General features: G+C 45.5%; 14 protein-coding genes, 1 long non-coding RNA gene and 2 pseudogenes across 15 annotated transcripts; 14 read left to right on the top strand and 3 right to left on the bottom strand.

Moving 5' to 3' along the window:
* Window positions 1-21,039: 21,039 nt before the first annotated feature.
* Window positions 21,040-22,487, bottom strand: LOC123666908. The gene is made up of 2 exons (XM_045600926.1): window positions 21,637-22,487; window positions 21,040-21,544 (listed from the first exon to the last, which is right to left on the bottom strand). Exons 1-2 carry the CDS (start codon window positions 22,485-22,487, stop codon window positions 21,040-21,042), a joined length of 1,356 nt encoding a protein of 451 aa, XP_045456882.1.
* A 9,051-nt stretch (window positions 22,488-31,538) lies between these two features.
* On the bottom strand, window positions 31,539-31,947 carry LOC123666814. Its single transcript, XR_006745353.1, has 2 exons — window positions 31,883-31,947; window positions 31,539-31,590 (listed from the first exon to the last, which is right to left on the bottom strand). It is a non-coding gene; the product is annotated as an uncharacterized LOC123666814 (long non-coding RNA).
* Window positions 31,948-54,421: 22,474 nt separating this feature from the next.
* LOC123666909 (E3 SUMO-protein ligase ZBED1-like) lies at window positions 54,422-56,275 on the bottom strand. The gene is made up of 3 exons (XM_045600927.1): window positions 55,920-56,275; window positions 55,379-55,581; window positions 54,422-55,251 (listed from the first exon to the last, which is right to left on the bottom strand). Exons 1-3 carry the CDS (start codon window positions 56,111-56,113, stop codon window positions 54,422-54,424), a joined length of 1,227 nt encoding a protein of 408 aa, XP_045456883.1. The 5' UTR covers window positions 56,114-56,275.
* A 5,649-nt stretch (window positions 56,276-61,924) lies between these two features.
* On the top strand, window positions 61,925-62,473 carry LOC123666700 (annotated as a pseudogene).
* A 12,621-nt stretch (window positions 62,474-75,094) lies between these two features.
* LOC123666682 (histone H1B-like) lies at window positions 75,095-76,644 on the top strand. The gene has a single exon (XM_045600748.1). It carries the CDS (start codon window positions 75,170-75,172, stop codon window positions 75,959-75,961), a length of 792 nt encoding a protein of 263 aa, XP_045456704.1. The 5' UTR covers window positions 75,095-75,169; the 3' UTR covers window positions 75,962-76,644.
* A 402-nt stretch (window positions 76,645-77,046) lies between these two features.
* On the top strand, window positions 77,047-78,182 carry LOC123666683 (histone H2A). The gene has a single exon (XM_045600749.1). The coding sequence runs from the start codon at window positions 77,389-77,391 to the stop codon at window positions 77,761-77,763; it is 375 nt and encodes a 124-aa protein (XP_045456705.1). The 5' UTR covers window positions 77,047-77,388; the 3' UTR covers window positions 77,764-78,182.
* A 1,303-nt stretch (window positions 78,183-79,485) lies between these two features.
* LOC123666676 (histone H1B-like) lies at window positions 79,486-95,810 on the top strand. Its single transcript, XM_045600743.1, has 2 exons — window positions 79,486-79,496; window positions 94,211-95,810. Exon 2 carries the CDS (start codon window positions 94,336-94,338, stop codon window positions 95,125-95,127), a length of 792 nt encoding a protein of 263 aa, XP_045456699.1. The 5' UTR covers window positions 79,486-79,496; window positions 94,211-94,335; the 3' UTR covers window positions 95,128-95,810.
* On the top strand, window positions 84,697-85,356 carry LOC123666694 (histone H2B). The gene has a single exon (XM_045600760.1). The coding sequence runs from the start codon at window positions 84,752-84,754 to the stop codon at window positions 85,124-85,126; it is 375 nt and encodes a 124-aa protein (XP_045456716.1). The 5' UTR covers window positions 84,697-84,751; the 3' UTR covers window positions 85,127-85,356.
* Window positions 87,098-87,725, top strand: LOC123666696 (histone H4). Its single transcript, XM_045600762.1, has one exon. The coding sequence runs from the start codon at window positions 87,238-87,240 to the stop codon at window positions 87,547-87,549; it is 312 nt and encodes a 103-aa protein (XP_045456718.1). The 5' UTR covers window positions 87,098-87,237; the 3' UTR covers window positions 87,550-87,725.
* A 410-nt stretch (window positions 95,811-96,220) lies between the features above and the next one.
* On the top strand, window positions 96,221-97,356 carry LOC123666695 (histone H2A). The gene has a single exon (XM_045600761.1). The coding sequence runs from the start codon at window positions 96,563-96,565 to the stop codon at window positions 96,935-96,937; it is 375 nt and encodes a 124-aa protein (XP_045456717.1). The 5' UTR covers window positions 96,221-96,562; the 3' UTR covers window positions 96,938-97,356.
* Window positions 97,357-97,619: 263 nt separating this feature from the next.
* On the top strand, window positions 97,620-98,443 carry LOC123666693 (histone H2B). Its single transcript, XM_045600759.1, has one exon. It carries the CDS (start codon window positions 97,840-97,842, stop codon window positions 98,212-98,214), a length of 375 nt encoding a protein of 124 aa, XP_045456715.1. The 5' UTR covers window positions 97,620-97,839; the 3' UTR covers window positions 98,215-98,443.
* Window positions 98,444-100,203: 1,760 nt separating this feature from the next.
* On the top strand, window positions 100,204-113,624 carry LOC123666701 (annotated as a pseudogene).
* LOC123666678 (histone H1B-like) lies at window positions 100,905-103,499 on the top strand. The gene has a single exon (XM_045600745.1). It carries the CDS (start codon window positions 102,025-102,027, stop codon window positions 102,814-102,816), a length of 792 nt encoding a protein of 263 aa, XP_045456701.1. The 5' UTR covers window positions 100,905-102,024; the 3' UTR covers window positions 102,817-103,499.
* LOC123666684 (histone H2A) lies at window positions 103,910-105,045 on the top strand. Its single transcript, XM_045600750.1, has one exon. The coding sequence runs from the start codon at window positions 104,252-104,254 to the stop codon at window positions 104,624-104,626; it is 375 nt and encodes a 124-aa protein (XP_045456706.1). The 5' UTR covers window positions 103,910-104,251; the 3' UTR covers window positions 104,627-105,045.
* LOC123666692 (histone H2B) lies at window positions 110,600-111,258 on the top strand. The gene has a single exon (XM_045600758.1). The coding sequence runs from the start codon at window positions 110,655-110,657 to the stop codon at window positions 111,027-111,029; it is 375 nt and encodes a 124-aa protein (XP_045456714.1). The 5' UTR covers window positions 110,600-110,654; the 3' UTR covers window positions 111,030-111,258.
* Window positions 113,625-114,848: 1,224 nt separating the features above from the next.
* LOC123666681 (histone H1B-like) lies at window positions 114,849-116,444 on the top strand. Its single transcript, XM_045600747.1, has one exon. It carries the CDS (start codon window positions 114,970-114,972, stop codon window positions 115,759-115,761), a length of 792 nt encoding a protein of 263 aa, XP_045456703.1. The 5' UTR covers window positions 114,849-114,969; the 3' UTR covers window positions 115,762-116,444.
* Window positions 116,445-116,995: 551 nt separating this feature from the next.
* Window positions 116,996-117,990, top strand: LOC123666687 (histone H2A). The gene has a single exon (XM_045600753.1). The coding sequence runs from the start codon at window positions 117,197-117,199 to the stop codon at window positions 117,569-117,571; it is 375 nt and encodes a 124-aa protein (XP_045456709.1). The 5' UTR covers window positions 116,996-117,196; the 3' UTR covers window positions 117,572-117,990.
* Window positions 117,991-120,161: the final 2,171 nt, after the last annotated feature.

Genomic DNA, 120,161 nt, shown 5'->3' on the forward strand with positions numbered 1-120,161 from the left:
AACCTCAGTACTGTGGATCAGTATCTTGTGTACTGTGGCCGGCATATTGTACCAAGAATAGAGACTGAGATACAGCCTTCTGGTTTCTAGACAATAATTGTTGAACTCAACTAAATTTATCTCGAAACCAGAAGACAATGTCCTCAAAAGAACATCAAAATGTTTGATGATATTAACATCTAATCCCGTGATCTGAGCACTCAACTCGGGATTCCCAAAAAACCGACGAGCTGTGTTTCCATCATTCGTGGACCCGAATCCTGGCTTTGTTTTGTCTACAATTAGTCCCATTTCACTTTTAAATTTACGTTTTATATCTTCTGAGCGCAACTTCACACTAGTCTTATCTTCGTTGCTTCTAGCTTGCCATTTTTTTATATCGAGCTTATAACTTATGTGCAGCAAGCATTCGAAACAACGAATCCAAGCATGAAGTGTTGACAAACCAAAGCCAAAATGTTCTTGTTTGCTGTCAAAATTCCTGTTATCGTCATTCATCATTTTTGGTGTAGCACCACATATGTAACATTTTTGTGACGAATGTGTTTCAGTCAAGGCATTACATACCTTCCCATCCGTCATTGTCAACAAAAGTTCACGCTTAACAGAGATTTGAGAATCAGCAAAGTTAATGACTGTAGGAAACAGATGGTCAATGTCTCCTAACAGTACGTTGGTTTCTCTTACAGTTAATTCAGTCGTCTCCTTAGCGAATATGAATTTAATTGGGCGACAATAGATGGTGGATGATGGCCGAGGATTTTGCCAAATAATATTGTGACCATCATGCAATCTAAGGGGCACTAATGAAAAAACAAATAGAAATTCGTCAGTATCTTCGTCGTTCTCAAATCTCTGTTTGTAGGTACTATGACCAGAACTTCCATCACCTCCCCATTTGCTCACAAGTGTAAATGACGAATTAGTTGGGAGCACACTGTTTATGACTTCACTCTGAGCTTCTATTAAGCGCTGAACAGTTTTATTTAATAATGCTTGTATATTAATTTCAGCACGAGTTTCTGTCACAACAATGTGCTCCTCTGGAGGATAACAGGCTTGTTTTGACTTACGTAAACTATAGTATGATGGAAACACATGATGTCCTGCCTTCATAGACCACTTCCTTGTCTGCTTATATGAATGTGTTGTTGATTTAGCATCAATATAGTAGGCTAACGCCTCATTGCAACTCAACTTTCTTGACTCCACTGGTTTGCGATATTTAATTAAATTAATATTTTCAGTGCTTTCACCGATGTCTCTTATCACATTAGCAACGTTTCTTTGCCCAGTAGAGCGCACAGCTACTTCTGCAGCCGTCACCAATTCACCGACACTTCGCGAATGTACGAGATCCTCAACTCTACGTTTCTTCGTCTTAAATGATGAATCCTCAAAGTCTTTTCGAGGCCTTCCGGCTGGACTCACATCTTGAAATGATGTAGACGGTCTTGGCTGGATAGTGCGTATGCTAAACTCTATGTCCTCAGCATTTATCCAACTTTCATTTGAATTTAAAAATCGCTCCATTGACTTTCCTGCGGCCAACCATTTGGCAGCAATTTTGTTCGAGAAACTGGCTATTTTTATTTTTATTTCTCTCTGACAGTCTTCGGAGATATCACCAAAGTTAAATCTTTGTGAAATAAATTCAAAAAGACGCGAGTTTCTTTCATCTTTCGTGTGCTTCAGCCACTCTTCAAAAAAATCCTTTCTTGAAACAGACTGGACCTTTTCTGAAAAAAAATTAAAAAAAATATGTTGTACTCTAGTGTGCTGACTAAAATAAACTACACTATAAAGATAAAGGTTAGTCGTATAATATATCTAAAATTTAGCCCGGAAACAAGCGGGAACATGCCTCTCCGGATCGTTTAAAGTTAGAAAACAAAGAAAAAATAATGCAAAATTTTCATTATTTTTCAAAAAATTATATAGCATAAATGTAGACGATATTGAACTTAATTTATACGAAAGAATATAGTACTTACCCTCGAAAATAAAATCCATCACAACAAACTTCTACAAAATTAAAAGCAATCACAAAAACGTATTAACGAAAGTATAGCGAGAATGCGACTGACTTATGTAATGCACTTGAACTTACGGCTTACTACGAATTCCAACCCCTATGACTCATCACTCTGGAATTTTAAATCAAAAAAAAATACTGGAATCGTGTGATTTGGAGTGTCTTTATTATTATTTCAATGTTATTTCCTAGAAATCGTGTCATGAATTTTGTCCACCTAGCTTAGCTAAACGACACACCGTGCGGCGGCACAATAATACGTGTGCGTAGTCACAGGAAGAAAGTGAGACACTAAACAATGAAAGATACTCACGCGCTTAGAAACATAAATGAATAATAAAAGAAATATAAATCGTTACCACTAAGACACTTTTTTGACAAAGGACTTAAATGGTCAGTGTTAAAGATTGTCTGTCCATTTCATAAATCCTAAGTGTGATAAGAGCAGAACACTTCTAGCATTCCAACGTACCAAAACCTAGCCATTTATGATAAACAAATAAATTATTAAATTATATATTATTATTATTATTATTAAGGTTTATTTAATGAAATTTGGACCTTGATATGAAAAAAACGAACATAATACCAAAATTAAAGGTTAAACAGTAAAGTGGTTGTACCTCATTTGAATTACCATTAAATTAGCAATTTTTTTTAATACAGGTCATTTTTCCACAGGGTACTCTTAAAGTGAGAAGTAATTATTTGTAACACTTAAAAATTTACGGCAAAAATTCGTTGCTCGTTATATTTGGTACCAAGAGTACTTTTTGATCATTCTGTATACCCATTGTCTTGCATTTTGTTTCATCTAACTATATAATTTTGTCGAGGAATTGGGTATCTTCCCTGTCTTTGCATGATCACACACCAAAATGTAACTCTTCCCTGACAGGTGAATAGTCCCGCGGTAATAACATCTGCACACACGTTTAGTGATATGGGTGAAGCCTATGGCGTTCTGAAATCCGATGTAAAGAACTTTTCGGGATCCCTGTAGCTTTTTCTATGGCACTTCCCGAAGCAGACGAATCTTTATCTCAATAAAAACTTTTTCATCACGATCCAATCTAGTTCTTCCAAAGTTTCTCCTTAATAGACGACACACGATCCTCCGAAAACGCTTAACGCACAATGATAGAGTCTGCCTGATAAAAGTAGAAACTGAAATAAACGCGCCAACTTCAACAAAGTATCAGCATGGCAACCCTAAACTGAGTGAAGATCTTAGAACAACTTATTTTAATATTTAAATAAAATTTTATATTTATTTCGCTGTAAGCAAAAAATCAGCAACGGCAGTTCGTCTCTCAAATACTCAAGAAATTTCTCTCCAGTTAATGTCCTCGGGAGTATAATTACTACATCATCCTATACAGTCCACTGCTGGACACAGGCCTCCCACAAGTTTACGCCAAAAATAACGTGAACTCATGTGTTTTGCCCATAGTCACCACGCTGGGCAGGCGGGTTGGTGACCGCAGTACTGGATTTGTCGCACCGAAGACGCTGCTGCCCGTCTTCGGCCTGTGTATTTCAAAGCCAGCAGTTGGATGGTTATCCCGCCATCGGTCGGCTTCTTAAGTTCCAAGGTGGTTGTGGAACCTTGTTATCCCTTAGTCGCCTCTTACGACACCCACGGGAAGAGAGGGGGTGGCTAAATTCTTTAGTGCCGTAGCCACACAGCACAGCGGGAGTATAATTGGACCAATCAAAATGTTGTCAAACATTGCGGCCAACACATTTATTGAAAATTTCACTTGAAATGTTGAGGTACTTTTCAGCTGAAGGTTTTCACCTTTTGGAATTAAGACTGTTGACTATGCCATTTCTCCTGAACGGAGCTTTATTTGTCCACAGAATAGTTTTCGTGAATTCGGGTTTCTCTCTAGTTTTTCTTAAAACTTACGTGGACATGACGCACCATGGACGCCAATACACATCTGCGTTAAAGTGCTACCCTTTGATAATGATATGGATGCAACCCTGCTCGCTTCAAGATGCGCCAAACCGGTTTTTGGGACACGCCATGTCTTCACGCCAAATGTCTCGTACTAGTAGTCGGGTAAGTAAACAAATCGTCCAAAATGGTTTCTTCAATAGACAAGTCAATAATTACACCTGGTTCGCGGCGATCGCGAGTCAAACCAAGTCCAGTGATAGCCAGTCTTCAATGGACTTCTTGAAAATTACGGGCTGATGGCTTGCTTCAATCCATAATAATAATGGATATCGGCAATGTGTGCCAGAGGGAAATCACTTAGTCGCGGCATCGCGAGCAAAAAGTGAACGCGTGACACGTAAGTGAACGAGCAAACGAAAACGATAAAGTTGGCAGGAGAAATACAAATAGCAGCGGTGAATGATTCGAAGCGACTAAGTGGCTAAAAACTTTAAAAAGCTTAAAATATAGGTATTACTAGATGTATAGAATGAATTTTGCTATGTTGTGCATCTTTGAGAGGTGGTTATTTGAATCTTTAGTTGTTATAATATGCAGCTTAATACTTTCGTCTTCGTGGGGCTGTAATAAATGCAAGTTTTCTTTCTTACTATGAACATCATAACAATTAGTTCTATCAGAAATACTCTTACGTACAGTGCGCTAGTAAAATTGTGTTTTATTTATTTGATACCTTAAAAAATAAAGGAAAGGAAAATTTTGGGTTAGTTGTATAAATTGTGAAAAGCATTAAAATAATACAATAAATATTATCAAAATTATATTTTTATTGAAATAAATACCTTGATTACATCATCATAAAGAGCTTAATTTCCATCAAAAGATGTTTATATAGGTTAGCGCCGTCTATAGTGAGTTCTTGACAGAAACCCGTAACTATTCAAAGTTATTAATTGGCTAGAGCCCCGACACGGTAGGTCGGAGACGCGGCTTCGATCCCCGCTGGAGTGGTCAATGTTTGATATGATATTCCAAAACTCTTTTGCTACTTTAGCCTTGCGTTTTTTCTCTGATTTCGGACCGGCTCAAAACCTTCGCAGTCCGAAGAGTCCGAGAGGGGTGACTTCGAAGACGAGCCGCTGCATTTCTGCTCGGAATGCGCAACATCCATGCAAAATTCACCGCGGCGATCTTCTCCCCTCTGGAGATGCTAGGCATTTGGGAATCGAACCCGCTGTGGAGACGTGGGAGGGAGGGGTTAGTTCACCTAAGAGGTCGGCGTAGACATCTGGGTATTTATGCTGCAGGAGAAGCACGAATTTCTCCATGGTTCTGGTGGCGTCCATAGTGGAAGCAGGGAGATTTCTAACAATAAAAATATATGTTGTTTCTCCCCTGCCGTGGGGCAGGGGCGAGTGAGTACCTACTTGTGTACCTTAATGTCTCTGCCCTTAGGTGGCCGAGATGTGTGCCTAGGACTAACCTGTACCTCCGAGTGTATTGATCGGCTCCAGGAGTCGCGGATCCGCGCCCGCGAAGACATTTTTAGTCCTTTGCGCTTGTAATGTCCAAGTACACTTCACTGCAAGTTCGATAGTCTTTTACTCATCACTCAATCAATCACTGCACTACACTGACTTAACTGAAAAGTCCATTGTCCGTACTGTTCTTCGGCAAGTAGCTCTGTCATAGAGAGAAGGCGGGCGACTGGATAGTCCCCGGGTGGGCGCGCGGTCACGCTTTGGAAAGCGGACGCGAGCGGTCGGCGGGGGCCGTGGAGCGTGTGAACGCACTACGAGCGGTCTGCAGAGACGTCCGAACAGGTCGGAGCGTGGCGGCGGAATCCCGTAATATATTCTAGACCCATTCCAATTTTAATCGAAATAATAATTTTATATTTAAAATTCCACAAAAAGCAAAGGCTTGAAGGCAATAACTTTCTTAGATTTGTTGTAGGGAATAAAAAGATTGGAAAACGATTTTGGGGTTCTGCTATTTGTTCTTGATCGTTTTCGTTGTACTTGCTTTATACGTATATTTCAAAATAAAATTTTATTGACAATTTGTTTGTGACTGCTATAAAACTTCTTATGGAAATAGAAAATTGTATTAGGGTCAAATGTGGGAAATGCGAGGGCCATCACTAAATTTATAAGTTCAATTTTATTAATTTATTCAATTTTATCAATGGTTGTTTTATATGTGTTAAGAGGGCGTCGAGCGCAAGACAATGGTGCAAATTATTTTACAGCTTGTGTGCGTAACGCACTCACACAGCCACGCCTTTTAGCCGGCCATCAGTCGGTAGCGCAGTAAAACGAAGTATCTCAAGTAAAATCACTTTCGCAATCACATTTATTAGTAAATTTAGAATTTTAGTATTTTGCTTGTGTATGTGTATTACAAAACGTAAATGGTGTAATTGTGGATGTTTTTTTTTTCGAAATGACTGTTGCTGTTGGCCCTACTGGCCTTTACAGCGTCACTGGTGAGAGGGGCCGGGTACTGTAGACACCGGCCGCGAAGGAAGATGTGTCCTGTGAGTGGGTGTGTTACCTAAGAGAGGGGCGTTGGCTGCGGTTATCCTATCGTCGGTATCTGTCAAGACGTGTTTAGGACGTCTAAGTCTCGTCTGTACGTTTCCTCTACCTACGTAGGAGCAGGCCTCTGCTACAAGAGCGTGCATTGGCGACCACCGTTGTCATTGGAACTCCGTTTACGTCCACTTCGTTATTCAGTACAGCTAGTCGATATTCTTCTCTAGCCGCTTCTTCCATGCTTCTTTGTTTTGGCTAGTTCCCAAAGATCGCAAACTTTTTTATGGCACTTTGCGTACAATTTACCGGACATGCATAGTATATTAAGAGAAGCTGATACTTGTTCTAAGCCTGAATATCCTGCGCCTATGGAAATAAAACCACTCACTGCAAAATCATTTATACGTTAATTCTGTGAAGCTATCTGGATCTTTACAGTTGTTCAGTTCAAAATTTTCGTTGCACATTCGGCAACTATAATAATAATTAATTTCAAAATTGTGTTTCCCTCGGGCGACACTTGCGCGGTGCCTGAGGGCAACCGCGGTAGTTTGCGGGGTGGCCGTTCTGCTTACAGAGCACGCAGCTAGGAGAGACTTCAGGGTCGGGGACCTTGCGGGGGCAGTCTGCGGTGCCGTGGTCGCCTAAGCACTTAACACACCTAGGATGTGCGTAGCAGTTTCGGGCGGAGTGCCCGTAGATTTGGCAGCGATGGCATTGCCCAGGTTCGCCGCGGTTTTTTGGGACCTCAACAGTGAGCCCGGAGAGACGACATACGGTTTTGAGGTTAAAAATAGCTTTTCCCTTAGGAGAAAGGTCTAGAACCGCGAGTACCATGGGATATGGTGCTTTAGTTCGGGGATGCTACATCCTAGAGACCTGATGTACTGGGAACTTTTGCGACAGAAGGTCAGCTTTGATATTCGCTTTATTAAATTCCGTGGGAAGCCCGCGTATAACAACGCGTAGTTGGCGTTCATCTTCAAGTCTGTCTGAGAAGAGAGGTAAGGCGACGGTGGGTTTCCGAGTCCTTGACGGATCACTCGGATACCATTGTAGGTGGATTTAGCCGACTCAGGGCAAATATTTTTAGATTCCATTTTCTTGGAGATGGAGTTCCAGGACGCTTTGTCCTTGACGTAGATGGGCGGTGGGTTTTTAATCGCACGGCCGGACGGGGGGGCTGAAGGCGCGGGGTGCGTTTGACCCGCCGAATATTTTTTTTCGCCGATAATTTTCTCATACAGTTTGCCGAGTGTGTTAAGAAGACTTATAGGGCGGTAGCTAGTAGGGAGGTTCCTGGGTATGCCAGGTTTATGAATACCTATTACCATTGCTTCTTTCCACTGGTCGGGAAAGGAGCAGCCAGCCAGGAGGGAGTTATAAATCATAACTAAGAGGGCGAGTAACTGCCTTGGAAGACGCTTAATGGTCTTGTTCGAAATCGTATCGGGCCCCGGAGACTTTTTCGCGTGAAGATCTTTGAGGATCGATTCAACCTCCTCGACGGTAGTCTGAGGGAGTGGTTCGTCAGTAGGCGGTGAAGCCGCCTTGCGCTCTACTTCAAAGTCCACCTTTAAGAGGTCACTTTGATCGACCGGCTCAGTGCTTGGCGAGCATTGGCTCTCCAGGCTACTAGCAAGACACTCGGCCTTATCCAGATCGTCGAGGGCTGGAGGGAGGTTCGGACGTAGCAATGGGAGTATCGTGGTGACAGTTTCGCTTCGCAGATTTCGCGCTAGCGACCAGTAAGCTGTGTGCGAAGGCGTGAGCTCTCCGAGGCGTCTACTGTGGCGGTCGTCCCTGAGTTCGGCGAAGCGTGCTTTCACCTCCTTCTGTAGGGCACGGAGTTTCCTCCGATTGTCGTCAGTCGGGTAAGTGTCATGGGCTCTAGTCTGCGCGTTCTTGCGCCTGATCAGGTCTTTCAACTCCTCCGAGAGTTCCCATCGCTCTCCAGGGCGATTAGGAATCTCCCTTGAGCAGTGATCGATCTTTTCTTTAATAAAAGAGGTGAGATTTAACGCGGCTGCTTTCGCGACATCTACGGAGTCAATTGTGTCGGGTATTCTATTCAAGTTCTCGTTGGAATCAGTATTATTTAACTCGATGTCGAGTTTCTTAAAATCTATTATGATCTTAGTGGGTTGGAGGAGATCCGGGTCTGGTCCTAGCTGGATTAGGACGGGGCGATGGTCAGAGTCTAACTCGGATAACGTCTCTATGGTTCGTAACTGTAAGGTCACTCCCCTCAACATCGCTATGTCGAGTATGTCGGGTAAGTCACCGTTCCTATCGGGGTAGCGAGTGGGCGTCATAGGGGCGATCACTTCGAAGTCGAAGGTCGGTAGTGATGTCAGTCTGTCTAGTTCCCTACCTTTGGTATTTATTCTACGGGAATTCCAGCGGGGGTGTTTACAGTTTAAGTCGCCGGCCAAAATGACCGCGACGTCCAACGAGAGTAGTGATCTTATGTCACTTTCCAATAGGGATTTGCTCGGAGAGGAGTAAGCTGAGATTATTGTTATGGGCTGATGGCCCGTCAAACTGACTCGACACATTGACACCTCGATGTTGAGAAGCGTGGGTGGGTCGAGCGGAATGCAGTGCAAGGAAGACTTATAGTAAATGATAGTGCCTCCGCGGGCGGAGTCCCTATCATTCCTAACGAGCCGATAATTAGATATCCTAGGACTTCTAATTGACGGCTTGAGGAAGGTTTCTTGCACTAACATGACGTCGACGGGGTGGTCCCTCAGAAATTGACGTACTAAATCAATTTGCCGGATAAGGCCGTTTGCGTTGAAAGTAACAACGCTGAGTGATCGCGGTTTATTTCTAGCGTTTGTAGCCATTAAAACTACCAAGGGATTGCTCTATGAGAGCCGCCATGCTGTCAAGATTAGCCCTGACACTATCTAAGTAAGCCTTCATGCCTAGCAATTGGCTTTTTGTGACTGTTTCCGGCTTTAATGCCGGAGAAGTGGTGGCTGTAGGGATGCCGTTGGACAACGGTCTAGCCCAGGCTCCCAACGGGTTATTGACCTGAGGGGTCTTTTCAATGGATGCGGGGGTGTTCTTTTCCGCCCGCGGGACTATTTGCTCCGTGGGAGGAGCAGAAAGGGTGTTAGTTTTCGCCGGCTGGGATTCGGCGGAAGCGGGGCTGGGCTTGGGACTCGTGTTCGAGTTTTTGTGGGCTTTGATAGCCCGTGGGCGTCTGCGCGGGGCCTTTGGGCAGCCGCGGTAATTCGCTGGGTGCCCCTGCGAATTGCAGAGGACGCAGCTGGGAGGAGTCAAGGGGTCTGGGACCTTACGAGGACAGTCCGTCGTACTGTGGTCTCCTAGGCACTTTACGCACCTAGGCCTCGTGAAGCAATTACGGGCGGAATGCCCGTATTTTTGACAATTGTGGCATTGTCCGGGGACGCCACGTTTAAGAGGGGCCTCTACAGTGAGACCGGAAAAGTGGGCCCACTGTTTTGATGTTATATATTTTCTTCCCTTGCGGGGAGAGATCGAGAATGCACAGAACCATATTGTATGGTTCTTTCGTGCGAAGATTGTACATCCTGTGTACTTCTTTAATGGGGAGGTCCTGGGCTTTTAAGTCCTCGTGGATCGACTTAATGTCGATCTCTTTCGGGAGCCCGCGAATGACCACGCGCAGCTGACGTTCGTCATCAAGCGCATGAGTGTGATAGCCGACTTTTTCGGCACGAAGGAGGGTCGAGAGTTTACGGTGGGAGTCAGAGTCCGTTAACGTGACCCTGATACCTTGCGCTGTGGATTGCGCGTGGGTGTAATTAATTTGTTTGGCCCTCATTTTGGCCGAAATGTCGTTCCAGCATTTGATGTCTTGGATATATATTGGCGGAGGCTTTTTAGGCCCCGCCGAAGTCGCGGGAGTCGCGCTAGGCGCGGAATTTGCTGGCACGCTGGTTGCCTGCGAAGGGTTCGGGGATGCGGGGGGCGCGCGGCGGGCTTTGTTGGCCGCTGTAGCTGGGGCGGGTCTCTTCTTAACGCGTGGCGGGCTCGTAGAGCTACCCTTGCGGCGGTTGCGTTTACGTTTCTTATTTTGGACGGTCTCGAAACCGTCCGAGTCTGAGTCACTTCCGGTCGGTGAAGCCGACCTCGATCGCGACTCTGAGTCGTCGCCGTTCGACGACTCGTTCTCACTTTCGGTATCCATTGATACCGAATCGGGGGAGGCCGGTCCGTCGGGAATCGAACCCGAGGCGGCAGCGGTGGGGGCTACGGAGGCCGCGTCCTGCTCATTGAGCTCGCGGTTTAAGGTCTCTAAGACCTCGGGGAAACGGGTGGCTAGCAACTTTATGAGTCGCTCCATTTTTAAAAGACAATGTGTCCCTAGTGGACACGGGGAGAGAAAATGTGTTTCTCCCCTGCCGGGGCAGGGGAGGTGAGTGCCTACGGTGTGGTCCCTAATAAGCTCTGCCCGTAGGTGACAGAGATGAGTCCCTAAGACTGACCTGATAATCCGGGTTGTGTGATTGGTCGGCTCGGCTCCGGGAGGAGTGAGCCCGCGTACGCGAAGACACTAAAAAGTCCTTGCACTTACAATGTCCGAGCACAAATACACAGAAAGTCTATACAGTCTATAAACCTATCGAACGATCACTGCAATACACTGACCTAATAACAGTCCAATTGTTCAATGTCCGTGGCACTGCACTGAAGAAAGTCCAAATGTCCGTGTCACTTCACTGCTGTTCGGCGACTGCCTCTCTCATCGAGCGGCGGCAGGCGACTGGGTCGTCGCCGGGTGGGCCCGCGGTCATGCTTAGAAGCGGACGCGAGCGATCGACGGGGGCCGAGGGGGGTGCGTGTGAGCGCACCGTGTGTGGGCGGCGGGGGCCGGGGGGCGCGTGTGATCGCGCTGCGTACTGTGTCTGCGACACGTCCGACTAGGTCGGGAATGGACAGCAAACCTCTTTTTCGAAGCTAATGACGTGAAACTTCGCTTATATAGTGGGTAGATGTCGTTCAAATAGTGACCCACCGGATAAGTAAAGTACGACTGCAAGTACCCTAGGCTCAGAACTTTTCAGCCGCCCCTCGTATATTAATAATTATAATAAATATTAAGACATGTTATAGAAATATTTTCATATGGTGTTCGATTGTTATTTTTCTAAAAATCTGCGACATTATACCGTGCTGCAAAACAAATAAAAATCGGTAAATGCGCGCCTTAAGGTTTACTGCCGCGTCAAAATTATCAGTTTTAAAATGGATTTAGTAGAAACAACTTGTATTTGCGCTCTGATAATTAGAGCTCGAAAAAAGAAAAAACGATTTTGGATTCATCCTGTTAGTCGTAATCGTTTTAACAACGAACAATTTTCTAAAATATTTGCCGAACTTAATGATTACCCCGACAAGTTCTTCAAATATTATAGAATGCATAAAGAGAGTTTTTACGAACTTTTAAATTTAGTTGGACCTTCTATTTCATATGTAAATACTTGATTCAGAGATACAATATCACCGGAGGAGAGACTTTCAGTAACTTTAAGGTATATACACTCACCGGCACGGAAACTTGGCCAAGTATAAAATTTGTGATAATTTTAATTTTTTTCAGTTTACACTGCAAATTTAAGCGAATTTTGATTGTTGTTCATCCAATTAACGTCTTTAATACGTAATTAAACATAAATAATGTTTTTTTTAGTTTATAATGAAGTTTAAGCGCAAAATCACATTTACACAAAATTAAACACTGCAGTTTTGAGCACTAGTAATTAAAAACTGTTTGAACTGTTTGATCTTTGGTGAGTTTTTTAATATCGCGTGTTTTCTTCTCTAGCCCTTATGACCGCCTGTATTTGGTCTGGCATGCTTTGGATGACATTTTTGATGTCCACTTGCGACAAGTCACGCCAGGCAATCAATGCAGCATCTTGAAGCTGGTTAAGAGTTTGTGGTGGGTTCGATGGTGTTTTAATTGTCCTTTTTAGCTTATCCCAAATATGCTCTATTGGATTTAAGTCGGGGCTGCGAGCTGGCCACTGCAATTTTTGAATACCAACCTCTTGAAGGTACTCATTTACGATATGAGCGACGTGAGGATGTGCATTATCATGCATTCAAATGAATTGGTCATATCCAATAAACCCTCCAAAGGGTAAAACATATTCTTTAAGGATATCCTCGACGTATCGTGTTGCAGTTAGAGCGTTATTGACGATGACCAATTCTGTACATGCATCAGAACTAACGCCACCCCATACCATTATAGAGCCTCCACCAAAACTCACTCTTGGAGTGGTACTAATCGCCAGATATCGTTCACCTTTCCTTCTCCACACACGTTGTCGACCATCAGATGCATTTAAAACGATCCTGCACTCATCCGTTAACAAAACCTCTGCCCTTTGTTCATGAGACCGTTAGCATGTTTACGGGCAAATTGAACTCGAGGTGCTCTATGCTGTGGGAGAAGCTGTGGGCCACGGGCTAGTTTTCTTGCCCTTAAATTACCTTCCTCTATACATCTTCTCACTGTACGCTCACTAACATTTACGTTCCTGGAGATTTGAAGCCGCTGCTGGATCTCGACAGCAGTAAGGAAGCGATTTCTTAAAATCTCTAACTCAATAAAGCGGTCGTCATGAGCTGACGTGCAACGTAAACCACCACTACCTGATCTGCGTGGGCAGAGGCTAGTCTCTTGCTAGCGTTTTAGTGCATATTGCATCGAAGAACGCGGTACATTAAGGATAGTAGCCACTTCACGATGGGTTATCCCTTGTTCGAGTAATGCCACTGCTATCTGACTTGGTGACAAAGGCATTTTTATGGATTCTTAGGCGCCTTTAGATGTTTATTTATCACAATAAAACCAAAGAACTTCGACAACTTAACACTTGCAAATTCCACAGCACAATTCAAAACGTAGAGTTCGTCGGATAAATGACACGATTCAACTAAACTTCAGAATCCAAACCAAAATGCACTTAAACTCAGTTTATTATCCTCTTAGGAATAACGTAAACATTATTTCTACCCATTTATACAATGAGAAAAAAGTTAGACACACTTAAAAATTTGTTATCGCATGTTATGAGTTTAGCCAAGATTCCGTGCCGCTGAGTGTATTAAACTGTCCACTTTGTATGGGGGTTTCGGCCCCGAGTGGACAGTCACTGAAAATAATAATTATATAAGGTGCATTGTGGCAATTCCGATAAAAATTTCTGCGAGATGACTAGATGTGAATATTTCATTTGATTATTTGGGAATACTCTATTTTACGAGTCTTACTGTTTTAGATCTGCATAGATATTGAAAAGCCTTTGAAAAGTATAAATTATATTTTTAAATATATCGTTGGATTTGCTAAAGAAAGTGCTTTAAATAAAGAACCATATTTTTGGGTCATAATGGATAATTGCGAACTATCGCGGGGTAATTCCGGAAGAACTCAAAAGTCGCTTTTATTGTATTTCAGCCAGAGTTTACATTTCATTTTCCATCGTGATTGCCCCATAGATTTTGATATTGTAAGTTTTTAAAATAATAACCGTTAATTTGAATTCCTATAACTTTGTATTACGGAATTACCCCAGAAAAACCTTGATCTTCAGACATACGTGACAGTGGTTCTCAACATATCATTTGAGATTTTAGGATATTTAAAACTGCACGATGAATAAACAAAGTTATTTTTAAGTGCTTACTTATTTTCTTAATGTCTTAAAGAATTTCAATAATAAAATAAAACAAAAATTCGATGAGATCAACTTTTATTTTTATAAGTAAGTTACGTAATTATGTAGATATTCTTCACATTGAGTAAAGTGGGTAACAATTGGAATCATTTAAGAATCAATAAATTATATTATCATATTTATATAAAAATTAAATTAAATTATTAAAATGTCTAAATGTATAAAAAAAATATATACTTATCTATAATATATATAAAAGCGAAAGGTCACTCATCACGAAATTTAAAAAAACGTTTCTTCTCTGCCACTCTACCAGTTGTGCATCCCATATTGCTTTGAAAGATTTAAATACTGATATATCAAGCGGTTGCAAGAAATGTGATGTCTCCACGGGTGATTCTTTAATTAACACGTCAACTAAACATGCACATATTAAACATTAATAAAGTAGTTTTATTTAAAAAAAAAACAGTCAAATTTAATTATCAGTTCTAGGCCTAAAAATCAAATAATTCTTCATTGCATTCCAATCGCCTTCTGCGACGATTGGTGATGATAATGAGTTACCATAGTCCTGCTGATCTAAACAATCTATAATTTCATTAGCATTATTAACAATTATTGAATTTAACTCTGATGACTGTTGAAGCTGTTGCTGGTGACCGTAACGTCATATTCGTATATTCGTCATAACTTTTCATTCGGTGACTGGTAGGGTTATTGAGTTTGTCTAGATGATGGTCGGTAAGGTCTGTCTAAATGCTCTGGTCTGATAATTAGCTTTTAATAATATGAAGTGTCCGTTTTTTCGCTGTTGAGTGTATATTATTATAAATTATTTTTATCTCCAGTTCCATTTGTATCGGTGATGGTGGAGATGGGGTGCACACATTTTGAGTTGATTCTGCAATATGTTTACTTAAATTCAGACACTGTGTACGCGCCAATCGCATACACCGCCCTCGTTAGCAGTTTCAAGGAAGAAGAAGAAGAACCACCCGTGGTTCACACGCCCTCGGTACGCAGTTTAAATAAAGGCCACTTGCCCCGATCCCCCGTCGGCATCAATGGCCTAACGCGAAAGAGAAAAGCACTCACTTGTGTCTTCTTCTCCTCGCGTTTCAGGCACCTGAGATTCCCAAGGTTCGGGTGCACCAGTGCTAAACTCTGCTGCAGTGGTAAAAATAATTCAGCGGCCGCACTAAGGTCACACGCGAAGTTATGGTCACACCTTAGCGGTTATTATAAAAACAGACTACGTCCGCCCACGTCGCGAGATATCGGTCGATTAAAGGGCACGGCCGATGTGCGCACGAGCATAGACAACAACAAGGGTCGTGCTTCCTCGTACGTCACAAGCATTTCCGCCAACCGGAAGGAAACAGCGAAAATGGCCCAAACAGCATCCCCCGCCTTGAAAGGCAATGCCTTTCAACACGCAAGAATAATCAGCCTAAATAGGCTAACTAACAAAAGAGAGGGTCGCGAGGCGGAGCAATTAAAAATTTAACATGCAGTTACAGAAAAAAAAATATATACAGGTTGACTGGTAATAGGTGTAAAAGATTTGGAGGGGCTAAAGTATCATCATCATGTCATCCTATCATCTATGAATGGAACACCCATCCAAACCAATAGTTCTGGATTTTTATATTTTTCAAAAAAAATCCGATTTTCTAGGAAAAAATTCAATGATTTTATTTCTTACTTATTTCTACACAAATTTTTATGTGATACTTATTGTTTAATCATTGTTTAATTATACTAAATTAATAATCATCACTTAGAGGCTAAAACTTTTAAACTAGATTCTTTGAAAGTCGTGACAGTATAAAATAACGCGTCATACTTTCGTTTTTATTTACTCGTAAAATAAAATATTATTAAAAAAAAAATACGTGCAAAACACATAAATAAGTACCTGATTTCAATACCTATCCGACGAGGTATAAGAAAGTACATAAAATTTCTAAAATTTAGAAAAAAACACTTGATAATAAAACCACCTACGACGAAATATCAAACTGTAGAGACTCGTAAGAGTAGACGCCGCGCCGGCCCTTATGTTGACCGTTTTGTTTTTTTAGTAACACATGCGAGTTTATTGTTGTCGTTTTAGATATTGAAATCATTGTATTTATTTATTTATGCATTAAAAAAAAACTTAGAACTAACATTACAGTAACCCAATGCGTTAGTTAAGTTTGTCACAACAAGTAACATTAAATTTAACAAACAATTTAAACAATTCAATAAAAACAAAATACTCAAAAACTATAAAATAATCAATAAATATAAAATAATCAATAAATAATCACAATTATAAAAAATCCTGAAATTCATAAAAAAAAACAAACATAATAATAATACAAATTGTAACATAATAAAAATATTGTGCATAGCGACATCTGGTTCTAACGCAGTGTTACTATAGATCCTAGTATTGAGGTTTGTCTAGCGAAGCTTGTGGGCTCACTAGATGGCGTGCTTGGAGAGTTGCTATGTATTTGCACGGTTTTGTTTTTACATCGTTTCATGTTTAAATATTTATTTAATTGCTTAGGGTTTTTGTCTAAATTGTTTTTATAAATAATAATAATAAAAAAATTATATAGATTTCTTTCGGTTTGCTGTAATGGATAAATTTTTAATTTTGAGTGGCAACACTGCCAGGTTGAATGATTTTCGCTTCGACCGTGATTGGAGATGGCGAGAGAAAGATATCACGTTTTCGTTGTTTTTTGGCCAGGTTCGCCTGTATTATAAAATTATGTCTCTAAAGAAGAATATTTTTTTTTATTTATCTCAACAATAATGGTGAGTAATTTCGATATTTTGGTGGGACCTTTTCCTTTATGGTTTGTGATAACTTATAGGTGTCATATTAACTCGCAATTTACTTTTGTTAAGCTTCCTTTGTTTTGTTTTTTATGAAATAGATTTTTATCTGATTTCGGGGATGGTGGGAACGAGAGATTTCACATATGCAATCTGCTCTGGTAAGATTTCAAACCATTCTTTTAAATTTTGAATAGGTTACTATTCCGCCATTTTGACAACGTGTTTTCTTTGTTTCAGGGTTTTTGTTTTATTTTATTTTATTATGTAACTAATTAATAAATTTATTACTTTTAAAAGAAAATACACTTGGGTTACCATGATGTAGAAAAAAAAAAAAATTTAAATATGAAAATTATAACTTGAAATTAAAATGGAACTTAAATGAGTTACAAACAGAACTCAAACTTAAAATTATATTTCGATTTCATTCTGTCATTTTCGTTAAACTTCAATCATCGATGCCTGGATATTTGAATTTAGAATTTAAATAACACCAGAGGGTATCTCTTCAATATTTTGGAAGCTGAGTCTACCGTGGATCACCGGAGCAATGAAACACCTGTCCGTATTAAAGTAAAACCCCTTTGGGCTGGAGATCCTGCTCCTCGAAACTTCCTGTTGAAACCTTAACACCCGGTGGATGTCCAGAGCAAATTGACAATTGAAGTAATTGGTAATGAATTAGTGAAGAAGAAGGTATAGACTTTATCATTATTTAGTTTCTATCTATCTTATTTTTACAAGATGCTTATTTTTACAAGGTTATTAGAATTCTGGTGGTATACTCGTTAAGCTCATTATACTCATCATATATTTTTAAATGTTAGAAAATGTTAAAGAACCTTCTCTCTACGACTGAGCAACCTTAGAAATTGTTTAGATTGTAATTTCTGAAGTGATGGTTTTTGGGGTTAGCTAGGTAGGCTTATTTTTATATTTTGTTACATGAGGGTAAGTGTGAAAATTGAAATTAAACTACCTTAATGTTGAACTACTAGTTGGTTTATTATTTAAATCTTTTTCCAACCTGCTTCAAAATTTGTATTTGGTCCTAGCCCTAAAGATTTATTACTAAATATTTTCTTTGTCAACGGCACATTGTAGTTCGAAATAGTCGGGCAACTTTTTCCGACAATGGGCCGGGTGGCAAATGGCGCCCACGGATTAATTTAAATGGTAATGTTCATATACAAACAATAGATATTAAAGTGAAACAATAACACCCATGGTTTATTTTGAATTTTTTTGTTGTAATCACAGTTTGATACCTTTTTTTTTTGTTGCGAGTATAATGTTTTTTTTTTATGTTATCTTGTTTGATGAGTATATCACCCGTAGATTTTGAAAATACTGTAATATTAGTAGTATTTTGAGTTTTGACAATTGTCAGTGTGTAAGAAAATTTTAAAAGTAAATATTTTTTTTTTCATTTTGTTTTTAGCAAATCATATTGTAATTATTCATTCTTGTTTGCACTGCATATTGTGCCTAGGTATTTTGTTCATTTTCTTTTAGGAGGTTTTGACTTTCAAAGTTTTTAGTAAAGATGTTCTTTTGACAATTGTTAAGATTCAGTAGTTTTTTTTTATAGAGACATAGTTACATTTATATTTATTTGTTTGATTAGATTAGTTACATCTATTTGATTTAGAGGTTGGGGTTATACCACACCACACTTCAAGTTGTTTTGATAATTCTGATAATTTAGATTATGTATTTTCTTTTATTTTTAATTTTTTTTTTCTTAAAATAAACATATTTAAAAGGAATGTGACAGAAATGAGACATGGCAACAAAAGGGTTAATTAACTAAGGTGAAATAGCCTAAAGCAATTATTGTTTTTATTGTAGCACAGAGCAACACCACATTTTTCGCACATCGTTTGTGAGACACCAGAATGGCTCTTCATATTCGATGGAACACCAAGCTTGCATAAAGTTGTTGCAATTTCAAGCCGATAATCAGCAGAGTTCAAATATTTTTCTTGCAAGCCCTTTGCTCTATGAATCCTTCTGTAAAGAAGCCACGAGTTTGCCATGCTTAGGTCCAACAAATGGTAACACAAGCGTATCTGCGACCTTTTGCTGCGGAGCTGTATTTTATAGCGTCCTATAATGCTATCGTTTGTATTCTTCAACAATATTTGGACGATCAATTGATACATACTGCTTGGTCTTTCTGTTGTATCTCCTCACCTGCGCTTTTGGCATTTCACCTACAAAACTTGATACTAAATTTACCACTTTATTATCTTTCCAGGCTACGGTTGTTATATCCACACCATTGACATCAGCAAAATACTCTACAGAATACCCTCTTCCTTTTTTGACATCTCTTTTTCTGCAGGTAGTTTGCAATCTGGAATCCTGTTTCTACGCCATCATTTTTTGCCAAATATTCTAGCAATAGCAACGACGTAAAATAATTGTCAAAAAATAGTCTGTATTTTTTATTGCGAGGTATTTCTCGCGAAAGACGCATGACAACATCTGAAGATGCACCTAGATCAGGTTCGCCGGGTAAAACAACATTTTCTGAGCCAGTTTCAGGTTCAATTTTGTACGCAAACCCAGAGATGCCACTAAGAACGTACATTTTATAGCCCCACTTGTGAGGCTTATTTGGGTTATATCTTTTCAGCGGATTTCTCGCTTTAGTGAGCATATTTGCTCATCAACGCAAAGATATTTTTCTAAAGGAACTTTGGAAAAGATTTCGTTCAATTTTTGAACAAGTGGTCTAATTTTTGAACAGTCTGTCGAATTCAGGGTGTTCTTGGGATAACATTTGACAATTATCATTGAAATGAATAAATTGACGGATCTTTTGAAACATCTTTACGGGCATTATCTCTTGAATTATAGGAGTACCTATTTGGCTATTCCAATGACTGGTAACTCGAGGAAGTTGAATCAGAGACATTATATAGACTATACCAATAAATTATTAAATATCTCTTGAAGAAACTCGAAAATTATTATTGGGATCCTTTTGTACAATATATAAATTCGTTTGTGTTTCTGTAAAATCAATCAAACCTTTAGGAAACAAAAAAGAAAATCTGAATGGGTGTTTCAAGCTCTAAAATATCTGCTGTTAAATTTTCATTTCCTAAAAAACGCAACTCTTGGTCATTCAAAATCAGGTTTTTTTTCTTCCATCGCAAATTTAGTTTTTGTGGCTTTCTAGAAAGCTCTGGTTGACTTGTTTGCGGTATAGTCGATGTAGCAGCAGTACATGGAGACGGATCTTGTTCACTATCTTCTAAAAATTGAATAATCTCATCAAGGTTTACGCCATCTGCTTCATTTTCATCGCAAATAATTTCTTGCTCCATATCATCATTTTCAGGTTGATAATCGGGATCTGCAATACTGTCATCTTCATCTTCCATGCCATCGTCACTGTCTTCGTAAGTATTCAGCACCTTGGCTATTTCGCCATCCCGAAGGGGTCCATTATTCATATGTCTAGAGTGGGGAGTGACGTCAGTCTGTCTAGTTCTGTTCCTCTGCTATTTCTCGTGCGGGAGTTCCAGCGGGGGTGTTTACTATTTAGGTCGCCGGCCAGAAGGACCGCGCTACCTGTTGAGAATAGCGACCTAATGTCGCTCTTGAGCAATTTTTTAGTGGGAGATAAATAAACTGACGCGATGGTGATGGCCTGGTGGCCCGTCATACTGAGTCGACACAATGATGCTTCGATTTCGCTAAGCGGCGCAGGGTCTAACGGCACGCAGTGCCGTTGCACTGCACTTGCACTTTTTGTTGCACTTGCACTTGTTGCACTTTTTGTAATAGATAAGAGTGCCGCCGAGTGCGGTGACTCTGTCGTTTCGAACAAAATTATAATTAGGCACATAAGGTGCTCTATGACCCGGTTTGAGAAAAGTCTCTTGCACTAGCATGACGTCGACCGGGTGTTCCCTCAAAAATTGACATACCAAATCAAGTTGTGGTCCAAGGCCGTTTGCATTGAAAGTAATGACACTGAGCGAACGTGGTTTAACCCTAGCTTTAGTCATATTAATTTTAAACGTCGAAGGACTCTAGTACCGCTGCCATGCGGTCTAATTGTGTGCGGACTTCGGCTAAGTAGGCCTTCATTCGTTTGACCTCGTCTTTTATGGGAGTCGGTTCGACTACCGACCGTGTGGGGATAGTCTTTACGTAAGATAAAGGCTTGTTCCAAGCGTTAGCCTTAGGGGCTACGCTTGCGGCCTGAGGGGCCTTATTGTGGGTCGGGGTGGCTTTCGAAACCACCTGCTGGGTTTTGATGCCTGACTGTTGGGGCTTAGGAGCCTCCTGTGGGGCAGGCGTTACCTCTGTGGTGGTTTCCTGGGTCGGCTTCCTCTTTTGAGAGGTCGCTCTACCGCGCGTTTCCCTCGGGCGACGCTTGCGCGGTGCCCGCGGGCAACCGCGGTAGTTTGCGGGGTGTCCGTCTTGCTTACACAACACGCAACTGGGTGGAACTTCGGGGTCGAGGACCCTACGGGGGCAGTCAGTGGTGCCATGGTCGCCTAGGCACCTAACGCACCTAGGATTTGCGTAACAGTTATGGGCGGAGTGCCCGTAGAATTGGCAGCGGTGACACTGGCCGGGTTCTCCGCGGTTCTTGGGGGCCTCTACGGTAAGCCCGGAGAGGTGGTTTTCCCCTCAGGGGAGAGTTCGAGAACGACTAGTACCATGGGATACGGCGCTTTTGTACGTGGATGGTACATGCGCGAAACTTGTTTGACGGGGTATTTCTGGCACAGAAGGTCCGTCTTTATGTCCTCCGTGCTCAGTTCCGAAGGTAAACCGCGGATGACTACGCGTTGTTGACGTTCGTCATCTAACGCGTATGTGTGGAATGAAATTTTCTCCTGTCTAAGGAGAGACGTGAGGCGACGGTGGGTTTCCGAGTCCTTGACTGTGACTCGGATGCCCTGGTATGTAGCTTTAGCCGACTCTGGGCAGATGTTTTTAATCTCCATTTTTTTGGAGATGGAGCTCCATGCCGCTTTGTCCTGGATATAGGCTGGCGGTGGTTTTTTCGGTGCTCGGGCGGACGAGGGCGCTGAAGGCGCGGAGAGCGATTCACTCGCTGAAGTGGTGGGGCGTGTTGCGGGGGGAGCCGCGGGAGCGGCGGATGTGGGGTGTGCGGGGGCTTCGCTGCGTGCTGTGTTCGCGCAACGTTTGGATGGCAGCGGTTTTATAGAGGCCTTGACCTTCTTTCGCTTTCTGCTTTTTAAGACGGGCTCGAACTTGTCTGAGTCGGAGGAAGCCGGAGAAGCCGGCCTCGACTCCTGGGACGAGATGCTACAATCAGAATCGGATGCTGCTAATTCCATTTCAAAGTTGCCTCGGCGGTCTTCGTCCCTTTCGGGAGAAGCCGGGCCATCGGGAATCGAACCCGAAATGTCTCTTTCGATTTCGTTAGTTAGGTCATTATACACGTCGGGGTATTTACGCTGGAGAAGGCTCAGAAGCTTCTCCATTGTTTTGCTTAGGGCGTCCGTAGTGGACGCGGGGAATTACTAAAATAAAGACAAAATTTTTGTATCTCCCCTGCCGTGAGGCAGGGTCGAGTGAGTACCTACTTGTGTACCCTAATGTCTCTGCCCTCAGGTGGCCGAGATGTGTGCCTAAGACTAACCTGTACCTCCGAGTGTGTTGATTGGCTCCGGGAGAAGCGGATCCGCGCGCGCGAAGACACACTATAATAGTCCTTTGCACTTATATTGTCCGAGTACACTACACTGACCTAATGATAGTTCGAAAGTCCAATGTCCGTAGCACTGCACTGATGAGAGTCCAATAGTCCGTAGCACTACACTGTAGCTCGGCGAGTTGCTCTCTAAAGAGCGAAGCGGGGGCGACTGGAAGTCGCTGGGCGGGCGCGCGGTCACGCTAGGAGCGGACGCGAGCGGTCGGCGGGGGCCGGTAGGGTGCGTGTGAGCGCACAGCGGGCGGTCGGCGGGGACCGGGGGCGTTCGTGTGAACGCGCAGCGGACGGTCAGCGGGGACCGGGGGCGTGCGTGTGATCGCACAGCGAGCGGTCGGCGGGGACCGGGGGGGAGGGCGCTAGAGAGCGCGCAGCGAACTGTGCCTGCTTGACGTCCGACTAGGTCGGGATGTGGCGGCAGACTTCTTGAATATAGATGGGCGGCGGCTTTTTGATAGAGCGACCGGACGGGGTCGCTGAAGGCGCGGGGGGCGCATCACTTGCTGAAGCGGTGGGGCGCGTTGCGGGGAGAGCTGCGGGAGCAGCGGATGAGGGGTGAGCGGGGGAGACGCTGCGTGCTATGGTCGCACAACGCTTGGACGGCAGGGACTCCTTGGCTACCTTAGCCTTCCGTTTTTTCCGCTGATTGCGGACCGGCTCCGAACCCTTCGGAGTCCGAGGAGTCCGAGAGGTGTGACTTGGATGAACAAGAGTTGTCGCTGCATTCCTGATCGGGATGTGCGACATCCATGTGATTGATGCCTCGGCGGTCCTCGTCCCTCTCAGGAGAGGCCGGGCACTCGGGAATCGAACCCGTAGGGGGAGGGGCTAACTCGCTCGTGAGGTCGGTGTAGACCTCGGGGTATTTGCACTCTAGGAACATGAATATCCTATCCATCATTTTAGAGGCGTCCATAGTGGACGCGGGGTGAATCTAATACAAGGGAAGAAATTGTTTCCCCCCTGCCATGGGGCAGGGGCGAGTGAGTACCTACGTGTGTACCCTAATGTCTCTGCCTTTAGGTGGCCGAGATGTGTGCCTACGACTAACCTGTACCTCCGAGTGTGTTGATCGGCTCCGGGAGAAGCGGATCCGCGTACGCGAAGACACTAAAAAGTCCTTGCACTTATATTGTCCGACAATCGAACGATCACTACACTACACTACACTGACCTACTAATAGTTCAATAGTCCAATGTCCGTAGCACTGCACTAATAACAGTCTGATTGTCCAACTTGTAGATTTACTTTAGCACTTATACCGGTTATTTGAATGCTGGATAGTGGAGGATAACACAGTTTTTTGGCGTTCGTCAGTATATTATATGATGGCAATATGTCGAAGTTTTGTTAATCAAACATGCTCGAAGTAATCCGTATTGTGATTTCGAAAGATCTAAATCTGCAAACATACTTAAAGCTTCATCCACCGTAAAATCTGTTCCATTGCGACTTTCATGCAATAATTTTTCCTTCATGATCCTTTTTTCATTTCTTTCACAATTCCGCATCATTGAAACAACAGTAGCTTCTTCGATTTCTCCTTCAGCCCGCAATCCTTGAACGTATGCATTATGTATATACTCGAGTCCATATTCTTGTACCAATTCCATATTTTTTTTTTTTTTTTTTTTGATTTCTCTGATAGATCTTCATAAGACTTTGGTGGACGTCCACGTTCTTCAGATGTTATAGGTGTAATATCCATCGGTGCTTCTTCGAATTGTACCTTAAATTCACCGTTTAACCACGATATATTATTACTAAAGAAACTTTCTTTAGTTCGGTTAGATTTGGTCCACCGATCTTTAAACGCTGTTATAAGCGTTTTTTGAATACGTTTCACAATTAATTCACTTTTTTCAGACGACAAATGGTGGTGATGTTCTAAGTATTTTTGAATATCTTCTGATTTTGTTCCATGGTCAATAAAAAATTCGCATAATACTAGTCGAGGCACAACAAATTCACTCATTTTGTTTTTATTTTTAACTTTTTTTTTTACCGAGGTTGGTGAAGACTATATTATGTTAAAGCACACTAAAGTACTGGTAAATGACAACGTAAATCAATAACTTTTATGCTGAAATTTCGTGTGAAAAAATATTACTATCTAGTGCATTATCAAGTTCCTAACCACTATCTATGAAGGTGGTTAGTAGTAGGTAGGTACTGATAATGTACACTAACAACTATAACTACACTCGCGTGCAACTGAATCGACTCAAGCCGTATATTGGTATATAAGTTTGATTTTTCGGAAAATGGCTTATCCGATTTTCGTAAAAGTTTTTTTATTCGAAAGACATATATTTTTTTTTCATAAATATAGCAATTTTCAAATAAACAATGACAAAACTTTTTAAATAAATACGGTCAAACATGAGCGTTACAGAAATTATTCGTTGCGGTACCCACGAGCTGCGATACTAAATCATGTATAAAAGCTCACGTGACCCATATTTCTTATCTTTCACTCGACCGATGTTGGCATGTACACATCTCCTTAAACTCCCAGTATTTTAATCGCGATCTAATGGACACTACCTCAGAAGCAGCGGCCCAAGTTGTAGCTTTGTTGCAAGCGGGCCATAATCAACGGCAAGTCGCTCGTGAACTTAACATGAGCCAATCAGCTGTTTCACGAGTATACAGAAGGTTTCAAGAGACTAGTGGCTTCGTTCGGAGACCACAAACCAATAGACTCCGGAACACATCTGAGACAGACGACCGCTTCATTGTCTCAACTTCGTTGAGAAATCGTCATCTCACGGGCGTTGATGTGCAACAGGAGCTCAGGAGGGTTCGAGGAGTGGCTGTCAGTCAGTGGACAATTAGAAGACGCCTGAAGAAAGCCAATTTAACTCCTAAACGGCCAGCCAGAGGCCTGAAATTGACCGCAGCTCACTGTCAAGCCCGACTTCAATTTGCTCGTGAACACCTCAATTCGACTATTGAGCAATGGAGCTCCATCCTGTTCACTGACGAGAGCAGAATGTGTCTCCATGGGTACGACAGGTAAGACCGAGTATACAGGCGTCCAGGGGAACGGTTCTCGCAATGCTGTTTCGCTGAAACAGTATCATATGACGGTGGTTCAGTCATGATGTGGGCTGGAATATCATATGAAGGGAAGACCAAGCTTGTTTTCGTGCCTGGTGGTGGTCGGAGTGGTGGTCTAACAGCTCAAAAGTACGTGGAAATCATTCTCCTCGATCATGTTGTTCCTTATGCAGGGTACATAGAAGAAGATTTTCTATTGATGTATGATAATGCTCGGTGCCATACAGCAAGTGTTATTCGCCAGTTTCTTCAAGAGGTGCAAATTGAGACGATGATGTGGCCAGCCCTCAGTCCTGGTCTGAATCCCATTGAGCATTTATGGGAGGAGTTCAAACGGAGGGTGCGAGCTAGAGATACGGCTCCATCAAGCATCGTCGAGCTCGAAACTGCGCTAGAGGAAGAATGGAATACGATACCTCAAGAAGAGAAACGAATGACGTTTGATATTAGACTGCCTTTGTTGTATTAGAATACTATCTTATATACTATTACACCACTACAAGTCGTACAATAGGCGTACAGAAACTCCGTCTTCAGATTGTATGCGAACATAAAGTGCAGCATTGCAACCACGAGTCACACCAATGTGACGCGGGAGCGATAAGTTTTAAAAAAGTGGAAGTTCACTTTGGAACCTTGTCCATTGGGTTTTGATATGCGATGGAGGCTCGTCGTCCCAATCCAGCTTTATTAACCAAAGCTCTTTAATTAGGAGCTTAGCGAACATAATTAAAGGAGCGGCGAAACCCATTACATCCCATAAAGGGCTATAACAAACAGCATTTTTCGCTTAGTACATGGTACCTAAGCGGGGTGAATGAAAGAATTGTCTTCGTGAGGCTCCCATGTTACGCATAAAACCTTTTATGTTGCGGTTGAAGCAAAATTGAGTGATGGTGGATGCAAATGGTTTTGCGGAAGAGAAGAGAGCACTTCGGGCGAGTTACTTAACCACTTATGGAGTTTGAAACCTCCAGCAGCGAACATATCAATAAGTTGCAAGGCTACCTTTTGCTCCGAGTGCACATCATTTATGGAACAACAAATGTCATCCATGTAGAAAAAACCACCATTAATCACTTCAGAGGCGAGTGGAAAATTATTTTTCTCATCGTCTGCAAGTTGTCGCAGCGTGCGGAGTGCTACACGTTTAAATTCAAACAACTGAATAGGATCAGAAGTGTTGAAGCGATAGAGTATTTGTTGAAATTTATAAAACTGTGGATGTACCTTTATACGCAAATACATTCGCTCGACATCAGCGCACAGTGCGATTGGAAGTAAACGGAAATTAAGCAAAATTATAAACAAGTCTGCTTGCAAATTTGGTCCGGAAAATAAAATATAATTTAGTGAAACTCGTGTATCAGTAAGTGCACTAGCATCCGAGACCATGCGGATTTTTGTAGTAATTTTATCTTCACGTATTTACACCGTGATGGGAAATGACGTAAGTTAATGAAGGAAGCTTACTGTCTGCGGATATCGGAGAAATATAATCCTTATCACAACAATCAGTAATAATATTATTACTGATTATTGTGATACGTGCCACCCAGCCAGGTGAGACCCCTAGAGGAGGCCCAGCTAGGCGCTCGCGAGCAGGCACCGGTTTAACCTTCCGCGACTGATAGTCCTGGCCATCGGGCTACTCCAACGTTGTGATCCTGCAGGTGCCTTTGCACATCAAAGACGTGCAGGATCATCCAGCGTCCACTTCCTTGCGGGGACAGTGCACCACGCAACTTTACCGGCCGCTTCCTCAAGTGAAGTCGGGGGACTCCACGAGTACAACTGGCACCGGGGGCTGCGGGGGGCGGTGTTAACACAAGGGGGACACTACAGGAAAACACGAGTAATAACAATTTTTCGTATTTTTCCTACGGAGAAACAACATAATTACCTGCTGTTACCATTTTCCAGTATGGGACTTTAAACAAATATTACATAGAAAATTAGCTTTTACAAATTTTAACCTCTCTTGAAAAATAGCTGTTTGAAAACTAGGACACATATGAATTTGATGACCATTCTTTTTACAAAATTTGCACTCTTTTTCTATTTTTATTTATTTATTTATTTATTAATACTTTATTGCACAATACATTATAGAATTGTACAAAATGCGGGCTTAATGCTAAAAGTATTTTCTACCAGCCAACCTTAGGACGTACAAGAGCAGACGTTTGTCGGTGTGTAAAATCGATGGCCAGTAAAAATTCAGATAAAGAAGAAAAAAAGGGAGGAAATATAGAGTAACGTTAGTGACTTAGTATATACATGAACAAATAATTCATATTTAAATACCATAAAAATATAAACATACATAAACAGACAAACTTGCATTCATACATACACATATACAAACATACATACACACAGACATACATACATACATAAATACATACATTACTACATACAAACATACAAAATACTTAATTATATTTTTGACACTATACTATTATTAACTTTACTATTTTTAGATTTATCAAAATAGTTCGAATTCCGTTCAGTCGGACTATCCACAAGAGCCATTGCACGCTTTTCTAAAAATGATATAAATTCATTCAAAGTAGGAAGTTCTAGAGGATTTTCTTTATCTAAATAGTAAGCCCTATATATATGTGTCCAATTTTCTAGATAGAACGAACAATAATAACATATCCCAATTGTGTACTGGTTGTTCTAATTTTTTTAATGCATAAATGTGTTGTAGGATTTGAGCCAAAAAATTCCTTATATTAGCAGCTGTCTCTTTTTGGATTGGTTGTAAGTCTACTAACATATTAATATGACTTGTTATTAATCGTGCATTCTCATGAAATCTTTTTTCTAAGAGTAATAAAGCTTCCGAGTAGGATTCATTTATTAAAGGTAAATTAATTATGACTGCTAATGCCTCACCTGCAAGATATTTATGGAGATAGCACAGCTTTTCTACGTTTGATAGTTTGAGATTATTATCAACTACTGCCTTAAAAATGTCCATAAAAGGTTTATATTTGGTAAAGTCTTTACCATCAAACCTTGGTATATCTAAAGTGGATAATTGAGAATTCACTCTGATTGCCACGCGGCCTTCAGGCTCCTTAGTAACTTCACTTTCTCTTAACTCCTTTAGACGATCATCAATTTTGCTCAACATTCAGAAATATTTCTCTTCTACGCCAGCAACATCGTCTTCATCACTCTCATCCAACAATGAAATTTTCAAAGTGGTATTTCGTAATCATTGTAATTACTTATTAATTTTTCCCTTCGCGCCAGCAACATACATTCACCGACGTTAGTAACCTCTTTATCTACAAAGGTCTCCATTCGTGTCATAGCACACTTGAGCGCACGGCGTCTATTCTTCAGCAACCTTATATCGCCTTCCACCATCCTTGTAGAACCCTTGCTTTCTATTATAATAGTTTCTTCATATCTAGCCCATCCAAGGTACCACACTAATGTCATAACATGAGCGCAACATCCAATGGTTCGTCGACCAACCAAACAATTACAATAGTATTCGACTATACCAGCTCTGCCAGATACATTATTTTCTATTAAAATGTAGACAATATTGTTTTTTTGAAATCTGTCTGGACTTAATTTTTCCTCTTATCAATGTTATATCACCACTTCCTCTCAGATTATACTGAAAAAAGTCTTGTGTGTCTCTACATATTTCTATTGTATATGATCCATGGAATCGAATATGTTCCCCATATCTGATCTGGCTTGCCTTATCTGGTAAGTACCTAGAGCAAATAGTACTAAATCATTGTAACTTAATCTAGGAAACAAATAAATTATCTCGGTCAGCTGTTATACTCTGAAAAACAGCAAACCTTCTATTCATATTTAATTCCTCAATCAAGAGTGCTAAATTATTTTCAAAATTAATTCTCTCTCTAATTATTGCAACTATTTCATTAGAATCATCTCTATCACGAAAACGAACACCAAATCGGTTAAGGAGACTGGCAGCTATCTGAAAGTTCTGCATCATATTTGTCACAGATTTATTAAAATTGCCTCAGGAGCTTAAAATCTCTTTTTAAATGTCCATTTACTGCCTCAACTACACAGCGGCATATTGTTACACAACGACTCCAGTTGGCCTGTTGTGTTATTAATTGGTGTTCGCCTTCTAATAGAGAATCAGGCATATATGGCCGATAATTACAATTTTCTAGCATTCTTATACAATTTCTGAAACCCCTATCCAATATAAACACATCATTTTCTTGAAAATATAATCTAAGAGGAGAGTTTTCATTGTCAAAAAGGGAAATCATTATGTCAGCATCAGATGTGGTAGCCTTGTATGGACCGAAACAATCTAATATGTAACCATCACATGCCACAATTAAAAATGGTTTTAATAGATTTTTATATTTGTGCAAAGAATACGTATCTTTTTGGAAAGAGTAATTAGAACTTTTATTTATATTTATGTATGTCCCATCGCAAATCATTATAGCATTAGTATAGTTTTCATTGTATATACCATTTGGTATTGTAAGGTTATGGTCCATTAGCCTTTCTCTTGATATGTGATCAATACCCAGGTTTATAGGTACAAAATCTTGAACCAAGATTTCCCTGCATTTGTTCATTAGTCGCTCTAATGTGGTACGTGGTACATCTAATAATGTAGATAACCGAATATCTGATTCACCAGTCCTCAGTTTCATTAACAATGCAGCTAATCCCAAAATACCTTTGTGAATTCCTTGTATGCGTGGAACTTCATTAAGAAGGGTGAAAAAGTCTAGTTTGGACCTTCCAGTCCAAAAGAAAAATATGTTATCTTCGATTTCTTGAATAGCTTCTACATTTGTGAAATTAAGGTAGGGTTTGAAAGCATTAACAAATGAAAAAATGTGTTCCACTTGTTGTGAAGTAAATGTACTAATGCTATTACTAGAATTATACAGGTTACTCCACTCATTACTCAGTCTATGTTCTGTACAGACACGGCTGTGCACAGGTATATAATATTTATATGTACTGAGTATCGTTGCTCTAAATGAATCTGCCATATTATGCAGATTAATATTAGTACATTGAGGGAAAAGGCAGTGAGAAGCAGTATTTGCTGCCCGTCTATAGTTTTCCAATGTTATGTCGCTAGATGCAACTTCAGTAGGCACATCTAGACTTTCATTAGCTGGTTCAGCAGTGTTTCGCTCAGAGATACCTATTCCAATTTCAACTTCTTCGGTAGTTGTAGAAACTCCACGAGCTTCATCAACATGCTCAACATGTATGGCAGCACGCTTACAACTCATCCAGCATGAATGGCATATTCTATCAGATGATGATATCTACGAAAGAAAACAATGAATTAATATCAGGTATTGTAAATATTTATATTAATAAAAAACATTTTCAAGATCAAAAAGCGATAATTATTACTTTCCTATTACAAATATATGTATGCACAATACTTTTTATTTATTTGTGGCTAAAATTATTACAGCATCAGTCAACCACTAACAGTATATAATCATTTCTGTAACAGTACTTGGTATTATACTGGCAAATAATGAACAATATAGAAACATAAATACCTGACGTGGTGCAATTCTTGTTTGTATAACAGATTTATCTGTCTTTGCTCTTCTGAAAGATTGTCAAAAACAATAGAATGGCTCTGACGCTTAAGTGTTGACCGTCCACAAAGACTACACACTTGTCTCCGGCCTAGTTGAGATGACCCTGAAGCTTGAGCACCATCACAGCTTGTTGCTAATTGCTGGTATATGCTTCTCATGAGGAGTTCTTTACATGGTTCACAAATGTAATCTTCCTCAGTAATCTGAAATAGGAAACTTAATATAATTTTGTTTACAATTGATACAAAAGCTTAATGCTAGAAGCACATCTTAAACAAATGGTTCTACATTAACAATAAACAACAAACAAAGATTTCAACAACAGTTCAAAACGAAACATGTAATAACAAAACTGTATTCGTTTTGTCAATGTATCTACATCTTTCGAATACATAGATCTTCCGGACAGTTGCTTGCATTATACTGGCGCTTTCTTAGTTTAATTACGATATGATTGATATTTTTAGATAAAAAATATTAAGCATAAATACTTACAATTACTGGTGATATCCACTCGCTAAGTAAGGAAATAACTCTTGTGTTGAGTTCATGAACGAGATTTTTTTTTTTTTTTTCGAAGTGAAGAGTGCTGTTGGCCCTAGCGGCCTTTACAGCGTCACCGGTGAGAGGGGCCGGGCACTTAGGCAAGCCGGCCGCGAAGGAAGAATGGGAGCCCTCTGGGAGGGCTCGGGGGGGAAAGACGCCCGCCCTAAGGGTGTCTCCTAGCGAGATCGCACCTCGGCTTAGAGCGTCATCGGAGTGGAGGAGGCGCTATGCGGAGCGCTGAGACGGCTTACGTCCGTAAGCTACGCGCCTAGGCGCGTGCGAGCCGTCAGAACGCGGGGACCTCGCCCTCGCCGGCGAGGACGGTGTGTGTGTGTCTTGTGTGTGGTGTATATGGCGTTAAGCGCCGTGATCCTATCGTCAGGGTCGGTTAAGACGTGCATAGGACGCCTTTGTACGGTCTGTAAGTTACCTCTACCTACGTATCTGCAAGCCTCTGCTACAAGAGGATTTGGGTGACTGCGCGCTCTCTCAAAATACGCTGTAGCGAGTATTTTGAGGTGCTTCGCGATTGAATCGATCTTAAGGTCGCGATGTAAGTCGACATTACGCACGTACCACGGCGAGTACGTGGCAGTGCGCAGAAACTTGTTCTGAATGATTTGGAGCCTATGGATGAGGGTTGGCTCCACATGAGCGAAGACGGGGCACGCGTAGGTCATAATAGGTCGTATGCAGGCCTTGTATAATGTCGTCTTATTTCTAAGAGACATTTTAGTCCTCCCGCATAGCAGCGTGTGCAATCGACCTAGTACGAACGCTGCCCTGTTTCGGACCCGGTTGATGTGGGCTTTGAACGAAAGTTTACTGTCGAGAATGACACCTAGGTACTTTGTTTCCTTTAGCCAAGGAATCGGAGTGCCGAACAGGGTAATGGTCCCGGGTCGACCTTTCGTCCAGAAGACGCGTCTAGTGTGCTTAACAAAGTGCACTGCTGCACTCTTTTCGGGATTTACTTCGATTCTCCATTTCCTAAACCACTCGCCGAGGGCGGTGGCCGCGGATTGGAGTCGAGAAGTTATAGCCTCGACGGAGGTGCCGGTCGTGATCATGAACGAGATAACGTCGAAACGTATTTAAGCAGACGTTGCAGTTGATGCAAAGTATACGCCGACTATTTGCCGACGGCGGCATTATCAAGGACGGATTTACCAACGGTATAGTAAGCAATGGTCGTCAGATGAGGAAGATATCGAGGTCCAGGGGCGGTAAGTAAGGTCGAAAAAGGTGTAACACACACAAAATCGCACAGTACACAAACGAGACGCAAACGCAACAACGAAAAACTGCGCAGTATCGAATCATGAATGCCGATGCCTGGTCAAAAAAATCCGTTTCAGTCGTGCGAACTCAATTATTACATACTGCACGATTATTACTTTTTTTAATTATTATGTAATTTTTTATTAATCTGAAATATTTAAAGCCCAACGAAGAAATAAAATATTTATGAAATGAAATAAAGCGTAAAATAATGCTTAAAACACAGAAACAGAGTTAAATAGTATTAGTATGTAAAATGAAACGTCGTAAGGAAAATGTAGTTGGGATGCGTTCAAAACATGTTAATACGTTAACCCTTGACGTAGAATAAGTTTATAGAAACATTACAAAATATTTTTTTCCTACGTTTCTTTTAACATTGTGATAAGCGTAATTAATAAACAATTAAATAAACTGAATTTTAAAATTTATTTTATTTCTATACATAGTCAGGTGAAAAATGGGCATTCTTCTTTAGGCCTCGTATGATAATTTTCACTACCATGACTACAAATTTTTACATATTTCTGTTTTTTTTTAGACAATCTTACAAGCATTTTGCTATCTACCACAATCATTAAAATTACAAAATGCTTTCAGTTTATTTATAAAAATTAATCAAATTTATTTTTTCACCTATAATTTATAAGATTTTATACTTTTACTACTACTACTACTATAAGATTTATTACTTTTACTCAACTTTAACCACTAATAATCACTTTTAATAATGAAAATAATAATTGTTGTTTTTCGATAAGTATTATTGATAAATGTTTTAATTTTTTATTCATTTATTTTGAGAGAGAGAGGAAGAATTTATTTAATTTTATTATTTATTTAACTTTGTCTGTTGATTGTTCCTACACAGGGCTAGATTTGCATAAAACATATTTTTTAGTCGTTTTACTCGATTTCCATATTTATTCACTTAATAATTGGGAAGTACTATTTTACTTTAGGTCCAATGGGATGTATTTTACTACTAAATGTTGTAATGTATTACTATTTTTAATGAATAATTTACTGGTCAATATTTTAATAAAGAAAAATTGTAGTTTTGATGCATATACATTATTATTATTATTTTTTTTATTTCTTTATAGTTATTAATTGTTCTAATGGATTCCAAAATTCTTGTATATTACCAAAATGTTCGTGGACTTCGTTCAAAAACCACTTACTTTTTTTCCCATGTGCTTAATGTCGAATACGATGTTATTTGCCTGACTGAAACATGGTTGATGCCCAGTGTATTTGATTCCGAGCTCTTTGACTCCAGATATTCAGTGTACCGTTGTGATCGCGATTATGAATCTCGAAATGAAAAACTGGGAGATGGTGTACTGATTGCTGTGCGAAAGGGATTGACTGTTAAGGATGTTGTTGTCCAACCGTCTACTAAAACTTGTTCATCGGATGTAATTTCCATTTGTATTTATTGATTTATTTTCACTTTCACTTGAACTTCTCATTTTTAAGGCCTCAGATAGATATTTTATGTCATCCAAATTAATTCCCTTAATATCAATCGGATCGGCAGGAATGGGCATTTCCTTCTTTGGCAGAGGTAAATTAATAATAGGTGTCACCTTGTATTCAAATTTTTCCAATATATGTTGAAGATAATATAAATGAAGATCATTAAGTAAAATCTCGCAGCCAGGATCTATTTGAACGAGATAAGTTCCCATCATACATGTTTTTGTTATATCGTTTCCACATTATTTCCTTATTTCGTGAATATATTATCCAACAGGCAGAAGAAAGGCGTTGTGCTGTAACTTCTTCGTTATGAACTACTCGTCTATGACATTGAGTTAAGTCATTGTGAAACTGCATCAGTTGTTCCATACACGTTATCGTTGAGTAAGGGATAAAATTATGTTCACTGCATATGTACTGATTATCGCCGAACACACGTTGACACGGAGACGCGACTGGCAAGTACCTTTTACCATAAGGAAGCGATATTCGGAAATAATAATGAAAGTTTTGAACTTAAATCTAATATTTTTATAATTAACCACGTATTTTCTTGTTTATAGGCCTGACCTTGTTTGACAGGCAACAGGCCTAGGTTATCTTCAATCTTTTGAAGTCGAAGGGATTGAGTCTCCTTCATCATCGCCAGGGTGATTAAAAACCACCTGTGATATTTTGTAATGGAACTTTAGTTCTCCGCTTTCTAATATTTACGGGCACTACATTACGATTAATTATACGTTTGATACATTCTTTTATATTAATAGAGTCTTTCTTAAATAAAAAAAATATTATATTTGCGAAATCTTTCCTATGTTCCTGCAGGCCTAGCATGCGTACAACGAGATATCTCTTGACGAGAGAGAGAGATAATGTCTACATCGAGTATTTTCTCGATTACCCTAACATGCGCACTACGAGAGACAATATTCTCTTCCGAAGACTTCGCCTTGTCGAGTAGAGAAAATTGTGCTGCCCTTACAAAAAAATATACCATTTTTTTATAATGAAAAATATAAACACTAACTAAATATTACTAACTAACAACACTAACTAACTAACTATTAAACTAATTTAAAAAACAAGAAATACAGGAATCTTAAAATTTCGCCTATCACTTCCAAAATTCAAAACACTTTGTAATTCGTTTGATTATGAAATTTTAATAAAGAAGGAATTTTAAAAATTAAACATTATCAACCATAATCACAACTGAATATCATTCTTATTTCTTATGTCGTAAAGTTGAATTTACAAGGTTATTGACCAATCGTGCCAAACCGGAATGAACCAACGTTTGGATTCACAGTATAATTTCAAATGAGTGACACATGTTTTATTTAACAATGTTCTCGGCCTTTTGGCTAAGATAAAAAGTGTATATCAAATTTAAAAAATCTAATATGGAAAATAAAACGGCGTAAGTAAATGAATTTAATTATATATGTAAAACAATATGTTCATGTTGTGCTTTATATCTTGTCGCACATTAGATAATTGTAATTCTATCACGCATTGTTTTAGAATAAGAAGCAACAGGGCGCAAATACGTTTTTTGTGCCATTAAATGGGACACTTCACTCGACTTTTCGCGCTTCCCGCTCTTCGTATACCGAAATTATATAATTATAATAGGGAAACGCCATGGTATACAAAAAATAGGCACCCGGTTTTATTTATTTTTTATTTATCGTCTTTCTCGTCGATAATATTGAAGACGAGAAGTTTCTCTTCCTAAAACGACAAAATTCGACAAAATTACGATGTCATGTTAGCTTCCGTAGAGATAAATATCACAGATCACTAAAATTTAATGATTATCTCTTCTATTGACGTAACGAGAAGAGTATCACGTGCACGCATGTTAGCTACTGTAGACATAGAGAGATAATACGAGAAAAGGGGTAGACAAAATTTTGTCGTGGCGCGCATGCTAGGCCTGCTGGTGTTCAAAATATATAAAATATTTAATTTTGGGGCGGATATACTCTTTAAGGAATTGTTTTATTAATTCTAAATTATTTAAGGGTAAGTAAACTTTAAGGATTTTCCATTTTGACCTTATTAAATCCTTAACCTAGATTTCGTTTTTAAGCCACGAAAATACTAATATCTGATTAGGTTTAGTATCAATAGCTTCATGTAAAATAGGAATACTAGAAGAATCACGTTCTACATTTGAGTGGACTGTCTCAATACTAGTGCTAGAATCAGAATGATCTAGAGGTTCGATTTCAGAAAAATCTCTAAGACTTGCTGATATTGTCGCCTCGGAGTCAGTTATAGTTAAAGTTCTAGAATCGTCTGTATTACATCTTGGGGATAATTCTAAAATTCGGTCTGTCACGTCACGTAAGTGTTCTCGGAGTTGAATATTTACTGAAAAAAAAAGTATTATCATCTGACCCTATTGCATTTAATTTTATACGTATGGAAAAATTTTCTTCGTGATCATCATTATCAAGGTCACTAGAATATCTTCGTCAGTTTGCTCATCTGTTTGTTCTATTATAATCTGTTACGTCATACATATTGTAGTTATAATCATGAATGTATGTTTTATTAATCGGGAAACTCGGTTTATTATTAGTTACCATTCTCATTGAAACGTCATTTTGTCCTTGTCCGTCTGGTCTAAAATTAGACTTATAACCAAATTGTGTCGGGAGTTTATAATGATTATTATTAAATGAAGGACGATACCCTAATTGTTGTACAGGACTGTGTCCGTACTGAGGATTAACTCTTGGTGCCGGTATTTGTGGTCCCTTCGGACTTCCATCTTTAAATTGAGAAAAATTTGGACTAAAACCTGTAAGCATGGTTATATGTGCCTTTTGATTTCCTTGAGGTAATTAAATGGTATAGGTTATATTAGGTTTAGAAGCAAGATTCAATTTTGAATTTGATAAATTTGAAAATTTATTACGCATGTACTGTTCGTAGAAGTTTAATTCTTCTAAAACAATGCTTAACGCAGATTCTAATGATGTCGGTGATTTTAATGATTGAATTCTATAACAAAAATCAAGCTAACTTTCTTTCAGGAAGGTTAAAAGTTCTGCTCACTTACCGGTCACCAGCATCGCCAGCTCCTGGACTCCTCGATCACTGTCATACTTATTTGGTTCCGGATTGTTTCTTACAGACCTTCGAAAGCCCAATTATACGCTAATTTTGAAGACGAATTCTTAAGAACGACGGCTGTAATTATTTTGAAACAATCCTACCAGCTGCGCCAGACAATTTTACGAGAGTGCGAAAGGGCTTTTTAAAAAATATTACCTTAATTAAACTAAAACTATTTAATCAAAAATTATTTAAAAATTAGAGTGGATGCGTCCGAACAGAATTACATGCTCTGGATTAATCTCCAATTTAATTCTAGTAAAATTTTCCCAAGACATATGATCCCAAAGCATCAGACAACGTGAGAATTCATTTCTTTTCCTATTTCGCTGATCAAGCATTTACTTCTATTGTTCTCATACTTTGGTCCAACATAACTAAGTTGTAGTAATTAAATACTTTGTTTTCTTGAATATAAGTTTATTGCTCGTTAGCATTACAGAGATGTCGGTCGAATAGAAAAATTGTAAGTGGGCAGAGAAAATTAGACTTAGACAAAAAATAATGTTGTCGTTCTTAAAAACAAAATAATAGGTGCTTCAACATCCTCCTCCCCGTGAAAAGTACCGATTCCACCTTTGCATGTCGTTGTAATTAATTAGTGTTAGAGTTAGGAAGCGATGACGAAATTAACGAATGCATTGGCCGACCTATCAGAAAGTGCCCAGGTGTTAAGGAACGATAATCATTGGGATTGGATGACAAGGGATACAAAGGCCTACTGTTTAAAATAGCCTCGACTTTTGCAAACAAAGTTCCTAACTCTTCGAACGTAAGATGGGTGTTACCCATGTAGGAATCATTTCAGAAGGGTTGTTAAATTAAAACCACAAGTCTACTATATTAACATTATGTATTTGAACATAGAAGTACTGATCACAAATAAATCACATTATTTACTGTATCTAACATATTTTCATTTCACTATTTATATGTTATATCTATACTTATACTACTTATCATTTAATAATATTACATTAGTTTACTTGTAATTATACATAACCAAATATAAATAATATGCTGTTATTATTCCAATCTTATAATTAGTTATCGAGATGTCACATACCTGACGCTTGGTTTTTAATCCCACTCTCTAAGATGGCGACTCTCTGGGACCATTGACTCTCACAAAAACCATAGACTATATATATATTATAGGTTTTACCAACATTAGATCAAGGAATGATAGCACGCTGAGATATGCAATAATATTGTGTTACACCCATGACACGACGAATATGATGCTTAACCCTCGGTCGGTCGCGCATTTTTCGTTTACGCGGTTGGTCGCGTGGGGTCTCTCAAAACCCCAAAAATAAACAGCCTAAAAAACAACTATCTAATTAAATTTTCTTAACTATCTTAGCAAATTATTGGTAATTAACCTAATTACAACATAACTACAACGAGTTACGTAAAAATATTCTTATATTTCTGACTTCAACTTACAATTTAAAAGTAGGAACCTAAATTTCTCTCCTTGAGATCACAATCACAAAAAAAATGTTTTAATGTAACTAAATGCAGGAACTTCTCCTTTTAATAAATCTATATACAATAACACTAAAATAACAAAGACAGTTACGTGAAATTTGGAAAACACCAACAAAAAAAAACATAAACTTTTACCAATTGAAGTCAGTCATTTTTTTACCGATTATCTTATTGGACACAGTCGGTGTATACCGTTTTAATACGTGTTAGGCATATGTTACCCTTACAATAATGGCAAACAGATTTGAATTTTCGATCTGATGATCTTGGACAATGAATGCAAAGGTATCTTCCTCATTTTTTTTCTTTTTTTTTATGTCACTTTGCAATTTATCAATCAATTTGCAACTTATTTTGTAGGTCCCATTTCTCTCCCTCTTTTTGACGATGAAAAACTTTTGTGACGATATATTTATCAATGGCTCTTCATCATCATCTCTATACGAACTTTTCAAATCTATGTGTTGTTTATTCGATTCCACAAACACATGCTGTTCGTCCAACGATTCCAGAACCTGACGATGCTCACGCAAAGATTCCCAATTCTCAACCAGTTCGTCCCGAGATACCTCATATTATTCTGTAGATTCATCTTCACATTTCTGCTCAGAATCAGTGTTATGCTTACTCCTTTTATCCGGATATATACCGCCTTCACCATCTTCATCATTACTACCACCGTAAACATCGTTATTTTCATTATCTAACCAGCTTGATATATGACGCTGTTGTTCTTCGTCCATTTTACCAGTTAATTAAATTTAAAATAACAAAAAAAAATACATAAAAATATGTTACAAATGAAATCTAAACTAAAAAAATCAATTAAATTTTACTTACGCGGTTAGTCGCGTGGGGTCTTTCAAAGCCCGTACGCACAAAACACGTTTGTATCTTACGCCACTTACACACGAACTGAAGTTAATGGGTATACGCAGCAAGTATAATCCAAATTAGGAGGGTACCCAAAATATTGAATCGCTGAGATGGTTTTAAATGTTAACATTTTACATTTCTGTAACACCTGGGCTTTCAAAGACCCCACGCGACCAACGGAGGGTTAATACGACTTTTTATAGAAGAACGCTTAGTAACTAAGGTATTTCGATCATGCTTAAAATCACTGTCGCTAATCATTTTTGATATTAACACGAAATAATAATAAAATCGTATTAATTTAAATAAGCAAAATAATCGCTCACTCTCCTCACTTTTGAGGCACCTGTCCCGCGAATCACGATCTCAAAACGGGTGGCCCGTACAAAATGGCCGCACGGCTCCCGTCTCGATTTAACTGGAAAATAGTCTGCAAAGAAAACGTTAGATACCGATACGTTTTCAATACTTATATATCTTTATACTTCTTTGAAAGAAAAGAACGAAAATGCTAATGTCTTGATAAATTATTTTCAAAGCTTTACCTTTTTTAATTTCGTTATAATAGTCTCAATGTCAACACCGCATTGGCGCAATGGTTACAGCCATGGATTGTATCTGTTGCGCTGGCCGATGCGATCCTCGCACATGACAAACATTTGTATTGGCCATACAGGTGTTTGCCGTGGCCTGGGTGTTTGTGCAGTCCTAGTGGGTCTCCCCACCGTGCCTCGGAGAGCACGTTAAGCCGTCGGTCCCGGTTATTACCATGTACACCTGATAGCGATCGTTACTCATGGTAGGGAATATATCCGCCAACCCAGCAGAACCCAGAAGCAGCGTGGTGGATTAAGCTCTGATCCTTCTCCTACATGGGGAAAGAGGTCTATGCCCAGTAGTGGGATATTATAGGCTGAAGCGTAGTCTCAATGTAGGTAATTACGTATTCTCATGTATTAATTTATCGTGAATATATTATATTTACTAGGTATTAAAAGAAACTAATGAAATTAAAGGACGTTATACGACGTGACGTTATTAAAGGTATTACATGTAGGTTTGGGTATAAAATTGGAAAATAGCAGGGCACTAAGCTAATTAGGTCAAAGCGTTGGTTGTATTTACGCGCAATCTTCTTTCCTTTCTTTTGTCCTTGTATCTTTAGAAATACGATCACTTTTCCAGCTGGGTTACTCTGGCCACAGATAATGCAATAATTGCAATAGTTGGATCGTCGAATAGCCGCCAAAACGTAATTGCGTATTTCTTATTTCTTGTTTTTTGTTTCCGTAGATTGCAATTAATGTATGCCCTGTAACGGTCGCCAAAATGTTTGATGTCGAAGTTGTAGAAATTAAATACTTTATTTTCTTGAATATAAGTTTATAGCTCGTTAGCGTTACAAAGATGTCGGTCGAATAGAAAAATTGTAAGTGGGCAGAGACAATTAGACGTAGACAATAAATACTCGTAATGTTGCCGTTCTTAATAACAAAATAATAGGCGCTTCAACATAATATGTCATGTTTATTATATAATTATGATTTCTCATTTTATTGACCGCTAAAAAGCGTAAGCTTGTTACAAAGCTGTCTTTTAGTCCTATTAACATTTGACTTTCGAATTGAATATGAGACGCGTATATCAATATATGTTTCAATCACGGCTCTGATCAAATGCAGACAATGATTGCTGCATGGTTTTTGTTCAAATAAATGAGCGTGAAGAACATTAAAAATATCTGTTCAAATGAACAACTTCAGTGTTTTAGTTACCATTCTACGAGAATCACGATCTATTTCCTTTTTAACCGACTTCAAAAAAAGGAGGAGGTTACTCAATTCGACCGTATATATATATATATATTTTTTTTTTATGTATGTTCGGGGATAACTTCTTCGTTTATGAACCGATTTTGATAATTCTTTTTTTGTTGGAAAGGAGATATTCATAGTTTGATACCATGATAAGGAAACCAGGATTTGATGATGGAATCCCAGAGAAATCGAGGGAAACTTTCAAAAATCGTAAGGGTGACTAGTAATTTTAATCATGTTTTCATTAAGCACTATAAAGCACTACTATTTAATAAAAGTCTGGAGTCGATCTGATGATGGAGAAGAAAGATAGTCGAGGGAACTCTTCAACAATTTATAGCAATTACCTGCTGTTTGAACTTAATTCGTTTCTGTTGATGAGAACTTTGCACCTGTATGAGTTATAAGTGCCATTACAGTCTGATGATAGAGACAAAAGTTAGTCGAGGGAACTCTTTAACGATTTATAGCAATTACCTGCTGTTTGAACTTAATTCGTTTCTATTGACAAGAACTTTGCATATATATGAGTTATAAGTGCCATTTCAGTCTGATGATGGAGACGAAAGATAGTCGAGGGTACTCTTCAACGACTTATAGCAATTACCTGCTGTTTGAACTTAATTCGTTTCTATTGATGAGAACTTTACACCTATATGAGTTACAAGTGCCATTAAAGTCTGATGATGGAGACGAAAGATAGTCGAGGGAACTTTTCAACGATTTATAGCAATTACCTGCTGTGTGATCCATAAACACTCGAGGGAATTTCTCAACAATTTACAGCAGTTACCTTTTGCTTTGCTCTGGTTTGACGACCGCTTTGATATAATGGTGCATGTGCCGTGTCGGCGGCGCCTAAACACCGACGGTCGCGGGTTCTATTCCCGCTCGGAGTGGATATTTATGTTTATACAAATATTTATTTTCGGTCTAGTTGTTAATCCTTGTGGTTCTCCCAACCTAGCCTCGGAGAACACGCTAGGCTGTCAGTCCCGGTTGTTATTACGTACACCTGATAGCGAACTTCACTCTCACTTTACGGTCACAGCACCGGCTGTTGCGCTGGTGTTAGTGGGTTCAATCCCCGCGCACGACAGACATTTGTATTGGCCATATAGATGTTTGTCGTGATCTGGGTGTTTGTGATTGTGTATTGTGTATGTTTCCAAACCCCCGATATAAGAGAAAAAGCATCCTTGTTATAGGTCTACCCATCACTAAAAATTGTAAAATAAAATAATTTTTAACAAAAAAAAAAAACCGACTTCAAAACGGAAACTAAAAAGTGAAAAATAAATTTACTTAGTACAAAGTAATTCGTATTTTGATTTAGTTAATCAGAAATGATTAAATAAATATTTTATAATTTTGAAGTTGGTGCCAAGTAAATTCTACAATAACCTGGCTACAATAACAAATACAAACAACACACACACACACAACAAACAATTACAAAAAATATTATTAGATATGTCAAAACAATAACAGAATAACAACAGTATTCAACCTAATAGTCAATGAAACAAATTATGAAAGAAAACTGAATACAACTTATGAGTAGATACTAGAGTAGTTATTGTTTTACTTGGCACCGACTTCAAAATTATAAAATATTTATTTAATCATTTCTGATTAACTAAATCAAAATACGAATTACTTTGTACTAAGTAAATTTATTTTTCACTTTTTAGTTTCCGTTTTGAAGTCGGTTTTTTTTTTGTTAAAAATTATTTTTCGATTCTATATTACTTTTTTCACATGAACAATTCACAGGGATACGTATGAATTCCTCTATCTTTAATTAATATGAACGAATTATAATGAGAAGATGCATTTGCTACTAATGCTGATAAACATTCAGCGCACGCTATATTAGATAGTAAATACCTTGTTACATTTCCAGCAATATAGGAGATAAACTGCTATGAAAGAAAAAAATGATCAAGCGCTATGGGTAAATTCAAATCATACATAAATTTACTATTATTTATATTTATTTCAATCATACATGAATTTTGTGAATCTGCCCTGTGTCATTTGGTCGTTACTTTGAAGTGATCAGCGGATGAAGAACAGATAAGTAGAGTAAATTGTTTCAGAGATACACAGTTTTCTTTAAGTTCCATATGAACCAAGAGCTTCTTATAGATAACCCTGAACCCCGAGGTCGACGGATTGTTATTAAATCGACGGATTGTTATTATCGATCGCATCACTGAAAAAAAAAGGATTTCTAGATGATTGAACGCTTAATAATTTGCATTGCTAGTTTTACTTTCATGACATGATTTTTAAAATCAATACGTCTTGTTTATTAGCGAGGTGAAAATTTTCATTTTCCTGCAAGTTGTTGAGCTCAACAAAGCGTTGCCTTTTAACACTCTCAGCGCCACACATATATAAGTATTTCTAGAGAGGCAGGCCATGTGGGCGGCGCGCGGGTCACATATTTTTTAAACAGCACGCCACACTATAATTTAACTATTTGTTGTAGCAATCCATGTGGGCTGCAGGCGGGACACGCCCTGAACTTTACCGTGTGGTCCGCTGTGACCCCACAAATTCATACTGCTTTTTTGTCTTTGGCTTGCGAGATAGGGAATAGTAGGTAAATGCATTTAAAAGTGTTCTTCAAAACCTATTCATGAAAAAAAAATTGACTTAAATCGGACATTTTTTACTTAACTAAAGGCTTAAAATAAATTGAGTAAAACAAGACTGATGAGACATGGTTTTATTTATTTATTTAATGAAGCTTACAAAAAGTAGTGGGTTGCAACGTGGTGGCCTCGTCGAGTGCCGTTTTAATGGCTCCGGTGATCTCTTGCACTGCCCCTTCGACTTCGGCATCAGTCGAAGCAGGGACCGCAAACTCCAGCCCCGTGAGTGCCCTGGTAAAGCGGTCCCAGTTAGTCCGCGACCGTGGTCTTCTGGGTACCAGGACACTTTGCTAGAGGGTAAGCGCGACCAGTATTGGGTGATGTGGTGTGTCGAGATCGTAAATGACCTCGACATCCATGTGGTGTTTTAGCCCCTTATGCAGCACGATGTCCAGAACGTCCGGCCGATAGCTAGCGGCTGCGGGCACGTGAGTAGGCGCTCCTGGGCCCACTACGCCGTAGCCATGCCGTTCGCTGTCCTCCAGCAGGCACCTCACTGCCGGGTTGATCACGCGAGAGCCCCACGCCGGGTTGATCACGCGAGAGCCCCACGCCGGATGCTTCGCGTTGAGGTCCTCCACGATTATGGAAGTCGCCTGCGAGGTAAACAGCGTCTTGACATCCGCGCTGCAGAAGGGTAGGCCGGGTGGCTTGTAGGCGGCATACAGGGTTAGCTCCTCATCCCCTCCCGCACACACTCGGACCCCTTGTGTGCGTAAGCTGACGAAGGGCGAGTGTGCCAGCTCTTCGTGCACGATGTCTCTCCGCACCAGGGCTGCCGTACCCCTATATGGGTATCCCCGGGGAGAGACTTCGTCGCGCCGGTACACGTAGTAGTTGGGGACTCGGAGCTCGACGTCGTTCGAGAGCTTGGTCTCGCCCAGGAGAATCACGTGCACGTTCTGCGACTGGGCGAGCAACGTGAGCTCCCGAACATGCCCCCTGATGCCGCCAGGGTTCCAGTAAATAATTCTTAGCTGGAATGTAACCGTGTTTAGAGCGGCTATTCCAACTGAGATTGCAGGTACTATATCCAGGCCCTGGGTGTAGGCCACCAGGATTGAAGTCAGAGCCTCAATGAACAGCCGGATCACTGTTGCGGTGTCCTGGTTGGGGGCTCCAGTTGTTGGTGGTGGTTAGCGCGTTTGCATTTGCGGAAGATCTTGGATCCTCGGCACAAGCACCGCCACGTCCTGTTGCCGCGGCTGCGGCGTCGAGGCAGCCGCTGGCTCCGAACGGGCCGGCCTGGCCGCCCGCCTGCTGCGTCTGGTCTTCTTCTTTTTAGGTTTGGTCTTCTTCGTCGTGGTTTGACCTCCCCCTGTTCCAGCCTGGTGCTGGCCTCTGGCGGTAGGAGGGTTGGTGGGTGCGATCAGCGTAGTCGGAGGTCTAGACTCCGTTTGCTCCGCAGGTCCCTCTTCCTGTGGAGCTCCTCCCGGCCCCGCGGCTTAGGTCTTCGGCTGCTCCTTCTCCTTTTGTGCACATTTAACTGGTCGATGGCAATTGGCCGACGCATGGCCGGAGGCCTGGCAGCGGTGGCACTGGGGGGCGCCCTGTTGCCCCGCCAGCTCTGTGACTCCGTACAGCTGGGTGAGCTCTTCTACGCTCATGTGCGCCAGCTGCACGAAGTAGACACACCCGTGTCGGCCCCTGGTGGGCGGGATGCCCTTGACCTGCTCCGCAGGGAACCCTAGTTCCTGCAGAGCCGCCAGCATCTCCTCGGGCGGTGTATCGTAGGGTAGCCCTCTGATGGCCACCTTAGCGGGCAGTTCTGAGGCAGGGCTGTAGCACAACCAGGAAATAGACTGGTCCTGCCGCATGGCCTCCTCCAGGTACCTTTGCACCACCCGAAACTCCTCAGGAGAGCTGGGCAGGAAGTGCACTCCCTTCCCCAGAGGTCGTGCATTCGGGGCGCGTCCGAGCCTCTTCCTTATTTCCGCGAAGTGCCGGGTCCAGTAGGGGAGGCACTCGGCAGTGATCGGGGGGCCGATCTGGGCGTCTTGTTAATGGCCGCGGCGGTAGTCCTCGGAAGCTGCACCGCTCCTGGGCGATGCCGGTGCGGCGGCGACCGCCATGGAGGGCAGGGCTGCGTAACTAGTCGAGTCACGCGGCCACGACGATTCCTCGGACTCCCCCAACCGAAGCGATCCGCGCTCCAGTGAGAGTGGAGATTGGGGCGGGTCCACATGCGCTATGGCCAGCGCTTCTCCGGCGGCTTCTCTCACCGCGGAGGAGTTGCACTCCGGCGAGACGATTCGCGGGCGCTTATCCTCCTCATCTTCAGTTCTCGGCGAGGATCCCACCGAGCGAGCCCGCTTCGCCCCTTCTGCGCTCGACGTAGATGCAGCTACGGCGGCTGCGAAGTTCGCGTCAGCGGCTCCGGTGGTCCCCTCGGCCGGGCGATCAGCGTTGGCTATCCGTATCCGGGGGCGGGGTGCGGGGGGAGGTGCGACGGCTTCAACCGTCTGGTTGAAGATGTCGCGCCGGACGACGGTACGCGGTATACCGGACCGCCCGCCTCTTCTACTCCGCTGCTCGAGAGGAGGGGGTGGCTCCCCCCCCCCTCCGACATCGTGGTCCGTCCTTCTCCTCAGCACCCTAGCGCTTCCAGGTCGCCGGCAGCCCTCGGCGCGTGCAACCCAACCGGGTGAAACCCCGAAGGGAGATCCAGCTAGGCGCCCGCGAGCAGGTACCGGTTTCCCTAAAGCGCAGGCAAAGTTGGGTACGTAGGTAGTCTCGACGGGTGATCCTGCGGGGGCTTTTCCTCAAGAAAAGCGCGCAGGATCAGAGTGTAAAAGTCTAGGCGGGGCGCTGTGCACCACGTAAACGGCCCGGCCGCTTCCTCAAGCAAAGCCAGGTGACTTTGCGAGTACAACTGGCACCGGGGGTTAGCGGGGGGCAGGATGAGGCTCACCAAGTCAACTACACTTTATTATCACGAGGTAATGACAACTTTTTTCCTACAGAAAGGTGGTCTTTATTTGGTCCTACAGAGAACCGGAGGAATATTTGGGAAAAAAAGCAGCCACATTTGTTTTATTAAAGCTCGTGGCGCGAGCTATGCTTGTGGCTTGTGGCAATCTTAAAGACAAATCAGGATGTCGTTGCATAAATAGTTTAAGCCACACTTCTCCTGCTTTCTTGTTTTCTTCCCATGACTTCGGAATTTTTTTGTTATATTTTTTCGCTAATAAATACGCCAAACTTCTTGTCTCCTTTGTTGTAAGCCCGAAGTTAATTGCTGCACATGTCAACAAATACTCACATAATATATTTTCTTCTTCTTTTGTAAAAACCGTTTGGCTAACATAACCAACAGATGGAGGTTCGCTTGTTAAATTAGCTTGATGTGATTTTTTCTTCTTAATATATCTTTGCAAGGACATATAGTTAAGATTGTAAGAAGATGCCGCATCCCTAAGACTTTTACCTCTCAATGTGACTTCTTCAAAGGCTAATTCATAAATTTCGACACTACTCATATCAGTCTTTCGTTTGTATTTATTTGGCATTCTGAAACGAAAAAATAACAATTTACTATGCAATATTATACCACAGAGTAAATAACCATAGCCTTGCTACAAATACTAACAACAGTAGGAGAGTTGTGACATGCTGTCACAACTCGCCTAGGTGTGAAAAACCGTGAGTAGGTTATAATAATAATTTCTAATTCCATAATAAGATGTCAATACAAAAAATAATAATATTACACTAGAAACTTTAAAGACCAAAGCATATGAAAAAAAAAATTCGTAACAATGCAAACATAATACGTAACGATATATATGCAATCAAAATTTTGATAAAAAACTTACTTTTTGCACTTTTTTGTGTACGAACGTTGTACACTCACAACCACTTCCCGTAAACTGTTTTTGCATACTGCGTCACATAACGAGTCTCGGAAACAACAAACGTACGCTGTTGCGAGGTCGCTGGCAGTTCTCAGTTCTGAGAAATGGACTGTGTCACAACTCTCCTCTGTCACAATTCCCCTCGGTCTCCCATAATCATCAGTTAATGTGAGGAAGTACCCCTCCTAGTGATTTCACTTCCAGCGGTCGACGTAAGTCAGAATGTACTAACTTAGAGGTTTCTTGGCTCGGGCACCTCCAGCTCGAAAAGGCAGTCTTTACTGTTTTCTTTGTTGAAAGAATTCACATATTATTTTGTTTGTATATTTAACTAATTTCACTCCATCAGTACTGTCTGTCATTCTATTTAAGTCTCTGAAATTTAGATGTGCCATTTTTTGATGCCACAATAAGAAAGCTGAATTTTCAGCTTTGCAATTGTATGCTGGAATAGTATTAGTATTCAGCCGGTACATATCATTGATAAGATGTGCAGATGCTACTTCAGTTTTCTTATTATTAAATATTTTACAGCCATTGTTAGTAAACTGTACAGAACAACCATTTTTAATTAGTTGACTAACACACAATAAATTTGTTGCTAATTCTGGAACATACATAACATTTTTTTAATTGAATAGTTTGTTTACCTTCTTTTGTTTTAACTTGTAAGTCTACCTTGCCACACCTTTTGACTGGAAGCATTTTGTCATTTGCTATTTTAATATTCGTAATCGGTAGGGGTACATCATCATAAAGCCAGTCTTGACTCATCGTCATGTGCATAGATGTTTCTGAATCAATATACCACCCATCATCATTATCAGCTGTTGCTGAGAACACAGCTACATAGCCAGAATTATTATTACTTTGTTCCTTTTTATTTTTCTTGAACCAACAGTCTTTCTTAAATAGTTATAGCGGTTGCAGTTAAAACATCTCGGGCCTTTATTTTGACTTTTATTATTATTAGGCTTATTAAACTTACTATGCTTTGTGTAAAGTACGGTAGTGTCTGAATCAATTGATTTATTTCGTTAAGCAGTTTTGTTTTAATCATATCAGCACTTATCTTCACACCAGAGCTTTCTATACCCATAATCATCGGCTTGTAAGTATCAGGTAAGCCAGCAAGCATCAGTGTTCCCAACCACTCTTCATCAACTTTAAAATTGATCTTTCTTAGCTTGTGGGCAAATGACATTATCTTATTTACCTATGCTTCTACACTTTCACTCGTCTCTAGTGTTGTATTTATCAAATATTTTAGCAATCCTACTTTTCTAGTCAATCCACTGTCTTAAAATGATTTGGTAGATTTTTTCCAAAGTTGTTTTGCGTTTTCAGCATCTTGAATGTGTAAACAGGGTGTCCCAGAAGTCGATGTCAAGCCGGAATCGGGTAACAGGCTAAGTCATAATAGTGGTCAGAAAAATATAAAAAAAATCTAGGTCTTGTATTTTAAAAATTATAGACGTTCAAAAAAAAGTAGAGAATAATAATACTGTGAAACGAGATTTTTTTTAATTTACAAGATGATATTACGAAAAAAAAAAAGCTTGCATAGTTATGGAATTTGTAACAGCGTCTTAAAATACATACATATCAACACATAATAATGATTAAGATATACTCTAATCTTAATTATTATTATTTTTTTCATACGTCGATGTGCGCGTCGGGGGGGGGGGGGCTTGCTTGTTTATCGGTCGCTATCCCCACCGTGCGGCGACGATCTCACTTCTCATTGGTTCGAATAGTCCCGTAACTATTGGACGGACGTAACGGGGCAGCGACATGAAGTCGATAAAACACCGGAACGCCGGAAAATTTTATATCTATATCAGGATCGGCAAGCAATCAACAACTCAACATCTCTCCGCACGGACCTTAAGAAAAAAACGAATCTCGGCACCGCTCGAGTTTCGCCGTTCGCTTTCGCGAACGAAGGGATAGTCGCCGTATGTTGACACCGGCGGTCGCCCGCTGAGCTCGCTCAGTGCGGCGCCGTCTTCGGTCGCGGATGGTTGCATCCATCATGGACGGAAGTCCAAAAACCCGAAAAGGCCCTTCTCAGGGCCACACGCATCACGCCGGCAGGGACCCAGCCGGTCCGCCGACGCATCCTTCGGCAAACAACTCTGTCATCACGAAAGTACCCGGACCAATCAGCGCTACTCCGGGAGCCTGCACACGAGGGCAGACCGAACAACGCGCAAGTGTATCTGGCGCAACAAACACCGCGCGCAACACCGCCATACCACGTGCCATCGCCACTTCAGTAGCGATGCGCAGCACGCCGACGCCCCACAGGTCGGGAGCAAGCAACCTCGCCGGATCCAAAGGACGCTCCGCTTCTATGGAAGTCCTTCAGAGAACCGGATCGGCGACAGATCTTCAGAAACTGTCCCCTGAAGCCAGGCTCAAGACAAACATGGAGATCGCAGACCGCCTTGATAAAAGCGGTCTCATGTCAGAAGACTGCATCAGGGTGCTCAAGCAGCACCTGAGCAACCAACAAGAAGCCATTCAGCATGACGCCAGTCCCCAGGAGGCGACTCAAGCTTTCACCAACCCAAGGAGGAGGCAACTCTCAGCGGCAAGCGACGATAGCTCTTCAGCAGAAGAAGCGAAGCGTCACTGCCCCGACGCAGCCCCCACAGAATCACCGCAGCAACAGATGCAGGTCGATACGTCGCCGCTATCGTTTGCTGACGCACTTCGTGCTCCCCCATCCCGAGCACCCACACCTCAAGCGCAGGCAATTGCGTCGAGCGCGCCGGATGCCCGAAGCTCCAGTTCGGGGAATAGCCAACCGGCGAGGAAGACCACAAACTTCCCGCCTCTGGTGGTGGAGTTCTTCCCGAATTGGACCCAGCACATCAGGCGCCTCCGCGAAAAACTCGGACACACGCCAAACGCCCGCCCTTACGCGAAGGGAGTACGGTTCACCCCGAAAACTGAGGCTGAATACAGAGCGACACAGCGCTTCCTTAGCGAGCTGGAGTCAACGGAGCAAATCTCGTGGTTCTCCTACTCGCTACCAGCCGACAAGAGCGTGAAGCTCGCTATACGAGGTCTGCAGCACAGCAGCCGAGGAGATCGAAGAGGAGCTCCGTAGCCTGGGATACACTCCGGAGTACGTGCGTCCTATAAACGCCAGGAAAGGAAGACCAGGCTGCATTTTCCTGGCTATCCTCAAAAGGACGCCCAACGTGATGCCGGGAATATACGGCATCACAGAACTTCTATGCATGTCCGGAGTGAAGATCGAGGCCTGGCGAGGGAAGAAGGGCCCAGCACAGTGTCACAGATGTCAACAGTTCCGGCACTCGAGCCACGGCTGCCACAGGAAGTTAGCCTGCGTCAGGTGCGGGGAGGAACACACGGCCAAGGACTGCCCTAGGCCGGTCGAGGAGCCTCCCACGTGCGCCAACTGCAGCGGCGCGCACCCGGCCAACAACACCTCTTGCCCCATCTTCTTCTCTCAAGAGAGAAGCCAGGAACAAGAAAGCTGGCACTGTGGCCTGCACTACTGTCAACAAAAAGGAAACCAAGGCTACCTCGAGGACGGCCGAAGTTATGGACCGCACCACAGTCTCAGCCGAGGCAACAGCGACAACGCTGATGGCCCCGGCTAATAACCCTGTCGACAGGCAGTCGAAGGCGCCTGCATCAAATAAAAAGAAGAGGAAGAAGAACCGAGGAAAAGGGAGGAAGGCGGAAGCGCCTCCTACTCCTCAAGCGAACACCGCCGAGGTCGCAACCCCAACTCTGCCTGCAACCACCCCTGGAGGGAAACAGGCGAAGAAGGAGAAGCGACCGAGCAAGAAGTCACCAGCTGCATCATCGTCCGTTTTAGAGATCTCTATTAAGATCCTCACGAACGTACTGGTCGCATTACAAGCGGACAACGACCCCACTGACGCTATCGTCAGGGGCATCACCGAGCTGCTGCGTCTCAAACAATGATGAGGACCCTCTTTTGGAATGCTCAGGGGCTCAAGCGCAAGAGCCCCTTTCTCAAGTACCTCCTACGTACGTACCTTTTTAAGATTATCGTAAGATTTCTTTATCGTAAGATTTCAAGACTGATCTGCGATTCCAGAGTTCGGCGGTTATGGCGCTGCAGGAAGCCAGCGAAGCCTACCTGGTCGGTCTATTCGAAGACACTAACCTGTGCGCCATTCACGCCAAACGCGTCACGATCATGCCCAAAGATATTCAACTGGCGCGCAGGATCCGTGGAGAGCGTGCGTAAATTTCGACACGTTCTTCTTCTTCTTCCTCGGACGGTTTTACCGTCTACATCGAGAAAAAACAAAAACAAAAAACAAAAAGGCCCTTTTCAGGGCCAATCGTATATTTCTATACGTAATTATGACTTTTGTTTGTTTCAAACGTTCATACGTCAATATCTGTCTCTTAACTAGTATCATTATACAAATACTATAAGTAAACAAAATAAATGTATGTATTATATATAATATAATAATCTTTAGCACTAAAGAAAAGAGGAAATATATAATAGGTAATGAAAGTAAATCTTTTCACACTACAAAAACTAGAGACTCAAAGACTCACGAACATCGACTAGTTAGTTAGGTATAGCGAGAGCTATTTATTATACCTATATTATTATTATTAGAAAAATAATTTCCATCATCCGATTCCTTCCTATCACGATTAAATATAAAATAAGACGGATAATCGAAATAAAAAATACAAAATAATAATAATGATAACAACAATGAAAATATTATAATATACGTGATTGGAAATCGCCAACGAAACACACACCGCCTCGCCCCGCGACGCCCCTCGCTACCCTCCATCCCCACCCCGAGCCACGGCAATTAGGTCCCTCCGACGACGGCGAGAGAGCGATGTCTATAAATATAGCGCAACGGTGCGATCGAAAAACACTCACTGATAGGGATTTTCCGATACCACCTAAGTATCGATACTTACTCATTTCGATAATACTCAAATCTTTTTTCGATACTACACAAATAAGTACTCCTCAAGTATCGATACTTACTGATATCGATACTTTTTGGAACTTTTATTTTATTATTTTGAGGGTGCTATCAATGAACGTTGAAGGATAATAATTTAAACAAAATTGAGACGAAAAAAACTATTTATTTATTATAAATGTTTATTAGGCTTATTATAATTTAAACAAAAAAACTCTTCAGCATTAAGATTGCCCAAAAACAGTAACTGTTCAAGGTATTTAGAAGACAATCTGTTTCTTGTTTGTGTCATTGTTGCACCGGCTTTGGAAAAAAGGCACTCGCTAGGAACTGATGTTGCAACAACAATTAAATATTGCTGTGCATACTTGTACAGACAAGGAAACACCAACTTCATGTCATCCCATTCTGCAAATGGGTTGCTTTTAAGAGAAACTACTGGATTTGATAAATAAAGAGAAACTTCATCTCCCTGATGAGATTTTTTTTTCTTCTTGTGCCCATGTGCTAACTCTTTATGATGTTTCCAAAAATCGTATTCAGGTGGTGCAGTAAATGAGACATCATCTTCTGACTCACTTGGGCTACTTAGTTGTCCGACAACCATGGTTCTAAGTTTTTGAATAGCTCTTCCGCATGCAGAGGGGTCTTGGAAATGCAGATTTTTAAACCTTGGGTCTAGAATTGTTGCAATGGCTGCATGATCGTTTAATTCAATCATCCCATACCTCCTTTTCAGCTCTCTCAATAAAACATCCTTACATTCTTTAACGATAGCGGAGTTTGGAGTGATACTATTCAGTTCTGTAGTTAAGCAATTAAGCATTGGTATAATTTTGGAGATTGTTACATACTTTTGGCCCGATGATTCTCTTGTTACATATTCAAAAGGCTTTAATACAGTTGTAAGCTAATTCAAGGTTTCCATTTCCACTGCACTTGGCAAATTTGGAGCCACTACACTCTCAATTACAATTTCTGATATTACTATTCTTAACTTAAGAAATCGCTCTAACATAAAAAAAGTTGAGTTCCACCTAGTTCTTACATCTGCAATAAGTTTTAAAACTGATCCTGCCGAAACATTATTACGCATTTGGATTTTTCGTAGCTTATCCGACTGCACAACACTATTTTTTATCCAATTAACAATTTCTCGTACTTTTATAACAGCTGATTTAACACTGGGCAACTTTAGTGCCTCTTCAACTACAAGGTTAATAGTATGGGCAAAACACGGTAAATGTTTTTTTTCGCCTAAAGACATTCGTATGGAAGCCAACATTGAACTGGCATTATCTGATACAGCAGCACGAATTTTGGTAAGTGGAATATTCCATTTTTTCAAAATATCCAGCAGGTTTTCCGATATGTATTCAGATGTATGTCGCTCTCTTAATGCACGAGTTGCAAGATAATACATACACATTTGACCATTTTCTACAAAATGTATGGTGACGCCCATGAATCCTACTTCATTCATTGTCTCTGTCCATATGTCCAGCGTTAAACAGAAATTGTCTATCTTGGATAATTTGGACTTACAAATAGTTATACAAGCTTCGTACTTTTCGGTAGTAATTTTCTTTAAATACTTTGCGCCAGGAACTTTAAAAGTAGGCTCCAGTTCTTTTACAAGTCGTAAAAAGCCTTCACCTTCAACTATATTAAATGGACGCATATCTTGACAGATAAAAAATATCAATGCTTGAACAATTCTGTTATACTTCGTACCACCAGCTAAAAATAAAACTCAATTTTAATACATGTAATATTAAATTAAATATTTATATTTTTTTCTTTAACACTAATACTATATGTATTAATATTATTTTGCTAATATTTAATTAAATATCTATTTATTTACCTTTATTAGATGAAATTCGTTCAAACGCATTCTTTATTGAATTGCTCAGACATAGCTCCCTTGCAGTCTCCGAGTCCATACTTGTTAATGTGGTTACACTAGAGCAATCATCACGATCTTCTGAAATTTTCGATGTTGATGCTTGGGGTTGATCATCTTCCATTAAATGCCTTGAGTTGGCCAACACTATTGTATTTTTTGAACTGAAACATAATAACAAAAATTAACACTTGATAGATCGATAATCTTCAAAGTATCGATAATACCAACTCCAACACTACCGCCATTTAACAACACTATTACACTAACAAAAACAAACACATAACCTTAAATTGTTTAAATCGTATTTATACAAAGGAAATATCTCATCACCGGTCATCAATTATTATTCATATATTATTAATATATAGACAAGACAATCACAGTACCACTGCTGCAAAACTATTTTTTATACAAATAAAATAGGTAGGAGTAGGTAGGATTTTTTATTTAACATCTTAGGAAAGCAATCGCAAAAAAAAAGAAAAGTTTAGAATCCTACCTTTCGTTGGACTTATTATTTTCTTTTTTCTGTAATTTGCCTTTGTCCACAGAAATTCCATGAGTTTTAGAATGCTTGAATAAATTCGACGTATTCCCACAATACTTCACAGACTTAAAACACTGTTTACATTTTGCAATTGTTTCGTTTGTTTTGGTAAAATGTGTCCATATTATAGATTTTGGTGGTGCCATGATAACATTGGAATAAACCGATGAATTTGATGATTACAATTAATAAAATTACTTGTAAACAATCACTTAACACTTTCACAATGGCGGAATGGCGAGATGATTTGCGACTCGCAAATCATCTCGCCATTCTCGCCCGCTCGCAATTTCTCGCAAATTGCGAGCGGGTGCGGGTGTTTTCTTCTCTCGAGAGAGAGATGGCTCTTCCTGACAGGCCTGCGGGCCTGTCCGGGTACGGGCTTTTAGGCATAAGCCTCTCCACCCGGGCTGTCATCACCGAGGGACTACGCCCTCGGGATCTGTGTTTTGACCCGATGGGTCAGGGCCATACCTACTTAAAGAAGGCTATGGCCTGTTAGCAGTTGAGGTCGGCAAGTCTGGTCTGGTTGGAGTTCGAGGGGACACCGCGGTTGCAACCCGGGTGTCCTAGCCGTCGTCGTAGTCGTCACTTTCGTCGCCACCGACATCGGTGCTGGGAACCGGCGGTGACAGTAGGAGCTCACGAGGCAGGGGACGTCCGTCTGGTGGTCTCGCGTGAAGCGGTGCGATACCGTGGAGGTGTGTGCACGCGCTCCTGTCCGCGCGGGCGAACATGGTGCGTGCGAGGCGACGCACATACTCCTCCACGGTGGGCGTCTTGGTGTCTCTGTGTATGACGTCGTTCCTGACGTACCTCGGAGCTCCTACTATCAAACGTAGGCACCGGTTCTGCTGGACCTGAAGCCGTCTGGCCTGGCTCGCCGAGCAGAGGGCGTACCAAGCCGGGGCCGCATACGTTAGTCGCGAGCGGACGTAGGCTCCGTAGACCTTCAGTTTGGATCTTGTCGGTAATCTAGAGGTGAAGACCGAGTGGAGCTTCGACCGGGCCGCCGCTGCATGGATGACCGCCTGGTTGACGGTCGGAATCATGCGCAGCCTCCGGTCGATGTGGACCCCCAGATACCTCACTGAGGTCTTCCACTCTACGCCCTGGCCTCGGAGAGTAAGCTGGCGCCACGGCTTGTACCCGCCGGTAAGCAGAGCGGCCGTCTTAACAACGTTGACGGCCATCCTCCACTTATCCAGCCACTCGGGGAGCAGGTCCAGCAGACGTTGGATCTTGTTGGTGGCGACGAAGTGATGATACGACGACGCGAAGTAGGCGCTGTCGTCCGCATACAGCGCCAACATCACGTCGTCCTCGAACTCCATTAGGTGATCCTTGAGCGTCGGGATGTCGTCCGTGTACACCGCATATAGGCGCGGCGACAGACAGCTGCCCTGGGGTAGGTACTCCAGCCCGGATGGGGCGCGGTTGGGAATCCACGCCTTCCACCGAGACGTAGAAGCTACGGCCTTCCAAGAACGACGCCACTACTCGCACAAGCGCGGGCGGCGTCGTCGTACCGATCACCTTGGCCAGGAGCCCGGCGTGCCATACACGATCGAAGGCCTTCTCCATGTCGAGAAAGACCCCGACCGTGCAGTGCCGGTTGTTCAACTCACTGGCCAGGTGACCGAGGGCTCTCGCCAGCTGTGCGAGATTAGCGTGATCGGCCGGTAGCTTCCAGGGAGGCGGCGGTCCTTCCCGGGCTTGGGGAGGACGATTACCTTCCCTGTTTTCCACGCCTCGGGGAAGTGTCCCGACTGGAGTATCCCATTAAAGAGTCTCGTGAGCGCTGCGAGACACCCGACAGGCAGCTGCATCAGTACGGCGTTGGTGATCCCGTCGGCGCCTGGCGCCTTCCGCTGAGGCAGGCGGAGGATCGCCCTCCGTAGCTCGGACAGGGTGATGAGCTCATCGCCCCGGAGCATCGGAGTGGGCGCCGATAGGAATCGATCCACTCGGTCGCGGACTGCCGCGTGATGACGGACGACATCCTCGCTCTCGGTGTTGGCCGGATTCGGGGTAAATTGGCCCTCCATGTACTCTGCCAGGATTTCCGCTCTCTCCTTGGCAGAGTATACCCTTTTACCCGCACGGTCCATGAGCGGGTAGATGGGTGTGTCCACTCCGGTTAACTTTTTGCAGAGGCTGTACAGGCTGATGTCGCGCTCAGTCGCTCGATCGACGGCGGCCTCCCAGTTGTCGTCGTCGAGAGCAACGAGCGCGCGCCTTACCTCCTCTGCAAGCCGATTCAAGTCACGCTTCACTCTCGGGCAGCGAGTGCGCGCCCAGAGCTTTCGAAGCTGCCGCTTCCTCCGCATCTTCTCGCGGAGTGAGTTCGGAAGTCGGTCCCTGTTACCCGTAGGCGGGCCTTGCGTAGTAGTCGCCGCATCCTTGGCCGACTTGATTGCGCCGCAGATTTTCGCGGTCGCCGCTTCAACGTCGGCAGACGTCGCAACAGTGACCGTGAGCTCGAACCCCGCGAGTGCAGCGCTGAACCGCTCCCAGTCGACCCGCGATCTGGGCCTGCGGGCCACTGTGCAACTTCGCTGGAGGGCGAGCGTGACCAGAATCGGTAAGTGTTGCGTGTTGAGGTCGTATACCACCTCAACATCGGCAGCGGTTGTCAATCCGTGGTGCAGCACTATGTCCAGTACGTCCGGCTGCTGTCTCGGATTGGTCGGTATATTGGTCGGCGCTCCGGGACCCATTACACCGTAGCCGTGACGTTCGCTATCCTCGAACAGTTGCCTTCCGGCCGGGGTGATGACGCGCGCGCCCCAGCTGGGGTGCTTCGCGTTGAGATCACCCACGACTAGTGTAGGCTTCTGTGAGCTGAAGAGCGTCTGGACATCAGTGCTGCAGAAAGTCAGTCCGGGTGGTTTGTAGGCGGCATACAGCAGGAGTTCCTCCTCGTCCCCCGCATGCACCCTAACGCCCTGTGTACGAGTGCTGGTGTACGGTGCATGCTCCACTTCCTCGTGTACGATATCCCTCCTCACCAGGGCTGCCGTGCCCCTGTAGGGGAATCCCCGGGGAGAGATCTCGTCGCGCCGGTACACGAAGAAGTTCGGGACTCGGAGCTCGACCTCCCTCGAGAGCTTCGTCTCGCCCAGGAGGATGACGTGGATGTCCCTCGACTGGGCGAGCAATGTCAGCTCTCGAACGTGGCCTCTGATGCCGCCTGGGTTCCAATAAAGTATTCTCAGCTGGAATTTAGCTGTGAGAGGGCAGCAATTCCAGCCGAGATCGCCGGCACAATGTCCTGATCCTGGGTGTACGCCACCAAGATCGACGTAAGGGCCTCCATGAACAACCGGATCGCGGCAACCGTGTCCGGGTTCGGGGCCCTGGCTGTTGTTGGTCTTGAGGAGGGGGGGTCTCGGTCGCTCGGCGCAGATGCCGCCGCCTCTCGTTGCCGCGGCTGCGGAGTCGAGGCGGCCGCGGGTTCCGCCCGGGCCGGCCTGGCCGCCCGCTTGCTGCGTCTGGTCTTCTTCTTTTTCTTCTTAGGTTTGGTGATTTGACCTCCCCCTGTTCCAGCCTGCTGCTGCTGGCCTCTGGCGGTAGGAGGGTTGGCGGGTGCAATTAATGTGGTCGGAGGTCTTGGCTCCGCTCGCTCCGTCGAGGGGGGCTCCACAGGTCCCTCTTCCTGTGGAGCTCCACCCGACCCCTCAGCTTGAGCCTTCGGCTGCTCCTTCTTTTTCTCTGCACCTTTGCGCCGCGGTTGCGGCACTGGTGCAGGTGGCGGTTCGAGGTAGGTCAACACGACCTGTTGGCGCGCGGGGGGCGGGACGGGGCCAACGAGATGCCCCTCTTCCTCGCCTCACGCTTAAATACCGCGCACCTGCGGTCCTTAGCGGTATGCGCCTTCTTACAATTGGCGCATGTTGGAGGCTGTTCTATGGGTCTGGGGCAGTCCCACGCCAAGTGTTCGCCGGCGCAGCGGACACATTTTATCGGCCGATGGCAGTTGGCCGACGCGTGGCCAAAGGCCTGGCAGCGGTGGCACTGGGGGGGCGCCCTGTTGCCCCGCCACGCCTCGATGACTAGGCCGGGCATGCACAGCAATTCTGTAACTCCGTACAGCTGGGTGAGCTCTTCAACGCTCATGTGCGCCAGCTGTACGAAGAACACGCACCCGTGTCGGCCCCTGGTGGGCGGGATGCCCTTGGCCCGCTCCGCAGGGAACCCCAGTTCCTGCAGAGCCGCCAGCACCTCCTCGGGCGGCGTGTCAAAGGGTAGCCCTCTAATGGCCACCTTGGCGGGCAGTTCCGAGGCAGGGCTGTAACAAAACCAGGAGATAGATTGGTCCTGCTGCATGGCCTCCTCCAGGTACCTCTGCACCACCCGAAACTCCTCAGGAGAGCTGGGCAGGAAGCGCACTCCCTTCCCCAGCGGTCGTGCATTCGGGGCGCGTCCGAGCCTCTTCCTTATTTCCCCGAAGCGCCGGGTCCAGTTGGGGAGACACTCGGCAGTGATCGGGGGGTAGGCCGATCTGGGCGTCTTATTGATCGCGTTAGTCGCTGCGGCGGCAGTCCTCGGAGGCTGCACCGCTTGGCTCCTGGGCGATGGCGGTGCAGCGGCGACCGCGGCGTACGACGCGGTCGACGGTCCGGCCTGAGGAGACGACGGTCTTGAGGGGTCCTTGTCTACCGCCATGGAGGGCAGGGCTGCGTAACTGGTCGAGTCACGCGGCCACGACGGTTCGGACTCGGACTCCCCCAACCGAAGCGTTCCGCGCTCCAGTGAGGGTGGAGATTGAGGCGGGTCCTCGTGCGCTATAGCCAGCGCTTCACCGGCGGCTTCTCTCACCGAGGAGGAGTCGCACTCCGACGAGACGAGTCGCGGGCGCTTATCCTCCTCGTCCTCTGTTCTCGGCGAGGATCCCTCCGAGCGAGCCCGCTTCGCCCCTTCTGCGCTCGCCGTAGATGCAGCTACGGCGGCTGCGAAGTTCGCGTCAGCGGCTCCAGTGGTCTCCTCAGCCGGGCGATCGGCCGGGCAGTCGGCCGGGCGGTCGGCCGGGCGATCGGCGTTGGCAATCCGTATCCGGGGGCGGGGTGCGGGGGGGAGGCGCGACGGCTTCAACCGTCTGGTTGAAGATGTCGCGGCGGACGACGGTACGCGGTATACCGGACCGCCCGCCTCTCCTACTCCGCTGCTCGCGAGGAGGGGGTGGTTCCCCCCCCTCCGACATCGTGGTCCGTCCTTCTCCTCAGCACCCTAGCGCTCCAGGTCGCCGGCAACCCTCAGCGCGTGCAACCCAACCGGGTGAGACCCCGAAGGGAGGCCCAGCTAGGCGCCCGCGAGCAGGTACCGGTTACCGCAAAACGCAGGCAGAGTCGGGTACGTGGGTAGTCTTGACGGTGATACTGCGGGAGCTTTTCCTCACGAAAAGCGCGCAGGATCAGGGTGTAGAAACCTTGGCGGGGCGCTGTGCACCACGAAAACGGCCCGGCCGCTTCCTCAAGCAAAGCCGGGTGACTTTGCGAGTACAACTGGCACCGGGGGTTAGCGGGGGGCAGGATGAGTCTCACCAAGGCAACTACACTACCTTAAACTGCAAGAATAAATCCCCGCAGAAAAGGTGTCTTCTCTCGCTTTCGGCTCGGGCGGGCTCGGCTGAAGTCGGACGAATTCGGCTAGCCCAGCGCGAGACAACACGTCACTCACGCTGCCACGCGACGAATACCGGTAACTCGATTAGCTGACTGTTTCGACCTGATTAGCTGACTGTTTTTGCCTCGTTTTTGCTCTCATAGTTCTGTATGATGCGTTCTCGGTTTTTTTTATTGTATTCGGTTGTTTTGCTGATTCGATTCGATACCAAGTATTTTTGTTTCGATACCGATTATGTATCGCAAAATTGATTCGATACAATAAATACTTGGTATCGAATCAAAAGTATCGAGTACCTACTCGTATTTATTAGTATCGGAATATCCCTACTCACTGATCGTCGTCAGGACTCGACGGACGGACGAATTTCGAGCTGAATCTTAAAATCAAAACAAGTTAACGAAAATGACCGGCCGCGGTAAAGGTGGAAAGGGTCTGGGAAAAGGAGGCGCGACAACAGGAAGACACAGGAAGGTTCTCCGTGATAACCCGCCATCCGTCGTCTGGCGCGCAGAGGAGGAGTGAAACGTATCTCCGGTCTGATATACGAAGAGACCCGCGGCGTGCTCAAAGTTTTCCTGGAGAACGTCATCCGTGACGCCGTCACCTACACCGAGCACGCCAAGAGGAAGACCGTGACCGCTATGGACGTCGTTTACGCCCTTAAACGTCAGGGTCGCACCCTCTACGGTTTCGGCGGTTAGACTAACTACTAAATACTATTATTCGTATTTCTTATTACTTGAAATACGAATGATTTCAATAAAAAAAGGCCCTTTTCAGGGCCGCACATGATTCCTTCACACACGCTCGATTCAACGTTAGCGAACGTTTCTAACGATCTAAGACGTCTCTTTTTTTATTACATATCATTACCAAAACAAATTATTTTCTTTCTCTCTTTGAACTTTTACTTACCTACTTTTGAAATAATAACGAACACGTACCTACCTACCTACTTATATTTATGAAATTAAATCAAAAATAATAATAATAGATCGTATGTATGTATTATTGTTTTCATAATTATTATGTCAATAAGTATCATGTATTTCCTCTCGGGACTCTTTATTTCTAATAATACATACACGTTAACTTGCGATATTTACAAATGAAGGAAGAATACGAGTCTCATACGTTTTCGTTCTACTACAAACGATATATTACGTAGTACGTATATTTTGTAAAAATTAAATTAGACTTGTACCTCCTATAGAGATCTCGCTTTCCTATTTCTAGCTTAAGTTATAATATACATACATATATAGCATTCGAAGGAAAATACCGTTTCGCTCGCTTAGATTAATGCCCTAACCCTATTCGTGCGTGTATATTATGTACACACTCACTCACTAAATGGTTTTCGTAAATGATAATAATCTCTTCGGATCGACAACACAATTACCTATACTATTATTTTTAATTTTTTTTTTTTTTTTTTTTTTTTTTTTTTTTTTTTTTTTTTTTTTTTTTTTTTTTTTCTTTTTGTTTTTTTTTTGTTTTATAAATATCATTCGATACGTTCGTCGTACCGGTGGTTGTTTTTAGGTATTATCATCGCTCGTGTCGAGTTGCAACGTCGTGTTTTACGAGGCCCGACTTCGAACACCTTAAATTAGTACGAAAATTATCGTATACGCGATGTGCGTTTTTAGATTATTAATAAGGTATCTTAGCTTTCGATCCGTCGATCGATCGGAATATATTAATCGTTTTTTAATAGAATAAAATAACTTTTAAACGGGACTCGAGGTACACGCGTTGAACTATATCGAAATTAAACGTCGATATCATTCGCTACGAGCGAGCTATTAGGCGAGTTAGACTCTCATCCGACGGACAGGCTTACGAGGTATCGCTCGGTGCTATCGATCTTTAAACGTACATAATAAAATATGAAAATATCGTATTTAAAAAGATACCTGTTAGTGAAAAGTTTTCAGCGTTCGTACGAGAAATTGTCTAGCGACGTAGCGGCTCTCCTTACGGTATTGCCGATACTCTTCGAACTACTAGCGACCTCTGTCCGTCCACACGTCCGTTTCTTTCACCCTGTCCGAGCTACGGAGGGCGATCCTCCGCCTGCCTCAGCGGAAGGCGCCAGGCGCCGACGGGATCACCAACGCCGCGTTGATGCAGCTGCCTGTCGGGTGTCTCGCAGCGCTCACGAGACTCTTCAATGGGATACTCCAGTCGGGACACTTCCCCGAGGCGTGGAAAACAGGGAAGGTAATCGTCCTCCCCAAGCCCGGGAAGGACCGCCGCCTCCCTGGAAGCTACCGGCCGATCACGCTACTCTCGCACATCGCCAAGCTGTTCGAGCGTCTGCTGCTGCGAAGACTCGCGCCACACCTCCCCTTGCGCGAGGAACAGTTCGGGTTTCGCGGCGGCCACTCGACGACGCTCCAGCTGGCGAGAGTCCTCGGTCACCTGGCCAGTGAGTTGAACAACCGGCACTGCACGGTCGGGGTCTTTCTCGACATGGAGAAGGCCTTCGATCGTGTATGGCACGCCGGGCTCCTGGCCAAGGTGATCGGTACGACGACGCCGCCCGCGCTCGTGCGAGTAGTGGCGTCGTTCCTGGAAGGCCGTAGCTTCTACGTCTCGGTGGAAGGCGTGGATTCCCAACCGCGCCCCATCCGGGCTGGAGTACCCCAGGGCAGCTGTCTGTCGCCGCGCCTATACGCGGTGTACACGGACGACATCCCGACGCTCAAGGACCACCTAATGGAGTTCGAGGACGACGTGATGTTGGCGCTGTATGCGGACGACAGCGCCTACTTCGCGTCGTCGTATCATCACTTCGTCGCCACCAACAAGATCCAACGTCTGCTGGACCTGCTCCCCGAGTGGCTGGATAAGTGGAGAATGGCCGTCAACGTTGGGAAGACGGCCGCTCTACTTACCGGCGGGTACAAGCCGTGGCGCCAGCTTACTCTCCGAGGCCAGGGCGTAGAGTGGAAGACCTCAGTGAGGTATCTGGGGGTCCACATCGACCGGAGGCTGCGCATGATTCCGACCGTCAACCAGGCGGTCATCCATGCAGCGGCGGCCCGGTCGAAGCTCCACTCGGTCTTCACCTCTAGATTACCGACAAGATCCAAACTGAAGGTCTACGGAGCCTACGTCCGCTCGCGTTTAACGTATGCGGCCCCGGCTTGGTACGCCCTCTGCTCGGCGAGCCAGGCCAGACGGCTTCAGGTCCAGCAGAACCGGTGCCTACGTTTGATAGTAGGAGCTCCGAGGTACGTCAGGGACGACGTCATACACAGAGACACCAAGACGCCCACCGTGGAGGAGTATGTGCGTCGCCTCGCACGCGCCATGTTCGCCCGCGCGGACAGGAGCGCGTGCACACACCTCCACGGTATCGCACCGCTTCACGCGAGACCGCCAGACGGACGTCCCCTGCCTCGTGAGCTCCTGCTGTCACCGCCGGTTCCCAGCACCGATGTCGGTGGCGACGAAAGAGACGACTACGACGACGGCTAGGACACCCGGGATGCAACCGTGGTGTCCCCTCGAACTCCAACCAGATTAGACTTGCCGACTTCAACTTCTAACAGGCCATAGCCTACTTATATAGTAGGTATGGCCCTGACCCACCGGGTCAAAACACAGATCCCGAGGGCGTAGTCCCTCGGTGATGACAGCCCGGGTGGAGAGGCTTATGCCTAAAAGCCCGTACCCGGACAGGCCCGCAGGCCTGTCAGGAAGAGCCATCGTTCGTTCGTTCGGTCCGTTTCTTTCAACGCCGCGCTGATGCAGCTGCCTGTCGGGTGTCTCGCAGCGCTCACGAGACTCTTCAATGGGATACTCCAGTCGGGACACTTCCCCGAGGCGTGGAAAACAGGGAAGGTAATCGTCCTCCCCAAGCCCGGGAAGGACCGCCGCCTCCCTGGAAGCTACCGGCCGATCACGCTACTCTCGCACATCGCCAAGCTGTTCGAGCGTCTGCTGCTGCGAAGACTCGCGCCACACCTCCCCTTGCGCGAGGAACAGTTCGGGTTTCGCGGCGGCCACTCGACGACGCTCCAGCTGGCGAGAGTCCTCGGTCACCTGGCCAGTGAGTTGAACAACCGGCACTGCACGGTCGGGGTCTTTCTCGATATGGAGAAGGCCTTCGATCGTGTATGGCACGCCGGGCTCCTGGCCAAGGTGATCGGTACGACGACGCCGCCCGCGCTTGTGCGAGTAGTGGCGTCGTTCCTGGAAGGCCGTAGCTTCTACGTCTCGGTGGAAGGCGTGGATTCCCAACCGCGCCCCATCCGGGCTGGAGTACCCCAGGGCAGCTGTCTGTCGCCGCGCCTATACGCGGTGTACACGGACGACATCCCGACGCTCAAGGACCATCTAATGGAGTTCGAGGACGACGTGATGTTGGCGCTGTATGCGGACGACAGCGCCTACTTCGCGTCGTCGTATCATCACTTCGTCGCCACCAACAAGATCCAACGTCTGCTGGATCTGCTCCCCGAGTGGCTGGACAAGTGGAGGATGGCCGTCAACGTTGGGAAGACGGCCGCTCTACTTACCGGCGGGTACAAGCCGTGGCGCCAGCTTACTCTCCGAGGCCAGGGCGTAGAGTGGAAGACCTCAGTGAGGTATCTGGGGGTCCACATCGACCGGAGGCTGCGCATGATTCCGACCGTCAACCAGGCGGTCATCCATGCAGCGGCGGCCCGGTCGAAGCTCCACTCGGTCTTCACCTCTAGATTACCGACAAGATCCAAACTGAAGGTCTACGGAGCCTACGTCCGCTCGCGATTAACGTATGCGGCCCCGGCTTGGTACGCCCTCTGCTCGGCGAGCCAGGCCAGACGGCTTCAGGTCCAGCAGAACCGGTGCCTACGTTTGATAGTAGGAGCTCCGAGGTACGTCAGGGACGACGTCATACACAGAGATACCAGGACGCCCACCGTGGAGGAGTATGTGCGTCGCCTCGCACGCGCCATGTTCGCCCGCGCAGACAGGAGCGCGTGCACACACCTCCACGGTATCGCACCGCTTCACGCGAGACCGCCAGACGGACGTCCCCTGCCTCGTGAGCTCCTGCTGTCACCGCCGGTTCCCAGCGCCGATGTCGGTGGCGACGAAAGTGACGACTACGACGACGGCTAGGACACCCGGGTTGCAACCGTGGTGTCCCCTCGAACTCCAACAGATTAGACTTGCCGACCTTAACTTCTAACAGGCCATAGCCTACTCAGTAGGTATGGCCCTGACCCACCGGGTCAAAACACAGATCCCGAGGGCGTAGTCCCTCGGTGATGACAGCCCGGGTGGAGAGGCTTATGCCTAAAAGCCCGTACCCGGACAGGCCCGCAGGCCTGTCAGGAAGAGCCATCGTTCGTTCGTTCGTCCGTTTCTGTAAAAAAGTTCTCAATAGAGTCGTGTTCTATCCGTGTGACAGTTTGTTCGTGCGTGTTTTAATTGAAAAAGAAAAATAATAATAATAACAACAAAAACTGGACCGACTTCCGAGCTCACTCCGCGAGAAGATGCGGAGGAAGCGTCAGCTTCGAAAGCTCTGGGCGCGCACTCGCTGCCCGAGAGTAAAGCGTGACCTGAATCGGCTTGCAGAGGAGGTAAGGCGCGCGCTCGTTGCTCTCGACGACGACAACTGGGAGGCCGCCGTCGATCGAGCGACTGAGCGAGAGACCAGCCGGTACAGCCTCTGCAAAAAGTTAACCGGAGCGGACACACCCATCTACCCACTCATGGACCGAGCGGGTAAAAGGGTATACTCTGCCAAGGAGAGAGCGGAGATCCTGGCAGAGTACATGGAGGGTCAATTTACCCCGAATCCGGCCAACACCGAGAGCGAGGATGTCGTCCGTCATCACGCGGCAGTCCGTGACCAAGTGGACCGATTCCTATCGGCGCCCACTCCGATGCTCCGGGGTGACGAGCTCATCACCCTGTCCGAGCTACGGAGGGCGATCCTCCGCCTGCCTCAGCGGAAGGCGCCAGGCGCCGACGGGATCACCAACGCCGCGCTGATGCAGCTGCCTGTCGGGTGTCTCGCAGCGCTCACGAGACTCTTCAATGGGATACTCCAGTCGGGACACTTCCCCGAGGCGTGGAAAACAGGGAAGGTAATCGTCCTCCCCAAGCCCGGGAAGGACCGCCGCCTCCCTGGAAGCTACCGGCCGATCACGCTACTCTCGCACATCGCCAAGCTGTTCGAGCGTCTGCTGCTGCGAAGACTCGCGCCACACCTCCCCTTGCGCGAGGAACAGTTCGGGTTTCGCGGCGGCCACTCGACGACGCTCCAGCTGGCGAGAGTCCTCGGTCACCTGGCCAGTGAGTTGAACAACCGGCACTGCACGGTCGGGGTCTTTCTCGATATGGAGAAGGCCTTCGATCGTGTATGGCACGCCGGGCTCCTGGCCAAGGTGATCGGTACGACGACGCCGCCCGCGCTTGTGCGAGTAGTGGCGTCGTTCCTGGAAGGCCGTAGCTTCTACGTCTCGGTGGAAGGCGTGGATTCCCAACCGCGCCCCATCCGGGCTGGAGTACCCCAGGGCAGCTGTCTGTCGCCGCGCCTATACGCGGTGTACACGGACGACATCCCGACGCTCAAGGACCATCTAATGGAGTTCGAGGACGACGTGATGTTGGCGCTGTATGCGGACGACAGCGCCTACTTCGCGTCGTCGTATCATCACTTCGTCGCCACCAACAAGATCCAACGTCTGCTGGATCTGCTCCCCGAGTGGCTGGACAAGTGGAGGATGGCCGTCAACGTTGGGAAGACGGCCGCTCTACTTACCGGCGGGTACAAGCCGTGGCGCCAGCTTACTCTCCGAGGCCAGGGCGTAGAGTGGAAGACCTCAGTGAGGTATCTGGGGGTCCACATCGACCGGAGGCTGCGCATGATTCCGACCGTCAACCAGGCGGTCATCCATGCAGCGGCGGCCCGGTCGAAGCTCCACTCGGTCTTCACCTCTAGATTACCGACAAGATCCAAACTGAAGGTCTACGGAGCCTACGTCCGCTCGCGATTAACGTATGCGGCCCCGGCTTGGTACGCCCTCTGCTCGGCGAGCCAGGCCAGACGGCTTCAGGTCCAGCAGAACCGGTGCCTACGTTTGATAGTAGGAGCTCCGAGGTACGTCAGGGACGACGTCATACACAGAGATACCAGGACGCCCACCGTGGAGGAGTATGTGCGTCGCCTCGCACGCGCCATGTTCGCCCGCGCGGACAGGAGCGCGTGCACACACCTCCACGGTATCGCACCGCTTCACGCGAGACCGCCAGACGGACGTCCCCTGCCTCGTGAGCTCCTGCTGTCACCGCCGGTTCCCAGCGCCGATGTCGGTGGCGACGAAAGTGACGACTACGACGACGGCTAGGACACCCGGGTTGCAACCGTGGTGTCCCCTCGAACTCCAACAGATTAGACTTGCCGACCTTAACTTCTAACAGGCCATAGCCTACTCAGTAGGTATGGCCCTGACCCACCGGGTCAAAACACAGATCCCGAGGGCGTAGTCCCTCGGTGATGACAGCCCGGGTGGAGAGGCTTATGCCTAAAAGCCCGTACCCGGACAGGCCCGCAGGCCTGTCAGGAAGAGCCATCGTTCGTTCGTTCTGTTATGCCTAGGTTTAATTCGCGGATAGTGCTGACGCCGCTATTTTAATTACTTTAAATATTTCATTTTCCATACGGTCGAGTGAGTTGCCGTTTACCATCCAGCGCGTCACTATATATATATTTTTTATACAGAAAAGGAAAGTGAGGTGTTTCTAGGGACAGTACTGTAAGTGTTTGGACTATTAAATAAATTTTATCAATATTTAACCAGTTGTGTGTCTATTCTAAAAGACTACCTGGAGGTGCCGCGTAAAAATTGGTGTCAGAAGCGGGATGTCGTAAGTGGTTTTCTGTATAAAACCCTGACATCCGAACCCTGGCACCCAGGTACGTCATTAGACATTACACAAGGTCACAGGCCCCACGTCGCCGTGCCTACATCAGGTATACGTCTCAGGCCCCACGAGCCGAGGCAGGTCCACCAAACACACGGAACTTCTAGCAGATCTACAGCCCCACGCTGCTGAGACTGCGTCCCAGCAGAAGAACCCTCACCAGGCAACCATACCATCATCTACATTTTACATACACGTCGCTATATTGCAACGTGACGCGTTAGCTGCAATACGACTCACAGAGCCACCACGTGTCCGAGTTCCGGCCCCGCAACGTCATCAACACGTGTCACGCTTCCCAGCAGATATGATCGCGCTTGCTGTTTCATTGTGAGTTTTCTATTTTACTAAAAGCCTAAAAGTGAATAAGTGCTAGTGATCAGTGATTCTTTCCCAGAAGATTAATATCTCTTAACCTTTTTTTTTATAAACCTTAAATTTAGTAACAAGCTTAGTATATTTATAGAGTCACGTATATACAACTTCTACAAAAATCTATTTACATTTTTACTAAAATTACTGTTATTTTTAATTGAATGCCTCCTAAAAAGGAAAAGACTGTAATTGAGGAAGCTCGCTCTGATTCCGACAGCAATTATTCAGATCCATCTTTAAAGTTCTCAAAACCGAAAATGGCTGAGAAGATAACTCTATCTGTTCTTACCAAATTTATAAAACCTTATAATGGTGATCGCGAATCTTTGCCAGCTTTTCTCACAAACTGCGAAAATGCTATTTCTCTCGCAACCGCTGACCAGCAGAATGTGCTTTGTAAATACATTATATCACAGCTTGAAGGCAAGGCACAAATGGCTTGCTGTCTTAAAACATTTAATAAATGGTCCGAAATAAAATCATTTTTAAAAGTCACGTTTGGTGAGAAAAAGCATTCCACGCATCTTTTAATTGATCTACAGAATTGTAAGCAAAATTCAACAGAAGATGTCACGCAATATTCATTAAGAATTGAGTCTTGTATAACACGATTACTATCTGATATACATTACAGCTGCGAAAACTCAAATGAGTTAATAGGAAGGTTAGCTGCTATGGAGGATTTGGCATTGAATACTTTTTTATTAGGGATTAATTCAAATTTATCGCAAATTGTACGCTGTCGCAATCCCAAGACACTATCTGAGGCTATCACACTTGCTATTGAGGAAGAAAAGCTTTTAAACCTAACCAAAATTTCTCAACAACCTTCTAAATATTGTTCAATTTGCCACAGATCAGGTCATAAGACCTCTGTTTGTTTTAAAAACCAAAAACCTAATTTTACTAAATCTAACAATTTTCAAAAAACATTTCATCTACAAAATCCTCCAATTTTAAGTCGACCTTATAAACTTAATTCTAATTATAATAATAAATATTGTGTTTATTGTAAAAACAGGGGTCATGTTATAAACGAATGTCGCAAACGCGAATATAACAATAGCCGCCGCATACTGCAACCCGATTCTTCTCAGATTGCACAATGCGACGAAACGGGTTCACGTGCACCGAATAACGATTCACTCGTGCACCATTGTGATAATATTGATCGATGTAATAATTGTTTTAACGAAAACGATTTAAACAAAATCCGATTTCGGCCTCGTGCCAGTCGAAATCGTCGGCTATAAACGGCATAAACTCCATTTTCGATTCTCTATCATCTCAGCCTCCCCGCGAGGTAGGCCTGAGTCATATCATTTCGAATACTATTCCTATTCTTATAAATTAAATGCATCTCAGTCCTAGCCGCTGAGTCTCATTGAATCTCATAAATTAAATGCATCTCAGTCCCAGCCGCTGAGTCTCACTGAATCTCATAAATTAAATGCATCTCAGTCCTAGCCGCTGAGTCTCATTGAATCTCATAAATTAAATGCATCTCAGTCCCAGCCGCTGAGTCTCACTGAATCTCATAAATTAAATGCATCTCAGTCCTAGCCGCTGAGTCTCACTGAATCTCATAAATTAAATGCATCTCAGTCCTAGCCGCTGAGTCTCACTGAATCTCATAAATTAAATGCATCTCAGTCCTAGCCGCTGAGTCTCACTGAATCTCATAAATTAAATGCATCTCAGTCCTAGCCGCTGAGTCTCACTGAATCTCATAAATTAAATGCATCTCAGTCCTAGCCGCTGAGTCTCACTGAATCTCATAAATTAAATGCATCTCAGTCCCAGCCGCTGAGTCTCACTGAATCTTATAATAATAAGTCTCTTAAATCTCATAAAAAAATCTCAATCATTCTATACCAATGCACGCAATCACGCATTCTAACATAAATAAAGCCAGCACAATCGTAAAGTCAAGCTTAAATACTTTTAATTCTACTATTCGAAGACTAAACTAAAACGAAATTAAATTAAATTCCCATATAACTATACTAAATGATATTCTTTCTCAAGTTACAAAGCAAAATGATAACTTATACTACGTAACGCGAATAAATAGTCTTATCAATCTAATTGAAAGCTCCCTGATAACAATTTCTAATTCCTTAGACGTAATCCTTAATTCCATTTTATTTTCAAAAGCAAATATTTTACACCCTTCAGTTTTGAGCCCTTTTTACTTGTATAATGAATTAAAGATTCATAGTAATTTTATTGATAAGCGTACAGTTTTTCCTGTAGCTCTATCACTTGAAAACATTAACACAATAATCGATGTATCAAAGCTAACATGTTTCTATTATAACAAAAAGATTATTTTTATATTAGAAATACCATTAATATACCCAGAGAAATACATTGTTTACAAAAATATTCCTTTACCGACTCCACACGATAAAAATGCTAACACGTTTTCTTTAATTCAACCGACTAAAGCTTATATTGCAGTAACAGATGATAAGCTCAGTTACGTCTTGTTAGATAACTTAAACAATTGTAAGTTGATAAACGATGAGTATTCTATATGCCCTATGCTCAGCATTTATTCGAGTATAAGTAATCCTTGTTGTGAAAGTAAATTGTTAACAGAAGTAGTCCTATCAATGTCACCTGAATGTAATCATAAACTTTTGTATAGTAATGTCGATATTTGGCAAACGCTTAGTAATAATAAGTGGATCTTTGTTCAATCTAAACCATTTAAATTAACTGTTAATTGTAATGAAACTCTCAAATCGTAATGTATCCAAATTCTAAATAAATGTTTTTTATACTAATTCTAAATATTAAACTAATGTCTTTAGATTATCAATGTACTATCTCTTACACTATTTATTATACTAATTCTTATACTAATTCTTATAATAAATAATAATCTTAACTCTAAGATAAACACACTTAGATACTTATAAAAGTTTGTTATGATTTTTTATTTATGAATTTTGGCAATTTTATTAAATTTATATTTTCTAAATTTAATTAATAATTAATTTTATAAATTTTATGATTTTTGTGAATTTTATTAAATTTATATTTTCTTTAAGAATTGTTTGTGTGTAGAATAGACTAACATTAGTCATATAAGTTAAAATGTTACTAACACATATGGATGAATTTTCTGAAACAAACTTATTATTATAATTATCACATTATTATAATTTTATGATAAAACGTCAAATTCTTAATTATTGATGATAATATTAACATTGTTAAAATTTTAGCTAAGCAGCTCTCTTATTGTTTAATGATAAATTTTATATTTTTTAATTCCAATTAATTAATATTTTGGTAAAAATTGTAAAACGCTCATTTTCCTTTCCGACCTTTTCGATTTTAGTCGCGTCTCAATTCCGCTTCATCTTTAAAGATAAAGCTCCATCAAAAGGGGGGAGATGTTATGCCTAGGTTTAATTCGCGGATAGTGCTGACGCCGCTATTTTAATTACTTTAAATATTTCATTTTCCATACGGTCGAGTGAGTTGCCGTTTACCATCCAGCGCGTCACTATATATATATTTTTTATACAGAAAAGGAAAGTGAGGTGTTTCTAGGGACAGTACTGTAAGTGTTTGGACTATTAAATAAATTTTATCAATATTTAACCAGTTGTGTGTCTATTCTAAAAGACTACCTGGAGGTGCCGCGTAACAGTTCGTCCGTTTCTGTAAAAAAGTTCTCAATAGAGTCTATGAGCCCGCGTATGTGCGAGTGGTAGCGTCGTTTCTGGAAGGTCGGAGCTTCTTCGTCTCGGTGGACGGGGTGGATTCCCAGCCACGCCCCATCCGAGCTGGAGTACCCCAAGGCAGCTGTCTGTCGCCGCGGCTCTACGCGGCGTACACGGACGACATCCCCACCCTCCGCAATCACTTGCGTGAGGGGGAGGAGGACGTGCTGTTGGCCCTGTATGCGGACGACAGCGCGTTCTTTGCATCGTCATATCACCAGATCGTCGCCACCAACAGAATGCAGCGTCTGCTGGACTTGCTACCGGAGTGGCTGGACAGGTGGAGGATGGCCGTCAACGTTGGGAAGACGGCCGCTCTACTCACCGGCGGCTCCAGGCCACTGCGTCAGCTGAAACTCCGAGGCCAGGACGTAGAGTGGAGGACCTCAGTTAGGTATCTGGGGGTCGACATCGACCGGAGGCTGCGCATGGTTCCCACCGTCAATCGTGCGGTGAGCCATGCAGCGGCAGCCCGGTCGAAACTCCATTCCGTCTGGTCATCAAGACTACCCCTCAGAACCAAACTGATGGTCTACGGTGCCTACGTCCGCTCGCGCCTGACGTATGCGGCCCCGGCCTGGTACGCTCTCTGCTCGGCGCACCAGGCCAGAAGATTGCAAGTCCAGCAGAACCGTTGCCTGCGCCTGATCACAGGAGCTCCGTGGTACGTCAAGAATGATGTACTCCATAGAGATACCAGGACGCCCACCGTGGAGGAGTACGTGCGCCGACTGGCGCGCGCCATGTTTGCTCGCGCGGACAATGGCGCGTGCGTACACCTCCACGGGATCGCACCCCTACATGCGAGACCGCCAGAAGGGCGTCCTCTACCACGCGAGCTCCTGCAACTACCGCCGAGCCGACCCAGCGCGGACAGCGGTGGCGACGATTTGGACGACGCGGGGGAGGACATCCCATCACTATAACATAGAAGACCAATATCAAGGAGAGACCTATCCAAGATGAGACACCCTAAATAAGAGGAAGACCCTAAGGGCACTGTGACCCTGGCCCAATAGAGCCGAAATGATATGACCCCGGAGGCGAAGCCCCGGAGAAGAAAGCCCGGGTAAAGAGGGTAACCTCGAGGCCCGTACCCGGACAGACCTTCGGGCCTGTCAGGAAGACCCGCACACACACAATAGAGTCTTGTTCTATCGACCACCGCCGAGCTCCTGCAACCACCGCCGAGCCGACCCAGCGCGGACAGTGGTGGCGACGATCCGAGCGACGCGGGGGAGGACATCCCGATATAGTAGAGACCTAAATGAGACGATGTACCTAAATGAGACGATGACCCCAAGGGCATTGCGACCCTGGCCCAATAGGGCCGAAAGGATATGACCCCGGAGGCGAAGCCCCGGAGAAGAAAGCCCGGGTAAAGAGGGTAACCTCGAGGCCCGTACCCGGACAGACCTTCGGGCCTGTCAGGAAGACCCGCACACACACGTGTTCTATCCGTGTGACAGTTTGTTCGTGCGTGTTTTAATTGAAAAAGAAAAAAAATAATAATAACAACAAAAAATGGCCGATACAGCAGTAGCGACCGAAGCCCCAGCACCCGCGACCCCGGCGAAGAAGCCTAAGGCTTCGGCCGCCGCGGGCGGCGCCGCCAAGAAGCCGAAGGCTAAGCCCACACACCCTAAGACATCCGAAATGGTAAACAGCGCGATAAAAGAGTTGAAAGAGCGCAGCGGTTCCTCTCTGCAAGCGATCAAAAAATATATCGCCGCTCAATACAAAGTCGATTCGGAAAAGCTGGCTCCGTTCATCAGGAAGTATCTGAAGAGCGCCGTGGAATCGGGAGCTCTCATACAGACGAAGGGCAAGGGCGCTTCCGGCTCGTTTAAGCTCGAATCGAAATCGTCCGCATCGAAGAAACCGGCCGGCGGCAGCGGCGGCGGAGCATCGGGCGGCAAGGGCGCCTCGTCTTCGGCCGCGTCCGGTAAATCGAAGAAAGCCTCGTCCGCTTCGGCCGCAGGCAAGGGAGGCGCGAAGAAGGCCGCCGCCGCCGCTGCCGCCGCCGCCGCTGCGGCCGCCGCGGCCTCCGCCGGTGCGGCGTCATCGCCGTCGAAGTCCAAACCGAAGGCAGCGACTAAGGACAAAAAAGCCGCCGCCGCTAAGAAGAAGCCGGCGCCGAAGAAGGCGGCCGTCGCCGCGACGCCTTCTAAGGCGAAGGCCGGCGCCGCGTCGAAGGCGAAGAAGAGTGCCAAACCGCCCACTAAGAAGCCAAAAGCTCCTAAACCGAAGAAGGCAGCCGCAGCGACGCCCAAGTCGAAAGCGGCAGCTAAGAAAGCGGCCGCCGCCAAGAAGTAAGCCGGTGACGTACGAAAGTGTTAAAACAACAACAATAACAACTTCACGCGTCTCACGACGCCCTCGCGGTGTCGCTCGGCGTGTCGTCGTTTCGTTGCCATCATCACCATCATGGTAATCGTCGTCATCGTGCCGTCGGCCGCAGCGTCCGTCCGTTGGCGCGATGTCGCTGCGACGACTACGACGATGTTGAAGAAAAAGAAAAAGAAAAAGAAGAAGAAGAATAATAAGACGACTAAGTCGGGTGTCGATACAAGCGAGTGCGGCGCGTTAATCGCACACTAAAAAGCCCTTTTCAGGGCTAACAAAAACTTCCCAAAGCAATCGTAAATTTTTACGTATCTACGCGACGTTTCAAACGATCATATGACGTCAATATACAAAAAGAGTCGCAATATATTAATAGGTGTACCATACAATCGTATTTATAAAATAAATAAACAAATAATAGAAAAAAAAAAATCTCATACTATAAACACATACACAGACGCTACGAGTATACAAACAAAGCTTTTTCGCGTTACTACTACATATCTATAAGTAAAAAATAAAATAAAATGATAATATCATACAATTTACGACAATAGAATATCCGCAAACGTTCATTATCATTGAAAGTAAACAACAACAGTAACAATAGAACAACTAATTAAAGCATTTATCACTTACAATATTAGTTATAATTGCTGTCTATTATTTGTCACTTGTATAGAATAATAATAAATCATGAATAAACACGTCGTTGCATCATCACAGATTCGTTCGTCACTGCCGTATATTAAATGAAAATGACATTGTATTTGGCGGCAAACGAAAAAAAAAAAAAAAAAAAAAAAAAAACGACATCGATTAATAATATCGACGACTAACGAATATAGACGAAAACATTCGAAATCGAGTAAATTCGCATTATCAAAGATTACTCCAAAAGTTGTAATCAGATCTCGATGAAATTTTAATGTGACCACGTGATAAACATCGGTTTTCGATTAAATTGATATTAAATAAAAAAAAAAAAAAAAAAAAAAAAAAACACCTTCTTTTTTTGAAGTCGGTTAAAAAAAAATTGAAGTAATACCCTCATTCTTTTACATAATTATATATTTATTTATTATATATTATTATTATTACTATTAATTTTCTTTTATCACAACAATAATTTACACAATTCGCGTAACTAATATCCCCGTTTCATTAAACCGATACATACCGATAAATGCCGGCCGTGTTCCGTCTCTTTTTCCGACTCTATAGTATCCCTACCCGCCGACGAAACGGCGATTTCTATATATAGCCGACAGAGTAGTTTTAAAAAATTTAATTCTCTCGCTACAACCGCACCGGACTGGACGCTTTCGTCACTGTTCTGCATCGGTTTTTAGTGTGCTTTTATTTGTATTTTATTTCGATTAAATTATATCATCGGCATGTCGGGACGCGGTAAAGGCGGTAAAGTGAAGGGAAAGGCAAAGTCTCGTTCGAACCGCGCCGGTCTTCAGTTTCCGGTCGGTCGTATACACAGACTGCTGAGGAAGGGAAATTACGCCGAACGCGTCGGTGCCGGCGCTCCCGTCTACCTAGCCGCCGTCATGGAATATCTCGCCGCCGAAGTTCTCGAGTTGGCCGGAAACGCTGCCCGCGACAACAAGAAGACCAGAATCATACCGAGACATCTTCAGCTGGCGATCCGTAACGACGAGGAATTGAACAAGCTCCTGTCGGGCGTCACCATCGCACAAGGCGGTGTCCTCCCGAACATCCAAGCGGTCCTCTTACCGAAGAAGACCGAGAAGAAGGCTTAATTATTTATTAAACTGTGTCTGTATCGTCGTGCTAATAGTTCGTTACGTCGTGTCACTCTTTCGTTGCGAAACTATTAACTACGAGATAATTGACATCTATGAAAATCAAACGGCCCTTTTCAGGGCCACAAATCTCTTCTAAATACGATAAAAAATTATTAATTTTTTGTCTACGTTTCTTACGTAACGACGACGTCATTATTTATTTCATTATTTCTTTAGCAGCACGTAAAACCTTCTCGTGCAAACATAGAATAATACACACAGCACACACGCCTTAATTTTCTTACGAATTAAATGTTATATCACTCGAACAATAGCGTATAAATATGCTATAAATCTTATTAAACCCAATATAAATTAGGGGTATGAAAAATAAACGTTGGCCGATTCTCAGACAATAAATATAAGATATGCAAACAAAATTTCATAAAAATCCAGCCGTTTCGGAGGAGTAATATTATTGTAATTACTAATACTGTGAAACGAGAATTTTTTTTTTTTTTTAATTTAAAAGATGATATTAGGAATAATAAAAAAAAAAAAAAAAAAAAAGCTTGCATAGTTATGAAATTTGTAACAGCGTCATAAAATACATACATATCAACACATAATAATGATTAAGATGTACTCTAATCTTAATTATTATTTTTATTTATTATTTTTTTTCATACGTCGATGTGCGGGGGGGGGGGGCTTTTGCTTGTTTATCGGTCGCTATCCCCACCGTGCGGCGACGATCTCACTTCTCATTGGTCCGAATAGTCCCGTAACTATTGGACGGACGTAACTGGGCAGCGACATGAAGTCGATAAAACACCGGAACGCCGGAAATTTTTATATCATATCATATCGGATCGGCAAGCAACCAACGAGTCAACATCTCACCGCACGGACCTTAGAAGAAAACGAAGCTCGGCACCGCTCGAGTTTCGCCGTTCGCTTTCGCGAACGAAGGGATAGTCGCCGTACGTTGACACCGGCGGTCGCCCGCTGAGCTCGCTCAGTGCGGCGCCGTCTTCGGTCGCGGATGGTTGCATCCATCATGGACGGAAGTCCAACAACCCGAAAAGGCCCTTCTCAGGGCCACACGCATCACGCCGGCAGGGACCCAGCCGGTCCGCCGAAGCATCCTTCGTCATGCAACAACTCTGTCATCACTAGAGTACCCGGACCAATCAGCGGTACTCCGGGAGCCTGCGCACGAGGGCAGACCGAACAACGCGCAAGTGTGTCTGGCGCATCAAACACCGTGCGCAACACCGCCATACCTCGTGCCATCGCCACTTCGGTAGCGCTGCGCAGCACGCCGACGCCCAACAGGTCGGGAGCAAACAACCTTGCCGGATCCAAAGGGCGCTCCGCTTCATTGGAAGTCCTGCAGAGAACCGGATCAGCGACAGATCTTCGGAAACTGTCCCCTGAAGCCAGGCTCCAGACAAATATGAAGATCGCAGACCGCCTTGAGAAAAGCGGTCTCATGTCAGAAGACTGCATCAGGGTGCTCAAGCAGCACCTGAGCAACCAGCGAGAAGCCATTCAGCATGACACCAGCCCCCAGGAGTCGACGCAAGCTTCCACCAACCCAAGGAGGAGGCAACTCTCAGCGGCAAGCGACGATAGCTCTTCAGCAGAAGAAGCGAAGCGTCACTGCCCCGACGCAGCCCCCTCAGAATCACCGCAGCAACAGATGCAGGTCGACACGCCGCCGTTATCATTTGCTGACGCTCTTCGTGCTCCTCCATCCCGAGCACCCACACCTCAAGCGCAGGCAATTGCGTCGAGCGCGCCGGATGCTCGAAGCTCCGGTTCGGGGAATAGCCAACCGGCGAGGAAGACCACAAACTTCCCGCCTCTGGTGGTGGAGTTCTTCCCGAATTGGACCCAGCACATCAGGCGCCTCCGCGATAAGTTAGGACACACACCGAACGCTCGCCCTTACGGGAAGGGGGTACGATTTACCCCGAAAACCGAGGCTGAGTATAGAGCGACTCAGCGCTTCCTCAGCGAGCTGGAGTCATCGGAGAAAATCTCCTGGTTCTCCTACTCGCTACCAGCTGACAAGAGCGTGAAGGTCGCTATACGAGGTCTGCCGGTGTCCACAGCAGCCGAGGAGATCGAAGAGGAGCTCCGCAGCCTAGGATACACTCCGGAGTATGTGCGTCCGATAAACGCCAGGAAAGGAAGGCCAGGCTGCATTTTCCTGGCTATCCTCAAAAGGACGCCCAACGTGACGCCGGGAATATACGGCATCACAGAACTCCTATGCATGCCCGGAGTGAAGATCGAGGCCTGGCGAGGGAAGAAGGACCCAGCACAGTGCCACAGGTGTCAGCAGTTCCGGCACTCGAGCCACGGCTGCCACAGGAAGCTAGCCTGCGTCAGGTGCGGGGAGGAACACACGGCCAAGGACTGCCCTAGGCCGGTCGAGGAGCCTCCCACGTGCGCCAACTGCGGCGGCGCGCACCCGGCCAACAAAACCTCTTGCCCCATCTTCAAGAGAGAAGCCAGGAACAAGAAAGCTGGCACTGTGGCCTGCACTACTGCCAGCAAAAAGGAATCCATGGCTACCTCGAGGACGGCCGAAGTTGTGGACCGCACCACAGTCTCAGCCGAGGCAACAGCGACAACGCTGATGGCCCCGGCTAACAACCCTATCGACAGGCAGTCGAAGGCGCCTGCATCGAATAAAAAGAAGAGGAAGAAGAACCGAGGAAAAGGGAGGAAAGCGGAAGCGCCTCCTACTCCTCAAGCGAACACCGCCGAGGTCGCAACCCCAACTCTGCCTGCAACCACCCCTGGAGGGAAGCAGGCGAAGAAGGAGAAGCGACCGAACAAGGAGTCACCAGCTGCATCATCGTCAGTTTTGGAAATCTCAATCAAGATCCTCACAAACGTCCTGGTCGCATTACAAGCGGACAACGACCCCACTGACGCTATCGTCAGGGGCATCACCGAGCTGCTGCGTCTCAAACAATGATGAGGACCCTCTTTTGGAATGCTCAGGGGCTCAAGCGCAAGAGCCCCTTTCTCAAGTACCTCCTACGTACGTACCTTTTTAAGATTATCGTAAGATTTCTTTATCGTAAGATTTCAAGACTGATCTGCGATTCCAGAGTTCGGCGGTTATGGCGCTGCAGGAAGCCAGCGAAGCCTACCTGGTCGGTCTATTCGAAGACACTAACCTGTGCGCCATTCACGCCAAACGCGTCACGATCATGCCCAAAGATATTCAACTGGCGCGCAGGATCCGTGGAGAGCGTGCGTAAATTTCGACACGTTCTTCTTCTTCTTCCTCGGACGGTTTTACCGTCTACATCGAGAAAAAACAAAAACAAAAAACAAAAAGGCCCTTTTCAGGGCCAATCGTATATTTCTATACGTAATTATGACTTTTGTTTGTTTCAAACGTTCATACGTCAATATCTGTCTCTTAACTAGTATCATTATACAAATACTATAAGTAAACAAAATAAATGTATGTATTATATATAATATAATAATCTTTAGCACTAAAGAAAAGAGGAAATATATAATAGGTAATGAAAGTAAATCTTTTCACACTACAAAAACTAGAGACTCAAAGACTCACGAACATCGACTAGTTAGTTAGGTATAGCGAGAGCTATTTATTATACCTATATTATTATTATTAGAAAAATAATTTCCATCATCCGATTCCTTCCTATCACGATTAAATATAAAATAAGACGGATAATCGAAATAAAAAATACAAAATAATAATAATGATAACAACAATGAAAATATTATAATATACGTGATTGGAAATCGCCAACGAAACACACACCGCCTCGCCCCGCGACGCCCCTCGCTACCCTCCATCCCCACCCCGAGCCACGGCAATTAGGTCCCTCCGACGACGGCGAGAGAGCGATGTCTATAAATATAGCGCAACCGAGCTGCTGCGACTCAAACAATGATGAGGATCCTCTTTTGGAATGCTCAGGGGCTCAAGCACAAGAGCCCCTTTCTCAAGCACCTCCTACGCGAACAGAACATCGACGTGGCGCTGATCTGCGAGACGTTCCTGGGACCCGGTGATCGTGCCAACTTTCCCGGGTACTTCGTTTACCGCCAGGACGAAGCCTGCCCTAACCGGCCTTACCGAGGACTGGCTGTCATCGTGAGAAGAAGAGTCGTCCACAATCCACTGCCCAGACTGCAGTTGAGCTCATTCCAGGCTCTAGGCATCGAGGTCCACAACATCGACGGACCTCTCAACATCTACGCAGTCTATCGCCCGCCCGGCACAAGCCTCAATGTGGCAGAGGTTCATCAACTCCTGAACTCGCCACACCCGAGCCTCGCGGCGGGCGACTGGAACTGCAAGCACGTCGCCTGGAACTCCAACCTCATCTGCGCGAACGGCAGACGACTCTTCGACGACGGCGAGGTCAGCGGGTACGAGGTCTCGGGACCTGAGCTGCCCACGCACTACCCGGACAACATCACGCAAGCACCGGACGTCATCGATCTGATGGTTCACCGTGGACTTCCTTGTCAGCCCACGCTAGAGGTGGTCCAGGATGAGCTATCGTCGGATCATTTGCCGGTCCTGGCGGTGCTGGGTCACCGGCTCACGAGCAAGTCGCCGCCTCAACTCCGGAAGCACATCTGCTGGAAGGCCTTCCAGGAAGCGCTCGAGCCCCCGCAGTCAATCAGGCGAATTCAGACGGCCAACGACGTCAACGAATTCGCCAACGAACTGACGTCACGCATCCAGGAGGCCTTGGACACTGCGACGACAACCTCAACCTCGAACACCAGCTCATACCAGCTATCGCCGCTACCCCAGCACATTCATCACCTGATTCAGGAGAAGAGGCGACTCAGGAGAAGGTGGCAGGGCAACAGGGACCCTAACCTGAAGACTCAACTCAACAGGCTTGCCTGGAGAGTTAAGGCACTGTTGGAGTCCCACGCCACGGAGTGCTGGGAGAAACGATTGGAGGACGCCTCGGAAGACAGAACATCCATCTTCAAGCTGTGCAGACAGCTGACCAACTCAACGACTCCTGTCCGACCACTTCGGGACGAAGACGGCACGCTCAAGTACCGCGCTGAGGAACGCGCCGAGATCTTTGCGAAACACCTGAAGCTGCAGTTCCAGCCCAACCCGGACTCAGCTCCAGACCACACGGCGGAGGTCGAGAGACACCTGACCGAATACTTTGCTGCACCGATAGCTCCTGACGAAGACCCCTTCGTCATCTCACCGGGCATGGTACAACGGGTCATATCGAAGTCCAAGCCGAGGAAGGCGCCGGGAGCGGATAGCGTCGACAACAGGACCCTGCGACACCTACCGCGGAGCACGGTAGCGGCAGTGACGCGCCTGTTCAACGGGATTCTGCGAACGGGACAATTCCCCGACGCTTGGAAGATAGGACTCGTGACCATGCTACCTAAGCCCGGGAAGAACATCCTGAAACCTGGGAGCTATCGCCCCATCACCCTGCTGCCAGCCATCTCCAAAGTATTCGAGCGTCTTCTGCTGCAGCGGTTATCGCAGCACGTGGAACTATGCCCCGAACAATTCGGTTTCCGAGCGGAACATAGCACCACGCTACAACTCTCAAGAGTGATGCACCTGCTGACGGCTACCGCCAACAAAAGGGAGAAAGCTGTCGCTGTCTTTCTCGATATCGAGAAAGCGTTCGACCGTGTATGGCACCCTGGGCTGCTTTACAAACTGACAACCACGGCCACTCCTCGTCGCATAGTTAGGGTGATCTCATCCTTCCTGGAGAGCAGGAGTTTCAGAGTGAAGATCGAGAGAACCACGTCCAACCTGTACCCAGTTGCTGCTGGTGTCCCGCAAGGCAGCTGCCTGTCTCCGACGTTGTACGCGCTGTACACAAATGACATCCCGAACACCGATGGAACCACATTGGCTCTCTACGCCGACGACACTGCGTACATAGCGACGTCCATCAAGACGAGACGCGCAGTTGCCAAGATGCAGGAAACTCTCGACGCTCTCCCCGACTGGCTCTCCAAGTGGAGGTTGACCATTAACGTGGACAAGACGCAGGCGCTATCGGTGGGCTCACGCCCGATGGCGCCCCTGCTTCGCTTCGAGGGGAATAACATCCAATGGCAGGAGGCGGTCAAGTACCTCGGTATTACGATCGACCGCCGACTGACCATGTCCGGCCACACTAAGATAGTGATTGGGAAGACTAAATCCACAATGTCAGCTCTGCGACCGCTGTTACAGTCAAGACTCCCGCTCAAAACCAAGCTGGGCCTCTATAAAACGTTCGTGAGATCACGCCTCACGTACGCCGCGCCAGCCTGGTACGCCCTTCTCAGCGACACCAACAAAAGGAGCCTCCAAGCGCAGCAGTCGAAGACGCTGCGCTACATCACAAACGCACCCTGGTGCGTGAAAAACTCGACCCTTCAAAGGGACCTGAAGATCGAGAGTCTGGAGGACTTCGTGGTCCGCCTAGCCAAATCGATGTTCTCTCGTGCGGATGCATCGGACGCACCGCACATCAAGAACATCGCACCGTGGCACGCAAGACCACCGGATCATCGAGCTCTCCCGCGGAACCTCTCCTCGTTCCCACGCAATGGTGTGAGTACCTAACTCCGGTTAGACGGTCGATCTAGCTGGGCCTCCCACGGGGCTACCGTGGGTCTCACCCGGCTGGGTCTTGACCTCACTGGAGAAGGGTCTCACGCACCACATTGCTTCCTTCCCATCCCGCCTCCCAACCTACACCACTCCACTCCATTTCACCCAACTCAGAGTCCCACGCGGCTACTCTTTTATAGCCCAATCCAAGGACCCACCTATATTGATAGGTGGCGGTAGAAACTTTGTGAAAAAGATCTAGGATCTTGCGACACAATTCCCCACACCCCCTCATCGGGTAGTGTGAGAAGACCACTAGCGAATTTTTATATCATTCGAGTCTAGTCCTCGTAACGGTACGCACCACGTAATAATTATTATACCATGCCGCCCAAGACAAGCGGGAAAGCCGCTAAGAAATCTGGCAAAGCCCAGAAGAACATCTCTAAGTCGGACAAAAAGAAGAAGAAGCACAAGAGGAAGGAGAGTTACGCCATCTATATCTATAAAGTTCTCAAGCAAGTCCATCCCGATACCGGTATCTCGAGCAAGGCCATGTCTATCATGAACTCTTTCGTGAACGACATCTTCGAACGCATCGCCGCCGAAGCTTCGCGTCTCGCTCACTACAACAAGAGATCCACGATCACCTCGAGGGAGGTCCAGACCTCCGTGAGGCTGCTCCTGCCCGGCGAGCTCGCTAAGCACGCCGTCAGTGAAGGAACAAAGGCCGTCACGAAGTACACGAGCTCCAAGTGAACGCGCTAAAAACTTGAAAAGAGCAGCGCATGATATAATTATCGTGTGCCTGCTTAGACAAAAAAAAAAAAGGCCCTTTTCAGGGCCACTAAAGATTTCATAAATGTGTTACTGATTTAATGTTTCTCTTCGAATCGACGACGTCAATAACTACTATAATATTCACTCAATTTGCGTTTACATACATAATACATAATAAATGAATAAAATATATAAACATAAACAACGTATGTATGTGTATATATATATATTCTTAAATTTATTATATAATTATAATCTTTTAATATGTTTTTTAAACGACAGTCGTATTGTGTCGCACGCAGACGTTGGGCGACATAATGACAATGATACAAACGATCGTTTTATTTACATTATTATTGCGCTTCTCTCTTATTATTAATGACTAGCTACAAAAAAAAAAAAAAAAAAAAATACACACACACACACACACATATATCTTATATATATATATATATATATATATATATATATATATATATATATATATATATATATATATATTTTACATAAAATATTATAATTATATATATAAATTGATAAATAATAAGGTATAAATCGATTAATAAAACGAAAATAAATAAAGAATTAATCGTACGTACGTACGTACGTACGTACGTACCATCGAATATTTTACTTGTCAGGACGAAATTAACGTTTAATTCTGCATATATCATACGAAAAAAATAAATAAATAAATTAATTAAAAAAAAACACGAATAACATGGTGTCAAACGATAACTGAAAGAAAGAGAGCGAAAGAGTCGCGCGGATACGTACGTTCCCTACTCGTCTATATATACGTAAAACCTATAAAAGAGCGGAATCGTCGTTTCGTCGCTTCATTCGCTCTCCGAAGTTGACGCCGCGAACTAGTGTCGTCTCTCGTTTTGAGTTTTTCGTTTACCGAGAAAGCTTTTCATTAGTATCTCTCTCAGCTATGGCTCGTACTAAGCAGACTGCTCGTAAATCTACCGGCGGCAAGGCGCCGCGCAAGCAGCTCGCAACGAAGGCCGCTCGTAAGAGCGCGCCCGCCACCGGAGGAGTCAAGAAGCCGCATCGTTACAGGCCCGGTACGGTCGCCCTTCGCGAGATCCGTCGTTACCAAAAGAGCACGGAACTTCTGATTCGCAAACTGCCATTCCAACGTCTCGTCCGTGAGATCGCTCAAGATTTCAAGACTGATCTGCGATTCCAGAGTTCGGCGGTTATGGCGCTGCAGGAAGCCAGCGAAGCCTACCTGGTCGGTCTATTCGAAGACACTAACCTGTGCGCCATTCACGCCAAACGCGTCACGATCATGCCCAAAGATATTCAACTGGCGCGCAGGATCCGTGGAGAACGTGCGTAAATTTCGACACGTTCTTCTTCTTCCTCGGACGGTTTTACCGTCTACATCGAGAAAAAACAAAAAAATAAAACAAAAAGGCCCTTTTCAGGGCCAATCATATATTTCTATACGTAATTATGACTTTTGTTTGTTTCAAACGTTCATACGTCAATACCTGTCTCTTAACTAGTATCATTATACAAATACTATAAGTAAACAAAATAAATGTATGTATTATATATAATATAATAATCTTTAGCACTAAAGAAAAGAGGAAATATATAGGTAATGAAAGTAAATCCTTTCACACTACAAAAATTAAAAAAAAAAAAAAAAAAAAACACGAACATCGAACTAGGTAGATATAGCGAGAGCTATTTATTATATTATTATTAGAAATAATTTTCATCATCCGATTCCTTCCTACCACGATTAAATATAAAATAAGACTGATAATCGAAATAGAAAATACAAAATAATAATAACAATGAAAATATTATAATACACGTATGTTTCTTTACCTAAAATCCGAGATTGGAGATCGCCAACGAAACACACACCGCCTCGCCCCGCGACGCCCCTCGCTACCCTCCATCCCCACCCCGAGCCACGGCAATTAGGTCCCTCCGACGACGGCGAGAGAGCGATGTCTATAAATATAGCGCAACGGTGCGATCGAAAAACACTAACTGATCGTCGTCAGGACTCGACGGACGGACGAATTTCGAGCTGAATCTTAAAATCAAAACAAGTTAACGAAACAATGACCGGCCGCGGTAAAGGTGGAAAGGGTCTGGGAAAAGGAGGCGCGAAGAGACACAGGAAGGTTCTCCGTGATAACATCCAAGGTATCACGAAGCCCGCCATCCGTCGTCTGGCGCGCAGAGGAGGAGTGAAACGTATCTCCGGTCTGATATACGAAGAGACCCGCGGCGTGCTCAAAGTGTTCCTCGAGAACGTCATCCGTGACGCCGTCACCTACACCGAGCACGCCAAGAGGAAGACCGTGACCGCTATGGACGTCGTTTACGCCCTCAAACGTCAGGGTCGCACCCTCTACGGTTTCGGCGGTTAGACTAACGACTAAATACTATTATTCGTATTTCTTATTACTTGAAATACGAATGATTTCAATAAAAAAAAGGCCCTTTTCAGGGCCGCACATGATTCCTTCACACACGCTCGATTGAACGTTAGCGAACGTTTCTAACGATCTAAGACGTCTCTTTTTATCACATATCATTACCAAAACAAATTATTTTCTTTCTCTCTTTGAACTTTTACTTACCTACTTTTGAAATAATAACGAACACGTACCTACCTACCTACTTATATTTATGAAATTAAATCAAAAATAATAATAATAGATCGTATGTATGTATTATTGTTTTCATAATTATTATGTCAATAAGTATCATGTATTTCCTCTCGGGACTCTTTATTTCTAATAATACATACACGTTAACTTGCGATATTTACAAATGAAGGAAGAATACGAGTCTCATACGTTTTCGTTCTACTACAAACGATATATTACGTAGTACGTATATTTTGTAAAAATTAAATTAGACTTGTACCTCCTATAGAGATCTCGCTTTCCTATTTCTAGCTTAAGTTATAATATACATACATATATAGCATTCGAAGGAAAATACCGTTTCGCTCGCTTAGATTAATGCCCTAACCCTATTCGTGCGTGTATATTATGTACACACTCACTCACTAAATGGTTTTCGTAAATGATAATAATCTCTTCGGATCGACAACACAATTACCTATACTATTATTTTTAATTTTTTTTTTTTTTCTTTTTGTTTTTTTGTTTTATAAATATCATTCGATACGTTCGTCGTACCGGTGGTTGTTTTTAGGTATTATCATCGCTCGTGTCGAGTTGCAACGTCGTGTTTTACGAGGCCCGACTTCGAACACCTTAAATTAGTACGAAAATTATCGTATACGCGATGTGCGTTTTTAGATTATTAATAAGGTATCTTAGCTTTCGATCCGTCGATCGATCGGAATATATTAATCGTTTTTAATAGAATAAAATAACTTTTAAACGGGACTCGAGGTACACGCGTTGAACTATATCGAAATTAAACGTCGATATCATTCGCTACGAGCGAGCTATTAGGCGAGTTAGACTCTCATCCGACGGACAGGCTTACGAGGTATCGCTCGGTGCTATCGATCTTTAAACGTACATAATAAAATATGAAAATATCGTATTTAAAAAGATACCTGTTAGTGAAAAGTTTTCAGCGTTCGTACGAGAAATTGTCTAGCGACGTAGCGGCTCTCCTTACGGTATTGCCGATACTCTTCGAACTACTAGCGACCTCTGTCCGTCCACACGTCCGTTTCTGTGATTTATTTTGCAGTTACGCTAGTGTAGTTACCTTGGTGTGTCTCACCCTGCCCCCCGCTAACCCCCGGTGCCAGTTGTACTCGCAAAGCCACCCGGCTTTGCTTGAGGAAGCGGCCGGGCCGTTTTCGTGGTGCACAGCGCCCCGCCAAGGATTCTACACCCTGATCCTGCGCGCTTTTCATGAGGAAAAGCTCCCGCAGTATCACCGTCTAGACTACCCACGTACCCGACTCTGCCTGCGTTTTGGGGTAACCGGTACCTGCTCGCGGGCGCCTAGCTGGGCCTCCCTTCGGGGTCTCACCCGGTTGGGTTGCACGCGCCGAGGGCTACCGGCGACCTGGAGCGCTAGGGTGCTCAGGAGAAGGACGTACCACCATGTCGGAGGGGGGGGAACCACCCCCTCCTCGCGAGCAGCGGAGTAGGAGAGGCGGGCGGTCAGGTATACCGCGTACCGTCGTCCGCCGCGACATCTTCAACCAGACGGTTGAAGCCGTCGCGCCTCCCCCCGCACCCCGCCCCCGGATACGGATTGCTAACGCCGATCGCCCGGCAGATCGCCCGGCAGATCGCCCGGCCGATCGCCCGGCCGATCACCCGGACGAGGAGACCACTGGAGCCGCTGACGCGAACTTCGCAGCCGCCGTAGCTGCATCTACGGCGAGCGCAGAAGGGGCGAAGCGGGCTCGCTCGGAGGGATCCTCGCCGAGATCAGAGGACGAGGAGGATAAGCGCCCGCGACTCGTCTCGCCGGAGTGCGACTCCTCCTCGGTGAGAGAAGCCGCTGGAGAAGCGCTGGCTATAGCGCACGAGGACCCGCCTCAATCGCCACCCTCACTGGAGCGCGGAACGCTTCGGTTGGGGGAGTCCGAATCCGAACCGTCGTGGCCGCGTGACTCGACGAGTTACGCAGCCCTGCCCTCCATGGCGGTGGACAAGGACCCCTCAAGACCGTCGTCACCTCAGGCCGGACCGTCGACCGCGTCGTACGCCGCGGTCGCCGCTGCACCACCTTCGCCCAGGAGCCAAGCGGTGCAGCCTCCCAGGACTGCCACCGCAGCGACTAGCGCGACCAATAAGACGCCCAGATCGGCCTATCCCCCGATCACTGCCGAGTGTCTCCCCAACTGGACCCGGCACTTCGGGGAGATAAGGAAGAGACTTGGACGCGCCCCGAATGCACGACCGCTGGGGAAGGGAGTGCGCTTCCTGCCCAGCTCCCCTGAGGAGTTTAGGGTGGTGCAGAGGTACCTGGAGGAGGCCATGCAGCAGGACCAATCTATCTCTTGGTTCTGCTACAGCCCTGCCTCGGAACTGCCCGCCAAGGTGGCCATTAGAGGGCTACCCTTTGACACGCCGCCCGAGGAGGTGCTGGCGGCTCTGCAGGAACTGGGGTTCCCTGCGGAGCGGGCCAAGGGCATCCCACCCACCAGGGGCCGACACGGATGCGTGTTCTTCGTACAGCTGGCGCACATGAGCGTTGAAGAGCTCACCCAGCTGTACGGAGTTACAGAACTGCTGTGTATGCCTGGCCTAGTCATCGAGGCGTGGCGGGGCAACAGGGCGCCCCCCCAGTGCCACCGCTGCCAGGCCTTTGGCCACGCGTCGGCCAACTGCCATCGGCCGATAAAATGTGTTCGCTGCGCCGGCGAACACTTGGCGAGGGACTGCCCCAGACCCATAGAAGAGCCTCCAACATGCGCCAATTGTAAGAAGGCGCACACCGCTAAAGACCGCAGGTGCGCGGTATTCAAGCGTGAGGCGAGGAAGAGGGGCATCTCGTTGGCTCCGTCCCGCCCCCCCGCGCGCCAACAGGTCGTGTTAACCGACCCTGAACCGCCACCTGCACCAGTGCCGCAACCGCGGCGCAAAGGTGCAATGAAGAAAAAGGAACAGCCGAAGACCCAAGCCGAGGGGTTGGGAGGAGCTCCACAGGAAGAGGGACCTATGGAGCCCCCCTCGACGGAGCGAGTGGAGCGAGCGGAGAGAGCGGAGCACAGACCTCCGACCACATTGATCGCACCCGCCAACCCTCCTACTACCAGAGGCCAGCAGCAACAGCAGGCTGGAACAGGGGGTGGTCAAACCACCAAACCCAAGAAGAAGAAAAAGAAGACCAGACGCAGCAAGCGGGCGGCCAGGCCGGCTCGGACGGAACCCGCGGCCGCCTCGACTCCGCAGCCGCGGCAACGAGAGGCGGCGGCAACTGCGCCGAGCGACCGAGACCCCCCCTCCTCAAGACCAACAACAGCCAGGGCCCCGAACCCGGACACGGTTGCCGCGATCCGGCTGTTTATGGAGGCCCTAACGTCGATCCTGGTGGCGTACACCCAGGGTCAGGACATTGTGCCGGCGATCTCGGCTGGAATTGCTGCCCTCTCACAGCTAAATTCCAGCTGAGAATACTTTATTGGAACCCAGGCGGCATCAGAGGCCACGTTCGAGAGCTGACACTGCTCGCCCAGTCGAGGGACATACACGTCATCCTCCTGGGCGAGACGAAACTCTCGAAGGAGGTCGAGCTCCGAGTCCCGAACTTCTTCGTGTACCGGCGCGACGAGATCTCTCCCCGGGGACTCCCCTACAGGGGCACGGCAGCCCTGGTGAGGAGGGATATCGTACACGAGGAAGTGGAGCATGCACCGTACACCAGCACTCGTACACAGGGCGTTAGGGTGCATGCGGGGGACGAGGAGGAACTCCTGCTGTATGCCGCCTACAAACCACCCGGACTGACTTTCTGCAGCACTGATGTCCAGACGCTCTTCAGCTCACAGAAGCCTACACTAGTCGTGGGTGATCTCAACGCGAAGCACCCCAGCTGGGGCGCGCGCGTCATCACCCCGGCCGGAAGGCAACTGTTCGAGGATAGCGAACGTCACGGCTACGGTATAATGGGTCCCGGAGCGCCGACCCATATACCGACCAATCCCAGGCAGCAGCCGGACGTACTGGACATAGTGCTGCACCATGGACTGACAACCGTTGCCGATGTTGAGGTGGTGTACGACCTCAACACGCAACACTTACCGATTCTGGTCACGCTCGCCCTCCAGCGAAGTTGCACAGTGGCCCGCAGGCCCAGATCGCGGGTCGACTGGGAGCGCTTCAGCGCTGCACTCGCGGGGTTCGAGCTCACGGTCCCTGTTGCGACGTCTGCCGACGTCGAAGCGGCGACCGCGAAAATCTGCGGCGCAATCAAGTCGGCCAAGGATGCGGCGACTACTACGCAAGGCCCGCCTACGGGCAACAGGGACCGACTTCCGAGCTCACTCCGCGAGAAGATGCGGAGAAAGCGTCAGCTTCGAAAGCTCTGGGCGCGCACTCGCTGCCCGAGAGTAAAGCGTGACCTGAATCGGCTTGCAGAGGAGGTAAGGCGCGCACTCGTTGCTCTCGACGACGACAACTGGGAGGCCGCCGTCGATCGAGCGACTGAGCGCGAGACTAGCCTGTACAGCCTCTGCAAAAAGTTAACCGGAGCGGACACACCCATCTACCCGCTCATGGACCGAGTGGGTAAAAGGGTATACTCTGCCAAGGAGAGAGCGGAGATCCTGGCAGAGTACATGGAGGGGCAGTTTACCCCGAACCCGGCCAATACAGAGAGCGAGGATGTCGTCCGTCATCACGCGGCAGTCCGCGACCGAGTGGATCGATTCCTATCGGCGCCCACTCCGATGCTCCGGGGTGACGAGCTCATCACCCTGTCCGAGCTACGGAGGGCGATCCTCCGCCTGCCTCAGCGGAAGGCGCCAGGCGCCGACGGGATCACCAACGCCGCGTTGATGCAGCTGCCTGTCGGGTGTCTCGCAGCGCTCACGAGACTCTTCAATGGGATACTCCAGTCGGGACACTTCCCCGAGGCGTGGAAAACAGGGAAGGTAATCGTCCTCCCCAAGCCCGGGAAGGACCGCCGCCTCCCTGGAAGCTACCGGCCGATCACGCTACTCTCGCACATCGCCAAGCTGTTCGAGCGTCTGCTGCTGCGAAGACTCGCGCCACACCTCCCCTTGCGCGAGGAACAGTTCGGGTTTCGCGGCGGCCACTCGACGACGCTCCAGCTGGCGAGAGTCCTCGGTCACCTGGCCAGTGAGTTGAACAACCGGCACTGCACGGTCGGGGTCTTTCTCGACATGGAGAAGGCCTTCGATCGTGTATGGCACGCCGGGCTCCTGGCCAAGGTGATCGGTACGACGACGCCGCCCGCGCTCGTGCGAGTAGTGGCGTCGTTCCTGGAAGGCCGTAGCTTCTACGTCTCGGTGGAAGGCGTGGATTCCCAACCGCGCCCCATCCGGGCTGGAGTACCCCAGGGCAGCTGTCTGTCGCCGCGCCTATACGCGGTGTACACGGACGACATCCCGACGCTCAAGGACCACCTAATGGAGTTCGAGGACGACGTGATGTTGGCGCTGTATGCGGACGACAGCGCCTACTTCGCGTCGTCGTATCATCACTTCGTCGCCACCAACAAGATCCAACGTCTGCTGGACCTGCTCCCCGAGTGGCTGGATAAGTGGAGAATGGCCGTCAACGTTGGGAAGACGGCCGCTCTACTTACCGGCGGGTACAAGCCGTGGCGCCAGCTTACTCTCCGAGGCCAGGGCGTAGAGTGGAAGACCTCAGTGAGGTATCTGGGGGTCCACATCGACCGGAGGCTGCGCATGATTCCGACCGTCAACCAGGCGGTCATCCATGCAGCGGCGGCCCGGTCGAAGCTCCACTCGGTCTTCACCTCTAGATTACCGACAAGATCCAAACTGAAGGTCTACGGAGCCTACGTCCGCTCGCGTTTAACGTATGCGGCCCCGGCTTGGTACGCCCTCTGCTCGGCGAGCCAGGCCAGACGGCTTCAGGTCCAGCAGAACCGGTGCCTACGTTTGATAGTAGGAGCTCCGAGGTACGTCAGGGACGACGTCATACACAGAGACACCAAGACGCCCACCGTGGAGGAGTATGTGCGTCGCCTCGCACGCGCCATGTTCGCCCGCGCGGACAGGAGCGCGTGCACACACCTCCACGGTATCGCACCGCTTCACGCGAGACCGCCAGACGGACGTCCCCTGCCTCGTGAGCTCCTGCTGTCACCGCCGGTTCCCAGCACCGATGTCGGTGGCGACGAAAGAGACGACTACGACGACGGCTAGGACACCCGGGATGCAACCGTGGTGTCCCCTCGAACTCCAACCAGATTAGACTTGCCGACCTTAACTTCTAACAGGCCATAGCCTACTCAGTAGGTATGGCCCTGACCCACCGGGTCAAAACACAGATCCCGAGGGCGTAGTACCCTCGGTGATGACAGCCCGGGTGGAGAGGCTTATGCCTAAAAGCCCGTACCCGGACAGGCCCGCAGGCCTGTCAGGAAGAGCCATCGTTCGTTCGTTCGTCCGTTTCTGTAAAAAAGTTCTCAATAGAGTCGTGTTCTATCCGTGTGACAGTTTGTTCGTGCGTGTTTTAATTGAAAAAGAAAAATAATAATAATAACAACAAAAAATGGCCGATACAGCAGTAGCGACCGAAGCCCCAGCACCCGCGACCCCGGCGAAGAAGCCTAAGGCTTCGGCCGCCGCGGGCGGCGCCGCCAAGAAGCCGAAGGCTAAGCCCACACACCCTAAGACATCCGAAATGGTAAACAGCGCGATAAAAGAGTTGAAAGAGCGCAGCGGTTCCTCTCTGCAAGCGATCAAAAAATATATCGCCGCTCAATACAAAGTCGATTCGGAAAAGCTGGCTCCGTTCATCAGGAAGTATCTGAAGAGCGCCGTGGAATCGGGAGCTCTCATACAGACGAAGGGCAAGGGCGCTTCCGGCTCGTTTAAGCTCGAATCGAAATCGTCCGCATCGAAGAAACCGGCCGGCGGCAGCGGCGGCGGAGCATCGGGCGGCAAGGGCGCCTCGTCTTCGGCCGCGTCCGGTAAATCGAAGAAAGCCTCGTCCGCTTCGGCCGCAGGCAAGGGAGGCGCGAAGAAGGCCGCCGCCGCCGCTGCCGCCGCCGCCGCTGCGGCCGCCGCGGCCTCCGCCGGTGCGGCGTCATCGCCGTCGAAGTCCAAACCGAAGGCAGCGACTAAGGACAAAAAAGCCGCCGCCGCTAAGAAGAAGCCGGCGCCGAAGAAGGCGGCCGTCGCCGCGACGCCTTCTAAGGCGAAGGCCGGCGCCGCGTCGAAGGCGAAGAAGAGTGCCAAACCGCCCACTAAGAAGCCAAAAGCTCCTAAACCGAAGAAGGCAGCCGCAGCGACGCCCAAGTCGAAAGCGGCAGCTAAGAAAGCGGCCGCCGCCAAGAAGTAAGCCGGTGACGTACGAAAGTGTTAAAACAACAACAATAACAACTTCACGCGTCTCACGACGCCCTCGCGGTGTCGCTCGGCGTGTCGTCGTTTCGTTGCCATCATCACCATCATGGTAATCGTCGTCATCGTGCCGTCGGCCGCAGCGTCCGTCCGTTGGCGCGATGTCGCTGCGACGACTACGACGATGTTGAAGAAAAAGAAAAAGAAAAAGAAGAAGAAGAATAATAAGACGACTAAGTCGGGTGTCGATACAAGCGAGTGCGGCGCGTTAATCGCACACTAAAAAGCCCTTTTCAGGGCTAACAAAAACTTCCCAAAGCAATCGTAAATTTTTACGTATCTACGCGACGTTTCAAACGATCATATGACGTCAATATACAAAAAGAGTCGCAATATATTAATAGGTGTACCATACAATCGTATTTATAAAATAAATAAACAAATAATAGAAAAAAAAAAATCTCATACTATAAACACATACACAGACGCTACGAGTATACAAACAAAGCTTTTTCGCGTTACTACTACATATCTATAAGTAAAAAATAAAATAAAATGATAATATCATACAATTTACGACAATAGAATATCCGCAAACGTTCATTATCATTGAAAGTAAACAACAACAGTAACAATAGAACAACTAATTAAAGCATTTATCACTTACAATATTAGTTATAATTGCTGTCTATTATTTGTCACTTGTATAGAATAATAATAAATCATGAATAAACACGTCGTTGCATCATCACAGATTCGTTCGTCACTGCCGTATATTAAATGAAAATGACATTGTATTTGGCGGCAAACGAAAAAAAAAAAAAAAAAAAAAAAAAAACGACATCGATTAATAATATCGACGACTAACGAATATAGACGAAAACATTCGAAATCGAGTAAATTCGCATTATCAAAGATTACTCCAAAAGTTGTAATCAGATCTCGATGAAATTTTAATGTGACCACGTGATAAACATCGGTTTTCGATTAAATTGATATTAAATAAAAAAAAAAAAAAAAAAAAACAAAAAAAAAAAAAACACCTTCTTTTTTTGAAGTCGGTTAAAAAAAATTGAAGTAATACCCTCATTCTTTTACATAATTATATATTTATTTATTATATATTATTATTATTACTATTAATTTTCTTTTATCACAACAATAATTTACACAATTCGCGTAACTAATATCCCCGTTTCATTAAACCGATACATACCGATAAATGCCGGCCGTGTTCCGTCTCTTTTTCCGACTCTATAGTATCCCTACCCGCCGACGAAACGGCGATTTCTATATATAGCCGACAGAGTAGTTTTAAAAAATTTAATTCTCTCGCTACAACCGCACCGGACTGGACGCTTTCGTCACTGTTCTGCATCGGTTTTTAGTGTGCTTTTATTTGTATTTTATTTCGATTAAATTATATCATCGGCATGTCGGGACGCGGTAAAGGCGGTAAAGTGAAGGGAAAGGCAAAGTCTCGTTCGAACCGCGCCGGTCTTCAGTTTCCGGTCGGTCGTATACACAGACTGCTGAGGAAGGGAAATTACGCCGAACGCGTCGGTGCCGGCGCTCCCGTCTACCTAGCCGCCGTCATGGAATATCTCGCCGCCGAAGTTCTCGAGTTGGCCGGAAACGCTGCCCGCGACAACAAGAAGACCAGAATCATACCGAGACATCTTCAGCTGGCGATCCGTAACGACGAGGAATTGAACAAGCTCCTGTCGGGCGTCACCATCGCACAAGGCGGTGTCCTCCCGAACATCCAAGCGGTCCTCTTACCGAAGAAGACCGAGAAGAAGGCTTAATTATTTATTAAACTGTGTCTGTATCGTCGTGCTAATAGTTCGTTACGTCGTGTCACTCTTTCGTTGCGAAACTATTAACTACGAGATAATTGACATCTATGAAAATCAAACGGCCCTTTTCAGGGCCACAAATCTCTTCTAAATACGATAAAAAATTATTAATTTTTTGTCTACGTTTCTTACGTAACGACGACGTCATTATTTATTTCATTATTTCTTTAGCAGCACGTAAAACCTTCTCGTGCAAACATAGAATAATACACACAGCACACACGCCTTAATTTTCTTACGAATTAAATGTTATATCACTCGAACAATAGCGTATAAATATGCTATAAATCTTATTAAACCCAATATAAATTAGGGGTATGAAAAATAAACGTTGGCCGATTCTCAGACAATAAATATAAGATATGCAAACAAAATTTCATAAAAATCCAGCCGTTTCGGAGGAGTAATATTATTGTAATTACTAATACTGTGAAACGAGAATTTTTTTTTTTTTTTTTTAATTTAAAAGATGATATTAGAAAAAAAAAAAAAAAAAAAAAAAAAAAAAAAAAGCTTGCATAGTTATGAAATTTGTAACAGCGTCATAAAATACATACATATCAACACATAATAATGATTAAGATGTACTCTAATCTTAATTATTATTATTTATTATTTTTTTTCATACGTCGATGTGCGGGGGGGGGGGGGGCTTTTGCTTGTTTATCGGTCGCTATCCCCACCGTGCGGCGACGATCTCACTTCTCATTGGTCCGAATAGTCCCGTAACTATTGGACGGACGTAACTGGGCAGCGACATGAAGTCGATAAAACACCGGAACGCCGGAAATTTTTATATCATTCGAGTCTAGTCCTCGTAACGGTACGCACCACGTAATAATTATTATACCATGCCGCCCAAGACAAGCGGGAAAGCCGCTAAGAAATCTGGCAAAGCCCAGAAGAACATCTCTAAGTCGGACAAAAAGAAGAAGAAGCACAAGAGGAAGGAGAGTTACGCCATCTATATCTATAAAGTTCTCAAGCAAGTCCATCCCGATACCGGTATCTCGAGCAAGGCCATGTCTATCATGAACTCTTTCGTGAACGACATCTTCGAACGCATCGCCGCCGAAGCTTCGCGTCTCGCTCACTACAACAAGAGATCCACGATCACCTCGAGGGAGGTCCAGACCTCCGTGAGGCTGCTCCTGCCCGGCGAGCTCGCTAAGCACGCCGTCAGTGAAGGAACAAAGGCCGTCACGAAGTACACGAGCTCCAAGTGAACGCGCTAAAAACTTGAAAAGAGCAGCGCATGATATAATTATCGTGTGCCTGCTTAGACAAAAAAAAAAAGGCCCTTTTCAGGGCCACTAAAGATTTCATAAATGTGTTACTGATTTAATGTTTCTCTTCGAATCGACGACGTCAATAACTACTATAATATTCACTCAATTTGCGTTTACATACATAATACATAATAAATGAATAAAATATATAAACATAAACAACGTATGTATGTGTATATATATATATATTCTTAAATTTATTATATAATTATAATCTTTTAATATGTTTTTTAAACGACAGTCGTATTGTGTCGCACGCAGACGTTGGGCGACAAAATGACAATGATACAAACGCTCGTTTTATTTACATTATTATTGCGCTTCTCTCTTATTATTAATGACTAGCTACAAAAAAAAAAAAAAAAAAAAAAAATACACACACACACACACATATATCTTATATATATATATATATATATATATATATATATATATATATATATATATTTTACATAAAATATTATAATTATATATATACATTGATAAATAATAAGGTATAAATCGATTAATAAAACGAAAATAAATAAAGAATTAATCGTACGTACGTACGTACGTACGTACGTACGTACGTACCATCGAATATTTTACTTGTCAGGACGAAATTAACGTTTAATTCTGCATATATCATACGAAAAAAATAAATAAATAAATAAATTAAAAAAAAACACGAATAACATGGTGTCAAACGATAACTGAAAGAAAGAGAGCGAAAGAGTCGCGCGGATACGTACGTTCCCTACTCGTCTATATATACGTAAAACCTATAAAAGAGCGGAATCGTCGTTTCGTCGCTTCATTCGCTCTCCGAAGTTGACGCCGCGAACTAGTGTCGTCTCTCGTTTTGAGTTTTTCGTTTACCGAGAAAGCTTTTCATTAGTATCTCTCTCAGCTATGGCTCGTACTAAGCAGACTGCTCGTAAATCTACCGGCGGCAAGGCGCCGCGCAAGCAGCTCGCAACGAAGGCCGCTCGTAAGAGCGCGCCCGCCACCGGAGGAGTCAAGAAGCCGCATCGTTACAGGCCCGGTACGGTCGCCCTTCGCGAGATCCGTCGTTACCAAAAGAGCACGGAACTTCTGATTCGCAAACTGCCATTCCAACGTCTCGTCCGTGAGATCGCTCAAGATTTCAAGACTGATCTGCGATTCCAGAGTTCGGCGGTTATGGCGCTGCAGGAAGCCAGCGAAGCCTACCTGGTCGGTCTATTCGAAGACACTAACCTGTGCGCCATTCACGCCAAACGCGTCACGATCATGCCCAAAGATATTCAACTGGCGCGCAGGATCCGTGGAGAACGTGCGTAAATTTCGACACGTTCTTCTTCTTCCTCGGACGGTTTTACCGTCTACATCGAGAAAAAACAAAAAAATAAAACAAAAAGGCCCTTTTCAGGGCCAATCATATATTTCTATACGTAATTATGACTTTTGTTTGTTTCAAACGTTCATACGTCAATACCTGTCTCTTAACTAGTATCATTATACAAATACTATAAGTAAACAAAATAAATGTATGTATTATATATAATATAATAATCTTTAGCACTAAAGAAAAGAGGAAATATATAGGTAATGAAAGTAAATCCTTTCACACTACAAAAATTAAAAAAAAAAAAAAAAAAAAACACGAACATCGAACTAGGTAGATATAGCGAGAGCTATTTATTATATTATTATTAGAAATAATTTTCATCATCCGATTCCTTCCTACCACGATTAAATATAAAATAAGACTGATAATCGAAATAGAAAATACAAAATAATAATAACAATGAAAATATTATAATACACGTATGTTTCTTTACCTAAAATCCGAGATTGGAGATCGCCAACGAAACACACACCGCCTCGCCCCGCGACGCCCCTCGCTACCCTCCATCCCCACCCCGAGCCACGGCAATTAGGTCCCTCCGACGACGGCGAGAGAGCGATGTCTATAAATATAGCGCAACGGTGCGATCGAAAAACACTAACTGATCGTCGTCAGGACTCGACGGACGGACGAATTTCGAGCTGAATCTTAAAATCAAAACAAGTTAACGAAACAATGACCGGCCGCGGTAAAGGTGGAAAGGGTCTGGGAAAAGGAGGCGCGAAGAGACACAGGAAGGTTCTCCGTGATAACATCCAAGGTATCACGAAGCCCGCCATCCGTCGTCTGGCGCGCAGAGGAGGAGTGAAACGTATCTCCGGTCTGATATACGAAGAGACCCGCGGCGTGCTCAAAGTGTTCCTCGAGAACGTCATCCGTGACGCCGTCACCTACACCGAGCACGCCAAGAGGAAGACCGTGACCGCTATGGACGTCGTTTACGCCCTCAAACGTCAGGGTCGCACCCTCTACGGTTTCGGCGGTTAGACTAACGACTAAATACTATTATTCGTATTTCTTGTTACTTGAAATACGAATGATTTCAATAAAAAAAAGGCCCTTTTCAGGGCCGCACATGATTCCTTCACACACGCTCGATTGAACGTTAGCGAACGTTTCTAACGATCTAAGACGTCTCTTTTTATCACATATCATTACCAAAACAAATTATTTTCTTTCTCTCTTTGAACTTTTACTTACCTACTTTTGAAATAATAACGAACACGTACCTACCTACCTACTTATATTTATGAAATTAAATCAAAAATAATAATAATAGATCGTATGTATGTATTATTGTTTTCATAATTATTATGTCAATAAGTATCATGTATTTCCTCTCGGGACTCTTTATTTCTAATAATACATACACGTTAACTTGCGATATTTACAAATGAAGGAAGAATACGAGTCTCATACGTTTTCGTTCTACTACAAACGATATATTACGTAGTACGTATATTTTGTAAAAATTAAATTAGACTTGTACCTCCTATAGAGATCTCGCTTTCCTATTTCTAGCTTAAGTTATAATATACATACATATATAGCATTCGAAGGAAAATACCGTTTCGCTCGCTTAGATTAATGCCCTAACCCTATTCGTGCGTGTATATTATGTACACACTCACTCACTAAATGGTTTTCGTAAATGATAATAATCTCTTCGGATCGACAACACAATTACCTATACTATTATTTTTAATTTTTTTTTTTTTTCTTTTTGTTTTTTTGTTTTATAAATATCATTCGATACGTTCGTCGTACCGGTGGTTGTTTTTAGGTATTATCATCGCTCGTGTCGAGTTGCAACGTCGTGTTTTACGAGGCCCGACTTCGAACACCTTAAATTAGTACGAAAATTATCGTATACGCGATGTGCGTTTTTAGATTATTAATAAGGTATCTTAGCTTTCGATCCGTCGATCGATCGGAATATATTAATCGTTTTTAATAGAATAAAATAACTTTTAAACGGGACTCGAGGTACACGCGTTGAACTATATCGAAATTAAACGTCGATATCATTCGCTACGAGCGAGCTATTAGGCGAGTTAGACTCTCATCCGACGGACAGGCTTACGAGGTATCGCTCGGTGCTATCGATCTTTAAACGTACATAATAAAATATGAAAATATCGTATTTAAAAAGATACCTGTTAGTGAAAAGTTTTCAGCGTTCGTACGAGAAATTGTCTAGCGACGTAGCGGCTCTCCTTACGGTATTGCCGATACTCTTCGAACTACTAGCGACCTCTGTCCGTCCACACGTCCGTTTCTGTAAAAAAGTTCTCAATAGAGTCGTGTTCTATCCGTGTGACAGTTTGTTCGTGCGTGTTTTAATTGAAAAAGAAAAATAATAATAATAACAACAAAAAATGGCCGATACAGCAGTAGCGACCGAAGCCCCAGCACCCGCGACCCCGGCGAAGAAGCCTAAGGCTTCGGCCGCCGCGGGCGGCGCCGCCAAGAAGCCGAAGGCTAAGCCCACACACCCTAAGACATCCGAAATGGTAAACAGCGCGATAAAAGAGTTGAAAGAGCGCAGCGGTTCCTCTCTGCAAGCGATCAAAAAATATATCGCCGCTCAATACAAAGTCGATTCGGAAAAGCTGGCTCCGTTCATCAGGAAGTATCTGAAGAGCGCCGTGGAATCGGGAGCTCTCATACAGACGAAGGGCAAGGGCGCTTCCGGCTCGTTTAAGCTCGAATCGAAATCGTCCGCATCGAAGAAACCGGCCGGCGGCAGCGGCGGCGGAGCATCGGGCGGCAAGGGCGCCTCGTCTTCGGCCGCGTCCGGTAAATCGAAGAAAGCCTCGTCCGCTTCGGCCGCAGGCAAGGGAGGCGCGAAGAAGGCCGCCGCCGCCGCTGCCGCCGCCGCCGCTGCGGCCGCCGCGGCCTCCGCCGGTGCGGCGTCATCGCCGTCGAAGTCCAAACCGAAGGCAGCGACTAAGGACAAAAAAGCCGCCGCCGCTAAGAAGAAGCCGGCGCCGAAGAAGGCGGCCGTCGCCGCGACGCCTTCTAAGGCGAAGGCCGGCGCCGCGTCGAAGGCGAAGAAGAGTGCCAAACCGCCCACTAAGAAGCCAAAAGCTCCTAAACCGAAGAAGGCAGCCGCAGCGACGCCCAAGTCGAAAGCGGCAGCTAAGAAAGCGGCCGCCGCCAAGAAGTAAGCCGGTGACGTACGAAAGTGTTAAAACAACAACAATAACAACTTCACGCGTCTCACGACGCCCTCGCGGTGTCGCTCGGCGTGTCGTCGTTTCGTTGCCATCATCACCATCATGGTAATCGTCGTCATCGTGCCGTCGGCCGCAGCGTCCGTCCGTTGGCGCGATGTCGCTGCGACGACTACGACGATGTTGAAGAAAAAGAAAAAGAAAAAGAAGAAGAAGAATAATAAGACGACTAAGTCGGGTGTCGATACAAGCGAGTGCGGCGCGTTAATCGCACACTAAAAAGCCCTTTTCAGGGCTAACAAAAACTTCCCAAAGCAATCGTAAATTTTTACGTATCTACGCGACGTTTCAAACGATCATATGACGTCAATATACAAAAAGAGTCGCAATATATTAATAGGTGTACCATACAATCGTATTTATAAAATAAATAAACAAATAATAGAAAAAAAAAAATCTCATACTATAAACACATACACAGACGCTACGAGTATACAAACAAAGCTTTTTCGCGTTACTACTACATATCTATAAGTAAAAAATAAAATAAAATGATAATATCATACAATTTACGACAATAGAATATCCGCAAACGTTCATTATCATTGAAAGTAAACAACAACAGTAACAATAGAACAACTAATTAAAGCATTTATCACTTACAATATTAGTTATAATTGCTGTCTATTATTTGTCACTTGTATAGAATAATAATAAATCATGAATAAACACGTCGTTGCATCATCACAGATTCGTTCGTCACTGCCGTATATTAAATGAAAATGACATTGTATTTGGCGGCAAACGAAAAAAAAAAAAAAAAAAAAAAAAAAACGACATCGATTAATAATATCGACGACTAACGAATATAGACGAAAACATTCGAAATCGAGTAAATTCGCATTATCAAAGATTACTCCAAAAGTTGTAATCAGATCTCGATGAAATTTTAATGTGACCACGTGATAAACATCGGTTTTCGATTAAATTGATATTAAATAAAAAAAAAAAAAAAAAAAAACAAAAAAAAAAAAAACACCTTCTTTTTTTGAAGTCGGTTAAAAAAAATTGAAGTAATACCCTCATTCTTTTACATAATTATATATTTATTTATTATATATTATTATTATTACTATTAATTTTCTTTTATCACAACAATAATTTACACAATTCGCGTAACTAATATCCCCGTTTCATTAAACCGATACATACCGATAAATGCCGGCCGTGTTCCGTCTCTTTTTCCGACTCTATAGTATCCCTACCCGCCGACGAAACGGCGATTTCTATATATAGCCGACAGAGTAGTTTTAAAAAATTTAATTCTCTCGCTACAACCGCACCGGACTGGACGCTTTCGTCACTGTTCTGCATCGGTTTTTAGTGTGCTTTTATTTGTATTTTATTTCGATTAAATTATATCATCGGCATGTCGGGACGCGGTAAAGGCGGTAAAGTGAAGGGAAAGGCAAAGTCTCGTTCGAACCGCGCCGGTCTTCAGTTTCCGGTCGGTCGTATACACAGACTGCTGAGGAAGGGAAATTACGCCGAACGCGTCGGTGCCGGCGCTCCCGTCTACCTAGCCGCCGTCATGGAATATCTCGCCGCCGAAGTTCTCGAGTTGGCCGGAAACGCTGCCCGCGACAACAAGAAGACCAGAATCATACCGAGACATCTTCAGCTGGCGATCCGTAACGACGAGGAATTGAACAAGCTCCTGTCGGGCGTCACCATCGCACAAGGCGGTGTCCTCCCGAACATCCAAGCGGTCCTCTTACCGAAGAAGACCGAGAAGAAGGCTTAATTATTTATTAAACTGTGTCTGTATCGTCGTGCTAATAGTTCGTTACGTCGTGTCACTCTTTCGTTGCGAAACTATTAACTACGAGATAATTGACATCTATGAAAATCAAACGGCCCTTTTCAGGGCCACAAATCTCTTCTAAATACGATAAAAAATTATTAATTTTTTGTCTACGTTTCTTACGTAACGACGACGTCATTATTTATTTCATTATTTCTTTAGCAGCACGTAAAACCTTCTCGTGCAAACATAGAATAATACACACAGCACACACGCCTTAATTTTCTTACGAATTAAATGTTATATCACTCGAACAATAGCGTATAAATATGCTATAAATCTTATTAAACCCAATATAAATTAGGGGTATGAAAAATAAACGTTGGCCGATTCTCAGACAATAAATATAAGATATGCAAACAAAATTTCATAAAAATCCAGCCGTTTCGGAGGAGTAATATTATTGTAATTACTAATACTGTGAAACGAGAATTTTTTTTTTTTTTTTTTAATTTAAAAGATGATATTAGGAATAATAAAAAAAAAAAAAAAAAAAAAAAAAAGCTTGCATAGTTATGAAATTTGTAACAGCGTCATAAAATACATACATATCAACACATAATAATGATTAAGATGTACTCTAATCTTAATTATTATTATTTATTATTTTTTTTCATACGTCGATGTGCGGGGGGGGGGGGGGGGGGCTTTTGCTTGTTTATCGGTCGCTATCCCCACCGTGCGGCGACGATCTCACTTCTCATTGGTCCGAATAGTCCCGTAACTATTGGACGGACGTAACTGGGCAGCGACATGAAGTCGATAAAACACCGGAACGCCGGAAATTTTTATATCGGATCGGCAAGCAACCAACGAGTCAACATCTCACCGCACGGACCTTAGAAGAAAACGAAGCTCGGCACCGCTCGAGTTTCGCCGTTCGCTTTCGCGAACGAAGGGATAGTCGCCGTACGTTGACACCGGCGGTCGCCCGCTGAGCTCGCTCAGTGCGGCGCCGTCTTCGGTCGCGGATGGTTGCATCCATCATGGACGGAAGTCCAACAACCCGAAAAGGCCCTTCTCAGGGCCACACGCATCACGCCGGCAGGGACCCAGCCGGTCCGCCGAAGCATCCTTCGTCATGCAACAACTCTGTCATCACGAGAGTACCCGGACCAATCAGCGCCACTCCGGGAGCCTGCACACGAGGGCAGGCCGAACAACGCGCAAATGTTTCTGGCGCAACAAGCACCGCGCGCAACACCGCCATACCGCGTGCCATCGCCACTTCGGTAGCGCTGCGCAGCACGCCGACGCCCAACAGGTCAGGAGCAAGTAACCTTGCCGGATCCAAAGGGCGCTCCGCTTCATTGGAAGTCCTGCAGAGAGCCGGATCGGCGACAGACCTTCGGAAACTGTCCCCTGAAGCCAGGCTCCAGACAAATATGAAGATCGCAGACCGCCTTGAGAGAAGCGGTCTCATGTCTGAAGACTGCATCAGGGTGCTCAAACAACACCTGAGCAACCAGCGAGAGGCCATTCAGCATGACACCAGCCCCCAGGAGGCGACGCAAGCTCCCACCAACCCAAGGAGGAGGCAACTCTCAGCGGCAAGCGACGATAGCTCTGTAGCAGAAGAAGCGAAGCGTCACTGCCCCGACGCAGCCCCCTCAGATTCACCGCAGCAACAGATGCAGGTCGACACGCCGCCGCGATCATTCGCTGACGCCCTTCGAGCTTCTCCATCCCGAGCACCCACACCTCAAGCCCAGGCAAATGCGCCGAGCGCGCCGGATGCCCGAAGCTCCGGTTCGGGGAACAGCCAACCGGCGAGGAAGAGCACAAACTTCCCGCCCCTGGTGGTGGAGTTCTTCCCTAATTGGACCCAGCACATCAGGCGCCTCCGCGATAAGCTAGGACACACGCCGAACGCTCGCCCTTACGGAAAGGGGGTACGATTTACCCCGAAAACCGAGGCTGAGTATAGAGCGACTCAGCGCTTCCTCAGCGAGCTGGAGTCATCGGAGAAAATCTCCTGGTTCTCCTACTCGCTACCAGCTGACAAGAGCGTGAAGGTCGCTATACGAGGTCTGCCGGTGTCCACAGCAGCCGAGGAGATCGAAGAGGAGCTCCGCAGCCTAGGATACACTCCGGAGTATGTGCGTCCGATAAACGCCAGGAAAGGAAGGCCAGGCTGCATTTTCCTGGCTATCCTCAAAAGGACGCCCAACGTGACGCCGGGAATATACGGCATCACAGAACTCCTATGCATGCCCGGAGTGAAGATCGAGGCCTGGCGAGGGAAGAAGGGCCCAGCACAGTGCCACAGGTGTCAGCAGTTCCGGCACTCGAGCCACGGCTGCCACAGGAAGCTAGCCTGCGTCAGGTGCGGGGAGGAACACACGGCCAAGGACTGCCCTAGGCCGGTCGAGGAGCCTCCCACGTGCGCCAACTGCGGCGGCGCGCACCCGGCCAACAAAACCTCTTGCCCCATCTTCAAGAGAGAAGCCAGGAACAAGAAAGCTGGCACTGTGGCCTGCACTACTGCCAGCAAAAAGGAATCCATGGCTACCTCGAGGACGGCCGAAGTTGTGGACCGCACCACAGTCTCAGCCGAGGCAACAGCGACAACGCTGATGGCCCCGGCTAACAACCCTATCGACAGGCAGTCGAAGGCGCCTGCATCGAATAAAAAGAAGAGGAAGAAGAACCGAGGAAAAGGGAGGAAAGCGGAAGCGCCTCCTACTCCTCAAGCGAACACCGCCGAGGTCGCAACCCCAACTCTGCCTGCAACCACCCCTGGAGGGAAGCAGGCGAAGAAGGAGAAGCGACCGAACAAGGAGTCACCAGCTGCATCATCGTCAGTTTTGGAAATCTCAATCAAGATCCTCACAAACGTCCTGGTCGCATTGCAAGCGGACAACGACCCCACTGACGCTATCGTCAGGGGCATCACCGAGCTGCTGCGACTCAAACAATGATGAGGATCCTCTTTTGGAATGCTCAGGGGCTCAAGCACAAGAGCCCCTTTCTCAAGCACCTCCTACGCGAACAGAACATCGACGTGGCGCTGATCTGCGAGACGTTCCTGGGACCCGGTGATCGTGCCAACTTTCCCGGGTACTTCGTTTACCGCCAGGACGAAGCCTGCCCTAACCGGCCTTACCGAGGACTGGCTGTCATCGTGAGAAGAAGAGTCGTCCACAATCCACTGCCCAGACTGCAGTTGAGCTCATTCCAGGCTCTAGGCATCGAGGTCCACAACATCGACGGACCTCTCAACATCTACGCAGTCTATCGCCCGCCCGGCACAAGCCTCAATGTGGCAGAGGTTCATCAACTCCTGAACTCGCCACACCCGAGCCTCGCGGCGGGCGACTGGAACTGCAAGCACGTCGCCTGGAACTCCAACCTCATCTGCGCGAACGGCAGACGACTCTTCGACGACGGCGAGGTCAGCGGGTACGAGGTCTCGGGACCTGAGCTGCCCACGCACTACCCGGACAACATCACGCAAGCACCGGACGTCATCGATCTGATGGTTCACCGTGGACTTCCTTGTCAGCCCACGCTAGAGGTGGTCCAGGATGAGCTATCGTCGGATCATTTGCCGGTCCTGGCGGTGCTGGGTCACCGGCTCACGAGCAAGTCGCCGCCTCAACTCCGGAAGCACATCTGCTGGAAGGCCTTCCAGGAAGCGCTCGAGCCCCCGCAGTCAATCAGGCGAATTCAGACGGCCAACGACGTCAACGAATTCGCCAATGAACTGACGTCACGCATCCAGGAGGCCTTGGACACTGCGACGACAACCTCAACCTCGAACACCAGCTCATACCAGCTATCGCCGCTACCCCAGCACATTCATCACCTGATTCAGGAGAAGAGGCGACTCAGGAGAAGGTGGCAGGGCAACAGGGACCCTAACCTGAAGACTCAACTCAACAGGCTTGCCTGGAGAGTTAAGGCACTGTTGGAGTCCCACGCCACGGAGTGCTGGGAGAAACGATTGGAGGACGCCTCGGAAGACAGAACATCCATCTTCAAGCTGTGCAGACAGCTGACCAACTCAACGACTCCTGTCCGACCACTTCGGGACGAAGACGGCACGCTCAAGTACCGCGCTGAGGAACGCGCCGAGATCTTTGCGAAACACCTGAAGCTGCAGTTCCAGCCCAACCCGGACTCAGCTCCAGACCACACGGCGGAGGTCGAGAGACACCTGACCGAATACTTCGCTGCACCGATAGCTCCTGACGAAGACCCCTTCGTCATCTCACCGGGCATGGTACAGCGAGTCATATCGAAGTCCAAGCCGAGGAAGGCGCCGGGAGCGGATAGCGTCGACAACAGGACCCTGCGACACCTACCGCGGAGCACGGTAGCGGCAGTGACGCGCCTGTTCAACGGGATTCTGCGAACGGGACAATTCCCTGACGCTTGGAAGATAGGACTCGTGACCATGCTACCTAAGCCCGGGAAGAACATCCTGAAACCTGGGAGCTATCGCCCCATCACCCTGCTGCCAGCCATCTCTAAAGTATTCGAGCGTCTTCTGCTGCAGCGGTTATCGCAGCACGTGGAACTACGCCCCGAACAATTCGGTTTCCGAGCGGTGCATAGCACCACGCTACAACTCACAAGAGTGATGCACCAGCTGACGGCTACTGCCAACAAAAGGGAGAAAGCTGTCGCTGTCTTTCTCGATATCGAGAAAGCGTTCGACCGTGTATGGCACCCTGGGCTGCTTTACAAACTGACAACCACGACCACTCCTCGTCGCATAGTTAGGGTGATCTCATCCTTCCTGGAGAGCAGGAGTTTCAGAGTGAAGATCGAGAGAACCACGTCCAACCTGTACCCAGTTGCTGCTGGTGTCCCGCAAGGCAGCTGCCTGTCTCCGACGTTGTACGCGCTGTACACGAATGACATCCCGAACACCGATGGAACCACATTGGCTCTCTACGCCGACGACGCTGCGTACATAGCGACGTCCATCAAGACGAGACGCGCAGTTGCCAAGATGCAGGAAACTCTCGACGCTCTCCCCGACTGGCTCTCCAAGTGGAGGTTGACCATTAACGTGGACAAGACGCAGGCGCTATCGGTGGGCTCTCGCCCGATGGCGCCCCTGCTTCGCTTCGAGGGGAACATCATCCAATGGCAGGAGGCGGTCAAGTACCTCGGTATTACGATCGACCGCCGACTGACCATGTCCGGCCACACTAAGATAGTGATTGGAAAGACTAAAGCCACAATGTCAGCTCTGCGACCGCTGTTACAGTCAAGACTCCCGCTCAAAACCAAGCTGGGCCTCTACAAAACGTTCGTGAGATCACGCCTCACGTACGCCGCGCCAGCCTGGTACGCCCTTCTCAGCGACACCAACAAGAGGAGCCTCCAAGCGCAGCAGTCGAAGACGCTGCGCTACATCACAAACGCACCCTGGTGCGTGAAAAACTCGACCCTTCAAAGGGACCTGAAGATCGAGAGTCTGGAGGACTTCGTGGTCCGCCTAGCCAAATCGATGTTCTCTCGTGCGGATGCATCGGACGCACCGCACATCAAGAACATCGCACCGTGGCACGCAAGACCACCGGATCGTCGAGCTCTCCCGCGGAACCTCTCCTCGTTCCCACGCAATGGTGTGAGTACCTAACTCCGGTTTGACGGTCGATCTAGCTGGGCCTCCCACGGGGCTACCGTGGGTCTCACCCGGCTGGGTCTTGACCTCACTGGAGAAGGGGCTCACGCACCACATTGCTTCCTTCCCATCCCGCCTCCCAACCTACACCACTCCACTCCATTTCACCCAACTCAGAGTCCCACGCGGCTAATCTTTTATAGCCCAATCCAAGGACCCACCTATATTGATAGGTGGCGGTAGAAACTTTGTGAAAAAGATCTAGGATCTTGCGACACAATTCCCCACACCCCCTCATCGGGTAGTGTGAGAAGACCACTAGCGAATTTTTATATCATTCGAGTCTAGTCCTCGTAACGGTACGCACCACGTAATAATTATTATACCATGCCGCCCAAGACAAGCGGGAAAGCCGCTAAGAAATCTGGCAAAGCCCAGAAGAACATCTCTAAGTCGGACAAAAAGAAGAAGAAGCACAAGAGGAAGGAGAGTTACGCCATCTATATCTATAAAGTTCTCAAGCAAGTCCATCCCGATACCGGTATCTCGAGCAAGGCCATGTCTATCATGAACTCTTTCGTGAACGACATCTTCGAACGCATCGCCGCCGAAGCTTCGCGTCTCGCTCACTACAACAAGAGATCCACGATCACCTCGAGGGAGGTCCAGACCTCCGTGAGGCTGCTCCTGCCCGGCGAGCTCGCTAAGCACGCCGTCAGTGAAGGAACAAAGGCCGTCACGAAGTACACGAGCTCCAAGTGAACGCGCTAAAAACTTGAAAAGAGCAGCGCATGATATAATTATCGTGTGCCTGCTTAGACAAAAAAAAAAAGGCCCTTTTCAGGGCCACTAAAGATTTCATAAATGTGTTACTGATTTAATGTTTCTCTTCGAATCGACGACGTCAATAACTACTATAATATTCACTCAATTTGCGTTTACATACATAATACATAATAAATGAATAAAATATATAAACATAAACAACGTATGTATGTGTATATATATATATATTCTTAAATTTATTATATAATTATAATCTTTTAATATGTTTTTTAAACGACAGTCGTATTGTGTCGCACGCAGACGTTGGGCGACATAATGACAATGATACAAACGATCGTTTTATTTACATTATTATTGCGCTTCTCTCTTATTATTAATGACTAGCTACATAAAAAAAAAAAAAAAAAAAAAATACACACACACACACACATATATCATATATATATATATATATATATATATATATATATATATATATATATATATTTTACATAAAATATTATAATTATATATATAAATTGATAAATAATAAGGTATAAATCGATTAATAAAACGAAAATAAATAAAGAATTAATCGTACGTACGTACGTACGTACGTACGTACGTACGTACCATCGAATATTTTACTTGTCAGGACGAAATTAACGTTTAATTCTGCATATATCATACGAAAAAAATAAATAAATAAATAAATTAAAAAAAAACACGAATAACATGGTGTCAAACGATAACTGAAAGAAAGAGAGCGAAAGAGTCGCGCGGATACGTACGTTCCCTACTCGTCTATATATACGTAAAACCTATAAAAGAGCGGAATCGTCGTTTCGTCGCTTCATTCGCTCTCCGAAGTTGACGCCGCGAACTAGTGTCGTCTCTCGTTTTGAGTTTTTCGTTTACCGAGAAAGCTTTTCATTAGTATCTCTCTCAGCTATGGCTCGTACTAAGCAGACTGCTCGTAAATCTACCGGCGGCAAGGCGCCGCGCAAGCAGCTCGCAACGAAGGCCGCTCGTAAGAGCGCGCCCGCCACCGGAGGAGTCAAGAAGCCGCATCGTTACAGGCCCGGTACGGTCGCCCTTCGCGAGATCCGTCGTTACCAAAAGAGCACGGAACTTCTGATTCGCAAACTGCCATTCCAACGTCTCGTCCGTGAGATCGCTCAAGATTTCAAGACTGATCTGCGATTCCAGAGTTCGGCGGTTATGGCGCTGCAGGAAGCCAGCGAAGCCTACCTGGTCGGTCTATTCGAAGACACTAACCTGTGCGCCATTCACGCCAAACGCGTCACGATCATGCCCAAAGATATTCAACTGGCGCGCAGGATCCGTGGAGAACGTGCGTAAATTTCGACACGTTCTTCTTCTTCCTCGGACGGTTTTACCGTCTACATCGAGAAAAAACAAAAAAATAAAACAAAAAGGCCCTTTTCAGGGCCAATCATATATTTCTATACGTAATTATGACTTTTGTTTGTTTCAAACGTTCATACGTCAATACCTGTCTCTTAACTAGTATCATTATACAAATACTATAAGTAAACAAAATAAATGTATGTATTATATATAATATAATAATCTTTAGCACTAAAGAAAAGAGGAAATATATAGGTAATGAAAGTAAATCCTTTCACACTACAAAAATTAAAAAAAAAAAAAAAAAAAAACACGAACATCGAACTAGGTAGATATAGCGAGAGCTATTTATTATATTATTATTAGAAATAATTTTCATCATCCGATTCCTTCCTACCACGATTAAATATAAAATAAGACTGATAATCGAAATAGAAAATACAAAATAATAATAACAATGAAAATATTATAATACACGTATGTTTCTTTACCTAAAATCCGAGATTGGAGATCGCCAACGAAACACACACCGCCTCGCCCCGCGACGCCCCTCGCTACCCTCCATCCCCACCCCGAGCCACGGCAATTAGGTCCCTCCGACGACGGCGAGAGAGCGATGTCTATAAATATAGCGCAACGGTGCGATCGAAAAACACTAACTGATCGTCGTCAGGACTCGACGGACGGACGAATTTCGAGCTGAATCTTAAAATCAAAACAAGTTAACGAAACAATGACCGGCCGCGGTAAAGGTGGAAAGGGTCTGGGAAAAGGAGGCGCGAAGAGACACAGGAAGGTTCTCCGTGATAACATCCAAGGTATCACGAAGCCCGCCATCCGTCGTCTGGCGCGCAGAGGAGGAGTGAAACGTATCTCCGGTCTGATATACGAAGAGACCCGCGGCGTGCTCAAAGTGTTCCTCGAGAACGTCATCCGTGACGCCGTCACCTACACCGAGCACGCCAAGAGGAAGACCGTGACCGCTATGGACGTCGTTTACGCCCTCAAACGTCAGGGTCGCACCCTCTACGGTTTCGGCGGTTAGACTAACGACTAAATACTATTATTCGTATTTCTTGTTACTTGAAATACGAATGATTTCAATAAAAAAAAGGCCCTTTTCAGGGCCGCACATGATTCCTTCACACACGCTCGATTGAACGTTAGCGAACGTTTCTAACGATCTAAGACGTCTCTTTTTATCACATATCATTACCAAAACAAATTATTTTCTTTCTCTCTTTGAACTTTTACTTACCTACTTTTGAAATAATAACGAACACGTACCTACCTACCTACTTATATTTATGAAATTAAATCAAAAATAATAATAATAGATCGTATGTATGTATTATTGTTTTCATAATTATTATGTCAATAAGTATCATGTATTTCCTCTCGGGACTCTTTATTTCTAATAATACATACACGTTAACTTGCGATATTTACAAATGAAGGAAGAATACGAGTCTCATACGTTTTCGTTCTACTACAAACGATATATTACGTAGTACGTATATTTTGTAAAAATTAAATTAGACTTGTACCTCCTATAGAGATCTCGCTTTCCTATTTCTAGCTTAAGTTATAATATACATACATATATAGCATTCGAAGGAAAATACCGTTTCGCTCGCTTAGATTAATGCCCTAACCCTATTCGTGCGTGTATATTATGTACACACTCACTCACTAAATGGTTTTCGTAAATGATAATAATCTCTTCGGATCGACAACACAATTACCTATACTATTATTTTTAATTTTTTTTTTTTTTCTTTTTGTTTTTTTGTTTTATAAATATCATTCGATACGTTCGTCGTACCGGTGGTTGTTTTTAGGTATTATCATCGCTCGTGTCGAGTTGCAACGTCGTGTTTTACGAGGCCCGACTTCGAACACCTTAAATTAGTACGAAAATTATCGTATACGCGATGTGCGTTTTTAGATTATTAATAAGGTATCTTAGCTTTCGATCCGTCGATCGATCGGAATATATTAATCGTTTTTAATAGAATAAAATAACTTTTAAACGGGACTCGAGGTACACGCGTTGAACTATATCGAAATTAAACGTCGATATCATTCGCTACGAGCGAGCTATTAGGCGAGTTAGACTCTCATCCGACGGACAGGCTTACGAGGTATCGCTCGGTGCTATCGATCTTTAAACGTACATAATAAAATATGAAAATATCGTATTTAAAAAGATACCTGTTAGTGAAAAGTTTTCAGCGTTCGTACGAGAAATTGTCTAGCGACGTAGCGGCTCTCCTTACGGTATTGCCGATACTCTTCGAACTACTAGCGACCTCTGTCCGTCCACACGTCCGTTTCTGAACTGTCCGTCTGTGTGTCCGTCTCGGTGATGACAGCCCGGGTGGAGAGGCTTATGCCTAAAAGCCCGTACCCGGACAGGCCCGCAGGCCTGTCAGGAAGAGCCATCGTTCGTTCGTTCGTCCGTTTCTGTAAAAAAGTTCTCAATAGAGTCGTGTTCTATCCGTGTGACAGTTTGTTCGTGCGTGTTTTAATTGAAAAAGAAAAATAATAATAATAACAACAAAAAATGGCCGATACAGCAGTAGCGACCGAAGCCCCAGCACCCGCGACCCCGGCGAAGAAGCCTAAGGCTTCGGCCGCCGCGGGCGGCGCCGCCAAGAAGCCGAAGGCTAAGCCCACACACCCTAAGACATCCGAAATGGTAAACAGCGCGATAAAAGAGTTGAAAGAGCGCAGCGGTTCCTCTCTGCAAGCGATCAAAAAATATATCGCCGCTCAATACAAAGTCGATTCGGAAAAGCTGGCTCCGTTCATCAGGAAGTATCTGAAGAGCGCCGTGGAATCGGGAGCTCTCATACAGACGAAGGGCAAGGGCGCTTCCGGCTCGTTTAAGCTCGAATCGAAATCGTCCGCATCGAAGAAACCGGCCGGCGGCAGCGGCGGCGGAGCATCGGGCGGCAAGGGCGCCTCGTCTTCGGCCGCGTCCGGTAAATCGAAGAAAGCCTCGTCCGCTTCGGCCGCAGGCAAGGGAGGCGCGAAGAAGGCCGCCGCCGCCGCTGCCGCCGCCGCCGCTGCGGCCGCCGCGGCCTCCGCCGGTGCGGCGTCATCGCCGTCGAAGTCCAAACCGAAGGCAGCGACTAAGGACAAAAAAGCCGCCGCCGCTAAGAAGAAGCCGGCGCCGAAGAAGGCGGCCGTCGCCGCGACGCCTTCTAAGGCGAAGGCCGGCGCCGCGTCGAAGGCGAAGAAGAGTGCCAAACCGCCCACTAAGAAGCCAAAAGCTCCTAAACCGAAGAAGGCAGCCGCAGCGACGCCCAAGTCGAAAGCGGCAGCTAAGAAAGCGGCCGCCGCCAAGAAGTAAGCCGGTGACGTACGAAAGTGTTAAAACAACAACAATAACAACTTCACGCGTCTCACGACGCCCTCGCGGTGTCGCTCGGCGTGTCGTCGTTTCGTTGCCATCATCACCATCATGGTAATCGTCGTCATCGTGCCGTCGGCCGCAGCGTCCGTCCGTTGGCGCGATGTCGCTGCGACGACTACGACGATGTTGAAGAAAAAGAAAAAGAAAAAGAAGAAGAAGAATAATAAGACGACTAAGTCGGGTGTCGATACAAGCGAGTGCGGCGCGTTAATCGCACACTAAAAAGCCCTTTTCAGGGCTAACAAAAACTTCCCAAAGCAATCGTAAATTTTTACGTATCTACGCGACGTTTCAAACGATCATATGACGTCAATATACAAAAAGAGTCGCAATATATTAATAGGTGTACCATACAATCGTATTTATAAAATAAATAAACAAATAATAGAAAAAAAAAAATCTCATACTATAAACACATACACAGACGCTACGAGTATACAAACAAAGCTTTTTCGCGTTACTACTACATATCTATAAGTAAAAAATAAAATAAAATGATAATATCATACAATTTACGACAATAGAATATCCGCAAACGTTCATTATCATTGAAAGTAAACAACAACAGTAACAATAGAACAACTAATTAAAGCATTTATCACTTACAATATTAGTTATAATTGCTGTCTATTATTTGTCACTTGTATAGAATAATAATAAATCATGAATAAACACGTCGTTGCATCATCACAGATTCGTTCGTCACTGCCGTATATTAAATGAAAATGACATTGTATTTGGCGGCAAACGAAAAAAAAAAAAAAAAAAAAAAAAAAACGACATCGATTAATAATATCGACGACTAACGAATATAGACGAAAACATTCGAAATCGAGTAAATTCGCATTATCAAAGATTACTCCAAAAGTTGTAATCAGATCTCGATGAAATTTTAATGTGACCACGTGATAAACATCGGTTTTCGATTAAATTGATATTAAATAAAAAAAAAAAAAAAAAAAAACAAAAAAAAAAAAAACACCTTCTTTTTTTGAAGTCGGTTAAAAAAAATTGAAGTAATACCCTCATTCTTTTACATAATTATATATTTATTTATTATATATTATTATTATTACTATTAATTTTCTTTTATCACAACAATAATTTACACAATTCGCGTAACTAATATCCCCGTTTCATTCAACCGATACATACCGATAAATGCCGGCCGTGTTCCGTCTCTTTTTCCGACTCTATAGTATCCCTACCCGCCGACGAAACGGCGATTTCTATATATAGCCGACAGAGTAGTTTTAAAAAATTTAATTCTCTCGCTACAACCGCACCGGACTGGACGCTTTCGTCACTGTTCTGCATCGGTTTTTAGTGTGCTTTTATTTGTATTTTATTTCGATTAAATTATATCATCGGCATGTCGGGACGCGGTAAAGGCGGTAAAGTGAAGGGAAAGGCAAAGTCTCGTTCGAACCGCGCCGGTCTTCAGTTTCCGGTCGGTCGTATACACAGACTGCTGAGGAAGGGAAATTACGCCGAACGCGTCGGTGCCGGCGCTCCCGTCTACCTAGCCGCCGTCATGGAATATCTCGCCGCCGAAGTTCTCGAGTTGGCCGGAAACGCTGCCCGCGACAACAAGAAGACCAGAATCATACCGAGACATCTTCAGCTGGCGATCCGTAACGACGAGGAATTGAACAAGCTCCTGTCGGGCGTCACCATCGCACAAGGCGGTGTCCTCCCGAACATCCAAGCGGTCCTCTTACCGAAGAAGACCGAGAAGAAGGCTTAATTATTTATTAAACTGTGTCTGTATCGTCGTGCTAATAGTTCGTTACGTCGTGTCACTCTTTCGTTGCGAAACTATTAACTACGAGATAATTGACATCTATGAAAATCAAACGGCCCTTTTCAGGGCCGCAAATCTCTTCTAAATACGATAAAAAATTATTAATTTTTTGTCTACGTTTCTTACGTAACGACGACGTCATTATTTATTTCATTATTTCTTTAGCAGCACGTAAAACCTTCTCGTGCAAACATAGAATAATACACACAGCACACACGCCTTAATTTTCTTACGAATTAAATGTTATATCACTCGAACAATAGCGTATAAATATGCTATAAATCTTATTAAACCCAATATAAATTAGGGGTATGAAAAATAAACGTTGGCCGATTCTCAGACAATAAATATAAGATATGCAAACAAAATTTCATAAAAATCCAGCCGTTTCGGAGGAGTAATATTATTGTAATTACTAATACTGTGAAACGAGAATTTTTTTTTTTTTTTTTTTTTTTTTTTTTTTTTTTTTTAATTTAAAAGATGATATTAGGAATAATAAAAAAAAAAAAAAAAAAAAAAAAAAGCTTGCATAGTTATGAAATTTGTAACAGCGTCATAAAATACATACATATCAACACATAATAATGATTAAGATGTACTCTAATCTTAATTATTATTATTTATTATTTTTTTTCATACGTCGATGTGCGGGGGGGGGGGGGGGGCTTTTGCTTGTTTATCGGTCGCTATCCCCACCGTGCGGCGACGATCTCACTTCTCATTGGTCCGAATAGTCCCGTAACTATTGGACGGACGTAACTGGGCAGCGACATGAAGTCGATAAAACACCGGAACGCCGGAAATTTTTATATCATATCAGATCATATCGGATCGGCAAGCAACCAACGAGTCAACATCTCACCGCACGGACCTTAGAAGAAAACGAAGCTCGGCACCGCTCGAGTTTCGCCGTTCGCTTTCGCGAACGAAGGGATAGTCGCCGTACGTTGACACCGGCGGTCGCCCGCTGAGCTCGCTCAGTGAGGCGCCGTCTTCGGTCGCGGATGGTTGCATCCATCATGGACGGAAGTCCAACAACCCGAAAAGGCCCTTCTCAGGGCCACACGCATCACGCCGGCAGGGACCCAGCCGGTCCGCCGACGCATCCTTCGGCATACAACAACTCTGTCATCACGAGAGTACCCGGACCAATCAGCGCCACTCCGGGAGCCTGCACACGAGGGCAGGCCGAACAACGCGCAAATGTGTCTGGCGCAACAAGCACCGCGCGCAACACCGCCATACCGCGTGCCATCGCCACTTCGGTAGCGCTGCGCAGCACGCCGACGCCCAACAGGTCGGGAGCAAGTAACCTTGCCGGATCCAAAGGGCGCTCCGCTTCATTGGAAGTCCTGCAGAGAGCCGGATCGGCGACAGACCTTCGGAAACTGTCCCCTGAAGCCAGGCTCCAGACAAATATGAAGATCGCAGACCGCCTTGAGAGAAGCGGTCTCATGTCTGAAGACTGCATCAGGGTGCTCAAACAACACCTGAGCAACCAGCGAGAGGCCATTCAGCATGACACCAGCCCCCAGGAGGCGACGCAAGCTCCCACCAACCCAAGGAGGAGGCAACTCTCAGCGGCAAGCGACGATAGCTCTGTAGCAGAAGAAGCGAAGCGTCACTGCCCCGACGCAGCCCCCTCAGATTCACCGCAGCAACAGATGCAGGTCGACACGCCGCCGCGATCATTCGCTGACGCCCTTCGAGCTTCTCCATCCCGAGCACCCACACCTCAAGCCCAGGCAAATGCGCCGAGCGCGCCGGATGCCCGAAGCTCCGGTTCGGGGAACAGCCAACCGGCGAGGAAGAGCACAAACTTCCCGCCCCTGGTGGTGGAGTTCTTCCCTAATTGGACCCAGCACATCAGGCGCCTCCGCGATAAGCTAGGACACACGCCGAACGCTCGCCCTTACGGAAAGGGGGTACGATTTACCCCGAAAACCGAGGCTGAGTATAGAGCGACTCAGCGCTTCCTCAGCGAGCTGGAGTCATCGGAGAAAATCTCCTGGTTCTCCTACTCGCTACCAGCTGACAAGAGCGTGAAGGTCGCTATACGAGGTCTGCCGGTGTCCACAGCAGCCGAGGAGATCGAAGAGGAGCTCCGCAGCCTAGGATACACTCCGGAGTATGTGCGTCCGATAAACGCCAGGAAAGGAAGGCCAGGCTGCATTTTCCTGGCTATCCTCAAAAGGACGCCCAACGTGACGCCGGGAATATACGGCATCACAGAACTCCTATGCATGCCCGGAGTGAAGATCGAGGCCTGGCGAGGGAAGAAGGGCCCAGCACAGTGCCACAGGTGTCAGCAGTTCCGGCACTCGAGCCACGGCTGCCACAGGAAGCTAGCCTGCGTCAGGTGCGGGGAGGAACACACGGCCAAGGACTGCCCTAGGCCGGTCGAGGAGCCTCCCACGTGCGCCAACTGCGGCGGCGCGCACCCGGCCAACAAAACCTCTTGCCCCATCTTCAAGAGAGAAGCCAGGAACAAGAAAGCTGGCACTGTGGCCTGCACTACTGCCAGCAAAAA

The sequence above is a fragment of the Melitaea cinxia genome, chromosome 27 (assembly GCF_905220565.1).
Source record: "Melitaea cinxia chromosome 27, ilMelCinx1.1, whole genome shotgun sequence".
Lineage (NCBI taxonomy): Eukaryota > Metazoa > Arthropoda > Insecta > Lepidoptera > Nymphalidae > Melitaea > Melitaea cinxia.

Coding starts and splice junctions, on each gene's coding strand:
- LOC123666908 (XM_045600926.1), bottom strand. CDS start 22,487: ATGGAGAAGCTTCTGAGCCTTCTCCAGCGTAAATACCCCGACGTGTAT. Junction 21,545..21,636: donor ACCACCTCTCCGGGCTTACC/GTAGAGGCCCCC, acceptor CGCAAATCCTAG/GTGCGTTAGGTGCCTAGGCG.
- LOC123666909 (XM_045600927.1), bottom strand. CDS start 56,113: ATGGCACCACCAAAATCTATAATATGGACACATTTTACCAAAACAAAC. Junction 55,582..55,919: donor AATAATAAGTCCAACGAAAG/GTAGGATTCTAA, acceptor ATTATGTTTCAG/TTCAAAAAATACAATAGTGT. Junction 55,252..55,378: donor ACGAATTTCATCTAATAAAG/GTAAATAAATAG, acceptor TTTTATTTTTAG/CTGGTGGTACGAAGTATAAC.
- LOC123666682 (XM_045600748.1), top strand. CDS start 75,170: ATGGCCGATACAGCAGTAGCGACCGAAGCCCCAGCACCCGCGACCCCG.
- LOC123666683 (XM_045600749.1), top strand. CDS start 77,389: ATGTCGGGACGCGGTAAAGGCGGTAAAGTGAAGGGAAAGGCAAAGTCT.
- LOC123666694 (XM_045600760.1), top strand. CDS start 84,752: ATGCCGCCCAAGACAAGCGGGAAAGCCGCTAAGAAATCTGGCAAAGCC.
- LOC123666696 (XM_045600762.1), top strand. CDS start 87,238: ATGACCGGCCGCGGTAAAGGTGGAAAGGGTCTGGGAAAAGGAGGCGCG.
- LOC123666676 (XM_045600743.1), top strand. CDS start 94,336: ATGGCCGATACAGCAGTAGCGACCGAAGCCCCAGCACCCGCGACCCCG.
- LOC123666695 (XM_045600761.1), top strand. CDS start 96,563: ATGTCGGGACGCGGTAAAGGCGGTAAAGTGAAGGGAAAGGCAAAGTCT.
- LOC123666693 (XM_045600759.1), top strand. CDS start 97,840: ATGCCGCCCAAGACAAGCGGGAAAGCCGCTAAGAAATCTGGCAAAGCC.
- LOC123666678 (XM_045600745.1), top strand. CDS start 102,025: ATGGCCGATACAGCAGTAGCGACCGAAGCCCCAGCACCCGCGACCCCG.
- LOC123666684 (XM_045600750.1), top strand. CDS start 104,252: ATGTCGGGACGCGGTAAAGGCGGTAAAGTGAAGGGAAAGGCAAAGTCT.
- LOC123666692 (XM_045600758.1), top strand. CDS start 110,655: ATGCCGCCCAAGACAAGCGGGAAAGCCGCTAAGAAATCTGGCAAAGCC.
- LOC123666681 (XM_045600747.1), top strand. CDS start 114,970: ATGGCCGATACAGCAGTAGCGACCGAAGCCCCAGCACCCGCGACCCCG.
- LOC123666687 (XM_045600753.1), top strand. CDS start 117,197: ATGTCGGGACGCGGTAAAGGCGGTAAAGTGAAGGGAAAGGCAAAGTCT.